This window comes from Nelumbo nucifera, chromosome 8, assembly GCF_055504915.1.
Source record: "Nelumbo nucifera cultivar China Antique chromosome 8, China Antique-T2T, whole genome shotgun sequence".
Lineage (NCBI taxonomy): Eukaryota > Viridiplantae > Streptophyta > Magnoliopsida > Proteales > Nelumbonaceae > Nelumbo > Nelumbo nucifera.
Window position 1 is genome coordinate 28,080,536 of NC_142656.1, and position 144,179 is coordinate 28,224,714.

The following is a 144,179-nucleotide window of genomic DNA, read 5'->3' on the forward strand; positions in this document are numbered from 1 at the left end:
AATTTTTTGGTGCTTTTCTGCATAATTTCTACATTTTTCTAGTGTTTTCATGCATTCCCTGCAATTTTCTAGTATTTCTTTGCATTTTTATTCTGATTTTTTTCTGCAAAAGTTCTATATTTTCTACAATTTTCTTGTCTTTTTCTGCATTTTTTGTAATTTTCTGGTATTTTCTTAATTTTCTGCAATTTTTGGTATTTTTTGCATTTTCTGCTACTTTCTGCATTTATCTATAATTTTTGCATTTTCGGATATACGGGTTGATCTAACCCGTTTTTTTGTCACGTGACAATCTTGAGAGAGATTATTCTCTCAAAAATGTTTTTTCTAATATATAGGTCAACCCAACCCATTTCTGTCACACGGCAATCTTAAGAGAAATGATTATTCTCTCAAAATTGGTTATATAACCAGTACAGCAACTTACTGGTTATATTCAAATTTCAATGTGTATTTTTCCGGCATCCGGATCGGCAATCATGTCAAAGGCTTCTTGAGAGTTAAGACAGATTGATGGCTCCTTGGCAACCAGGAGGACAGTAACCCACAATCTTCACGGTGACGCTCGTCCTCTACATGGCTGCAGTACCCTTTGGTGTGTCGGTCCTCAAATCCTTATTTGCCAATACTTAACATGTCCGAAAATCCAATGTCCTTCATGGAGAATAAGTCATCATCTCTATACTATACTCGCATACACAACCAAGTTTTTTATGTTATTATTTATCTATAAAATAAATATTTATTTGATAGTTTTGTTTATTTTTATTAAAATATTTTTGCATAAGAGACTATTGCTGGAATACTCACTAGATTCTCCTCCAACTCTTACTGGGTCAGTGGTAGGCCATTTGCACCCCTCCCTAATTGAGCCATTGTGAGCCCAAATTCCTTGGATATTGGACTCAACACCCTGCCCTATGCTTAGTCTCTCTGTTCTCATTTTAGTTTTACTTGCTCGTTTAAACGGTGAAATGAAATGTTATGCATCAACTAATCTTGTTGAAAAATGGTGAGAACAATGTTCACACCGTCCCAACAGCCTCTTTCAATCTTGCATAGGGAATATCTCCCCATGAAATGAAATAAAGCACATGAGTGTGGAGATATTCCTAATGTAAAGCTGTAAAAGCTGCTCGAACAGGTGTTGCCCTGATAGAAGCTGAACTCGTTTCTGTAGTCCCAAACCCGAGACCAATATGGTTGACCTTTCCTTCATGTTTGGGAAAGCTCAGCAAACTTCTCCTAACAGATATACATTAGGTACTTTGCATAATTCATATGAACCCTAAATTGTTGTACTTAGGTGGTGTTTGGAAATACTTATTGTTTCTCAATGGGCTTTTTAAATAAATAGTTTCTGAGTGTTTGGTCCAATCCAATCTAGTCCAATGTGAGTTCATTACAAATGGACTAGGTCTAATCCAATCCAATGAATATTTTGGACCATTTTGGACCGCTCCAATTCAATGTTTGGACCATCCAATCTGTTCAAATTTATTTTAATTTAAATTAATTCTAAGTTAAACCTGATCCACTGACACCTATATTCTTATCTTCTATCAATGGACCAGATATTGGTTAAATCCAACTCGATCCAATATAAATTCATTGTGGATGGACTAGGTCTGATCCAATCCAATAAATACTTTCGACCATTAAGTCTGGACTGGTCTAATTCAATATGACTTGTTGGTCTGTTCAATCCATGCAAATTGATTTTGGTTTGGATAGGGTCCAATCCAAAACTGGTCCATTGACACCCCTATCAATAAGCCTAGAATTTCCAACCTTTGTCTAAACGGGCTTTTTGGGTGAAATGCACTTTTTTGGGTTTTTTTTTACCAAACGCCTTTTTGGATCTTTTTAGGTGCTTTTGGAATCTTATAAGCAATAAGCCCAATAAGCGCTTAAAAGAAGCACTACCAACGGCTATTGGAGCCCAATTGGCAATATGGAGAAGGTCCCAACCTAAATTTAGAGCTAACCAATAATCAAGCCTGAGCTTCAATACCTTCAAACAAACTTAGACCCATATCTATATCTATACTACTATAAAAAATGGAAATAACTCCTCATTGTTTCTGGAATTTTTCTTAACTGAAATGGCCTTCTTTTTTAATTTAGTCCATCTTTATTTTGAGGGTAGAAACTGTAATTTGAATGCAAGTATAAAATTCATTTTATTCCCTCACATTCAAACCTATATTTATAGTATTAACTCCTATTCTTTCTCATTAAATCCTATGTTCAAGTTACCTTTATTTCTCATCATTTAATTTGACTAACTAAAGCCATGAACAATAATTTCAATGGTATGAACCCTATATTTTTAAAACAACCCATAAATAAAACCCTTTTATTAAGTGGTGGATAATCAATTCAACCATTTGAGTCAAATAGGTCAACTCTTTATGACATAATTAAATACTAAAAAATTTAAAATATAAAATACAAAAAGTATACACAAATAAACACAATTTAAAATTGATGATGTAAATGAAATACAAAATTTAAATTTGATCTAAAAATGAAACAATTTTCCTATTTAGATGGTGATTCAATGGTCCAACCTTTTGGACCAAATAGACACATGATGTCATTATTAAATATTAAATATCTAAAAATATAGGGATGCAAAAAAACACAAATAAAGAAGTATAGAAGTTTTGTAGAAAAACATTTCAGCACATCTCTGATATTATATATTCATCATATCAAACCAAAATAAGATTTGCTTTTACTAATAATGAAAATGGAATACAATAAAACTTACCCAAGAGTAAACCAATTTTCTATCCATGCAAGCAGTGGAACAACGGTTCAACCATCTAGGTCAAATGAGTATACCATGATGTCATAATTAAATAATAAAAATTAAAAAAAAGTAGATAAAAATATAGTAAATTATAAAAAATTTAAAAAATAAAATTTATGTTTATGTATTCGTTATATCCAAAGTATAAATTTAGTAAATACATTAATGATGAAAATAAAATACAAAATCAAGAAAAAGAGAATTAATGTTTAACTTGTGACCCCACAAACTAGGTCAAACTATTCAATGGTTCATATACTTAGGTCACCATATTATTGTGTTTTTATTATTAGGGATGCAAATGGATCGGATTATGATCTGGTCCAAAGTCCGATTCTATATTATTGAATTCAAATATCCCTATTTCGGATTTTCAGATCAGATCGAATTTAAATCACCCTCTATCCAATCTAAAAGGATCTGATCCGATATATATGTTATATATTTTTTTATTTATATATAATATATATGTATATATGTTATTTATTTATTCAAATATGTATTATGATATTCAATCAAATCAAATATTTGGATCAAATCAAATCAGGCCTACAATGATCCGATCAGTATACATTCTTGTCATTCGAAACTACCATATTCAACGCACGTTCACATTTATTCATAATCATAAAGGGCTACGATCCCCTGGTGGATGGTCAAAAGTAACATACATGGTTTCCTGGATTGCTCATTGCTCACATCTCCGCTCATTCATCTCTATACATATTGCATTCGAATTTTCATTATCTGTACAGTTTCTAAACCTGCCTGTTTTCAACTTCAACAATGCCCACAAGAAATTGCTTTTCCAAACGAAAAAGTTTATAATTATTTACAAATATATATTCATAAAATTAGATACTATTATTTGTAATCAAACCAAACCCAACCATTTGGATTCAAATTGAAAGTCAAATATCTCAAATGTGAAATCAAATTAGTGGCAAAAAAAAGGTGAAATCCGACCCATTTGCAATCCTAGTGGCAACTTATGCCTTGGGATTTAGGATACTCGCTGATGTTGTATACTATTAACAGGGAGGAATTCTCCTTACATCAGACTGAGGTATACCTGGGGCACTGCTAACAAATTAAAGAGTTATCTCCATACCGCCCACCTAAATAAATATTATTGCATAACAAACAAAGAAACAAACAAATCAGCAGTGGGTGTTACTGAATAAAATTAGCATTTCCATCTCTCCCGTCTCCACCTCTCTTTCCCACATGACACCAATCTTCTATTCATACTTTAAATGTGAGCCCTTTTATCTGTTATTTCTGTTATTAGAGTTTGAGCACTAGTATACGTTTAATTCGCAGTCGAAATTAGAATCAAAATCAGAATCGAAATCTTTTGGAAATGGAATCATCCCAAAGGAGGGGGAGGGAATGGCCATTAATTCCCTTAAATAGAGAAATGCCATTCCATAGGAATAAGATTATTCCACTATTCTATGGATCAAATGGGACCTAGTTCTTATTTGCTATTACCACCAAGGTTTCTAAAATTGAATCGGACAACAAACTGGTCAGGAGTCCGGTTCTCAGGTCGAACAGTCCAATCGTTCAAACCTAATAGACGGTCCATTCTGATAAAAAAATAAAAAATAAAAAATGGCCAAAACTGTTGGATGGTTTGAATGGTTTGATCACCCGGGTCAGCGATTTGCTGACCTAATCAATGATTTTTTGGTCAAAAAACAGTTCTAGGATAAAACGGAACCGGTCACCTGATTCCAATTCAACCGTACAGTCCAGTCCGGTTTTGAAAACCATGATTACCACTCCTCTGGTTGCATTTTCCATTGAGATGAAAATTGAAAATTGTTTAAAGGGAGCAACAACCAACAATAGCAAAATATGGGATGTCAATATTAACACCCTAAATTTTTCTTTTTCCTTTCTGATTAATCACACGCATGCAGTATGTGTTTGACAACTTCAAAAGCAAGGGAAGTTATTTCTGCTTTGGGAGATATAAAAGGTTACAATTACTTGTTCCCGTGAGAGTACAAAAACTTCATCTTCTATTCCGTAAAGAAGACTTCTGCAGCATGTCTACATCTTATTCTACTTGGAGAAAAAGATCTCTTCATCAGCTCATTAATTCATGGGATATATAGTAGTACACTACTTTAAATTTCGTATTCAAATTCACTACGTAAACCCTTCAATTTGTTTTGGAAGCTTCAATTAATGCTTTAAAGAGCTTCGTATTTCCCCTATGAAAATCAGAACACTTCTACCTCTCTCACCCATGGCAACTTTTAAGTCCATTTGCATGCAGTGGGTTCTCCTCTTCGTCCTTCTGATGACTCTCTCTTCTGTTCATCAATGTAAGCTCAATGCTTTAGTCAATGACGTTTTCAAATAGAGGTTCATTTCTACTTTCATCTCATGTTTAATTTTTCTCTTCCTTCTTTCTTCTGATAAACAGGCTCCAGGGATAATCTAACAGAAGAAGACGAAATTTCAGAATTAGCTCCTGTTGCCAATGGAGGTGTGAAGATAAAGATTGGTCCATGTATCAAGCAGCGGAGTTGCCGCTTTTTGGATGGGCATGCCTGCTGGTGTTGCTCCCTTGAACTTAAGACATGTTTCCCAGATAAAGAAACTTGTAAGAACAGTAACTGCCCTCCATAGAGGGTACCATATGAGTTGATACAAATAAGCATTTTCTATGGACTAATATATTATACTATATAAAGAGGATAGCAGATTATGATGATGAATGCTGATCCATGTTTTGAAGATAATGCATCAAATTTGTACTGCATGATAAATTTCGCCATGTAATAATAAAATGTATGATTCCAAGATAATAGATGAGAGTTTGGATCTTGACTTAAGATTCACCTGCTAACTTTTTTCTGGTGTTGAAGTTGTTTTTGTTTCAACTCCTACCCTACCCACAAACTGTGACTACTGTCTTGTGGATAGGGGGGGGGGGGGGTGAGAACAGTTTGTGGGTAGGGTAGGAAATGCAGAGTGCCCCAATTGTGCATTGTCAAAAAACAATGGAAAATACATATACATATATGATTTGGAAGGAATAATATAAAACAAGCAAATTATTTTGATTTTTAAAATATGATATTTTTTTGGTACTAGTTTTTAAAACCCGATATGAACCATTATCCTCCTCCTTCAATGGGGTCGAGGACAGGCCAGATGGGAGGGATGCCAACCGAGTACAAGGCCGAAGCCATTGTTGATTGTGACTGGTAACAAATGTGAGAATGTGAATTTTTTTTTATTAATTTTTGATAAAAATCAGAAGGGGATATACAGAATGGGGGTAGCAATACATCCCCAAAAATCAGCAAAACAAATAAGCAATAAGAAAGGGGGGAGAGAAGATAAACCAAGCGCCAAGGAGTCCGTCGAAGAAGTTTGAGCCTCATGAGCCAACCAATCCGTCACTAGGTTTGCCTCATCATAAACATGCTGGTATGTCAGACCTCTATTGGACAAGTCCTTCATCTGAGTTGAAGAACTAAATAACACTCTATGAGAGTGAGAAGGAATGACGCATAGAGCTTGTATTTCTTGTATATGTCGACTAGAGAGATTTGAGTACAATATATACTAAAGAATAAAATAATGATAAAGGAAAGAAATTGGAAAGAAACATGCCTCGTTAAGCAAAATTGGATTGGAAGCACATGAAGCTTAGATAGTAGGAAGTCAAATCGGGTGGAAGAGAAAGGTTTTGTAAATACATCAGCAAGTTGATCATCAGTAGAGGTGTACTTCACCACTAGACTTTTGCAAAGAATGTGGTCTCACAAAAAATAAAAATCAACTTCAATGTGCTTTGTTATCGACTTTACAATAGATAACAGGCAGAGAGGGATGATGTACTCCCAAATCGTGTAAGAGAGACTGAAGCCATAACAACTCAGTTGTAGTATTAGCTAAGGAACAAAACCCATCTTCGGTGCTAGAACGGGCAATGGTGGGTTCATTCTTGGCATTCTAGGAAATCAAATGAGATCCAAGAAAAATACCATAACCACCAATAGAATGGTGATCATCAGGACAACCGGCACAGTTAGCATCAAAGTATGCCACTAGAGATCCAAGAGAATTAACAACAAACAAGAGCCCAAAATCAATTGTACCTTTGAGGTAATATATAGAGGTGTAAAACAAGTTGTGCCATGCGTCTCATGCCGTGCCGCCCTCCCTTGGGATAACTTGGGGGGTCGACCTAGCACAACCCACAACCCAAGCCTATGCGGGCCTATGTCGTGTCATGTTGTGCCATGCCGCGAGCCAGGCTGGCCCGTGGGCCAAGCCTTGGCCCAATCCAAGCCATGGACCGAGCCAAAGCTAATTTTGCCTATTTATTTCAAAAATTGAAAAAAAAAACTTATAATTTTAATGTTATATGAATTTTGATGTATACAATTGCTTATATATACAATAATTAAATAAATTAGTATAATAAAATTGAAAACAATTATTTATTTTATTAATATATTATATACTATATATTATTATATAATTATAATATTTAATATATTATATTATATATATAAATAACATATATGGGTCGTGCTGGGCCATGCCGGCACGCGGGCTACAAGCGGAACGGCCCGCTTGGTCGTGTTGTGCTGGCCTGACCTGCGGACCTAAAACCCTAGGCCCAACATGGCACAAACCATCGTGCCAGGCCGCAGGCGGCACAACCTGATTTACACTTCTAGTAATATAGAGAATATGTTTTATAGCCACCCAATGATCATCAGTAGGATTTTGAAGAAACTAGAATGTCTTGTTTACTACAAATGACACATCCGGCCAGGTCAAGATAACATACTGCAAAGCACCAACAATGCTGCAATATTGAGTGTGATCAGATAGAGGCTCTCCTCGAAACTTCAACAATCTAGATGCAAGTGCCATGGGAGTGGATAACGGCTTAGAAGCTACAAGATTGGTCTTCTACAAAAGATCGAGAATGTAGCGCCATTAAGAAACAACTCAGTCTTGTCTTGGTGTGCCTCTACACCAAGAAAGTAGTGAAGAGAACCAAGATCCTTAAGAGAAAAACATTGAGACAAATCCGAATAAGCTAAGAGACATGAGAAGCAGAAGAACCAATAACAATAATACCATCAACATATACCAAAATATAGAGAGAAACATTAGGCACTGTAAGCTTTTGAAGTCAAGATCATGTAATTTGCTATTGAGTCTGGGAAACCAAGCTCGAGGGGGTTGACGAAGTCCATAAAGAGCTTTATTTAATTTGCAAACATAATTAGGATGAGTTTTGATCCTCAAAACCTCGGGTTCCACTGCTACCTTCTAATTTAAATCTTTACTCATATTTTTTAGTGAAATAGTTTGCTATGTTCGAGTTGTCACTCAACCAAAACTCTGTCTCATTTTTAACTCTCAAAGTTTTATTTGGATATTTCCTAATGGTTGTCATAGTGATGGAGGGCTAGCTCATCATCTAGGCGGCAACTCATAAGATAAGAGGCACATGAAGGATAAGGATAATTCCAAGATTCAAGATTCAAGATAATTCCAAGAAGAAAGGATAACCCATGCATGGATAGACGCAGGGAGATCAGACGGTGGAGATCGAGGCAACCTCAAAGAAGACTTCGATCCTAGCTAGAAGATTAGATGTTTAGATCACTTACAACTTTTCTTTCCTTGTTACTCTACAATTTTCCAGATGTATTATAAATACAGTTATTTCCAAGCTAATAGACATTCAAGTTCTCACCAACTTTTCTCTCTCTTCTAGAGATCCACGTATAGCTCTCATCGGCTTCGCTACGAAGCCTTGTGTCAGCCCGGTGCTTGCATAGCCAGCCCGGTTTATTGCTTCCACACTGCGTCAGGTGGTATCAGAGTAGGGAGTTCGCCCAGTCAGATGGCCAACCAAGACGGTAGCAGTAGCAACCCACCCCGTGACGGAGATCAGGGGTTACAAGCTGTTTGGAGAGCAATCGAAGAGCAGCGCACAGCCACATGTAACATCGAGCAACAGTTGGCAGAGATCGCTGGACAACTGCGGACCTTGTTACGGGAGGATGTTCCACGGAACCAGGAGAATCCGTATCCAATCGAAGGAGACAACCATGGTAGACCACTCGTCAATCCTGTACCCTGGCATCCTGTTCTTGACGATGACAGTGACGATGAGCTAGAACTCAGTGTTGCTCCAGTTAATCCCGACGACGACAGAAATGGTAGAAATTGGTGCAACCCCGGTAATTTTAATCCCCGTCGGAATAATGACTAATTTAAACTCAAGGTAGATATTCCTACTTTTAGTGGGGATCTGGATATAGAGGGACTTCTAGATTGGATCACAGAGGTCGACCGTTTCCGAGTATATGGAGATCCCAGAAGAACGAAGGGTGAAATTGGTAGCTTTTCGACTGAAGGGAGGCGCATCTGTCTGGTGGGAACACATGAGAGAGACCCGGATCAGAGAAGGAAGAGGTCCTGTTCGAACCTGGAGGCATATGAAACAACTAATAAGAGGTAGATTTTTACCCCCAGATTATGAGCAGTATATGTTTGAATCATATCAACGATGTGTGCAGGGTTCAAGAAGTGTCAATGAATATACATTTGAATTTCTAAGATTGGTTGAACGAAATCAGCTATCTGAAAGTGATAACCAACAAGCAACCCGTTATTTGAGCGGTTTGAGACCGGCTATCAAAGACAAAATTAGCGTCCAGATAGTTCTTAGTGTACAGGAAGCAAGGAACCTAGCCTTGAAGGCTGAATTAATGTTCCAAGAGAGGACTCGAGGTGATAATTATCACCGATACAGTGGAAGCGACAACAAACCGGCAACAGTTGATAAGAACAAATCAGCCCCAGGAGTACAACCTCCTAACCCGACGAGTACAGCTTACGCCGGTAAGGCTATCACAGGAGGAAATACTCGAGGTAACCCTTCCAACCCCCCTAAACCCAGTAATCCCTATGCAAAACCTACTCCTTTTAAATGCTTTTAGTGCAATGAAGTGGGACATAGGTCCAGTGACTGTCCCAGAAGGAAGGCGGTTAACATGGTAGAGAGGGAGGAGGAGGAAGATGTTGAAGAGGAAGTATATTGTGAACCTGATGGGGAGGACGAAGAAGGTCCATATGAACATGAAGAATATACCTGTGTTGTAAGAAAATTAATATTGTCTCAAAGAAGCGAAGATACCACGCAACGACACCGACTGCTTCGCACTAGATGCACTGTACATGGTAAATTATTTGATTTAATTATTGATAGTGACAGTCAGGAAAATATTATTTGTAAGAATGTAGTACAACAATTACACCTACTTCCTGAGAAGCATCCGAACCCATACATAATTGGGTGGATCAAGGAATTCGGCGGCGTACGGGTGGAGGAACGCTGCAAGGTCCCATTCTCCATTGGTAAGTACTCTGATGAAGTATATTGTGATATTGTAGATATGGATGCTTGCCATATTTTGTTAGGAAGGCCTTGGCAGTTTGATACAGATGCAAAACACCTGGGTAAGAAGAATACCTACCAACTCGAGAAAGAGGGTGTACGTTACACCTTATTGCCCATGGTAGGAAAGAATTCCCCAAAGGCTCCAAAGACAGAGGAGAAAATTTTCCTTACCATTACACATCACCATGCTGAATTTGTAAGAGAATGTAAGGATACCCGCGAGGTCCACTTGGTGGTGGTAAAGGGAGAAAGCATAAATGAATCACTGGAGGAAAACAAAATTCCAGTGGAAGTGTAGGGACTACTTGATGAGTTTCATGACGTAGTTCCAGATGAGTTACCTAATGAACTCCCACCCATGCGAGATATCCAACACCATATTGATTTTGTTCCTGGTGCTAGTCTACCTAATCTACCCCATTACAGGATGAGTCCTAAAGAAAATGAAATCTTACGGGAGAAGGTAGAAGAATTATTGAAAAAGGGGCATATTCAAGTCAGCATGAGTCCTTGTGCAGTATCAGCATTGTTAACACCCAAAAAGGATGGGAGTTGAAGAATGTTTGTCGACAGCAGGTTCATTAACAAGATCATTATTGGCTACAAATTTCCCATTCCCAAGCTGGACGACATGCTGGATCAACTTGATGAAGCTGTAGTCTTTTCAAAAATCGATCTCAGGAGTGATTACCATCAAATCAGGATCCGTCCCGGAGACGAGTGGAAGACAGCCTTCAAGACTAGAGATGGACTGTTCGAATGGTTAGTCATGCCCTTTGGACTAACCAACGCACCCAACACCTTCATGAGGCTAATGAATTAGGTACTGCACCCTTTCATTGGTAAATTTGTTGTGGTATATTTTGATGACATCTTGATTTACAGCAAATTTGTCACTGAGCACATTGGACATATTAGGGAGGTATTGAATGCGTTAAGGGAAAACAAATTATATGCTAATTTAAAGAAATGCACTTTCATGAGAGATAATTTGTTGTTCCTAGGGTCCATTATAAGTAAGGATGGAATTAAGGTGGATGAAGAAAAAGTGAAAGCCATTAGGGAGTGGCCGACCCCATCAAGCGTCACGGATGTAAGACGTTTCCATGGGTTAGCAACTTTCTACAAACAATTTATCAAACACTTTAGTAGTATTGTAGCTCCCATTACTGAGTGTTTGAAAAAGGGAAAGTTTCAATGGGGAGGAGAACAAGAGTAGAGTTTTGCTCTCATGAAAGAAAAACTTTGCATTGCTCCTATCCTTGCCTTGCCAAGTTTTGATAAATTATTTGAAGTTGAATGTGATGCCAGTGGAGTTGGCATAGGTGCTGTATTGTCCCAAGAAAAGAGACCCATTGCCTTCTTTAGTGAAAAGTTATGTGAATCCAAGAGGAAGTGGTCTACTTATGATAAAGAATTCTATGCTGTAGTTAGAGCATTGAAAACATGGGAACATTATTTGATTGCAAAAGAATTTGTTCTTTACACCGACCACCAAGCTCTTAAGTATCTCAGTAAGAAAAAAATAGTTGAGGAGTGACCTTCATGCCAGATGGTTTGCTTTTCTTGATAAATTCCCATACAAAATTATGTATAAGGCTAGACAGCAAAATACAGTGGTCAATGCTCTTAGTAGATGTATAGCCCTCATCAAGACTCTCAGTGTTGAAATTGTGGGTTTTGGGTGCTTGAAGGACCTGTACGCCCAGGATGAGGACTTCCAACAGGTATGGGAAAAATGCATGAATCGACAACCAGCAGGTGATTTCTACATTCATGATGGGTTCCTTATGAAAGGGGAACAACTATGCATCCCTTGCACGTCCCTCCGCGAAAAGATCATCAGGGATCTGCATGGGGGTGAGTTAGTAGGACACCTTGGAAAGGACAAAACAATGGAAGCAGTCAAGGGGCATTACTACTGGCCGAAATTAAGGAGAGATGTGACCACTATTGTGAGTAGATGCTATGTCTGTCAAACAGCTAAGGGACAGACCCTGAATACTGGCCTCTACATGCCTTTACCTGTTCCTACTGCGATTTGGGAAAACTTGTTCATAGACTTCGTGTTAGGCTTGCCAAAGACCCCAAGAAATATGGACTTCGTCTTTGTGGTGGTTGGCCGGTTCTCCAAGATGGCACATTTCCTCCCATGCAAGAAGACCGCAGATGCAACAGCGACAACTAAGATATTTTTCAAGGAGAGTATTCGTTTACATGGGGTACCTATGACCATCACATCGGATCGAGATATGAGGTTCTTAAGTCACTTCTGGATAACCTTGTGGAGGCTATTCGACTCATCATTGAACTTCAGCAGTACAGCCCATCCGCAGATGGACGAACAGACGAAGGTGGTGAACCGGACCCTTGGTAATTTGATCCGTAGTATCTGTAGGGAGAGACCGAAGCAGTGGGATTTCGCCATAGCACAGGCTGAGTTCGCCTACAATAATGCAGTCCACAGCTCTACAGGTAGATCTCCGTTCTCCATTGTATACATGAAGGTTCCTAATCATGCGTTGGACTTAGTGAAGCTACCCAGAGTACCGGTCTCAGTACCTCTGCAGAACAGATCCAGTCCGTCCAAGAAGCCGTACAGTAGAAACTAGAGCGAACCAACACAAAGTACAAGATGGCGGCAGACAAGCATTGTCAGCACCAAGTGTTTGATGTCGGTGATGAAGTCATGGTGTTCTTGAGGAAGGAACGGATTCCCGTGGGAAAGTATAACAAGCTACAACCTCGGAAGTACGACCCATACAAGATCATGAGAAAAATCAATGACAATGCTTATCTCGAAGACATTTAACGTTGCTGACATTCATCGCTACCTACCAGAGGCGACACTTGCATATCCCAGTCACGACTCGGGGTCGAGTTCTTTCCAAGTGGGGGAAAATGATGGAGGGCCAGCTCATCATCTAGGCGACATCTCATAAGATAAGAGGCACATGCAAGATAAGGATAATTCCAAGATTCAAGATAATTCCAAGATTCAAGATTCAAGATTCAAGATAATTCCAAGAAGAAAGGATAACCCATGCATGGATAGACCCAGGGAGATCGGACGGTAGAGATCAAGGCAACCTCAAAGAAGACTCCGATCCTAGCTAGAAGATTAGATGTTTAGATCACTTACAACTTTTCTTTCCTAGTTAATCTACAATTTTCCAGATGCATTATAAATACTTTTATTTCCAAGCTAATAGACATTCAAGTTCTCGCCAACTTTTCTCTCTCTTCTAGAGATCCACGTATAGCTCTCATCGGCTTCTCTACGAAGCCTTGTGTCCGCCTGGTGCTTGCATAGCTAACCCGATTTATTGCTTCCACGCTGCATCACATAGTGTGGGAGAATTTATTATTTATATCACCTAATTTGATCCAATCAATCGTGATCTTTGAGCACAATAGGCCTCCTCCCTCTCTAGGATTTTGTCAAGTTGCTTTTGGAGGGTACTTTCTAAATTAACTAGAATATTATTTGTTAGGTCCTTATACATTTTCTTTTGAACCTCGTCCAATCTATCCATTAGCATTTTCATTTTTTTTGAAAATATCTCCAAAATGGTTTTTGTTCCAAGCCTTTAGTTCTTTGACTAGGCTATTACTCTTTTTTAACAAATTGGACTACTTTGGACCCATCCACTTCTTCATTCCAAACCCTACTAACAATCTCTGTAATTTTAGGGTCTATGCACCACATAGATTCAAATTTAAAAGGCTTAGACCCACTCTAGTAGTTCATAAGGTGTGCAAAAGAAGTGGGGAGTGATCTGATGCCAAGAATGGAAGGTTAGTAAACATGACATCTAGAAATAAAGCTCTCGTCGAATCATTTACAAAATCCAATCATTTCTCTCCATTACAGTTTTGTTCTTCCATGTGAATTGATTTCCTTTCATCTCTAGCACCATCAGATTGCACTCATTAATAAAATCATTAAAAGCCTAAATCTGACTAGGCTGTGGTTCCCTACCTCCTCTTTTGTTATTGATGGATTTGAAGTTATTGAAGTCCCCAACAAGACACCACGGGTCTTTTATGTTATTTGCAATTTCATATATCCAATTCCAAATAGTTTTTGTTCATTTTTGTTCGGTAGAGCGTAAATGAAAGTGCACCACCATGTTTTGTTGGAATGAACTTTAGTAACTAAAAAGTGAGCCAACCTATCATTAGCAAAGGAGAGCTAAAGATTACATTGGCTTCAGTCCTAGAGAATCCAAAAACCCCCCGAAAAACCAATAGGATCAACAAGAAAGTAATCATCATGCTTAAATCTTCTAACAATTCTTTATGCATGATCTAGTATTTCTCTGGTCTCCATAAAAAAACAAACAATAGGACTATGAATTCTAATTCAATTGAGGACATGGTGTTGCAATCGCCCCCCTTACATTACAACTAATTAATTTCATTTGAGACTAAATTATTAACTGGATCAATGCCCCCGAACTCCTCAATCTTTGTTATTATTGAGACAGTTGTTAGATGGGTTCAGCACAATTAATTTATTGTCCCAACTTGGAGTACAAGAGTGGCCACTTTGTGCAAAATATGCCAATTCAATTCATGTCTTGTTTTGTCTTAAACAGGTAGAACCACTATTATTAAGGTTGTGGCTCAAGCTATACCTAACTACATTATGGAATGGTTACTAAGAAGCTTAAGAAGATCTAGAGACAGTTTTGGTGGGTGGGGGAGGAAAAGAAAAAAAGAAGAAAAGTTGGCATCATATTGGATGGAGCAAGTTTTCTAAAATGAAAGGTGAGGGTGGATTGGGTTTTAGAGAAGTGCATAAAATGAACCAAGCTATTTTGTAAATAGGTGTAGAAACTATTCACAGATCGGGAAGATTGGTGGGTGAAGTTAATAATGGAATGGTATGGAGATTTAAAGCTCAATACAACAATAAAAAATAAGCAAAAGGATCCTACATGGTGGAAACACGTTATATCAATAATGCATGAGATGAAAGAAGAGTTTTGTTGGTAAATTAAGGATGGAACTAAAGTGAACCTTTTAAATGATGTTTTGATACCTTCTTTGGTTGGAGGAAAACCAATTCTAAAAGATGGTGTGGCTGAATATCTAAGCCAAAAAAACCGTAAATGAACTGTTAATGCAAGATGGATCATGGAATGTGCAAGTATTACAACAGTGGTTCATTATGTAGATCAGCATTGCAGAGATTGTGATGACATAGGGGTGACCACCATAGTACATGCAATGGGCGTTGTGCTTGTTGATGAAATCACCTTAGAATCACAACTGTAGGCCTTTGCAATGACTTGGAATCACTTAAGAGTGACAAATGCAATCATACATGCCTGTAATGTCTTATACATGTGGCTCATGGTTATTTAAAGCCTCAACAAACAGAGCTCACCTCGCGAGCAGCTGTGATGATCTATAATAAACTCCCTATCACAACAAGCCATGTCATCACCTGAAGGGCTTTACTCCCAACATGTGACCGCAAGTTAGCATGAAAGCTCCTTAGCCAAAAACGTACCACGTGAGAGTTCTAAGGGAGGGGAAATCCCAATCCCAGAAGATACTCACTGGACATGTAGCAAAACCCCGATAAGGCTTACTCATTAGGTACTTAGAGAATTCTGATCCCCTCCCGAGTAAGAAAAGCCTCTTTTTGTACTTTCTCATTATAGCTTTGGTGGTCTCTCTATAAAAGGGGAGAGGCTTGAAAGCCTCCACATGAGATTCATCTCAAGACTATTAGGAGAATCCTTGCTTCTTAGCCTTCTTGCTCCCTTCCCTTGTAGTTACATATCTCCCTCCTCACTAAGATTCATTCCACATACACACCTCTGGTCATCCTCTATCCTTTAGGGAGACCAACACCCTTTGCCTTACCACCCCTAACAACAGAGGGATTATCAACTAATGATAAGCCACTTATTCTTCACATGCTGTTTTGTTAAAGCCATATGGTTGGCCTTAAAATTAGGATTAAACACAGAAATTATTCACTCTCAGCTTGTATTTTAGTGGCAAAGTAGTAGGAGCAAACCCTTTAGACTTGATCAAAATACTGAGAAGGCAGATATGTCGGGTCTATTTGCTATTGTGCTAAGGCAGACTTGGGATGCAAGGAATTACAAGTTATTCACTCTCAACCAAGGTTCAAAGTATCATTATGTATCAGCTGATACGTATCATTCCGGGACCCTTCCGATATGCCCCTATAGTGGATGTATCGGGGGTCTAACCGGTTCAGGGGATGGAGGGTCCTAGACCAGCTCCCCTAAACTAATTTTGAAAAATAAAAAGATAAAAAACAAGTAACGAAACGCCTGATATGCCCCTACCGGCGTATCAGGCGAATCAATATTTTGAACCTTGCTCTCAACTGGTACATGATAAATATGCAGCAAAATGGATGGTAGATGGATCTTTTGTCCCTCAAACAGGTAGAGCTGCTACAGGCTTAATTTGTGTGGACTGCAATAACCAAGTTCTCTATGCAGTTGAGTTACAATGTTGGGCAACAAATAGCATGGAAGCAGAGTGGCGAGCAATGTCAAGAGCATTACAACTATCATTAGATCATGGATGAAAGGAGGTTTTATTAGTGATAGATGCAAAACAAGTGACTAATATGTTGTCATAAAAAATATGGTCTTAGAAACTTATGCTCGTGTGCTCGACTAGTGTATAGACATGTTATTAGAATTTCATTATTTTGATTGTTTATATATAAATAGGCAATGTAATGACTCATGTGTTAGCTTATAAAGCTTGTAAAGGGGCTGGTGACATATATATTGACACCACCCAGGGGATATGTGTATTAAAAACTTGTTTGCCTTATTAATGAAGTAGTTTTGGCAAAAAAAAAAAGACTTAGATAAGGTTCAATGTGTAATAGGTTTCACTAATAATAATCACTTACATAGCTTATGAAACCATATTAGTACTTTTTTTTGATATTGAATCATCGCCTTTTGCCCCCTTGGGCCCTATTTCATTTTTACTTAGCATGGTCCAAGACGTTTTTCAAACAACAATTTGATAACTCTTTATTTTTATGGGTCGCATCGTTTTTGAGACTATCTCGATCAAGCACCAAGGGACTTAAGCATCCCTTGTGGAATCATATTAGTATTTCGTCGCTTGATGCACATAATACTTTTTTTTAGGAATAAATAGACTGCAGTTCATCACAGAAATTTGAAATTATACCCCTCCTAATCTATTAGTAGCCCCTCTATAAACCGTATCCTGACCGTAGATTTAATATTAATATCGATCAATCCACCTCAAAAATCTGAGCTACAGGTGAGATGATCCTGATAGTATATTTGGCATCGATCCACAGTCAGGGTTCATCCCACCTGAGGTGGACTGAAGTATAAAAACCCCCTATTGGTCAAAAGAATATTGATTTTCATTACTTTTTCATCCCCCACTCATCGTAACGTGTCATATAAACTCTCTAGTCTCAAACCGTCCGGTCTGTTTTTCCTAAACGGCCAAAGTTTGTTCACCAACGGCGGCTAATCGCCCACGCGGAAGGCGACGTCTTGACTCCGGACAATTATGAACCGGTTAAAGTTGCTGATTATATCTATATGGGTTTAATCATGACCCCACAAAAACATGATACTGAAAAAAACTTGTTACCAATCAATTGGTATCATCAAAATGATAACCAATCAAGTTGTATTTAACTATTTATCAAAATTCAACGAGTGGCTTTGATTGGTCATATCTCTTTGGTATCATACCTCCGCCGCATCATAAATTTTCCCTATATTTATTTATTCAATTCTCAGTTCGGTTTTTCGTCACTACTCTGATTCCGACTGAGTTCCAATGTCGCTCTCCCGCATGGCTCTCCGCAGCCGGTTACTCTTTCCGACCACCTGTGCTTCATCTGTTTACCAAACTCATCGTTCCGTCCGTCAGGCAATCTCTTCTTCTTCTTCTTCTTCTTCTTCTTCTTCTTCTTCTTCTTCCCTTTCTATCTTCTGTTTTTTCTCTCGATTGCGTGAGTCTAGTTTGAGGTTCACAATTCTTTTTTCGGGTCATTACTTGGTTTAATTGTTTGTGAGTTAGTTAATGGTTTCTGATTCCTTTATTGAGACATATTCTGTTGTGCAATTTTCTTCCTTTCATATACTCTGAGACGAATCTTTTCGTTATTTTGGCTCTGGAAATGCGGAAAAGGTGCAGAATTTATCGCAATTGATTCTTCTATTGGTTCTGCTAGCTCTATGATCCCGTGTCATTATTATTTCATTATTTTTCTTGTTATATGAATCTTATGGATTTTGCTTTATTTTTCGGTTGTGTAATATGGACCCTCATGATCAGTTGGATTAAAATCTTACATCCTGTAAAGGGCAATTCTTTATTTGAAATTATATTTGGATATTTGGACTGATTTAGGATATAGAAATTTGCTGCATTTTCAAATTATGTATTTTATTTCTGGTGACCATCTGATGTAGGACAGTTTAGGGGGTTCTACAACTTTTAGATGTGGTGGTAGGCTAGTTTGGTAAAGGAGAGGCTTTGGATGATCAAGGATGTAGAATAGGGATGAAAAACTAAGTAGACAGCCTTCTATCTACCAAAGAATGGGCTAGAAATTGGTAAAGGATAGAAGAATTCTTGCTGCTGAGGTAGGGTAAAGATCACTTAGAACTTAGAAGAAGAAATAGGAGAGAGAATTTCCAGGCAACAACCAGAATTCACTAAACCAAACTTGTTTTTTATGAATTTCAATTCCTTTTTTTAATTATGAAATCTTCCTTAAAATCAGTGTTTTAAAAGTGCAAGCATAGTTTTCAAGGCGCCAAGGCGAGGCTAGGCGATTGAGGGGGGCCTAGTTGCCTAGTCGCCTAGGCGATGGATTTTTTATGTTAAAAACATAGATCCTAGGGTAGTTCCCTAGGTACCATAACCATATTTCTTTAATAATTATTCATGATTTTCATAAGAAAAGCATAAATTTATTTGTAAAGTATAGAAAATCAACATATTCATGAGAAGAAAAGCAAGAAGGAAAATAAAATTAAAAAAATATAGGGGTTGAACCCTTATTTTTGTTATAGGAAAAGAAGAAAATAAAAAGTATTGGTAGTAGTAGTAGTAGTAGTAGAAGAAGAAGAAGAAGTAGAAGAAGAATATAAGGAAGAGAAAAATGTGTTGATTAGATAAAATTTTTAGTTCTCCCTTACTTATTGGTTTAGGTTTTTAAGTCTTCAAGGGTTCAATACAACATTTAGCAATGTTTGTGTTGATTAAACCCTAATAAATAAGAAAATAATAAAAGGAAATTAGTATATAAACACACAAAATGATTATTTTAGTTTAATAATGTCTATTTTATAATTATAATCTCAAAAAAGAATGAATAAAAAAGTTTTTTATAGTAGGAAGTAGAAAACTGTTAGGTGATTAGGCGAGGCGAGCCTCAAAGGGCGCCTTGTCGCCTAGGCATTGCCTTGACAACTATGAGTGCAAAGTGCAAAAAAAGCGCAAGGGCCCATTTGCACCTGAGGTGCAAGGTGTGTGCCTTTTTGGAGCAAGGCGCAAAAATACAAAAAAAAATGCTAAAAAATGTCAGAAAAATAAAAAATCCAAAAAATTCAAAAAAATATTAAACATAACATTAATAAAAAAATATAAACTTAAATTTTAAAATAAATGTTTTAAAAAACCTATTATCTAAAATTAAAATACATAAACATAACAGGTAAAGTGTATTCAAATGAAAATTTAAAAATAAAAGCAAACATATAAAGCATTTTCAAGTATGGAAAACCCACAATCTCTTTTTTTCCTCAATTGCATTACTTCAAGTAACTAATGTGATGTAAAACATATTGCATTCTTGATTCTATGAGTCACCTTTGTACCACGCCCCTAGAAGCAAGCCCGAACAAGTCCATGTTAGGGTCTTAAATTCTTATTTCTCACATAAAAAATAATGATTTTATAACTTTAATTGCCTTTTAAGAAGATATTTTATTGGAATGAATGAATGAACAACATAAGCATATAGGGGGGTTCTCGGAGCTTCAGTAATGAGCGAAGTGAGCGAACCGGAGCGGAGTAGTATGTGGAGATGTTTTAGAGCAACCACACTATAGACAATTTGGGAAGAAAGAAATGTTAGAACCTTCCAAGATAAGGAGAGATCCTTTATTGAAGTGAAGGAATGTATTTTAACTAGGGCTATTCATTGGTTGAAATCCTTGGCTTTGTTCAACTCTGTTCAACTTTTTCTCTTTTGATGACATTTGGAGGAATTGGGCTGCAGTTGCACACACTTTGGCTAGGAAAACCAGGGCTGCAACAGTTTGGGTAACTCCTCCGAAAGGGGTTATTAAACTAAATTTTGACGGAAGCAGTCAGGGTATTCTAGCATAGGAGGAGTCCTGAGGAATGAGAATGGCAATATCATATCCTTATTCTCCGGCCTGGTGGTTATAGGGGATTCCACAAGAGCTGAGTTGTTGGCAGCAGTACAAGGAATTCAGATTGCTAATTAACTAGGACTGGAGAACCTATTAATTGAATGGGATTCTTAAGGTGATTGTGGGCTGGTTGTCAAATCCAGACTCAGTTGTTTGGAGTTATAGGGACCACATTAAAAAAGTTAAATGTTTAGCAGGGTACATTTTGTGTAGATACCAGTGGGTGGATAGGGAGGCAAATGCTTTGGCTGATTATCGTGCTAAACAAGGGTCTGCTAGGGATCGGTTAGTTTGGGCAGTTTTGTAATCTTTTCTCTATGACTACTTGTAATGTTTAGGGGAGGCTGCATCTTGTGTCTGTAACTTAACGACCATGAACCAATTCTCCTCCTGGCTATTTAGGTCTTAGGAGTGGTTGACAAGATTTGTTTATAACCTTTGGCAGGCTTGAGCCCGTATCTTATGCTTGTTATTCCAAGATTTTATTATTACACCAGGCAATGATCCCTTTCTAACTACTGCATGAGCATGTGAATTAGATGGATATAACTGACACCTACAAGTCTGTGTGCTAATTTCATACACTAAGGGATAAATTCTGAAAGAAGGTATAACTATGTCCAGGTATTAGTTTATTTTTCATTTTTACTATAAAAAGTATTAAAGTAAATTTCAGCATAGTTTATTAAAATAAAAAAAATGTTTGATGTAACAAGTGAAAGGGAATAAAAAAATGTTCATGGAACATGAAACAAGATTTCTTTTCTTTTATGCAGTTTATAAAGTTTAATCTAACTTTTTTACATTGATCTCTATGCATCTCTGCTGTCTTAAGGTGATTGTTTTGCTTTCTTGTGTAGATTGATGTCTTTTACATTCTCATATTTTAGTGATGGATATTTTAAGTCTTAATGGTATCTGAAAAGGTATTGGGTTATTCAGATAAGAACTGAAGCACAAAATGCTGCTACTCGGCTTAGTGGTTCAGGTCTCTTGCGAACTCAGGGCCTTATAGGAGGGAGATGGACTGATGCATATGATGGAAAGACCATTAAGGTTGGAAAAGATCAAATTTATTGTTTTATTTTGTTAATATTTTCTAGATGATTAATATCTTGATAGAATTGATGTTGTAGAACAGATAACATCTAAACATTGGTTGCAGAACCATGAAGAAATTTCGATGTTCAAATGATAGTTCTTCTTTAATTTAGTTGTTGCTTTTGAATTTGTAGCATATATATATATATATATTTCTTAATTTATTCTATGAAAATGGAGTAAAAAGTTGTAATTACAGAAAATTGGTATATAAATTATTTATCTGGAAAATTATCACTGTTTATTGTCCGCTCTATCTGCTCTCTTTAGGAAGAAAGAATAAAGACATCCATATGAATTTTTCTTTGTGAATGCTGCTTGGAACACTTATTTTGTTATACTTTCCTATGGTTTATCAAGAGAATGTACCTCAACATAGCCCTACTAAACAGCAAATTATCAGAATATATTGGTTCCATATATATATATTTCTTAATTTATTCTATGAAAAGGGAGTAAAAAGTTGTAATTACAGAAAATTGGTATATAAATTATTTATTTGGAAAATTATCACTGTTTATTGTCCACCCTATCTGCTCTCTTTAGGAAGAAAGAATAAAGACATCCATATGAATTTTTCTTTGTGAATGCTGCTTGGAACACTTATTTTGTTATACTTTCCTATGGTTTATCAAGAGAATGTACCTCAACATAGCCCTACTAAACATCAAATTATCAGAATATATTTGTTCCAGATATGCTTGGACTTGAAGACTGTTAGGATTGAAGGCCAAAAGGTTGTTATGTAGTTATTATGGCATGGTATTATTAAAAAGTACTGTTAAAGGAAAGATTACTTAAACTATGCTGCCCCATTTGGTTCTTAAGTGATCATTCTCTGATTGCTTCCATTTTCATAGCATTGCCTGTTCATTAGTTTGCATTGCTGGATATTGTAGTCCTTTTATGTGTGTGGGTGAGAAATTGGTCAATAATGAAATAATTCTTGTCATATCAGGTGTACAATCCGGCCACAGGTGATGTTATAGCAGAAGTCCCATGCATGAGCAAGAGAGAGACAAATGATGCAATATGTTCAGCATATGACACATTTAGTTGTATGTATCTAAATACAACCTGCATCCAGATTTTTTTACTTTGCCAAAGAATTTCTATTCATATTCAGGAAACTTGGTTGGAATATCCTACTGAGTTTCTTAATTTCATGGAGGAATGAATTTGCATAATTTTAATAGAGTGTTCACATGGATTGATAATCCATGCAGAATTGCAGGCTTCCAACTTTATATAACTAGTATGATTAGTTGTTGTACTTTTTTTGTGAATCCCTATCCATGAAAAATATAGATATATCTAATTTATATATGTTATCTTTTTTCCTATGTAGCATGGAGCAAACTAACTGCAAATGAAAGGAGCAGATGCCTACGGAAATGGTATATTGAAATTTTATCACCTTGGACATTTTCTAGTACTTCATTAGTCAGTATATCTGGTAAACTCATGGAAATCCTAACAGCATACTGTGTATCATTTTGTTCAGATTTGTTTAGACATTTTTGTTTAGATTTTGCCATTATCATCCCATTTTCTCATGCCTGTGCTCAAGGTTTTACTATGGCACTAAGAGATGGCCTCTATATTGATTTTATACATATTATTAAAAAATGAGACAATGGTAGTGTTGAAATGTCATTATTCTGTATGTTTAGTACCACAGGGGTACTTTGGTACTTTCTGCCTTTTTTATTTTTAAGTTGTGTTTCCCTAGTATAAATGATAAAAAGCTGGCGCCGCCAGCACCTTTTTTGAGACTCCAAATCTCTGTCTCTCTTCTCTCCTCTCTTCCTTTCTTCCTTCTTCTCTGGATAACATGGTATCAGAGCAGGACTGTTAGATCTGAAAGAAGAGGTCGAGCAAACCTTTTCTATCTTCTCCCTTTGCCAGATCCAGGTCCAAATTCAGATCGGACTGAAGTATTCTCTCTCCTTTTCTCTTTTTTTTTTATTTTTTTATTTTTCTGGTCGTGTGCCAAAACAGAACCTGTAATAGGTTCAGTCTATTAATGTGAGGCGAGCAACCCCTCTTCTTTCCTTTTTTGTGGGATCGGTTGATCCTTGTAATAGACTGTAGGTCGGTGATGACCTTTATATGCTGCGACAGCAGCCTTCTGGTGAACTTGTAGGTCAGGGGATGACCTGTATATGCTGCAACAGCAGCCACACTTGATTTGTAGGTTAAGAGAGGACCTGTATATGCTGCTACAGTAGCCATACCTGATTTATGGTGGGCTAGTGATGACCTGTGAGTTTAGTAATAGCAGCTGTTTTTTGTTGAGGAACTGATATTTAAAAGAGGGGGGTGGTTGTCTCTATTCCCTAGTGCAATTTTTTTTATTGGGGTGTTTGGCTGCTTCTATTTGGTCCTTGTGTTTATTCGGAGTGTAACCTGAAGTTGTGATTATGAGTGGTGAAGACTCTGCCACATCTGGAGTCCCCTCAATGTAGAACGGAACAAGTGGGGGTATAGATTTATCCTTCCCTATGGCTGTTATACCCCTAGATGGTTTGAGTTATTTAGAATGGTCGAGGGTGATCAAGTTATACATTACTGCAAGGGGAAAAATAGGGTATATAAATGGGAGAATTAAAGAACTAAATTCTGGGAGTGCTGAGTATGACAGATGGAACCAGGAAAATAGCATGGTTATGTCCTGGCTTTTGGTGTTTATGCAACCTCAAGTGAGAAGGAACTTTATGTGGGCTGAAACGGCTTATGAGATTTGGGAGCAGGCAAAATTGACTTATTTTGAACTGTGTCACTATGCAAAAATCTATCAGTTACAGGCAGAACCATCCACTTGTAAACACGGGGAGAGGAACCTTTCTATGTACTATTCAGATTTGACCTTTGTCTGGAAGGAGTTAGATCACTATCAGAGTGTAGATTGGAAGTGTGATGAAGATGCAAAAGCATACAAGAAGCTTGTTTCCCAACAAAGAGTGTTTGCATTTCTCCTTGGTTTGAATCCAGTATATGAATCTGTCAGAGTCTAAATCCTAGGCAGTAAGGATCTTCCATCTGTCTAGGAGGTTTATGCATTAGTACAATCGGAAGAAAGTAGAAGAAATTTATTGAACAGCTTCGGAGGGGATGCAGTTGTGTTGGCAGCAAAAGGGAATGTTACTATAGGTGGGGGAAATTTTTTTAAGAAGGGGGACCCTCAAAAAAGGGTGGAAGACAAAGACAAACTATGGTGCACCCATTGCCAGAAACCCCGACACACCTGAGAAACATGTTGGGATCTTCATGGGAAGCCCAAATGGGCCCAGGAGTTAAGCAAGAAGCAAGGTTCAGTCCTGAACGAGAAGTCATGACAACAAGGTCTAAGAAAGTTCACCACAACAAATATGGCTTCTCAAGAGAATCAACCCCCTACTATTGCTATGACTTAGACACACACTTCTAGTTTTGACTCGAGGGAGGATATTATCAATTCCTTCTGTGACCATTTGGAACTCTTTGGTAGGGCAATTCATCAGATGGATTCTTCACCTCGTTCAACTTCATTTGCGACTACATCAGGTAACTTTGCCACGGCTTTCCATGTATCGCGTCTCATCCCCTTGACTCTCCTTGGATAATTGATTCTGGAGCGTCAAAACATATGACTGGTAAGTCTACTTATTTCCAAACCTACCACCTCCTCTCTAGAATAGACAAGGTGAGGCTAGCTGATGGTGCATATTCTACCATAGCTGGTCAAGGAACCATTTCTCTTCCCTTTGGCCTCACCCTGACTAATATCTTACATGTTCAAAAATTCCCCATTAATTTGTTCTTTGTTTGTAGTATCACTAATTCTTTAAACTGCTTAGTAACCTTTTTCCCTTCTTATTGTGTACTCCAGAATTTGGCATCGGGGAAGACGATTGGTAGAGGACGTATGGTGGATGGACTCTATATGCTAGAGAATAAGGCTGGTCTTACAGTCACAGAATCTAAGAGTCAATCTAGTACAAGTCAAGTCTATTTATGGCGCAGTCGTCTCAGTCATTTGCCTTTTGAGTCTTTTAAAATTGGTGTTTCCAGAGTTGTTTAAGTCAGTGTCAGTGTCACAGTTTACATGTTAAACTTGTCAATTTAGTAAGCATTGTAGAACTCATTTTTCTTCAATGAATAATAAATCTGAATTTCCTTTCCATATTATTCATTATGATGTTTGGGGCCCTATTACTTTATCATCTGAGAGTGGCTACAAATATTTTATTACCTTTATTGATGATTACTCTAGATACACATGGATATATCCCATGCGAACCGGGGATGAAGTACCAAAAAGTATCCAAGATTTCCACCAAATGATCTTCACCCAATTTCAAACTGAGGTCCAAATTTTCCAATCTGATAATGCAAAAGAATATTTTCATAATGACCTCACGGAATTCTTTGCTTCGCATGGATCACTTCACCGTAACTCCTGTACCCGAACACCACAACAAAATGGTGTTGTTGAAAGAAAGAACCAACACCTTCTTGAAGTGGCCAGGGGTTACTCATCCATATGAATGTCCCAAAATGTTTTTGGATTAAGGCGGTCCTTTGTGCTACCTATTTCATTAATCATATGCCCTCTCGCTGGTTAGAGTGCAAAGCCCCACATTAGCTTATTTTTCCCAAGGTTCCTCTTCTTTCTATTCCTCCTCGTGTGTTTGGTTGTCGTTGCTTTGTTCAAAATTTGGCTCCCACTCATGGAAAATTGGATCCTCGTGTTATTCCTTGCATCTTCTTGGGGTACTCCCTCACTCAAAAGGGGTACTAATGCTTTGATCCCGCCTCCTGGAGATATTATGTTTCTATGGATGTCTCTTTCTTTGAGAGTGAGCCTTTCTTCCCTGTTTCTCCTTAGGGGGAGTGTAGAAATGAGGAGAAACTACTTTAGCTGCCTCTATTCCTAATCCTCCTCCCTTTTGTGTTTTCTTTCGACGTCACAAAGGCCAGCCAAGTTCAAGAGCTGTGGAGCATCCAGAAGCTGTACCACCAATACCATCGAACTCTCCGGGGTTGGATCCTTCCCAACCAAGTACTTTGGTTCCCATTGATGTTCTTGACTTATTGCCATTGATACCTCTATTGCTGATGACCTTAACCTTCTTATTGCTTACCGGAAAGGTGTTAGGTCTTGCACCACTAAACACCCCATGTCCTATTTTGTTTCCTATGAGAACATTTCACCTTCCTTTAGGGCCTTTCTCTCTTCCATCGACAATGTTCCTATTCCTAAGAATGTGGCAAAAGCTCTTTTGATACCTGAATGGACAGATGCTATGAAGGAAGAGATTAATGCTTTACATAAAAGTGGTACATGGGAACTTGTAGATCTTCCTAAAGGGAAGGAACCAGTTGGATGTAAATGGGTTTTCACAGTAAAACATAGGGTTGATGGCACAGTGGAGCGGTATAAAGCTCATCTAGTAGCAAAGGGGTTTACACAAGTGTATGGAGTGGATTATGCAAAAACTTTTGCACCCGTTGCTAAGATGAACTCCATTAGAGTTCTTTTCTCCTTAGCTGCTAATCTTGACTAGGAACTTCATCAACTTGACATCAATAATGCATTCTTAAATGGTGACCTTGAAGAGGAAGTATACATGGTGCAACCCTTTGGTTTACGGGCTCAAGGTAATGAATAGAAAGTGTGCGGGTTAAAAAAATCATTATATGGCCTGAAACAATCACCGAGAGCCTGGTTTAGTAGGTTCCATGTAGCTGTTCAGCAAAGAGGATACAAGCAGTGTCAATCTGATCACACACTGTTTGTGAAAAGAGGGAAGGAAGGATTGCATCACTGATAGTATATGTTGATGATATAGTTATCACTGGTGATTGGAATGATGAAATTCAAAAGTTGAAAAGTTTCCTTGCTACCCAGTTTGAAGTGAAGGATCTAGGTCCTCTAAGGTACTTCCTTGGGATTGAAGTGGCCTTCTCACAAAAGGGTATCTTCTTTTCCAAAGAAAGTATGTCCTAGATCCACTCCACGATACATGAAAATTGGGAGTGAAGCCTGTTGATTCCCCTATTGATCCTAACCACAAATTAGGAGATTGTCAAGGTGAACCCATTGAGGATGTGAAACAGTTTCAGAGACTTGTAGGAAGATTGCTATATCTTTCTATGACTCGACTAGACATTGCTTGTGCAGTGGGTGTTCTTAGCCAGTTCATGCATGCCCCTAAGACTACCCACCTTGAAGCAGGAGAAAGAGTTCTTTGATATCTTAAGAAGTTCGTAGGTGCAGGCTTGTTGTTTCAAAAGCACAGGCATTTGAAAGTTGAAGTGTATACCGATGCAGATTGGGCAGGATCCTTGAATGACCGGAAGTCAACAAGTGGCTATTGTACCTTTATAGGAGGGAACCTAGTTACCTGGAGAACGGGCAATGTCTCATGGAGTGGCCGAAATTATGTGGCTAAAGAATTTGTTGAGTGAGTTGGGCTTTCTAGTTGATGGACCTATGACTCTTTACTGTGATAACAAAGCAGCCATAAACATCGCTGCTAATCCTGTGTTGCATGATAGAACTAAGCATATCGAAGTTGACAAGCATTTCATCAGAGAAAATGTTGTTATGGGGGAAGTGTGTACTCCCTATGTCAGTTCTGAAGACCAACTTGCAGACATCTTCACAAAAGGGTTTACATCACTTGCGACATTATGATTTATGTGACAAGTTGGGCATGATTGATATCTATGTCCCAACTTGAGGGGGGGAGTGTTGAAATGTCATTATTCTGTATGTTTAGTACCACAGTGGTACTTTGGTACTTTCTGCCTTTTTTTATTTTTAAGTTGTGTCGCCCTAGTATAAATGATAAAAATCTAGCACCGCCAGCACCTTTTTTGAGACTCCAAATCTCTGTTTCTCTTCTCTCTTCTCTCTTCCTTTCTTCCTTCTTCTCTGGGTAACAGGTAGTTCTCTAAACTTGGGATTTCATGGCCTGTCAAGAGTGGGGGAGGTGTTTAGGGATGGTAGTGGCAGAACCAAGGCACTGTATATTCTTGGGACCAATTGGAGTTGGAAAATCCTTAAGAGCAGAACTTCTGACACTGTTGCAAGAGCTGACCTAACACAGTCAATAAATATGTTAAAATTAATGATAGAAGGGGATTACAAAGTGATCAGCTGGATAAACAATAACAGCCAGGCAATTTGAACATATAGACATGTTAGCAAGGAGGTAAGATGCTTGTTGAGGGGAATGAAGGTATAATTTCAGTGGGTCAAAAGGTCAGCAAATGGAATGACTGATACATTGGCAAAGTTAGTGGTAAATAGGTGGCAACTTTTCTGGGCTGAAATGTAATGTTTATACTAAGTAAAGGAATAGGTGGAGTATGTCCAGCCTATAAAGTGGGCACATGTTTGATTCTTTACAAAATGCAATTAAGTTTCTAATAAAAAGAAAAGAAGAAAAACTTAAAACTTCAAGGCTAATTCGTAAGAAACTCTAATAACTCATTAGAAATCCTAGTTAAGATTACCTAAATATAAAGAAACCAGAAATCACTAAAAATAGTAAATCATGATGGAATTTCAGTTTGTGGGTTGGGTTGGGGGAATTAGGCTCTTTTACTGCTAGAGCAAGAAACAAAATCAAATAATTGTTTTTAACCAGCATACCTTTTGGGTATGTGGGTCCTAAACCACTGTTCGGGTTTTTATCATTTGGGAAAAGATTGGAGGTGGAGAGGTTAATTTCTGATATTGAGTTCACTGATAGGGGAGATAGGGGGAAAATCCCAAAATAAGTGTGATTGGTAAGAAGAGGGTTGTAACTGCTTTGGTAGTAGCTATGAAAATCATTTTTATTGGAATGTGAGGGAGATAGGGAGTGCTAGGAAGAGGAGGGTAATAAAAGATCTACTTAAAGAGAAACCTGACATTGTGATGTTATAGGAAACTAAATTGTTGGATTTGAACAAAAGTTGGTTTAAAAGCTTTTGGAGGTCTTGGGGTGTAAGCAGGTCTTCAACACTCTTGTGGGGAGCCTTGGGCGGAATTGTCACACTTTGGAAGTAGTGGAACCTTTGGAAGAATTGATAGGCAAATTTTTTGTCTCTATTAAATTGAAGTCTGTGGAGGATGGTTTTGTTTGGGTATTGAGAAAATATGGTATTATAGAAGCATGGAACAATCCAGGCTGACATCTATGTAAGCCAAATTTCACAACTACTAAATTGAACTTTGCCAAACCAAGAACGTGGAAACTGTTTTAGACCATACAATGCCTTCTTAACATCTAACTGATATAAGGGCCAATGATTAGTTGTAGTCAAGGAAATAACCATATGGAAAAATGTGACCTTAGCAACTAGAGAGAAAGTCTCATCAAAATCTACACCATAAGTTCAAGTAAACCCTTTAGCAACCAAACGAGCTTTAAGTCTATCCATTGTACCATTACCATTAGGGTTAAATTTCACAGCATACACTTACCTACATCCCACAGGTTGCTTACCAGAAGGGTGAAGAATTGAATCCCATGTGCCATTTTGATGAAGTGCCAACAATTCTTCTTCCATAGCTGTCCACAACTTAGGATTAGACAAGGCTTCCTATAGGGATTAAGGGATAGAGATCGCAGAAAGGGAAGTAACAAAAGCAAGATCAAAGGTGATAATAACTGATAAGAAACAAAGTGGCTAATAGGGTGCGTAGTACAGGATCACTTACCTTTTTGAAGGGAAATGGACAGATCAAGGTTTGAAGGTGGCTGCACGACTTGAGTAATAGTAGTAGTAGAGGGGTCACAAGACCTATAGATAGCAAGGTGGAAGATGTTGGAGTTGAAGCTAGTTGAATGGAGTGAACTCATGAAAGGTAACATCAACGCTAACAAAGTGATGATGGAGAGGACTGTAACATTTGTACCCTTTTTGAGCTTTTGAATATCCTATGAAGTTACACTTTACTACACAGAGTTCAAGCTTGTTATGTTGATGATCAAAAAGATGGGCAAAGCAAATATATTAAAACATATGAGGTGGTAAAGCAAACAAGAGAGCATCAGGAAAAGTACAAAAAGAGGTATCTTATTATGAAGAACTGATGAAGACATTTAGTTAATGAGATAACAAGCAATTAGAACATCACACGAATAAATTTTTGGTACATGCATTTGAATGAGGAGGGCCCGTGTAACTTCTAGAAGAGGGCAGTTTTTGTGTTTAATCACACCATTCTGTTTTGGTGTATCAATACAAGACGTCTGATGTATGATTCTGTGCTCATTTTAAAATTCAATAAATGGTGAAGACATGTATTCTTTAGCCTTATCAGATTGGAGAACACAAATAGTAGAGTCAAATTTGGTTTTTATTTCCATAAAGAAAGACTTGAATACAGAAAACAATTTGGGCCTCTCATTTAACAAATAATATAACCAATTAACTCTAGAGAAATCATCAACAAAAGTACGACACTACAAGACATGGACCTCAAACATCTGATTGAACTAAATGAAAAGGTTTGGACAAACGACTCATAGCCTAAGGAAGAAAAGTAGCCTGATAATGCTTGCTAAGCTGACATGCATCGTACTCAAATCTAGTGTTGGATGGAAACAAAGGAATCATAGCATGAAGAATCTGAAATGAAGGATGACCTAGTTGACAATGAAGGTGAAAAGGAGACACACCAGAAGAAGAGGACTGTAAGGCAGTAGGTCCTAAGCCACCTTGCAAATAGTAAAGACCAATTTTTGTTAGTGGTGTGGCCACCAAAAGACAAATATATTCTCTTGTATCTGAAACCAATTTCCACGTTGACACACTTGAGGCTGTAGCACCTATGGGTAAGCCCAAGCAGCCAAACCCCAAAGAAAATTTCCCAATTTAACAATAAAATGCAGCAGCACATCTTAAAAAATTTCCTGACTTATATTTCCAGTCCCAATCATTACACTTTTAGAAAGATTGATCTTCAAACCTGAGCTCCAACCCCAAATGTAAATAGTAAGCGCACGTTTGGGAGGGCTTTCATGCTATGGATTTTGGATGTGGGAGGTGGCTCAGCTGGACAGCCTATAAACTATGTTGGTTAAAAAACTGGAAGGCCCAAGTTAGTTGTCTTTTAGCCCAAACCGGAAAAGCCCAATAGCTTTACCATGATGCTTCTTTTAGTGGCTTCTCCAAGGCAGCTCAACAAAAGCAACTCAACCAAAGCTTCAGCCCTCCCAAATGGGTCCTAAAGTTACTGAAGCATCAAAAGCTTATCTTTTTTGGTGGGGTACTAGGAACTTTTCCATTGTACATTCTAATCTTTTCACCTAATTTAATAAAATTGAACGGTTCATGATAAAAAAAACACATGTTGATCTTTAAACCTGACAGCATTTCAAGACCTTTTAAAATAGCTCTATGATGTTGTATCTGATCTACTGAAGCATAAAAAAAGAGCATGATCAACATATTCGGGTGTCTTTACTGCTACGGAATGATTAGTTTATCTCTTGACTTGGTTAGTTGGTTATTTGTAGTACAGTTAATTTATCTGCTGAGCTAGTTTTTATGTTCCCTATACCTGTTTTTACCATGAGTACTAGTTACTTTACATGAAAGAGTTGTAAATTTCAATTTCAAAGAAAAAAAAAGGTGAGAAGCTTCTGAAAATTCTCTCTTTGGTGTTTGAAATTATATCATGTACAGATCAATTGGAAAAAAAGAAAAGAATTATATCATGTAGAGCATTTAAATTGCTGAATTGTCATTTTGTGCATTAATCCTGTTTATTGGTATACACTTAGGAGTTATTTTTGAGAGATTGTATTTGTTAAAATATGGATATGATTGATATTGTTTTCTCCAATGCAACTTAAGGTATGATTTATTAATTGCCCACAAGGAAGAGCTTGCACAACTTATAACACTAGAGCAAGGGAAACCTCTGAAAGAAGCCGTGGGTGAGGTATGCCATTTTTTCATTACGAGAAATGAGATTTCCTGTTTGGACTGCAGATTGTTTGCCATCAAGGAGTGGTCTTTAATGTCTGTTATTATGCATATTTACTTTACAGGTTAGCTATGGAGCCAGCTTTATTGAGTTCTTTGCTGAAGAGGCAAAACGTGTATATGGTGACATCATTCCAGCAACACTATCTGATCGACGGTTATTTGTTATAAAGCAGGCAAGTATATTGAATGCTTTACTTTTCAGATTTGATTTATTATATCTGCTTGTTTCCATAATCCAACTTCTTTAACATTGAGAAATTGAAGTTATTCTGAAGTAAATGTTTTCATCAATAAATATCCATAAAAAATTTTTCATCAATTAGTTAGTTATTTAATTTGGACTAATTCTATGTTCCGTACTTTTCCTGTTATATTATAATAAGTGTGATGAGGGTGTGTCCATGAGAAGATGTACAATTATATGTAAATTGGTTAGCATGTATAGGCTAATCCTCCAGAAAACCAATTAGGCACTCAGCTTTTTCTACACAAAGAAGCCCTTTCCGATATGTGAAAGCCATCTGGGATTGAGCTTACCTCTCATCAAACCCCTTACTTTTGGACTTCAATTGATGCTTGTAATTCCCTTTATTAGCAATGAACTTTACAAGTTCCCATGGTTACTACCCCAAACTTTACTCCATCTAATAGTATTAGTGAAATCCCTTTTGATTGCTAGGATGTAAGTTAAAGTCTCTTGGCAAGGAGTTATAAGGTTACTTCTCCTAACTTCTCTAATTTAACCCTAATTCACTCTTACATATGGGTCTTAGTTCAGCCTTTTGCTATACTGATTTGCTTTACTTTCTTTTCCTGCTTTTTTGATATATACTTTCTCTTGCTACTTCACAATTTCAATCGTTCTAATCAATCCTGGTAGTCTTTTGGCAGATATAAATATTCTTTTCCAATCCTCAGGTTGAATTTATATCAGGGCAGAATTGAAATTGGAGGTGGAATTGAGGGATCAATTCCTCAAGTCTCCAGATTATGCTGTTTGAAACCATTTTGACTGCAGAGAATATTCAGAAAAAATGTGGATTTTGATCCTTCAAATACCCTTCCTTTTCTCTCAGGACTATTATTAACTGCTATGCTAGAGCCTAGTTTTAGTCTCATGTTCTGTTAATTATCTCTAAAGTAATATTTCCATTTCTTTTTGCTCCCATTTATAGATAATCCTCAAAATTCGTGGACAGTTGTCAAATTATGATCTCATTAAGCACATCCAATGTTGAACTGCATACTTGGATTCATCCTGAAGTCTAAATCTGTGAACTTAAAGAACAGTTTCATCATCCCTTGGAGCCTGGAAAAAATATTCCTGATTTTGTTTGTTTTCTGCCATCTACACCCTTCAGTGCCTCCCTTAATTTGATTAGCATATTATGCTCAGGTGAATTTGTTTGCCAGTGACTTGTCTGTCCATATAATTAGATGAAGAGGTGCCTATCCCTCCTTCCCTCCCTCCCAGTGTTTGTTTTCCCTTAGGTCCCCATGGGTTTCAATCCAATTCGGTGATTGGAATTATAGAGTTGTTCATTTTTTGATCTTAATAGTTTGATAATCTTGCTACATATGTTTTTCGTATCAATACTAACAGAATCTTGATTTTGAGCTCCCATGTTGTTTCTTCTATCTCACTGTGGACATATTTTCTCCTTAACTTGGTAATATCATGATGAACCATGTTTCTTATTCTCTAGTTATTTAACCTATGGTCATTGATATACATATCTTGCAGCCTGTGGGTGTTGTTGGAGCAATTACACCCTGGAACTTTCCCCTGGCCATGATCACTAGGAAGGTATGTTAAAGTGTATACCAGTTCATTGTGACATGGTACCTATCTGCATTTAGGATATTTGCAAGCACAGATGCCTTTAAATATTTGCTGATTGTCTCCCATCTGCGTCAGGTTGGACCTGCTCTTGCTTGTGGTTGTACTGTGGTTATTAAACCGTCTGAACTTACACCCCTGACAGCTTTAGCAGCAGCTGAGCTCTCTCTTCAAGCTGGAATACCTCCGGTATTCTCCAACTTATATATGTGTATCTGTCCCTTTAATTTTTTCTTTGGTTTTGTAAGTTGATTATTCATCATCATCTTCTTCTATCTTTAGCCTTTGTAATGCCTTGGAAGGTACTTCTAGACTAGGGATTTATTTCTTGGTTCGGTTTTATCATATCAAGCTTATATCCTTATAAATGGTATGATGGATGCCCTTGGATTTGATATCCTTATATATGGTATGGTGTTGCTTCAGAACAAAGTAAATAATCAAATATCAGCACAATCCTCGCCCATTGCTGTCCCATACAAATTGACCTTTGGGGCACTCCCAAAACCAATCAACAAAAGCCAAATGTCAAAGTCATGTTACCTTCTCCAATTGGCTCCTAATCAAGCAAATGGTTCCAACTCATGTTATCTCCTCACTCATCAAAAAGTCAAATGTCAAAGTCACCCATGGGAATATCAACACCACCTATTTAAAAACTTATTTTCTTGCCTGCCTTTTTTCTAAACTTTGGTGGAACATAAACAGTATATTTATCTATTCAGTCTCATTATATATGAATTCTTTTGGCTCCTATGATTGCTTCTTTCTCATCATTTCTATTCGTCCTCTTCCTCTTTTCTCCTTTTTCTTAACTCTCTTTCACATGGATTTCAACATGGTACTAGAGTAGGGGTTTTGCCAGATGATTGCTGTTGACTGAGTGAACAGAAGAACCTGCTGATGTTAGCAGGTCATACAGTGAAACTGGGCATATGGTTAGCCTGCTATATAATTGAAATTTGTATTGATTTGTTGATTTCCTAAGATATTTTAGAGAAATCATCATCATCTAAACCTTGTCCCAACTATATGGGTTCAGCTACATGCAACCTGTTTCACCATCGTGTTCCATTCGATGCTATATTTTTAAATTATAACCCATCAATTCATTTCGTACCCTTCAATCTATGTCCTTTACTCCTTTTTAGTGTGCCCCTAGCTCTTTGAGCCCCTTCATCTTATGATCATTTCTTCTTTTATAGTTGTTGTAGATGGCCTTCTTTCTTTGTGGCCAAACCATCTTTTTTTTGAAGAATAAAAATAAAAAATTTATTAAAAGAAAAAGCTCGTGTACAAACAACTACCGGCGTGTTAAGATTACACCCATCCATCTACAACACAATCAAACAAAATAAAACACCAAGTTAAGATCACAAAATAGAGGTAAATAGTTGAGAGCCACCCTGAGACCAAACAAATTAAAATTCCTCTTCGAGCATATCTTCTTGTTCATTTCCTCTGACTCCTTCATCCCAAGCCTCCCCTTCTCCCCCAATTACAATCTTCTTCTCACTTTCTACTCTCTTGCTCTTCTTAAAAGCTTTAAAAGCTTTCGTAGTGAACTCCTCTCTTCCCTCAAAAAAACAGCCCTAAACTCTTGCCCACTTCAACATCCCTATCAACCTAAACATCAATCTCCACTTTCCCCCCCTTCTCGCCCGTCCCGACTGATGTAGTTGTAATTTGACCCCTTTTCGCAGACTCAATTACCCCTTTCCTCGTCCCTTTCTTCTGGCCTCAATGCCAAATCTTCTATAGTAGCCGGCGGCCGTTGTATTGGAATCCCTTGAGACTCTTGACACTTGTGCCCCTTAATCTCTGCAGTTTTCAAACTCATATCTTTATCTTTTGAGCTTCTTTTCTTGTAGACTTTCTTGAACTTGTTGGTAGGACCAGCACCGACCAGACCATTTTCAACTGTGAAAAATCTTCTGACACATGGACAAGCTGGTACTTGCCTAGCTCTCTTGCTTTCTTCAACGGCTCTGAAACAGAAGCATCTTTCTCCCTGACCTCAAAGTTCCTCTTCCGACCTAAGTTGATTCCAAGTGTCCCAACTGAGACTTCAAAGTAACACATTTTTCTTTAGACTTTGCTCCCCATTCTCTTCACTTAAGCTATTTATTTCGGGTTGACTACTTGATTCCAGTCTCCTAGCTTTCCCTCCTTCGGAATCTCCCCTCCTCTGCACCTCTTTTGAGATCCTTCCTCCCCTCTTAATCCCTTACCCTCTTCTTTCTCTACCCCAGCCTCCTTTCCTCCCCTGTTTCATTCCACCCTGGCGAAGTCCACTGCAGACGACACCACTCGTTCTTTTTGGGGAGAGTCAGCATTAGGTTCAACCACAAAAGAGCCAAAACGGATAGACCCACCTGTAGACTGGATGACCTTCCCTATTCCTCCAATCTCCCAGTATCTTCCTCCCAAGGAACTAATCTATCTTCAATGCAAGGAATACAATGAAACTCGTTTTCACTGCTCCGACTCTCCTTGTTCCTCAGTCTTACCATTTTTCTTCCAAGTTGTTGTAGCTTGAAATGATCCAAACCCAGTCTTTCATCTTTCTTGATCAAAACCTGTGAAAGTTCCTCTTTCCTTTTCTCCTCTTGAGCTGCAAAGTCTTGGTGCCAAAGCCTTTCCTTACCTTTAAACTGTTGCACCTAAAACTGCTTTGGAACCTTTTAAGTTGTGATCCCCACTTGCAGCACCCGACTTCTCAAACAAGCCCCGTGACCCTACATCTCCCCCCCCCCCCCTCCCTCACAAACCGCTCTTAAACTCCCACCCTCCAACTAGACCAGCTAATACCTGTTCATAGTCTCCTCACCAACTCCATTCATGTGCATCTCTAATGGTATTCTCCTATTACATAAGACTCAAGATTAGGGGTGATTATACATATATATATATATGTGTTATATGATTTAATATATATTATAAAATGACACATATAATATATTATATAATATTTTATATTAATATAAATTATAGCACATATTGTATGTCATATAATATAAGTATTATATATATTCAATATAAAGTATTTAATGACATAAGCCCAAATTGGGGTGCGGTCTGGTTTTGTTTGGTTTAGAGAGGACCTTAGACCAAATTAGTAAATTATGGTTTGAGAAATTCTCAAGCGAGACCGAACCAGACCAAATAACATGCATACCTACATAAATAACAAATATAATTCAAATATCAAATTGAAATGCTAACAAGTGCCACATATTACTATTATATAAATTACATTCATACTTTCTCAAACATAAACCGATTCTTGGGCATAAAATTACAAGTTAGAGATTGAAAAGCAACAACAAAAATATATGAAATGTTAAATGAATACATACATACATACACACATATGTTTAAACATGTCTTATATACTATATGCATTAATAAGTATATTATTAATAATTTTATTTACAGTTTGGTCTGGTTTCTAAAATTTAGAAAACCAGACCAAACCAGAAAATTATGGTCTGAGGAATTCTCTACCAAACCAAACTGTTTTAAGGCCAAACCAGACTAAACCAGCAATTTTGGTTTGGTTTGGTCTGGTTTGACGGTCTAGACCATATAATAAACACCCCTAGGCCCAAAGCCTAGATTGGGCCTGGGGTCTGAGTTGGCCTAGTCCTGGGCCTAGGCTCAGGCTATAGCCCTGATCAAAGGTGCTAAGCTAGCATAGCTCAGTCTACAATCACCCTTCACCATCCATTTTGCCCACCTAAGTGTACCCTTATTTGCACACCTATAATTATTATATTACATTGCATTTATTCTGTTTTATCTTACATATTTTAAAAATGGCTTGTTTAAGGTATTTATTGATAATCTAATTATGTATTTAATCGTTTGTTAGTTTCATCCAAATAAGTGCTATAGTACTTCCTCCTGAATGTGTTTAGTCATTTTTTTTATAACCTTGAATTTTATTAGATGTTACAAAAGAATGTTATTTACAAAGTACCTAGAGTTGATTAGTTAGGCTAACAGAAATGCTACCTAACCCCTATTCTATTTTGGAATTAGAGAAATAATTACATTGTTGTCCTTCAATACAAGTTACCCCTATTCACCTCTTGCCTTGCAAGTGAATCAGCCATGGTGTTTTCTGCTATATGCATCCATGACCGTTTCACTGTCAATTCTGTAGCCATATGTTTAGCTTGTCTTAAAGTATGCCTATGCTGCCATGTTCCTTTAGATTTGTTTTGTAGCCTTCCTATTACAGTTTTGGATCTTCTTCAATCTCTCTAATATTTAGATTTAGCCTATTGCAACTCTTTAGTCCTTGAAGGACAATCTGCATCTTAGCTCTAGTGGAATCTCCCTTTCTAATTGGACCTGTGCAGAGTGCTAAAAAGGAACCTCAAGTGTCTACAATGACTCCCCCCAACACTCGAGGGTTTTAGATTTCGAAAACTGTACCCATCAAGATTAAGTTTGATTTGGTTTGTTGCTGGCAGCTTCCATTCTCTTAATTGTTTTAGTTTGGAAGATGAGGAGCTTGCCATACTTTGCCATCCTATCAAGATATAATCTTTGGGGAATAGTTCAAAAATCTCCAAGCCCTAGAGTGGAATGAGGCTTCTGTTTCACTGGTTTGAGTTTTGTAGCTTACTTCTAAGACTTGAGACAAGGCCTTTTTTGTTTGATTGTCCTTTTTTCATTAAACTCTGTCTAATTATTTTGATATTGAATAATTCAGGGTGTTGTGAATGTGGTTATGGGGAATGCATCTGATATTGGAGATGTTTTACTTGAAAGCTCTCAGGTTTGTAGTTTTTCATCATTTGGTCTCTCTCCCTCCCTCCCTCTCCCTCTCTCTCTCTCTCTTTCTCTCTCTTTCTCTCTTCAATATCTTGCTGGTTGGTTGTTACATGGTCACTGGTTTTGATATCTCTTCCACCTCAAGATACAACAATCTGTATCTATTATGCATTCTGTCTGACAGGATAGCCTATTTATTCAGAATAGACTGGAAGTTTTAACCATATGGATTTCCCAAAGGGGACTGAAAGTCATGCATTTATTAAAGTTTTGGCTTTTAGTTTGAACAACTCGTTTGTGTCAGTTTCTAGAACTGCCAACTTAGTAGATGGGATTGCTAATATGTTTTGATACCTTGACATATAAAATTGAAATTTGACATGTCATAAGTAAAGTTGTGCCCAACCTGATCATAACCGTTCAACTGGAAAGACATTCACTTCCCAGTTTTCCTGGTTCAAGCAGGCAATCCGATATGGATTCAGAAATATTTGCATAAAATCAGCTTTAACATCATGTGTTTACAAGTTATCCCTTCAACAATGTAAGCTCTATATGGCACAACTTTACATATGATTTCTTTTTTTAACTGCCTGCTTACCTTGTGAACAGGAAAGCTTTCCAATTCATTGAACAGGTTTGCTTTCAAAACATTGATTTTATGATTTTATGTGTGTCAAAAGGAATTACCATGGAAAGGAGGAAATGTAACTTTTATGTTAAATAAAATTTAGCATATTTTCCAGTATAAATTAGTGGATCCATTGTCATTAGTGTTGAATTTAAATTCATGGTTTGAATGTATCTCTGGTTGTCTTTAATGTACTTTTTCATCTGTCTTTAACAAATATTTGATCTTTTGACATAAAGAATCTTTCCTAACATAATATTGGTAATTAACTTTCTTGTGTACTTATCCTTAGGTAAGGAAGATCACCTTTACGGGCTCGACATCTGTTGGAAAGAAATTGATGGCCGGTTCTGCTGGGACTGTAAAGAAGGTATATTTTGGCTACAACGAAACAATATCCTGCTTGATTTAGGAACTATGCACCATTTCATGTGTCGTTCATCTTTGAATACCTATTTGTTAGTAAAAAACCATGTAGGGCTGAAAACAGATCAGATTGAATTTAGAGTGGGGTATATCTGATTCAATTTGATAAGAAATCCGGCAGATTCAAATTTGAAAAGAATCTGTTGGATTTTGCATATTGTGGTTCAAATTCCATCAGTCTATCTGCTAATATTAACAGATATCCGATTTGATAATGAAAAAAAAGAAAGTCCTTGCTTGATAATTTGTCAAAACCTGAATCAAACTTATAGAATTTTCTTAAATATCTTCATCCCAAAACTCTCTGATAAACTAAGAACTTTCTCTAAGTATACAAAATTATCAACGTAAAAGTTTTTTGATTTTTCTTAAATCTCTTAATCCTTTGCAGAAATTTCTTAAAATCTGTCAACCTAAGAAACATCATTCTTCTACATGCCATATGTATAAAAATTTTCACCATATCTATAAATAATTAAGAGCAAAACACAGTCACAACCATTCACCACCGTTAAAACCATTCTCCAAAATCCTTATCCATCCAAGTCATTGTAATAAACTAACAATCATCATGAAAAGATGATTGTGATTATCTTGCAGTGATTTAAAAGATGATTCAGCTAATGGTCCACCATTGCAACGGGCAATAGGTCATACAAGGGGGGAGATTGAAGATACCAAGAAACTAAACAAAAATTAACTAGAAACAATATAAAATGAAAGAATAGACACGAAGGAACTAAACAGTTCAGATCACTCATAAAGAACTTCAAACTAATCATTATGAACATCTTTATCATCAATAGAGTCTTCTTCTTCTTGTTCTGATACTATCTTGCAATGATTTACCTAGGCGCACAAGCGAGGCACAGGCGCACCACTTTCAATAGGTGCATGCCTGGTGTGCCTTTCACCTCAGCTCATGTGTGCGCCTTTTTTTATTTTTTTTCTTGGGTTTTTGGTGTTTTTTGAGCATGGTGGCTGGGCTAGGGCCTCTACCCTTGGATCTCCAACCAAGCCCCTTGAGGCAAGCCCAAAAAAGTCCATGTTAGAGACTTAGGGCCTGTTCGTTTCCTCTTAACTCTTATCTCTTAAGAAGAATCTTTTAACTTTAAGAAAAAATGGTTGTTCGTTTCCTCTTATCTCTTACAGTGCAATCATACAACTTTTTGTTTTCAAATGATACTCCCAAAAAGACAAACAAAAACTCTAATATATGGGGTCAAAATGGTTATTTGATAATTTTCAGAATTCAGAATTCAGAATTCCGAACAACATTCTCTGCATTCAGAGTTCAGAGGAAAGAAAAGTTCACCAATACCAATATATCTCTTAATGTAATTATTGCACTTTCAGATGTTAGACTTCAGAGCAAACGAATAGGCCCTTGGAGTCTTTAAATTCTTAATCCTTAAATAAATGATTTTATAATTTTAATTATCTTTTATTAGGATGAAAGAATGAACAACATTAGCAAGTAGGGGGTTCTACTTTGCTATGATTTTATTCATTCATCCTAATAAAATATATTTTTAAAAGATAATTAAAATTTAAAATCATTTTTTAGGGATTAATAATTTTAAGACCCTAACATGGACTTGTTTGGGCTTGCCTCAAGGGGCTTGGTACAAAGGCAGAAATGCTTGGATAATGAAATTAAAAGTTGAAAAAGAAGTAACATCACATTAACTATATTTGAAATAATACCATTGAAAAAGAAGTAATGAAACTATAAGTTTGACATTCTTGGATATGTTTTATATGCTATTTTTTGTTTTGTTTTTGCATTTTTCACTTTGAATGTATTTTATATGTTATGTTTATGTATTTAAATTTGAGCTAATAGGATTTAAAAAAAAACATTTGGTTTAAAACTAAAGTTTGATTTTTTTAATTAATAATATTTTTAATATTTTTTATTTATTTTGATTTTTTTACATTTTTTTTTTAAATTTGTTCCATGTTCAAAAAGGTGCACACCTTGCCTTGCGCCTTGTGCCTCAGACACGAAAAAAAAAAACTTTGGTTTGAAAGATAGAAGAGAGGGCTTGAAGTTGGTGATACAACAGTAGAAGATAGGGGTATAAGACAAGGAGACCCCCTGTCTCCTTTCTTGTTCATTCTAATTGCGGAGGTTCTGGGGAAACTGATTCACAGAGCAGATGCTAGGGGGCTCATTAGAGGCTGGAGAGTTGGGAGGGTGGGAACTCCCCTCACTCACTTACAGTTTGCTGATGACATGATTCTATTTAGTGATACAACTGTTTGAGCAAATGTCTAACTTGAAGGTTAACCTTGGGAAAAGTTGTATAGTGGGGGTGAACTTGGAGGAGGGAGAGCTCAGGGAGAGTGCTGAAATGTTGGGGTGTGAAGTTTCGGGGTGGCCTTTGAACTACTTAGGGTTGCCATTAGGTGATAATCCCATGCGAGAGAGCTTTTGGAACTTGGTGGTGGAAAGGTTTGAAAAAAGACTGGTATCCTCGAAAAAGAACTACCTCTCTCTCGGTGGGAGAATTACACTAATTAAGGCCACGCTTGCTAACTTACCCATCTTTTTCCTATCGGTGATTAAAATCCCAGTGAAGGTTGCTAATAGATTAGAGAAGTTTATGAGAGATTTCCTATGGGAGCCAGGAGAGGAGAAGAGGGATCACAGAGTTAGCTGGGAGATAGTGTGTAGGAGTAAGTCTTGTGGTGGCGTGGGGCTTGGGAGTTTCAGGAGAAGGAATATGACTCTGTTAGGGAAGTGGTTGTGGAGGTTCCCTATGGAGAAGGAGAAGCTATGGGCTAAAATAGTGGCAAGTATACATGGGCTGGAGGACAATGGATGGGACACTGGAATTAGAGCTTGGACCACAAGCAACTCTCCTTGGAAAGCCATTCATGACCTGCTACCAGTTTTCTCCCCTAATATTAGGTATGACTTGAATTCCGGTAACTCCATAAAATTTTGGGAACAAACCTGGGTGGGGAGCGCCCCTTTAAAGGATCAATTTCCTTCTTTGTATGCTCTTTCTGATTTGAAAAATGAGCCGATCTCGTCTTTCATCACCTCGTCCTCTTCCACGTCTGGGATTGGGTGGAACTTGGGTTTAAGAAGGGATTTGAGGGACTTAGACCTCGATAGTATTTCGAGCCTTATTGCACTTCTTGATAACGTTGTCTTAGACCCCATTAGAGAGGATTCTAGAATTTGGACACCTACCCCCAATGGCATCTTCTCTTGTGCCTCGTTCTTCAAAGTCCTAAGTCAGTCCACCAGTCCTACCTTCCCCCCTTTCCCTGTTGGTGAGGTTTGGTGCAGAGCAATACCTCCTAGGGTTGGTAGTTTTTGTTGGGAAGCCTATCTTGAAAGAATTAACACTGGTGATCTACTCAAAAAGAAGAGACCCAATACTTGTTTGTCACCTCAGTGGTGTGTTCTATGTAAAGCGGATGGGGAGACTGGATTTCACCTACTGGTGTCTTGCCACTTTGCGATGTCAATTTGGGATTGGGCTTCCTCTTTATTTAGACGCAGTTGGAATCCCCCATCAGACTTGCAGGGCCTTTTCTCCCCTACCTTTTTCAGGTGGCGGATAAAAAGGGGAAGGATAATGTGGAGAGGACTAAGGGCTGCAGTATGTTGGACATTGTGGGAGGAAAGAAACTCCAGGATATTGTTATGGATGCATTCGTAGGAAGGACATACCGCCGCTGCCGGCAGCAACAGTGAGGAGGGCCCACACAACAACTTATCTTGCCACGTCAGCTTATCCTGCCAGCTCTCCATTAGCTTACTTTATCCAGTTCTGTTCTTACTTATCTATTAGAGATAGGAGTTAAGTTCTGTTCTTAGTAGGAGTCTGTTTACCTATTAGAAGTAGGAGTTTGATTTAAAGTTGGATTGTCCTAGCTTAGCCGAATGGAATAAGGAGTCACCTCTTGTAATCTCCTATTTAAGGAGCTGTGAATTGGAATAAAGGCATTCAGTTTTCCAGTTAAGAGAAGAGTGAGGAGAGTTCAGGTGGTCTCTTGGACAAATCACCCATTCGGTTGCCACAATAGGGTCTTCACGCAAGGGAAGGCGCAAGGGGAAGCAAGAGGTTCTCCCCGTGGACCGACCTGTGACGAGATCCTACGCCCGGGCCCATAACAGATATTCTCAGAAACCCAAAGAGGAGCAACAGATTTGAGGGCTGTCATACATATTAGGGCGGTATGGTGTTTGAAATATTTGGAACTATTCACAGATTACACTGTGGATGACATGTTGAGGAAGTGGGGTGAAATTGCAAATTGCACATAGACCAAGTCAGTAATGAAAGTGGCTTGGACTCCCCCGCCTAGTGGATTCTTGAAATTAAACTTTGATGGATGCAATAGGGAAAATCCAGGGCAATCGGGGATTGGAGGTGTTTTTAGGGACGAAAATGGGGTCATCTCTGCCATGTTCTCAGGCCCAATTGGAGTGGGTGACTCCCTTAGAGCTGAGATCCTTGCAGTTATGGAAGGAGTCTAGAAAGCTAAGGAGTTGAACATCAAGAAACTCATAATTGAAGGGGATTCAGAGGTGGTGATAGGATGGCTGACTAAAGATCAAAATGGTTTATGGAAGTATAACAATGAGAGGAGGAAATTCATGTGGCTGGTGCGGGAGATGGAGGCTAAGACATGTTTGGTTAAAAGATCGGCTAATTCCCTAGCTGACGGTTTAGCTAAACAAGGGGCAGAAAGGGATTCACTGTTTTGGGCTAAGTTGTAACTTTAGTGTATTCTTTTCTCTTTTTCTTATTTTTTCTTCCTTTTATGAGGCTCTTAGTGGCTCTTGGAAGATAAGTGTGTTTGTCTTCCTCCTGTAAATTTTCTACTGATGATTTAATGAAAGTGTTATTGATCAAAAAAAAAAAAAAAGATAGACGAGAGTAGTAGCAAGAGATGTGAATTGGAAAACAAATCATGGTTCTCATAAGGAGCCTCCCAATCTCTTATGGTGCTCATATGTAAAAATTATAGAAGTGTCCCTAATAAGATGGAAGTAACAAAACCTAAAAAAAACTAAAATAGGCCCATGACCCAATAACAATAGGCCCATAAACTGGATAGAAGAAAAACAACTAAAAGTAGCTAATAATTCCACTTCTAGTACTACTTTCAACAACTTACAAATAAGCTGAAGTAAAAATGAAACTAGATTACCAAATCTTGTAATTTCAATTTCAGAGTCATCAAATCTTGCATCTTCCCCTTCCTTATCCCCATCAACCTCTACATCATTTTCTAAAACATGTAAAAAAATATCAATAAAGTATGTAAAGTATAAAAATAAAAATATATTTTAAATTCACTTATTTCGATTTGGAGTTTCCAACCAATTTTGTCCACACATCAGAGCCTCTACAACCTATAAACATAAACATGTATGATTCTTGTAAATGGATCTACTAGAAGTACTAAAGGCTGCTTCTAATGCCACAGTAGTAGATGGAATGGCCAAAACATCACGAGCCAGGGCTGTTCGAGGATGCTTAGGATGCTCTACCTTCCAATATGTCAAAATCCATATCTTGAGAAATAAAAAATTTCCTCCAAGTACATGTGCATTTCTGATTTGTAGGGTCTTCAGTGGAAGTAACACCTATATCAATGCACCACTTATCCAAACCAGCCATTATTGCAATTTGGCCAGCACGAGTAGAATTTTTAGCTACAACCTCAGGCCTTTGTTTTCTTTCTTGGAGAGAGAGGAGTGAGAGAGAAGAGAAGAGAAGAGAGAAGAGAAGAGAAGGGAGAGAGAGATTCGATTGAGAGTCAAAAGTCTCTAGGTGGCGGCGCCCGACTTGTTATTTATATTAACTTAACATAAAAAAGATAGGAGATTACAAGTATGACCCTGGCGGCACTCCCTAATAACAAGCAAATAAGAAAGAAAGAAAGGAAGGAATTGGCTGACGACAACATACTAACAACAACTGTAAAAAAACAAATAAATAACCCTCACAACATTCCCCCTCAAGTTGGGTTGAATATGTCTATCATGCCCAGCTTGTCACATAACTCATTGTGCCGCGAGTATGGAAGTCCTTTTGTGAGGACATCAGCAAGTTGTTTCTTGAAGTGACATAAGGGATGCAAATTTCCCCTTTCTCCATTTTTTTCTTTATGAAGTGTTTGTCCACTTCAATGTGCTTGGTCCTCTCATGTAGGATAGGACTGCTGGCGATGTTTATGGCTGCCTTGTTGTCATAGTAAAGAGACATAGGATTATGAACAACAATTCCAAGCTCCCCTAAAAGGATTTTTAGCCAAAGAACTTCAGCCACCCCATGTGCCATAGCTCTATATTCCGCTTCAACAATTGACCTTGCTACCACACTTTGATTTTTGCTTTTCCATGTCACTAGGTTTCCTTCCACAAATGTGCAATACCCACTTGTGGACTTTCTGTCATCCACAACACTTGCCCAATTAACATCTGTAAAGACTTCCACCTTTAGATGATTATGTTTACTGAATAGTAGACCTATTCTTGGATACTTTTTAAGTATCTAAGAACTCTTTTTGTTGCCTTCATGTGTGGTTTCTTAGGAGAGTGCATGAACTGGCTCAGGACCCCAACTGAATAGGCAATGTCTAGATGGGTCATGGACAAATAAATCAACTTTCCCACTAACCTTTGGAACTGTTTCACATCTTTCAGAGGTTTACCATCAGAGTCACCCAATTTATGATCAACATCCATAGGAATATCTGTTGGCCTTGCACCTAACTTGCCTGTGTCTTATAACAAATCAAAGGTGTACTTCCTTTGAGAAATGAAGATGCCTCTTTTTGAGTGGGCAACTTCAATTCCAAAAAAATACTTTAGAGGACCTAGATCTTTCACTTCAAATTTAGATGCAAGGAATTGTTTCAACTTTTGTATTTTTGAACTCCAATTTCCTGTAATGATGATATCATCCACATACACTATCAATACAACAACCTGTTCCTGACATCTCTTCACAAAGAGTGTGATCAGACTGACATTGCTTGAACCCTACTTGTTGAACCGCCATATGAAACTTACTGAACCAAGCCCTGGGAGATTGTTTTAAACCATGCAGAGACTTTCTCAGCTTGCACACCTTATTTTCACTTCCCTTGACACAGAATCCAGGGGGTTGAACCATGTACACCTCCTCCTCTATGTCACCATTTAAAAAGGCATTCTTTATGTCCAGTTGATGCAATTCCCAGTCAAGGTTAGCGGCTAATGAATAATGACAGAAGAACTCAATTTGAGTTCATCTTAGCTACTGGAGCAAATGTCTCATCATAGTTAACCCTGTACACTTGAGTGTACCCCTTGGTTACTAATCTTGTTTTGTACCTTTCAACTGTCCTATCCGCCATGTGTTTAACTGACACCCCACCGAGTCTTTCCCCCTTGGAAGATCCACCAATTCCCAAGTTTGATTTTCATGGAGTGCATTAATCTCCTCCTTCATAGCATCTATCCATTCAGGGTATTTTAAGGCTTCTACAACATTTTTGGGAGGGATGCAATCAACTGTAGATAGGAAAGCTTGGTATGAGGGGGAAATGTGATCATAGGAGACATACTGGGTAATGGGGTGTTTGGTAGTGCATGACCTGAGACCTGAGACCTGACTCCCTTTCTTTGAGCAATAGGAATGTCAAGGTCATCTACAGTAGGAGCAGGGGTATCAATAGGTGCAACAGGGTTTGGACTTACCTCCTGAGAGTCTGACGGTGTTGGTTGCTCAATGTTTGGTAGCTCCACACCTCTGTCACATTGCTGATATCTACAGTGTTTACGTTGGAAGACACGAAAGGGGGCAAGGTCCAGAATAAAAGGAAGAGAGACTTAGTGGACTTGAACCTGCTTCTCCTCTTCCACACTACTCTCCCCCTGAGGAGAAGCAGGGAAGAACGGTTCAGACTCAAAGGACACATCCATAGAGACAAAAAACTTATGACTAATGCAGCGATTGATGACATTAGCAGCTGCAAATATAGCATCCATCCAAAATCTATGAGGAACATTCATGTGTAACATCATCCCTTGAGCTACCTCAAAGAGGTGTCTGTCTTTTCTGTTTGCAACACCACTTTGTTATGGTGTTCTTGTGCATGAGCTCCTATGAATAGATCCATGGGAGGCAAAGAACTCATTGAGCTCACCATGGAAATATTCCTTTGCATTATCTGATTGAAAGATTTGTATCTCAATATGGAACTATGTAAACACCATCCTCTGGAAGTCTTTCACAATCTTTGGAACTTCATCTCTGCTATGCATGGGAAATACCCATATATAACGGGAGAAATCATCAATCAATGTGATAAAGTACTTATACCCGCCCTCAGAGATTATAGTGGTAGGTCCCCATACATCAAAATACACAAGATGGAAAGGAAAACTTGATCTTTTATTATTTGAATGAAAAGTTGTTCTACATTGTTTGTTCAACTGATATGTTTGACACTAGAAATCTGACACTGAACATTACTTAAATAAAAATGGAAACAAAGACTTTACTATTTCAAATGAAACATGGCCTAGCCGACTATGCCACAGGAAAAGTGAAATCCAATTTGTGTGGGTGAAGTATTCAATGACAATGGTTTTGAGTTTCTAACGCTTGTGCATATTCCATGAGAGATCATGTATAGCTATCATAACTTTTGAAACATACTTATTTGTCTCAATACCATAAATCAGATCATAGTAGTACTCTGAATTTGGGATTAAGAACAACTGCAATTGCCAAAACCAATTTACAATCTTTCCAATCTTTATTAAACTTTTCATTCATCTTCTATGCCATTGAAAATAAAAAAATGACGTTCACCAATTTCTCACTCACACAACTTAAGTTTGATAAGACAACCATTAGAGAAGAATATGTTAGAAGTTGGATGATTTCTCCTGAAAGGCATTGGTTGTAGTGTAAAAAACCTTCAAACAATCCCATATGATAGAACATATTTCCCACTCTTCGTCTCTTCCTCAGATGGGTTGAAGGGGACTCTCAAGTGGTTGTAGGCTTGCTAAAGAATGAAAAAAGCCAGCCTCGACTTATCAAGATGTGGTGAAGAAGATAAAATGGTTGTTATGGGTATTGAATGCAACATTTCAGTGGGTTCCAAGGGATACTGATGGGCTGGCAGATTCTTTAGCAAGGCAAGGGGTAAATAGGGAGCAGTTTTGTTGGGCTCATTTGTAATGTCTGTATTTTAAGGGTATTTTTATCCCCTTTGAATCCTCGTTGTAAATTATTGTTTATATTAATGAAATGTTTCCCTGTTAATTATCAAAAAAGAAAAAAGAAAAGCCAGTTAGGGAATAGTTAACCATGAGAGAAAGAGAGGGAGAGCAAACAGTTTACCATGAATGGGGGTGTTGGCACTTGGAAGGTAAATGAAGTCTCTCAAAACAAATGGCCAAATGGGAGAATTCAAATCCATCCCTTATTGGATTGAATTCAAATTCAAATTGGATCAGATCTGGCTCATTTGCAGCTCTAAAACCATGCCCATTTGAAACTTCCCTAATTACTGGGAAATGCCTAAACATTTCTCTAAATCAAGTATCAGCATGCCAATTTACATCATAGATGTTGCACTCACTGGTCAGCAATTGCATTATGCTGCTGAAAACATATCTGAAACAATGCAAAATCAGTTTCTTTTACCTTGAGTGGGAGTTAATCAAGAGGTAAGTACAAGATGTGAACAATCTTAAGGAAAAGGAAGTAATATGGCTTTTTGTAAATACATACATATATGCATAAGTATACATACACACATACATACATTTGACTAGAAACTGAATTTCATTGGGTGCAGCTTTGGTAATTTAGGTCTTTCAGGAGTAGGTGACTAGAAATCCTGGGAGTGAAATGGTGGATGCAGGCCTGATGGGTACCTACAGTAGAAATTTTGCTTTATTATAAGGACTGAGACTGCCTGCCTTGCATATTACCAAAATTTAATTGTTGAAGGGGACTCAAATTTTGTAGATTAGGAAGAGGATTGGGGATGTGCTCATCTCTCAGATTTGGTTAGACTATGATGTAGATAGTTCTCTTCAACCCTTGATCAGACCTCAGAACAAGGATAAGACTGTTTATGTCAATAGTCCATCCGTCCATCGTCCGTGTAGAAACCTCAAACTTCATTTCTTCTAATCTAACCATTGGATTAGCTTGAAGTTTGACATTTTGAAGCTTAAGAAGAAAGTGAGAAATTCTCCAAATCTTAAGCTAATAATCCTATTTTTAACATGCTAGACAGAATTTTGGTGATTATAGAGATCATCTTTTAGCTTTGATTTGATCATAACTAGGCTTTCATCAATCCTTGACCAAGCCTCAGAAGAATTATCCATGTCTACAACCTAACTTTTGGGTAGAAATCTGAGATTTAATTTCTTTTAATCCAGCCATTGGATTAGCTAGAGATTTGGGTATCTTGAAACTTTAAGAAGATTTATAGGAGATTAGAAATATCAAGCTAATCAGACTACAGGAAGACTTTCATCAAGGAAGGTTACTGTCGTTCACATTTCTGTGCCTAACAACAGTCAGTCAAAGTCAAGGCCAAACATTTGATTAATGGCCCCACATCAAGGGTTTCCTGAAATTGACTATTTGTAGTTCAAGTTTCATGTCACTTGGGTCAGTAGTTAATGAGTTATAGTAGTTATTTTGCTTCTGGAAACCTGAGGTTAGTTTTCTAACGTAGCATGCAATATGAGGATCCTAATTAGCCAATCAGTAAATATGTAAGTCCTATCTAGATATAAGTTTCAGTTTTCTTATGGTATCATTTCCTTGTAATCAGCATTTTGTAATTTTAATATTATAAAGCTTCCTTTTATTTTTGTAATCCATATTCTTTTGGATTCTTTATAAAATTGAAAGCCTTATTAATTTTCTTGTCATGCCTACAAGAAGTGTGATTTGTTGCAGCTAAAATGTCAATAACCAATTAGTATGAATCTTTTATCCTCTAGGTATCTTTGGAACTTGGTGGGAATGCACCTTGCATTGTCTTTGATGATGCAGACCTGGATGTTGCAGTAAAAGGAAGTGTAAGTTCTCTTTGGTACTAATAGCTACATTCATGGTTTAAAGTGTTGCATGTATTTCAATATTTCACAACATATTTCCATTTCCATGGGTATTGACATGAAATATTACCTGTTCAGCAGTGTGTTAATATCTTTTATACTGTTATCAATAAATATTACTTTGTTACTTCTATTAGTATAAAGTTTCAATTTACATGTATACAGATATAATCCAAAGAGTTTTTTTATTATGTTTTTGTTCTCATAATTCTCATTAGACATGTCACTTTCTATCTTATTTCCTTTATGAAATATGTTCAGTTATACATAATTTAATAAATTATAGTCCATATTTCAATTTGAAATTTTAAACTCATAAAAGGATAAGCAGTAGTCGTACATAATTTAATAGCATAGGCATCATATTAATATTTAAATAATAAATTTTGTTAACGAAGAAATAATAAAATGTAATGTCTAACTATAATATCAACAGCAGGTATAATAATTTTTAAACCCTTAATCTAAATAGTATTGGCGTGAAACTCCAATAATAGTCTTCTCCCAATTGTTCTTTCTCTTCTCTTCTCTTCTCTCTCTCTCTCTCTTCTTCTTCTTCTTCTTCTTGCACTTTCTCACCTGACTTTTACCAATACAAATCATTATTGTATATCCTTTTTATTTGCTGCAAGACAAGTGCAGCTACACTTGGCTTTAAGTTCAAGGAGAATGACAATAAGTTAGACCAATTGAATAAGTCAAACTAGGGGCTGAAGTACTCTCATAGGGCTTGGGTTGAGAGGCATAGATGAGTAGTTCCAGAGAATGGTTTCAAACAATCTCTAGTTGATGATACTTTATTCATCAAAGGATTGGGAGATTCTTTGACTACTCTCATTTTTATTTGGACAAAATTGTAGTTACTGGAATAACCTTGGTGAGATAAGCAGGCTTAATTCCCTAGCATCTGAATTCAATATTAAGGATTTAGAAAAACTTTGTTATTTACTGGGATAGAAGTGACTTGATAAACAAGAGGATTTTTTATATAACAAAGGAAGACACACTGGATTTGTTAAGGGAGACAAGGATGTTTGAAGCAAAGCTAGCAGAGTTTCCTTGAAATACTCCCATGAATCCAAATCATATGTTCACAGGTGAAGTTCTTCCAAAAATTGTTAACAATATCAATGATATTTGTCAAAATTTTCTTGAAATATCCCTATTTTCCTAGGTGTCGATGGAAAATTTTCCAGGAATCTTTTTTTCCTAATACCTTTGATATTTTGTTGATATAGTGATATGTCCGCGAATATTTCAAATTTCATTGATATATTATATATTTAAGGTTTAACGTTTTTGAAATTAGAATATTATTAAAACATTTTCAATATTTCATTAAATTCATCATAATTCTTTTAAAAATCTTTTCCTAAAAGAACCTATTGGGAATTGATGATTTGATAATTGGCCTACTATTTTGATATGGTTCCCATAATTGTTCACTATAATTCAAAAGAAAAAGAATAGAGCATACAACTAAAAAGGAGGATATTCAATCTAAGTAAAACATATAATAAAAAATATAAAAGTCAAAATGGCAAGTAAATTACATAATTAATGAAGAGAAGATGGCTAAAAGACTAAAAGGAAGACAAGGGAAAGATACCTATTATAGTCTCTTAATTTTCTTCTATTTGATTTATATAGTTCTTTGCTATGATTTTTTGGGCCTTAAAAGTGCAATTATACTTCTTCTAATGATTCCTTGAAGGTTTATTAACTAATTCCATGTTTTTAGAAAACTTTCCTGGAATTTTTAGTTTTTCCAAATATCTTAACAAAATTAGTGAAATATGTCTGAAATTTCTCCTTATTTACATGGAAAAATGCCCATCAATGTCAAAATTGTGAGCCATGCTTCTAAGTAAAGGGTTGTTACAGAGGTTGATCGGTTAACTTCTTTATTTATGTTTAACTGATTAAATATTGCATATGTTGTGGGTGTCATCAACCAGTAAATGCAGTAACCAAGAAAACTACATATTGATGTAGTTAAAAGGATTTTGAGCTGCTTAAAAGGGATATTTGGAAGAGGAATTTTGTATGCTAATCATGGTCATTTATAAATAGAGACCTTTCTCTATAGATGCTGAATGGGTAGGTTTTGTTAATGATAGGCCATCCATCCTTGGTTACTTTACTTTCTGTTGGAGGTAATATGATGTGATGGAGAATCAAGAAGCAATTCATTTTTGCAAGATCTAGTGCTAAAGACATACAAAGTGCTTAATTGCTGTGTACATCTCCTCATGTACCTTCTCTTTTCTTCAAAAAAAAAGAAAGACATAAACAAAGCAATGACTCATTGTGTGTTTGAGCTTAAGCTCATCTAGCATGGTAAACTATTCACATTGTGGTCAATTGTCATGTCATAAGAGAGAAAGTTTCTATGGTAGAAATATGTTTAGTTTTTATAAAATCTGAAAAGGCAAAAGGTATTTAACTCTAAGTTGTTGATAATCTTGGCAAGCTAGGCACAATTAATATCTATGTTCCACCTTCCATGAGGGAGAGTGTTGAGTGGATCGTGATTTATATTACAATTCATTATATGTACTATTTAAGTCATTTTTATGCTATCTATTTTAAACATATAAAAGCTAATGATTTGAGGCATGAATCCCAAGATAGTTCTTTCTCAAGATTTCTTTTCTTCCTCTTCTCTTCTCTTTTTCTTGTTATTTATTATACCGATCTTCAAGTATTTTTAACTCTATTTATCATACATATATGCCAATTAAAATACTCCTTTAATTACACTAACCAATCAAATAATACTTGTGGCTTATTGTCTCCTTTCACATCTAGATTTTCCTTTTCCCTTCCAATGTTCTTGATAATATTGTTCTTATTAGTCAACCTTATCATATATGGTTTCTTCCACCATCTTTCAAATAAACTAACAAAAGATGATTGGTTTGGTTTAGAAAACTGATTATCATTGATTCTAGATCTCTAAGATTGTTTATAACATACCTTATAGAATCAATCACTTCTAAAAACTTGGTAATTAACCATTAGTTTTGATACCAAATGATGTAGGATCCTGCTTTGGCACAGCTAGTGTAAGTGTTGTGGGCCCGGGCGTAGGATCTCGTCACGGGTCGGTCCATGGGGAGAACCTCTAGTTTCCCCTTGCCCCTCCCTTTGCGTGCTGACCCTATCATTGTGACCTAAGGGGTGATTTTTCCAAGAGATCACCCTAACTCTCCTTTACTCTTCTCTTTGATTGAAATTTTGGATGCCTTTATTCAATAATAGTGGCTCCTTAAATAGGAGATTACAAGAGTCCTGCTCTTAGGGAGACTCCTTGCTGAATAGGGAGACCTCCAACTCTATCTTGATAAGATAAGACTGATAAGATAAGATAAGTCTCTCTTAATCCTAATCTAATAAGATAAGATAATCTCTCTTAATCCTAATCTAATAAGATAAGATAATCTAATCTACTAACTTAATAAGATAACAATAACAAGATAGTCTAATCTAATCTGCTGAATGGATAAGACTGTTGCTGCCGAATTGGATAGGATGAGAACACCGGATCATTGCTGCTGCTGTTCCCAATACGCGTCCACATCATTACTCCCCTCTTGGACTACGAGCTTGTCCTCAAGCTCGAATTCAGGATGGGTGTCGGGAAACACCATCAAAGGAATCCCGAATAGGTGGAATGACTCTGCCCTCCTGGATCGGGTTCCAATGAAGAGGGTTCATCCTCATCTTCCTCTTGTTTCATCAGGTTGTAACCTGGTTCCAATGCGAGCTATATTCATGGTTGTAACCTGGTTGGGGGGGTTCTGCATTTCCACGTCCACCCGCAGGGGTTCTGCTAACCCAGCGGTGAACATGTCTACCTGCTAGTCCGGTCGCACTGAAGATGCCCTCGTGAGGAGGGTCTGGAACTGGCGCTGGTATTCTGCCACTGTGTCGGTTTGTTTAAGGTTAATTAGCTCGCCTAAGGGGTTGCTTGTCAGTGGGGGCCTAAATCTAAGAAGGCAGTAGGACTTGAACTGGGTCCAACTGAGCCCAGGTTCTTCTTGTTCTAATCGATAGAACCAGAGTTGCGCTTCCTCTGTTAAGTGAAAGGCGGCTAGGCTTACCTTATCCCGGTTGTTTGTCCGTTGATTTCGAAAATCTGCTCGCACCGGTACAGGCAGCCCATGGGATCTCCGTTGCCGTTGTACGACGGGAATTCTAACCTACTATACTTGGGGATGACTACAACCCCCTGGTTGCCGAACTGCTGTTCGCCGGAAGACTCCTGCAGATCTGGTCGGCGGCCGCTAGTGGCTGTCACCCCTTCTGTGTTCCTCTCTTTGCTAGAAAGGAATAACTCCATCAGACGCCGTAGCTCCCTGACTTCGTCCTTGATCTCATGTACTTCTGAGTTGGTCTCCACGAGCTGGTGCTCGAGATCGTGGACCTTGGACGGCAGCTGCTCCAGATCTCCCATGACGCCTTGCTCTGATACCAAGTTGTTGTGGGCCTGGGCGTAGGTCTTGTCGCAGGGAGAACCTCTAGTTTCCCCTTGCCCCTCCCTTTGCGTGCTGACCCTATCGTTGTGACCTAAGGGGTGATTTGTCCAAGAGATCACCCTAACTCTCCTTTACTCTTCTCTTTGACTGAAATTTTGGATGCCTTTATTCAATAATAGTGGCTCCTTAAATAGGAGATTACAAGAGTCCTGCTCTTAGGGAGACTCCTTGCTGAATAGGGAGACCTCCAACTCTATCTTGATAAGATAAGACTGATAAGATAAGATAATCTCTCTTAATCCTAATCTAATAAGATAAGATAATCTAATCTACTAACTTAATAAGATAAGAATAACAAGATAGTCTAATCTAATCTGCTGAATGGATAAGACTATTGCTGCTGAATTGGATAGGATGAGAACACCAGATCATTGCTGCTGCTGTTCCCAATACGCGTCCACATCAGTAAGGCTAATAGCTCTGGTACCAATTAATATAAGACCACCTGGTTTTGAATTAGATAGTTTGAATTTACAAACTCTTTTTAAATAACAAATATAATACCCATTTCCATAGATTTATAATGCTCAATTTCAACATATATAGACTATTTGAATATTTATGCTTTTATAGACAAATGGGCAGCTATGTTATATGGAGCACAGTGTTGGACACTTAGAAAACATCATGTCAAGAAAATGAGTGTGGTAGAAATGTGAATGCTTAGATGGATGTGGGGTAAAACTATAAAGGACAGGATTAGAAATGAAGTCATATGAGGGAATCTAGGAGTAGACTCAATAGGTTATAAAATGAAAGTAAGTAGATTGAGATGGTTTGATCATGTGTATAAAGACCATCTACAAGATCTGCTAGGAAAAAATGATCTATTAAAAGTTGAAGGGGCTAGAAGAGCTAGAGGCAGACTGCAAAGGACTTGGGTGGAGGTAATAAGATATGATTTAAGCTCCCATAATTTCAAGATGGGTATGGCACTGAACAGAATGGAATTGTGAAACATGATTCATGTAGCCGAGCACATATAGTTTGGACAAGGCTTGGATGATGATGATGATTCTTTTTATTAACATTTCTGACATTTCTTGCTTCTTTGTCTTGCCACTAATTTCTTTTAAGCAATGAAATTATACTTATCTAAAATTATTTATCAAAAAAAATTATACTTATCTAAAATAAATATTAGTATATGCTTCCTTGTATATACGCATATACAATGATTTGTCAGGATGTCACAAAATCACACTGACTACCATCTTGACAAATCATTTAAGTAATGAAATTATATTAGGGCGTTATAGTTTGATCCATGTTTCACAATAAATATTCTCGCGCACTTATAATTAGTTTTACATGGACATTGAATGGGTGGCAAGACAAACAAGTATAATTTCAAAACTCCCCTTATATTTGTTGGGATGGTAATGCATATATGCATTCTTTGGCAATGTATTTCACTTGATCCCTGTATACTTAAATAATTTTTAATGGTAGCTACATTTTAGTATTTTCAGAGCAGATAGTATGAACAGTTATCCTTGTGTTCTTTTTAGATATTTCTTTTCAGTCTTTCCATTGTTGCATAAAACTTATGTTAGAGGTTATAACTAACTGAGGTTATGCCATTTTTCTTTGCAGATTGCAGCAAAGTTCCGTAATAGTGGGCAAACATGTGTATGTGCAAATAGAATAATTGTGCAAGAAGGTATACATGGAATAAATGTTTATATAAATATTGAAGATAGGTAGATAATGATTAAAAAAAATTAGGGGTAGGTAGAATTCTTTTTTGCTTATTTATTCCTTGTTTTTTAAAAGTTATATACATAGAGAATAACTACTCTTATCTACTACAAACAGTGAACAAATATAATGTTTCTATCATTTCTTTGGTTCTTGCCTATTGAGAATGCTTGGGCAAAGGTGTTTTAGACTTTTCACCATCTTTTTGTATTTGAGGGTGTGAATAGTAACACACACGCATACACACCTCTCTTTGATACCTCCTTCCTCTCCTTCACTCTTCTCTTCCAAACCCTAAATCTACAACTTGGTACCAGAGCAGGTTGAGGCTCTCAGGAATAAATCTTCCATTGATTCTCCTGCGAGATGATCCACTGATGTCAGTAGTTCGTACTGGTGATGATGGCAGTCAATGAATCCTACATGGTTTGGTTTGCCCTGATTTTAGAAATTTTTTGGTATGACTCTTGTAGCTGTTTGAAGCTTCTATGATTTTTTGTGGGTTTTTCAAGAAGAAAATTGAAAAACTTCCAGATCTGATGTTAAGCCTTATACAACATGTTTACTGGTGTTTTCTATTGCAAAACCTAGACCATTTGGGTCGTTTTACATTTTGAGAGTGACAGGAAGTGGTTCTGTAATTTTCTAAGACCTATACAATTTTTGGGGAGATTTTCTTCTTCCTTTATTTTGCTGTCAACCTAGTGTTTTGGCCTCCTTGTGGCTCTTAAACGTGTGGTGACTTATTTTCTTGGGTCCTTAGCTTTGGTTGAGTATTGGGTTGGGGGTCCTTTTGGTTGACGAGAAAGTGTTTTAATATAACATGGAATCATCCAAGGATGTATAGATGGTTTCCAGTGTGCTCCTGAGAAATGCAGATATTTCAAGGGGTATGATAACCATTGTTGAACTTTATGGGACCAACGTTTTGGACTGGTCCTGATCTGCTAAGCTTACCATCACAAGGAGAGGTAAACTGGGATTCATTACATGAAAGGTGGTGAAGCCAAATCCTAAAGATTCGATATTTGCAAAGTGGGAGTAGGATAACTCCCTTGTAATGCCATGGTTGATTTACTCAATGCAACCTCATATTGCCCATAACTACATGTTGCCACCTATTCCCAAATTAACAATACTGCCAGAGTGTACCAACTTTGGAGGTAGGCTTGTAGTATGTGTCAGGGGTGGAGATCTGTGGCTATGTATTTTTCTTCTCTATAGTCTATTTGGGAAGAAATAGATCATTTGAAATCTCTAGTCTGGAAGGACTCTGAAGATAGTGAGTAATATTGTAAGTACATAGAAGAGAATAGAGTTTTTGATTTCTTGGCTACCTTGAACCCAGAGTTTGACTTCACTAGGCAACATATTCTCAATGTCGGTACTGTCACTCTTACTTCCGCTTACTCCCTTGTATAAGGGGAGGAGAGTAGAAGGGCCGCCATGATGCAACCTCTTATGATTGATCACTTGGCCTTTATGTCATCTTGACCCAAGCAAAGTACTAGTAAGCATCCTGTTATTGATAATGTTGAGGATGTTATTTGTGATTATTGCAAGAAGCCAAGACACACTAAGGAAAGGTGTTGGAAGCTTAATCCTCATTTAAAACTGAAAAAATTCAAAACTATGAAGAAGGGCAATGCTCACTTGGCTATAATTGGTAATGGTGTTCAATTTTTTGATGCTCCCGACTCCTCTAATGTAATGGCTAAACTATGGATTATCCTGTTGCAGTTGGAAAAGGGTGGAACATCCTCCTCACCTGGTTTTGGACCTAGTAATCCATCTAGTTCATATTCTAAGACAGATACTGCACTTGCTTGTTCTACATCTTTCAGCCCATGGATTGTAGACTTTGGGGCCAGTGCCCATATGATTGCCTTCACATTTTTTTACATATAAGTCAACCCTAGGGAAGGGTCTAGACCTAGAAATCCATCTAGTTCATATGCTAAGAGAGGTATTGCACTTGCTTGTTCCTCATCTTTCAGCCCATAGATTGTAGACTCTGGAGCCAATGTCCATATGATTGGTTTGCCTTCACATTTTACTTCATATAAGTTAACCCCGGGGAAGGGTAAGATTACTGTTGATGTTGGATCTCAAACCCTTATCTCGAGTTAGGGTGAAGTCAAACTCACCCATAACCTCTCTCTTTGATCTATTCTTCATGTACCTCAATTACATAAAAAATTATTGTCAATTAGTTCTCTTACAAAATTCCATAATTGCTCTGTGATCTTTTTTCCTACCCATTGTGTTTTTGAAGACCGGAGCACAGGGAAGATGATTGGAAGTGGGCATGAAGATGATGGAGTCTACCTCTTTAATTGATCTTCAAAAGCATGGATTATCGAGCTAGACTGAGTTTTGTTCTAAAGAGAAACCTCCCTCTTACCTTATGACCAAGGCACCTTTGTTGTAGTTGAAGTGGAAGAGCAGTTGATTGCTAGAGATCAAATACTAAAATCACTCAAATTCCATCACCAACAATCCCAACAACGCATGAAGTTGGGTTATGATAAAAAGCATTGGGAGCTAGAGCTCTCCCTAGGTGATTAGGTCTACTTAAAGCTCCAACCTTACAAGCAAACCTCTTTGGCCCAACGAGCTTGGTAGAAGTTGGCTCCATGTTATTGTGTGCCCTTCTAAGTGGTGGAGAGCATTGGACAGGTGGCATATCGCTTGGCTCTTCTACTAGACTCCAATTTGCCCCTAGTTTTCCACATCAGCCTCCTGAAACCATGCTTGGCTACATCAGATGCTATGAGCCCTTCCCTTCCCCAATACATAGATGAGGGAGAAACAATGATGGAGTCCTAGAGGATCGTTGATTTTCGATGGATCAAATGTGGCAAGAAACCAAAAAATAGGCACTAGTCATCTGGAACCACCTACCCAAAGAAGATGCTATGTGGGAAGATTTTGAGCAACTATGACGGTTCTCTATTGTTGACCTTAAGGCCAAGGTCATTCTTGATGGAGAGGGGGATAATAGAGCTCAGATGACACCCAGTCAAGTCCATTCAGCCTAGACCTAGAGTAATACAGCTAATTATTCGGTTGTCCCTTAGATCACTTGCTCGAAGCCTCACCTGAGGTTTGTTTACATGTGTTGTCCACATCAAGGGAATGGACTTGAGTTGTTAGTTGTTACTATCCTCCCATGCCAAAAGCATATATAAATATCATTGGAATAATCTCAAGAGGCAATGAGAAAACCCTACTTCTTCCTTTGTTCTCTTCTTCTTCTTTTCCTCTTCTCCTCTTCTTCCCTCTTTTTCTTCCGTCCATTTCTAGAGGGTGAGCTCCCTCGGACCAACTCTCATTGTAACTGCAATCAGTAGTCAAGTTCTTAACAAATGCCTTGGTAAAGGAATGTTGTATTCCAATCATGGGCATCTAAAGATTCATGCTTACACAGGCCTTGATTGGGTAGGGTCCACTGATGATAAAAGATCTACATTTGGTTATTGTGCCTTAGTTGGAGGAAATGCGATTTCATGGTGAAGTAAGAAACAATCAGTTGTTGATCATTCTAGTGTTGAAGTAAAGTACAAGGTTGAACTACTTTGGTTGAAGACCTTCCTGACTGAGATGGGCATCCAAGAAGATCTCCAATGAGACTGTATTGTGATAATCAATCAACAACAAATATTGCTCCCTATCTAGTTCAACATTGTCGTAGAAAGCATATTGAGGTGGACAAACATTTTATTATAGCTGATTGCCTCACTAAAGGTGTTCACCATCCAAAGTTTGCTAAAAACCTTGTCAAGCTAAGCATGATTAACATATATGCTCATCTTGAGGGGGAGTGTTGAGAATGCTTGGGCAAGGGTGTTTTAGACTTTTCACCATATTTTTGTATTTGGGTGCCCAAATATGGGCTTTCTTGTAATTGTTCTTCAAAATATAAAATAGTGATTGAGGGTGTGAACAGTAACACCCGCACCTCTCTTTGATACCTCCTTTCTCTCCTCTCTTCTCTTCTTCTACAAACCCTAAATCTGCAACTTTGCCAACCACAAAAGTACAACCTGAATAATTTCCATTGCTCCTTGGTGAGATTTTGTGACATCTCCCAAAAAATCCTAGTTCCTCTCATATCAGTGAAATAGGTTCAAAATTTCGCTATTTATACATGGTTAAATGTCAATTGTCAACCACATTGAAATTGTGTATCTAGGGCTGCAAAAGGATCAGATCGATTTAGATATACCTAGATCCAAATTTGATTCATTTCTATTAATATTATTAACAAAATGAACTAAAATGACTTTGATATTGTATACATTGAATAAAATGAATAAAATATAATGTGTGAAACTTAAACCTGAAACTTTAGTAAAAATACAACATTCAAATCAATTTTATCAATGGTGGGGCCATACTGAATCCAATTACAAATGGATCAAATTTGAATCACCATTAACCGAATTGAATATGAATTTAATTTGGACAAATTGATACCATTTTCAGCCTTATGTAAACCATGCTTATGGGCAATGACTCATGGTCAGGTGATGATTTGTCATGTCCCTAAACTATCTTCTTATAGTGAACAAGCTAGCTCTGTCCTAAAATTTCTATTGATTCCTCTTCTATTCTTTTTTTTTTTTTAGTAAAAATACAACATTCAAATCAATTTTATCAATGGTGGAGCCATACTGAATCCAATTACAAATGGATCAAATTTGAATCACCATTAACCGAATTGAATATGAATTTAATTTGGACAAATTGATACCATTTTCAGCCCTATGTAAACCATGCTTATGGGCAATCACTCATGGTCAGGTGATGATTTCTCATGTCCCTAAACTATCTTCTTATAGTGAACAAGCTAGCTCTGTCCTAAAATTTCTATTGATTCCTCTTCTATTCATTTTTTTTTTTTTGATCAACAAAAGGAGAATTTTATTCAATTAAGAGAATCAGTTACAGAATTACAAGTAGAAAGCAGACATTGCACCACAAGGTGTTACCATAAAGCCTAGAAAAGCTGCTGCCTATGAACTCTGTTTGGCTAATGAAGTATTTCTTGGGTATAGAGGTTGCTCTATCAAAGTAGGGAATCTCCCTCTAGCAAACAAAGTGTGTTTTGGATGTGTTAGAGGAATCGGGTTATTGGGATCCAATCCAATGGAAACTCCTATCAATCCCAATGTCATTATGTGAATATGATTGACAATCAAGGGAATCCGTTAGAAGATCCAGCAAAGTATAGGACACTTATAGGTAAGCTAATCTATGTTCATATCACTAGATGTGACATCTCATTAGTGTTGGAGGGCTTAGTTTATGCAAAATCCCACAACTACTCGTTGGGATGGTGTTGTGAGAGTGTTCAGATATTTAAAGGGTGCTCCAGGTCGTGGGTTATTGTACAAGAAAGGGGGAGACTTATCTCTAGAGGAGAGATATTGACTTGGAAAAGTATGAAGCAAAGTGGAGTTTCTAGGAGCAGCGTTGAAGCCAAGTGCAGGGCAATGACTCATGCTATCAATAAACTGATCTGGTTAAAGCATTTTCTTTAAGAAGTAAACATTTCCAATTAGCCAACTCATCTAGCTATTTTGTGACAACCAAGCTATTGCACATATTGCCTCAAATCTAGTGTTTCATGAAAGAACAAAACATATTGAAGTTGACTGCCATTTTGTGAGAGAGAAAGTAACAAGTGGGGATATTCTCACACCATATATCAAATCAGAAGACCAAGTAGTTGATATCTTCACTAAAAACCTGGGTCAGACACCAAAGTCAATTCGTGAGAATAGAAATGAGGAGAGCAAGCACTATTTAGGTGTGTCAAAAGTGAGAACCCACACCCAGGAAAATATATTTATATCAAAGTAGGAAAATGACCATTCTGTCCTTAAGATACAAGTAACGTACAAAAGAATAAAGAAGGATCTAGTATATAAGAAGGGCACAATATAAGGGTGCTCCCAAGAAATATAAGGACAAAAATAATCCCCTAACTCGTATTGTGTCTACACTCCCCTCAAAATGATGCCTAGGAATGAGCATCAGTTTGCCCATAAGAAAAGTGTATTGGGCTTCAGCCATAGCTTTTATGAACAAGTTTGCAAGTTCGAGTCTAGAGGAAGAGAAATATGGCCTACAAGGAAGAGATCTTGAATAAAATGACAATCCAATTTAATGTGCTTTGTGCGCTCATGGGAAGGAGGCAATTTTAATAACACTCAGATTATCAACAAAGAGGGGAACTGCAGATGGAAGCTCAATATGAAGATCATGTAGGAGAGCCTTGAGGCAGACAATCTCACTACACACTGAGGACATGGGCGTATACTTTGTTTAGTAGAAGATTTTGAAACTGTGTGCTCCTTTTTACACTTCCACGAGATAAGAGATTCATCTAGGAAAATACACCAACCAGTATTAGATCTCCTAGTGTTTGGGCAACCAGCCCAATTGACATCAATATAGCCAGTAAGATGATGATGATGATGAGAAGAATAGTCCATGAGATAAGGTTCCTCCTAACATATCTGATGAAACAATAAATTGTCGACAAGTGTGGTTGACGAGGAGAAGAAAACAAACTAGAAGAAAACCAGTCCAACAATTTCCTACTTGTATAACAAAGAAAATAAGAAGAAGAGAGGAAGAACTGTTCAAGAGAAAGAAGTTGGAAGAAAAGAGAGAAGAAAATCGTCCCTCTCTCACTCCCTTAATCTCTTTATATATGTGCTGGACTAATTAAAGGAGAAATTACATGGGTGTCCCTGGTTAGGCGACTAACCCAAAAAACATAAGAACTAAATGTGTTAAGGGCCCATAGAGACAACTCATTACAGAAGAAATAGAAACAATAAACAACTGAACTAAACTAAGGCCCATTCGGCCACCAAACTAAGGCCCATTTGGCCCATTCTTTCTACAAAACTGACTCACAACCTGCATTACATTAGATATATCTAGCGAGTCATGCAATAACCAAGAAGGATCTTCTAGAAGAGGACTATCATCCTTACTAAGTTTCAAATTGATTCCCAAAGGAGTGTCAACCAACTTGGAATTAGTGAGATTAGCCAACTTAACAAGATCTGCTTCATACTTGTGTTGGTTAACAAAGTAACCACGAGAGTTATGATTTACTTCCAGGCCCAAGAAATAAGTCAAGGGACCCAAGTCGATCTTGAAAGACTCACTCAAGAGCTTCTTCAAGTTAACAATCCCTTGCTGGTCATCACTTGTGATGATAATGCCATCAACATATAATAGAAGTATAGTCACTCATTAATCCCAGTGCAAGATCAAAAGGGAGTAATTAGAGGAACTCTCTATGAAGTTAACATCATAGAGGGGGAATGTTTCAAGTTGGGGATTATCACTGTTTCAAAAGAAAAAATAATAACAAAGCGAAATCTTTCATACCAGGCACGAGGGGGATTGTTTTAAACCATATAAACACCAAACAAGTTGGGGATTATCACAGTACCCATGAAGAAAGGCATTATTCACGTCCATTTAATGGATATGCCACTGTTTAACTACAAAAATAGCCAAGAATAACTGTGGCACAGTTTGGAAACAAATCATGTATAGAGAAGCTTCAAAGAAAAGAACCAAAGCCGAAATAAACAGGAAAAACAACTCTTCACTGAATACTTGAGAGAAAATCAACCAAAAAACTCCCTTAGCTTTGCCCTAGCTACTTTTTATATAGACTTTTTTACACCTTTATGCCTCCTACAAGGAAGTTTCCTAATCTAATAAAAGATTGCTTATTACAATCCTACTAAATCTCTTCGAAAAAGAAAGTCCTAATTGAATACAAATTCGGAAATCCTGCTATAATGCTAACTTGGTAAATACAAACTAAGATAGAAATTCTGCGGTGGTGCTAACTTGGTAAAAACGAACTAAGATGGATTGTTGAAATCAACTTAGTAATTGTTTACTCAGTTGGTTCAAATCCAGTACTGCATCATCCTCCCTGAGTTGGAGACAATTCGACCTCGCATTCATGTTACCATTTGAGAGGCTGCCAACATATACTGTTGCATTTCCACTATTCTTCTTTGTTTCTAACCCTTTAGTACATAATTGGTGGTGTAGACCTCCAATACGAACTAAGATTCCTCATTACATCTCTTAACCTTTGAACTATATTTCTTCAAATAATTCAATTCCTCCTTTATTAACCATTCTAGACGTTGCAAAAAAGCATGCCAATAGGGATCTTCATAGACTTGTATGAAGACAATGTTATCAAAGCCTCCAGTATGATAAATATTGTCTCCATCATTTTGAAATTCATTATGAAGGATAACATATTCCTCCTGAGTAATGGGTTCTTCATCATAGATTGGAGATTTGTTCTAATCAATATTTTGTTCTTCAGTAGATGTTGAGGAGAATGGCCACACAAGATTTTCGTTATAATCCTCAACATATTAAATCAATCAATAAAAGTCATGATATTTGAATTAATTTGGATTTATACCTCTATGAAACTCTAGGAAGTCAATTTGTAGATTTGTTTCCCACTACTTCTGATCACCATCTGCAACTACAACCACCTTGGTTGCTTGCCTTTATGATGATAAAGTACAAGTGAAAGAACCTCCATGAAACTTTGGGATGTCAATCTTGAGACCCGTTTCCCACCGTTGCTGGTCACCATCCGCAACTACAACCAATCTGGTTGCTTGCCTTGATGATGAAAAGGAACAAGTGGAGGCACTTGCTTTGGAGCCACTGTCCCCTATTTTGGAACAAGAATGTAGCAATCTCAACTCTTGAGCAAGTGTATTGACTTGGCTTTGCAACTCTGCCACCTCTTGTGTTTTGTTGTTGATTTCCTACTCCATGGTGTGAGTCACTTGTTTCTTCTTAGGAGCCATAATCCGAAGAAGGATCAAACTTGTGTTCTGATACCACATGACGCAGTTCAGAAACAAATCACATATAGAGAAGCTTCAAAGAAAAGAACCAAAGCCAAAATAAATAGGAAGAACAACTTTTCACTTAATACTTAAGAGAAAATCAACCAAAAAACTCCCCTATCTTTGTCATAGCTACTCTTTATATAGACTTTTTTACACCCTTATGCCTCCTACAAGGAAGTTTCCTAATCTAATAAAACATTCCTTATTATAATCCTACAATATCTCTTCAGAAAAGCAAGTCCTAATTGAACTAATTCGGAAATCCCGTTGTAATGCTAACTTGGAAAATATGAACTAAGATAGAAATTCTGTGATGGCGCTAACTTGGTAAAAACGAACTAAGATGGGTTATCGAAACCAACTTAGTAATTGTTTACTCAATTGGGCCAAATCCCATACTGCATCAAAATGAGCAGTAGTCATCTTTGCTACTAGACCAAAGGTCTCATCATAATCTATCCCATACTCCTACTTATAACCTTGGGCAACAAAATGAGCCTTATACCTATCATGACTTCCATCTAACTTTAATTTCATAGAATAAACCCATTGGCCACCAATAACAAAGGCATCAAGAGGAGCTTTGACAAGTTCCTAGGTGTTGTTTTCAAGAAGAGCCTAAATTTTAGAGTCCTGTAGCTTGTTGGTAAGACTTTGGAATATCTGTACTGGACATCACCACAGAGAGGGAGCTATAATCTAATAGAAAACCATAGTGGTTAGGAGGTTGAAAGATTCTAGGGGAATGACATAATGTAGAAGCAATAGATGAAATGGGTTTAGATGAAGGAACACAAGAACTTACAAGGGTTGATGAAGTAGGATGACCAACATCTAGTAATGGAGAAGCCCTTGTGGTTAGGAATATGACCCACAAAAGCACACAATGCAGCTTGAGTAGTTAGCTTAGTGCATTCTTGTGGGGGAAGATGAACAAAGCATGTACAACCAAATACCCGAAGCATGGAAAAGTCTAAGGGGCGATTAAAAAGGGATTGAAAAGGAGAAGAGTTATCAAGGACTAAGGGTCTGTTTGGTTCGCAAACAAGATCATAATCGAAATCCCTTGGAATCGGAATGACCTATTCTTGATGCCTTATTAGTTTCATTAGGAATCAGAATCGGATTAGATTGTTGCTATTTGGTTCATTTGAAGTTTGAATCGGAATCAATTGAAAATTTTTAATTTTGTATTAGTAATAATTAATATCCTAGTATTTATCATTAATTTATGATTATTTTATTAATATATTATTTATTATTACTTTAATAATATTTTTATTACTATATTTTATTAATAATTGATTATTTTATTATAATTTTCTTAATTAGTTTATGAATATTATTATTTTTCTTTATGATTTTAAAATTAATTTATATTTATTTAATAAATAATGTGTTAGTATTTTATTATTACTTTAATTATAATATATTAATATTTTATTTGTACTTCATTATTATTATGATAATTATTAAATAAATAATATCTTTTCTTTTTATTATTTATTTATTAATATTTTATTATTGTACTACTGTTTTATTACTATTTTACTAATATTTTGTTAATAATTTATTAGTATTTATTATTTGATTATTAATATATTATTTATTATTATCTTATTATTAATTTAATAATAATTTATTATTTTATTAATATTTGCATTTGGGTGGCTTTTTGTCATGAGTTCTTTACTTCTTGACATACTTTGGAATGGGAATCTCATTCCTGCCAAACAAACAGTAGGAATCAGAATGGGCCATTCTGATTCCGATTCCAAGCACCTATTCTTGGAAACCAAACGAACACTAATATGGAAAGGAGATTTATAAGGTAGACAACTGTGTTGGCCACCTCCACCCAAAACCAAGAAGGTACATGGGAATCCTGCAATGGGTTTTCACTACACTCAAGATATGTTTGTTCTTCCTCTCTACCACCCCATTTTGTTGTGGTGTACTAGGACACGAATTTTTGGATTGGATGCCATGTTGTTTCAAGTTTGAAATTCTTCATTAACTTGAAATATGAACTTGGGTTGCATATGTTAGTTTTGAATTGGGTTGCAACATGAACTTGAAACAACTTAAAGGTTGAAATCACTTCTGATTTCTTGTGAAGAAAGTAAATCCAAGTAAAGCGGGTGTAATGATCAATAAAAGTCACAAAATATTTGAAGCCCATCTTGGAGACAACTGGAGACGACCAAATATCACTATGTATTAACTGAAATGGAACAAATGCATGTTTAGAATCGAAGGGAAAAGGTTTGATATGACTCTTGCGCAAGCAACAAGTAATGCAAGCTTTATTAATATCTTTAAAAGTAGTAACTGAAGTTCGTAAACTACCAAAAGCAAACAAATAATCTAGTTTCTTAGAAAAGCGGTGGACAAGGTGTCTATGCTATAAGTGCCATGAATTATTACCACTAGCAGTCTCAAAACAAGTAATAGAAAGTAAGCAAGAGTCAGATGTAGAGGAAACCTTTTCCTATGATGTATAATACTCTATATCCGGAAGGGTCTCCCTTACTGAGAACATTAGAACTCACAATCTCATATTCTGGCCTAGGATGCATTAAGAAATGCATAATCTTTCTTCTATCAAAATGTGTTCTCATAAATTTCACACAATAAGTTGATGGATCATCTCCCATGTGCACCAACTCATATTCAATCCATAGGTTAATGAACCCTGCATAATACTCTGAATCTTTCTTTCTCCTTGATGATAAGAAAATATGTCAACTTCAATTTGATATTGTCTCAAAAGATTTGATTGCTGGTAGACCTTCTCAAGATATTGATACATCTCATAAGCAGTCATGTACTCATGCATAGGAATGGCAATGTCAACCTCTACTGGTCCAAGTATCCAGGATGCAATCTTTGCATTCTCAAATTTCCATTGTCTTAGGGCCTTTGCGTTGGAATCACCAGGCTTAATGGTTGTGCCATCCAAATAGTCCCAAAGTCCCTTAGCCTTAACATGAAATTGCAAGTTGAATTTCCACAAAGCATACTTGGGCCCATTAAATTTGGTAGGAAGGATACCCATTCTTTCTGAAAACAGCAGCAGTAAGAATTGCTCCAAAGAAGAGGAAAATGGCGGCAGTCCACTCAATGTAACTAAAACACAGTCAAAGAGACAAAACAGCAAACACCTTGCTGGCAGACGAAAATCTCCTTGATACATCTTCAGAAAATAGGGGCAGTCCAGCAACTGATTAAAACAGCTAGGAACAACAAAAAGTAACAGGACTACCAAGAGATTGTTCACCTGTCCAGAAATGGAAACTGTACCAGTCAGGCAATCCGAGAGAGAGAGAGAGAGAGAGATCAAAATCACTCTCAAACAGAGACAATCCAAACCAGGCAAAGAAAGACCAGTTGAACTCCTCTGGGCGATACCAAATCCAAATTTTTATGCATATCTAGTGCTCCATATAAGAGAACCAATAAAAATACCAAATCTGGGGGTGTAGAGATCCAGAAACAGAACTTGATATTGGCTGTCTGAAACAGCTTAAAGAAGTAGTATCCAGCACTGAGGATAGGACCCACAATCATTGTGAAATCATTCCTAGAGAATGGTATAATACAGAGCAAAAGAATCTCTCTTCAACAGACTAGATCATGACCTGCTCTGATACCATGTCAGAGTCAATTTCTGAGAATAGAAATGAGGAGAGCAAGCACTGCTCAGGTGTGTCAAAAGTGACAGCCTACACCCATGAAAATATATTTATATTAAGGGTAAAATACAAAAACCTCCCCTGAAGTTTCTGACAATCATAAAAACTTCCCCTATAGTTTCATTTTAACAAATGCCTCCCCTGAACTTTTGAGAAACTCGACAAAAACCTCCCTTCCGTCACCTTCCCAGATGGAAAACGTTAGACCGATGCACCAGTTTTTTCCAAATACCCATTCTACCCTTTTATAAATTATTTTACATACAAAATTACTGAAATAACCCTGTTTTAACTCAACAAAAATGTTGAAAGATGACTGTTAAAGGAGGCTTTTGTCAAATTAAAATAGGGTTATTTCAGTAATTGTGTATGTAAAATAATTATAAAAGGGTAGAATGGGAATTTGGAAAAAACTGGTGCATCAGTCTAACGTTTTCCATCTGGAAAGGTGACAGGAGGGAGGCTTTTTGTCGAGTTTCTCAAAAGTTCAGGGGTGGTATTTGTTAAAATGAAACTATAGAGGAGGTTTGTATGATTGTCAGAAGCTTCAGGGGAGGTTTTTGTATTTTACCCTTATATTAAAGTAGTAAAAGGACCATTCTGTCCTTAAGATACAAGTAATGTATAAAAGAATAAATAAGGATCTAGTGTACAAGAGGGGCACAATATAAGGGTGCTCCCAAGAAATAAAAGGACAAAAATAACCCTCTAACACATATTGTCTCTACAAGTCAAGGATGGACTATATTTGTAACAAGCTGGAACCATATGATATATATGCTCCAGCTTGAGGGAGGGTGATATATATGCTCCAGCTTGAGGGAGAGTTTTAAAGTAGTTTTGTTCTTTTTCCTATTGTTTCTACTATTTTTAGTCGGTTGTTATTGTTAACAGTCAACAAATTGTAATTTTTTAACAGTAATGAATAGAATTGTATAAAGGGTCAGCTGTCTAGAGAAACAAACTGACTATCCTCTGTTGTAGTGATTCATTTTTTTTTCTTCTTTTAGTTAAATAACTTAGTAAATCATATGCATAATAGTAAGTTAAACATCCAATCAAGAATCCGGAAAAAGATTTCAAAATTTCAATTGTTTCAATGAAACATCAGAAAAATTCATTGATATTCTGAATCATTAAATATTAGATGTATAATTTATGAGTTCAACTACGGTGCATTCACTAACATAGCGTGCACATTAAATTCAGATCTCAACCAATCACTTTAAAGTCTGCGTAGTTTTCATTGGTTCACATTTAACAAAATGTACTTTCACATTTGGCAATGAAATTCAAAGTGCTGCTTAAATTTCATTGGTTCACCATAGATTTTGCCAAATTTATCATTGAAATTCAAACTGCTGCTGATATATCAGCAATATATCAAAGATATAAGGGAAAAAAAGATTTTTGGAATATTTTATATCATCCCCAGTGAAAAGGAGAGATTTCAAGAAGATTTTGCCAAATTTATCAATGAAATTCAAACTGCTTCTGATATATCAGCAATATATCAAAGATACGAGGGAAAGAAAGATTTTTGGAATATTTTATATCATCCCAGTGAAAAGTAGAGATTTCAAATAGATTTTACCAAATTTTACTAATATTGTGAACCATGGTCAGAATATATAGTGATCTGAATGCCCGGCTTCTCAAATACTTTTTACTTCCCTTAGTTTTCATTCATACAGTTTTTCAGACTCACCATTGTTGCAAATTTGCAAGACGTGTGTGCCATTTAACAGAGATGTGCATGCATCTAGGTATGCATATCAGCATTTATATATGCATGTGTGTTCTGTCAACAAAAATAAAACTTAAATGGATGAATTCAACCAATTTTAACAGCATTCACTTTCAGAATACATGCATATTTATATAAGATATGAATGGGGTTAGGTGGATGTCAACATTCAGAATTTCAGCAGTATGGAAGTTCCCATGGGCCTAATTGTTCTTAACCAATTGTCTTGAAACTTTAATTTCTCTGCCATTTTATGGTTTCTTTATTATCCTCTCATGTGTACATGTCTTTTCGGATTTATACACCTTTATTTACCACTAAGTAAGAAGTTTGAGGATTTAAAAGGCCTTTATGTGCAGGTATTTATGACAAATTTGCCAATGCTTTTGCTAGAGCTGTTCAAAATTTGAAAGTAGGTGATGGCTTCACAGAAGGTGTGGCTCAGGTATAGATTACTCGATGCCAACTTAAAGAATTTCTATCTAGGTGGTCAGGGTTTTATGCTTTTCTCCTAGGTAAATACATTGTTCAGGATTTTGTGCTTTTCTGAGCACATAGATCTTAACTAACAAATGACATATTGCTATACAAAAGCAGTTTATACCTTTTAACCTTATTGCAAAGGGAATTTGTCTCTTCATTTAATACAAGCCCTTTTTTTACTCATAAAATAAAATATCTTACCCAACAAAATTGTTCATTTTGTACAGGGTCCACTAATCAATGAAAGTGCAGTACAGAAGGTCAATTATGACTTCATTTTATTAATTGGTCATTCAGTATTTTCTTGTAATAACTCCATTCCATGAATTTATAAACCTAGCCTGGTCCTTCTGGATTTTTCACAGGTCGAATCATTCATTCAAGATGCAATCTCAAAGGTACATCCGATCAATAATACACAAACAGGTGTTATAAAACTATTTATTAAAGGGGGTGTTCTCAATGTGAATGGTTTTTCTTGTTGCAAGTTCCAAAAACAAAACAGAACCAGCTGGTTTGAAAACAAATTGATTCTTAAAACAAAAACACAACCGAAAATATGTAATTGAATTTCTGGTTTAAAGAACATGTTTTCATTTGGTTATTTAATATCATGTTCCATAAATCATATAAATTCTGTACTATGAAATCTGTTTTTGTTTTCAGTGTTAGGTTCCTTTGAAGAAGAGAGGAAGGAAGAAGAGAGACAAGTATTTGGAGCTGTCAAAAGTGGTCTGGACAGCAGCCCCTCTTATTATTAATTATAAAAGGGCAACCATACTACTGTGGAAAAAGACAGAAATACCCCTGATACTAGAATAACATGAGGAGGAAAGGAACCAGCATAATAATAAAGCAAACTACACTACAACACTCCCTCTCAAGTTGGGTCATTCCCAACATGTTACGAAGTCCCATATGACGAGGCAGGGACTCATTTTGTAAGAATACCAGCCAATTGATTTGAGGTAATGTAAGGAGTACAAATGTCACCAATGTCTAATTTCTCTCTCATGAAGTGCATGTCAACTTCAATATTCTTCATTCTTTCATAGAGAATAGGGTTGTGGGCAATACTGATAGCAGTTTTGTATCATAGTATAAAGACATAGGGCTGATCATACGACTTAACTCAAGAAGCATAGTTTTTACCCATAACATCTCAGTCACCCCATTTGCCATTGCACAACACTCTACATCTGTACTTGAGTGAGCCACCATTGATTGCTTACTTCTCCAAGTTACCAAGTTTCCTCCCACAAACGTGGAATATCTAGAAGTTGACCTCCTATCATCTATAAAGCCTGCATAATCCACATCTATGTAGTCTTCAACTCTCAAGTGTCCATTAGTAGCGAACAATACACCTCTACCAAGATGTTTCTTCAAATACTTCAATATTCTTTTAGCTGCTAAGACGTGATGTTTTAGGAGCATGTGCATGCTGATTGAAAACGTCAACAACATTGCAATACTAGGCTGGGTCATAGAAGGGTATAACAACCGCCCAACAGGTATTTGGAATTGTCTAACATCCACCATTGTATCCCTGTACAGTCTCCTAATCTATGATTAGACTTAATGGGAGTGTCAGCTAGTTTACACCCAAGTTTAGTTGTACCTTGTAAGAGATCTAGGATGTATTTCTATTGGGAAATGAAGATACCCTTTTTTGACGAGCAACTTCAATATCAAGAAAATACTTAAGAGGACCTAGATCATTTACATCAAACTGAGAAGCCAAGAACTGTTTCAGCCTTTGTATCTCCATCTCCCAGTCACCTGTTATGACAATATCATCCATATTCACAATGAGAACAACAATTTTCCTATATTTTTCTCAAACATTGTATGATCTGACTAGCATGCTTGAACCCCATTTACTAAATTGCTTTGTTGAACCAGCCAAACCACACCCTTGGTGACTGTTTCTACCCATATAAAAACTTCTTGAGACAACAAACCTTCCCTTCACTTCCTTTCTTATAAAAACTTGGAGGTTAAACTATATATGCTTTTTCTTCCAAATCTAAAGCATTCTTTATGCAAAGTTGATGAAGATGTCATCCCAAATTGGCTGCCAAGGACAATAAAACTCATATAGAGTTCATCTTTGCAACAGGTGCAAATGTCTCCGTGTAATCAACACAATACATTTGTGTGAAGCCTTTTGCTACTAGTCTCGCCTTATATCTCTTAATGGATCCATTGTCTATGTGCTTTACATGCGTTACTATAAAAACCCACTTACACCCAACAGGATCCTTTCCTTGAGGAAGATTAACTAGTTCCCACGTGTTATTCTTATGTTGGGCATTAATCTCATCTAGCATTGCATGTGTTCATTCAGAAGATTCTAGGGCTTCTTCAAGGCTTTTAGGATTCTTGGTAATACAAGTTCTGACACTCTTACAATGTGCAATAGTAACATTAAGGTCATCAATGATAGGTGGCAAGAGAAAGGGACCAATACTTCTTTGTGAAGACAATAGACCAAAATAAGGATCTGTCCCCTGAGGATCACGAGAAAAAGTATGACAAGGACTTGAGGACAAGTAGGAAACCACTCCTCCTAAGGAGTAGGGGTGGCAAATGGTTGGGTTGGGTTTGGGTTGAGTACCAACCCACCCATATTGACCCACTAACCCACATCCTTTTTCATGATTGTTGCATGGCATATGTGGGTCAGGTTAACCCATATATCCAAAAAGAAAATCTAAGAGAAGTGTTTGCACTTCTCATGATTGCCACATGGCATATACGGGTTGGATCAACCTGTATACTCGAAAAATACAGAAAATTGTAGGAAAATGTAAAAATATTACTAGAATTTTGCAAGAAATGCAAAAATTTGAAGGTAATACAGAGAAGTACATATTTGCAAGAAAATATATAATCAAGCCATGTGTCCTATGTTGCCACATGTCACTATTGAACTGGATCAACCCATTTACCCAAAAGGTATCAATCACCAAAAGAGGCAAAAAAGAAAAAGAAAACAGAACTTATAAACATGTCATTTGAATCTCTCTCTCTCTCTCTCTCTCACACCACCCAAACATAGCTGAATCAGTCCAACCATTGTCACCCAAGTGGAGTTGAATCACCTCTGCCCCCTTTTTCTTTCTTCCTCCTTCTCTTCTCTCGCTCTCTTCATTATTATCATTGGTTCGACCTAGGTAACGAATTGAGGAACATAATCAGACCCTATATTTGTTCCTATATTACCATTCAAATCTCAAGTACCTCACTTGATTCAAACGTTGGATACTATACATTGCAACTCCAAAGTTTCAATTCCACTATTTTTGGGTGAGGTCTGCAAACACAATGTATTCTCTCTCTATTGGGTTTTTGCTAGAGTTTTGCAAGGGCTTTAATGGAAGATTCTTAAAACTCCAACAGTGAATGTCAAGAAAAGAATATCTCATCGAAAAATGATGGGTACCACTTAAAAGTCACAACAAAAATAACAAAAGCAACAATATTTGTGTGGAAAACCTAACAAGCTAATATTGATGTTATCCTAATGACCCAATGGGTACCCTTGACTAACCCACCCCGACCCTAATGGGTAACTTGACCCATATTGACCCACCACTCAAATAGGTGGGTCAAATGGGTTAGGGTCACAATTGCCAGCCCTGTCGAGAAGCAATAGAAGGAATAGGAGGGTAGAAGCTGGAGAAGTGGAAGGAGTAGGAAGAGTAGCAAGAATAGACATGTGAAATGGTAAGATTGGGTTCAAAGAATGTGACATCTAAAGAAATATAAGACTTAGAGGTCACAGTAGGAGGGTAGAAGCAGGAGAAGTGGAAGGAGTAGGAAGAGTATCAAGAATAGACATGTGAAATGGTAAGATTGGGTTCAAAGAATGTGACATCTAAAGAAATATAAGACTTAGAGGTCATAGGGTCATAAAACTTATACCCTTTTTGAGACAAAGGGTGCCCAAGAAAAATAAAAGTGATATTCAGGGTCAAGTTTACCTCGTAAAGGTGACAAGCCATGAACAAAACATTTATTCCCAAAACCCCAAAGAGGGATAGAAAATAAAGGAGACTGCGGATAGAGAAGCTGATGGGGGGGCTGTACTTGAGAATTTTTCTAGGCATCAAGTAAGTGGCTGTAAGACTTGTTTTCTGGGTAGAAATAAGAGAAAAAAGGAGAAGCAGAGAAAGGAAGAGAGAAGAGAAGAGAAGAAGAGAGAAACATAAAATGGAGAGGCAAAAATCCTTGATGGCAGCACCAGCCTTTTCTTATATATTAGGGTAACACACTAATCACATGAAGAGTAAAAAGACCACAATACCCTTGCAGCCCATAATACATAAAAAACTAATAGTTTTAACACTCCCCCTCAAGTTGGGACATAGATGTCAATCATGCCCAACTTGTCACACAAATTATTGTGTCGCAGATGATGAAGCCCCTTTGTTAAGATGCAAGTTCTTCTTTAGAGCTAATATAGGGAGTACACACTTCTCCACTTATGAATTTTTTCTTGATGAAATGCTTGTCAACCTCAATATGTTTAGTTCTATCATGGAGAACTGGGTTGGCTGCAATGTTGATAGCAGCCTTATTGTGACAATAAAGTGACATGGGACTATCAACAGTAAATCCCAGTTCACCTAACAAGCCTTTTTTATCCACATAACCTTAGCAATTCCATGGGACATAGCTCTATACTCCGCTTTTGCACTGGACGTAGCCACCACATTTTGTTTTTATGCTTCTCCATGTGACTAAGTTTCCTTCTACAAAAGTACAATATCCACTGGTAGACTTTCTGTCATCTGCCCTTGCCCAGTCAGCATCTGTGTACACTTCAACTTTTAAATGCTCATGTTTCTAGAACAACAAACCAGCACTTGGAAACTTTTTTAGGTATCTAGGAATCCTCTCAGCAGCCTCAAGATGTGTAGTTTTGGGATTATGCATAAATTGGCTGAGAACACTGACATCTGTGTACACTTCAACTTTTGAGAGCCTGTCAACAAGTCTTTGGAATTGCTTTACATCTTTTATAGGTTTTCCCTGACTATCACCCAACCTATGATTTTGATCAATAGGTGAATCAATCGGCTTCACTCCTAACTTCCCAGTATCCTCCAATAAATCAAGAACATATTTCCTTTGAGAGATGAATATCCCCCTTTTGGAGCAAGCAACTTCAATTCCAAGGAAATAACACAAGGGACCTAGATCTTTCACCTCAAATTGTGTGGCTAAGAACTCTTCCAATTTCTGTATTTTGTTGTCCAGTCACTAGTAACTACTATGTCTTCAACATACACAATTAGGGCTGCAATTTTTCCTTCACCCTTCACAGATAGTGTGTGGTTTGATCGGCAGTGTTTAAACCCCATTTGTTGAACAACTAAATGAAACCTGCTAAACCAAACTTGCATTGACTACTTTAACCCATACAAAGATTTCTTCAACCCGCATACCTTCTGTTCACTACCTTTTGCACAAAAACCTGGGGGTTGAGTCATGTACAGTTCTTCTAAATCACTATTTCAAGAAAGCATTTTTTATGTCTAGTTGATGAAGGTCCCAATCAAAATTAGCTGCCAAAGACAAAAGGACTCTAATGGAATTCATCTTGGCAATAGGCGCAAAAGTCATTGCATAGTCCACATCGTACACTTGTGTAAACTCTTTTGCTACCAATCTAGCCTTGTACCTTTCCACTGTACCATCAACCCTGTGTTTAATTGTGAACATCCACTTACACCGCTGGTTCTTTTCCTCTCGAAAGATTTACCAACTCCCAAGTGCCATTTTTATGTAAGGCATCAATTTCTTCCTTCATTGCATCTGTCCATTTAGGTATAGATAAGGCTTCTACCACATTCTTAGGAATAGAAGCATTGCCAGGTAAGAAAAGCACGAAAGGAGGGTGAAACATGATCATAGGAAACAAAATGGGAAATAGGATGCTTAGTTGTACAAGATCTAAAACCCTTTCTCTTAGCAATAGGAACATCCAGATTATCAATAATAGAAATATCAACATCAATAGGGTCAGACATATCAATAGGAACAGGAATACTTGGGTGAGGAAGGTTTGCCTCTGGAGAGTTTGATGGTATTGGTGGCATAGCTTCAGGTTGTTCCACGACTGTTGAACTTTGTTGGCCCTTATTACGGCGAGAGAAGACACGAAATGGAGGAGGATCAAGAAGAGAAGGGAGTTGACCATGAGTAGGAGAAACACTTACAAGAAACAGGAAAAAAAGGAATGTTCTCAAAAAAGGAGACATCCATGGAAAGGTAACACTTACAAGAAACTGGATCAAAGCATCGATAGCCCTTTTGAGAGGAAGAATAGCCCAAGAAAACACACGGGATAGCACAAGGGTCAAGTTTACCACGAGTAGGAGACAAGTTATGGACAAAGCACCGACAACCAAACACACTCTTAGGAATGGAGAACCAAGGAGCCTTGGGAAACAACAACTGATGTGGAGTCTTGTACCCTAACATCCGAGATGGCATACAGTTGATAATATATGCAACAGACGTAATAGCTTCCATCTAGAAACGCTTAGGAACATTAATGTGCAATAACAGCCCATGAGCAACTTCAAGAAGATGCCGATTCATCCTTTCAGCAACACTGTTTTGTTAAGGTTTTTTAGCATAAGAGCTGCGATGAAGAGAACCACATGAGGCAAAGAATTCTGCAAGATCACTATGGAAATACCTTGCGTTGAAAATTTTGCACAATTTGTGGTACCTCATCTTTGGATCGCATTGGATAAACCCAAGTGTATAAAGAATAATCATCAATCAATGTGATAAAATATTTAAACTCGGTCTTAAAAGGTATTGTAGTAGGGCCCTAGACATTAGAGTAGATAATAAGAAAAGGAAAATTAGATCCTTTATTTCTCAATGGAAAAGAGTTTCTACAATGTTTACTCAACTGACACATTTGACACTCTACTCATTTACTGACAAAGACTTAAAGTAAATCTAGAAACACAACTTTTAAAGTCAAACGATAAACGACCAAGACGACTATGCCGTTAATAGGCCCGACTCTTACTAGAATGACTCATAGACTCTGAAGCAACAAGACCAGCTTTATTCTCCATCACATAGAGTCATCCACCATATTACCTCTACCAATCATCCTCTCGAAGGTCAAATCCTAAAAAACAGAAGAAGGAGAAAAAGGTTATTGAGCAATTTAAGGAATGAGTAGTACTACAATTGGAAAGTAAATTGATAGGTAATTTAGGGACATGTAGCACATTAGAGAGAATGAGGCCAAATGGAAGGGAGATGGTTCCTTGACCAGCAATGGTAGAGAAAGACCCATCAACTAGTCTCACCTTGTCTCTCCCAGAGAGGAGGTTATATGCCTGAAACAAGTTGGACTTACTCGTCATGTGGTTTGAAGCTCCAAAGTCAATGATCCAAGGAGACTCAGATGAGTGAGATGGCACATGGAAGGATGTAGCAGAGTTACCCGATGTAGATGCAAATGAGGTAGATGGTGTAGTTCCAGAGTCCATCTATCGAAGTGTCCTACCATACAGGTCCAAATGATCACGAAAGAAATTGATAATCACTTCGGATCAAAAACATCAGGGCAATCCTGAGGTACAGTGTGGGAAGAAGTTTCTTGAGTTGCCACATTTTCTGAATTGTACTTCTTTTGGCTTTGCTGGATTGGCTTCTTAAGAAAGTTATTGCCATTCACATTAGTACCACCCCTAGCTATCAAAGCAACTGTCTCCCCCTCAGAAGTATTCATCATATTTCTTCTACTTTCTTTTGACTACGCTAAAGCATAAACTTCTTGGACTGAAGGGAGGTCTTTACTTCCAAGGATTTGAACCCTAATAGATTCATACATAGGGTTCAGCCTCAATAGAAATGCAAACACCCTCTGTTGGGAGACTAGAGTATTGTAGGCTTTGGCATCATCTTCACATTTCCAATTCATATTCTGGTAATGATCTTGGTCCTTCAAAATTGAAGTCAAGTCCGAGTAATATACGGAAATACTTCTTTCCCCTTGCTTACATGTAGTAGACGCAGCTTGCAGTTGATAAATTTTCGCATAGTGTCTTAGTTCTGAATAGGTTGTTTTTGCTTGTTCCCAAATTTCAACAGCAGTCTCAGCCCACATAAAATTTCTCCTTACTTGTGGGAGCATAGATACAAGTAACCATGACTTCACCATACTATTTTCTTGGTTCCATTTGTCATGTTCAACACTCCCAGATCTTGGATCTTTAATTCTCTCATTGATATACCCTGTTTTCCCCCTTGCCGTAATGTAAAGCTTAATTCCTCTTGACCACTGCAAATAATTGAGGTCATCTAATGGAACAACAGCCATGGGGAAGGTCATGTTGACACTCCCAAGTCCCACCTAGTTCACTATGGCTGGAAGACATATCCAAGGTAGCTGTATCCTAAGAGGTCATGGAAAACCAACTGAAAAAATCACTTCCAAGTTCAAACTACAGACCAGATGTCTCAATCACACAAATATAGGTTCTGGTGTAGGAAAGCACAGAAAAAAAAAACTTTAGCAGAAAAAATTTCACACTTCTGACACCAATCCAACACCACTAGGGCCAGAAAAGAAAACTAGAAGCACAGTCACAGTGCTAGGTTATCCACCAAATTGACAGTCCAAAAAAAAGGTAGAACAGGCCCTTCAATCACAATCATTCATTCAGAAAAAGGTGACACAGTGCCCACGGCCACCAAACAAGACTTACCTCTGCTGTCACAGTCATCACCAATCATTCTTGACCAATAAACATCACCTATCTGGGTACAGGAAGGACCACACGATCCATACAGGTGTTAAATACCACAAAAAACTTCACAGCATTCTGTCACCATGAGAAAACAGCTGTCTTGGTACACTGCCAAGAGAGAAAACAAAAGAAAGGTAGAAACTCCTATCAGATCAGTCTAGTGTGATTTGTCCTTTGATCGATCTGGAAAAACAGCAAAGGAGGAAGAAAAAACAAGGTTCGATCTGCCTTCAGGCCCACAGAACTCACTCTGATACCATGTTTTCTGGGAACAAATAAGAGAAAAAAGGAGAAGAAGCAGAGAAAGGAAGAGAGAAGAAAGAAGAGAAGAGAAGAAGAGAGAAACAGAAAATGGAGAGGAAAAAATCCTTGCTGGCGGTGCCAGCCTTTTCTTATATATTAGGGCAACACACTGATCACATAATAAAGAGTAATAAGACCACAGTACCCCTGCGGCCCATAATACATAAAAACTAACAGTTTTAACAAGAATTACATCGCCCCAAAATTTCTTTAGCATGTGCATTTGTAACATTAATCCATGAGCAACTTCTGACAAGTGTATTCTCTCTCTTCGGCACCATTTTGTTGAGGTGTATGAGAGCAGGAGCATAGTTTTCAAGGCGCCAAGGAGAGGCTAGGTGACAGGGGGGTGTCTTGTTGCCTAGTCGCCTAGGCGGATTTTTTCAAGTAAAAACATGTATCCTAGGGTAGTTCCCTAGGTTCCATAACCATATTTCCTTAATACATACCCATAATTTTCATAAGAAAAGTATAAACTTCATGTTGAAGTATAGAAAATCAACATATTCCAACTTAATCATGAGAAGAAAAAGAAGAAAGAAAAGAAAATATAGGGGCTGAACCCCTATTTCTGTTATAGGAAAAGAAGAAAAGGTGGAAGAAAAAGAAGAAATTAGTATATAAACACACAAAATTAGTAAAGAAAAAGAAGTGTGTTGATTGGACAACATTTTATGTTCTTCCTTACTTATTGGTTCAGGTTTTGAAGTCTTTGAGGGTTCAATACAGCAATTAGCAATGTTTGCGTTGATTAAACCCTAACAAATAAGAAAATAATAAAAAGAAATTAGTATGTAAACACACAAAATGAGTATTTTAGTTTAAAAATGTCTTTTATAATTATAACCTAAAAAAATTAGGAATATAAATGTTTTTTATAACATGCTATAGAAAACTGCTTGGCGATAGGCGAGGCAAGCCTCCAAAGATGCCTTGTTGCCTAGGCGTTGCCTTGACAACTATGAGCAGGAGCTATGGTGTAACATCCCATTTGCAGAAAAATGTTCATTGATACTTGTAGTGAAATACTCCTTAGCATTATCGGACTAAAAATCTAAAAATCAACATGAAACTGAGTGTACACCATATGAGAGAAATCCTTAATGACTAGAGGAACTTAACATGAACAAAGCAAATATACAAATGTATAGCGGTAATAGTCATCAATAGATGTTATAAAGTATCTGTACCCTCCATTGACCGAAATAGTAGCAGTGCCCCACACATTGGAGTAAATAATATGAAACAGGAAATCAAATCTTCTGACTGATTGGAAAAGATGTTATGCAATGTTTTATCAGCTAACAAGTATGGCACTGTAAAGAGGACACTGACTGACTTGAATAAAGATGGGAACAACTTCAAGGTTTCAAAGGATACATGCCCAAATGGTAATGCCACAAGTAAATTTGACTCTAAGGACTCTGATTTTTACTAAAAGAGTCATAGCAGGAGAAGTCTTCAATCCAAAACCATCATCAACTACATAGAAACCATCTACCATATGACCCCTTCCAATCGTCCTCCCTGAAGCCAAATCCTAAAAGACACTTGAATTAGGAGAGAAGGTTACGTTGTAATGCCAGGTTTTTGTTATACTAATGAGGAGCAAATTAACAAGTAATTTTGCCACATACAGAATAGGGGAAAGAGCAAACCCAGAGGGATTTGTCTGCTAGCCTTAGCCAACAACTGGAGTGAGGTATCCGTCTTCTAGCCTCACCTTATCTTTTCCAAACAATAGCTGATATGAATTGAAAAAGATGGGCTTACCAATCATATGGTTGGAATCCCCAAGGGAAGAAGAGTGTAGCAATCTACTACTCTATACTAAAATCCCTATGGCAGGAAATTGATGTTATGGAGACAGTGGTATGGGAGAGTAAAAAGGATGCTGAAATGTATAGAAAGCTAGTGGAGAGAAATAGGGTGTTTGAGTTTCTCACTGGACTCAACCCTGAGTTTGATATTATTAGACAGAATATTTTGGCCAAAGATGAGGTTACTCTTTCACAGGCATATGCTATGATAAGTAGTGAGGAGAGTAGGCAGCAGGTTCAGTTGCAGAGTCCACCTATAGAACATTTTGCACATGCAGGAATGAAACCAAAGGGCCCTACTGAGAAAAGAGAGCAGGTGTGTGAATATTGCAAGAAATCACGACATACAAAGGACACCTGCTAGAAGCTTCATCCTGGACTTCTCCCTGACAGGTCTAAGAACAACAATAACTCTAAGAAGGGCAGTCAGGTGGGAAAACCCAAGACTACTAATGTTGCTACATTATCTGAAGGGGGAAGTAAGGAGAGTGAAGAGAAATCAACCATTGAGCAGTTGGTTGCAATGAAGCTGGACTTTGAAAAGTATGGGAGGCTCCTGAATCACTTGGAAGCTACGGTTTTTTTAGCTCACCCTTCCAGCAGTACATCATCTTCATCAGCTTTCACTCACTCAGGTATTCGTGCTTCTGCAAATCATGCTTCAGTTTCAGGTAATCATAAAATCCCTTGGATTATTGATTCCGATGCATCAGACCATATGACCAGCTTGTCTAACATTTTTTGTTCATATCACCTTCTCTCTGGGAAAGAGAAAATATCCCTTGCCGATGGGTCCCTTGCCCCCATCTCTGGTAAAGGTGATATAAAGACCTCTAACACCTTGTTCTTATCTTCTGTCCTTCATGTCCCTAAGCTTAACACAAACCTCTTATCTGTTAGTAGCTTAACAAAATCCATGAATTGCAGCATAACCTTCTTTCCCACTCATTGTGTTTTTCAGGACCTGCAGTCTCAGAGGATGATTGGGAGTGGCCATGAGGCGAACGGAATATACTTGCTGGACACACCGGATCATGCTTTGAGACCACCTCATGGAGTTGCCTTAGAGTCAGTCGTGTCAGAGTCTGTTAACAAAATTTTATTATGTCATTTTCGGTTTGGTCACTTGTCTTTTTCTACTTTGAGCAATCTGTTCCTAGATATGTTTAAAGGGGTGTCTTTATCGAGTCTTCATTGTGAATCATGTGAGCTGGCAAAGCATTGTAGACATTCCTATTCAATTAGCAATAAAAGATCACTTTCTCCTTTCCATATTGTTCACTCTAATGTGTGGGGGCCATATCATATGCCAACCATGGGAGGCTATAGGTACTTAATCCTTTTTATTGATGATTATTCGCATTACACTTGGATTTATTTCATAAAATCCAGGGATGAAGTACCAGCTATTGTGAAAAAATTTCATGAACTCATCCTCACCCAGTTTAATACTCGTATCAAAGTATTCCGTTTTGACAATGCTAAGGAGTATTTTGAGAGAACCCTCTTCACCTATCTTGAAACTTTTGGGGTTATTCATCAAAGTTCTTGTTCCTAGACTCCACAACAAAACGGGGTGGCGGAAAGAAAGAACAGACATGTGGTTGAGGTTGCCAAATCCCTTTTATTTGCATCCCATGTTCCTATAAAATTTTTGGGGGATGTTGTTCTTACTGCTACCTTTCTGATCAACCGTATGCCCTCCCAGGTCCTTGGCTTTAAAACTCCTTTTAGTCTTCTCTTCCCGGATGAGGATCTCTTTTCCCTTCCTCTCCATGTGTTTGGGTGCACTTGCTATGTGCATATTCATAGTCACCAAAGGCACAAGTTTGAACTTAAGGCTCATAAGTGTGTGTTTCTGGGATATGCTTCCACACAGAAGGGTTACTGCTGTTTTGATCCAATTCGTGGCACCCGATTTGTATCTCGGTATGTCACCTTTGCCGAGTTGACTCCCTTCTTTAACATTCCTCCTGAGGGGGAGAAATCTGACGAGCCCTTTGCTATGTCTCCAGCCGTTCCTCTTCCCATCCCTTGTGAGTCAGATCATGGGGTGTCCACTTCTTCCACTGGACCTACCTCTGATATCCCTGCTCCTCCTCCTGCTTCTACTCCTGCTCTCCAAAGGTGGTAGCAAAGGCAGAGATTCAGACATGTGCAGGTTGTTTCCAACCCTTCAGAAAGCATCTTGCCACTCCCATCATTCTTGAGGTAACAAGTCAGCCCTCTACTAACCCATCTCTAACTATCCCAGATCTTGACCTTCCTATTGCTCTTCGCAAGGGCAAGTGGAAGTGTACAGCCCATTGTATCTCCAAACACTTATCTTACAGCCTTCTCTCCCCTTCCTACTACTCCTTTCTTGCCTCTGTTTCTTCCCATGTGATACCCAGGTCTATACCGGAAGCATTATCTCAAGCTGAATGGAGGGATGCTATGATGGCTGAACTTGATGCATTGCATAAGAACCATACCTGGGATATTGTGGACTTGCCGGAAGGGAAGGAACCAGTGGGTTGTAAATGGGTGTTTACCATTAAATATCACTCTGATGGCTCTATTGAGAGGTTTAAGGCTCGGTTGGTTGCTAAGGGCTACACTCAAATGTATGGCATTGACTATCTTGAGACATTTGCTCCTATAGCTAAGATGACCTCAGTCAGGGTTTTACTTTCTCTAGCAGCTACTTTTGACTGGCCCCTACACCAGTTTGATGTTAAAAATGCCTTCTTGAATGGAGACCTGAATGAAGAGGTCTATATGTCTCTACCTCCAGGAGTGTATGGGAAAGAAATGAAAGGAAAGGTGTGTAAACTACACAGATCTATTTATGGTCTCAAACAATCTCCTCGGGTTTGGTTTGAGAGATTTCAGGTTGCTCTTGTCTCCTTTGGCTACATTCAAACACAATCTGATCATACACTATTCTTGAAGAGAAATGACACTCTGGTGACCTTCTTGATTGTTTATGTTGATGATATTGTGGTCATGGGTAATGACACTGAAGAGGCCAGCAAACTAAAAGAATTTCTCAACTCTGAATTTGAAATCAAAGATTTGGGAGATCTTCGGTATTTCTTGGGCATTGAAGTTGCTCGATCTAAGGATGGTATCTTCATATCTTAGCACAAATATGTCATTGATCTTCTTGCTGAAACTGGTAAACTTGGAGCTAAACCCATCTCCACTCCCTTTGATCCTAATCATAAACTTTCTACTACAGATGGTGAACCTTTGTCTGATAAGGGAGTGTTTCAGAGACTTCTTGGGAAGTTGTTATACCTTTGCATGACTCAGCCAGATATTTCCTATGCATTAAGTGTTATTAGTCAATTTATGCATTCTCCCAGAGATATTCATCTATCTGCTGCAGAAAGGGTTCTGTGCTACTTGAAAGGTACTCCAGGGAAAGGTATTCTATTTGCTAAGCATGGTCACATGAAGCTGGAAGCTTTTACTGATGCAGATTGGGCAGGATGTATTGATGATAGAAGATCCACCTTTGGTTATTGTGCTCTGGTTGCTGGGAATATTGTGTCTTGGAGGAGTAAGAAACAATCAGTAATTGCTAGATCCTCAGCTGAAGCAGAATACAGGGCAATGGCTCATGGTGTGTCAGAATTACTATAGCTACGATCTCTTCTAGAGGAATTGGGAGTGGACTATGAGAAACCAATGATGCTCTATTGTGACAGCCAAGCTGCTATCAACATTGCACATAATCCTGTTCAACATGACAGAACTAAGCACATTGAGGTTGATAGGCATTTCATAAGGAAAAGAGTCTCTTCAGGAGAAGTTTGTTTGCCATTCATCACATCAGAAGAGCAACTGGCTGATATCTTGACCAAGGGAGTTCCAAGAGGGAAGTTGACACATTATAAAAGCAAGCTGGGCATGATTGACATCTATGCTCAGCTTGAGGGGGAGTGTAAAGAGACTGGGCCGAATGGGCCCTAACAGCCGAATGGGCCCTAACATCCTCTCTTGTAATATCTTTTATTTTATTCTTAATGGGCCTGTTATTTATTTTTTGTTTTATTTTCTTTATGTAACTGCTAAGCTGGCCGCCCACTTAAGGGCATTCTTGTCATCATCAAATTTTTAGATCTTAATAAAATAGGGTTAGAGGAGAATGGAGAACATTCGACTCCTTCTCTTACCTCTTCTTTTCGCCATCTTCTTCTTTTGTACTGCTATTCAGACCTGTTTTCTTCTGCTAATCCCTAAGTTTACTCTTGATATTAGAGGACTGATTCACATCTACAACCAAGGACAAAGAATAGAGTGAAAAGGAAAGAGAGTTACTTCGATCGGTATTCTGTTGTTCCTCCTTATATGATGAAGAAAACCAAACAAGGATGAAAGTGCACAGTAGAAGTCCTTTAATCAGATCTAGTGCTCTGATACCATGTTTTCAGTGTTAGATTCCTTGGAAAAAGAGAAGAAAGGAAGAAGAGAAAGAGACAAGTATTTGGAGCTGTCAATAGTGTCTGGCAGAAGCCTCTCTTATTACTTATAATAGGGTGTACTACAGAGGAAAAAGACATAAATTCCCCTCATACTAAGAATAACATAAGAAACAGGAAAAACTCAGCATAATGATAAAGCAAACTACACTACAACAGTTTTACCTTTCAAACAAAAACTGGGTTCAAGAACATGCTTTTTGCTTTTTATTTTCTTTTTTGCTAATGTGGTGACTTCAAAAACATCCATGTTGTAGAACACCCTCTAAGTGATCCATTTGTACTGTGTTACAAAATGATGTTCTATCTTATCTCACTGTTATTTTCCTAAATGCTGGTTTCTTCTTAAATAGTACATCCTCGTTATATTTCATGTATTTTCGATACTGCATAGATTCTTCTATTTTCAAGGTTTATTGCTTCCATAGGTTGCAATCCTAGTAGTTTTCATGTTTGCATTTACTGATGAAAGATTTCAAGTATTAGTAAGTGCCATTGAATTTTATGGGATATTAATATTACAAAGAAGCAAGTCATTCCTGTCATGGTGACGAGGAGAGTGGAAAAGATTATTGAATATTCCTTATGGAAACCAAGGGACACTAAAAAGGAGCAAAAAGGAATCTTGTCTTTCTCATGAAATGGTTAAGGAGATTTCTAATGGGCATGGATAAATAGTGGCACAATGCAGTGAGCAGTATTCGTGGGATATTGGCTAATTGATTTATGTACGAATAATAAATCATGCATCTTTGCCCTCCACTTGGAATGTCATCCCTAGCATTCTTCCGACTTTACTATGATTTGTTAGGTATGACGTTTCTCCAGCAACAGAACCAAATCCTAGGAAGGCATTTGATGGGAGAATAGCATTGAAGGACCATTTGCTTTTCCTAGCCCACTTATAAAGCTAAAGCCATTTTATTCTGTTTCCTTTTCCAATAACAATCTAGACTGGAATTTTGAGCTTAGGAGAGGGTTTGGAGACCTCGAAACCTTGGAGGTCTTAAATTTGATTCATCTTCATTATGGGGTTTTCTTGGACATTTCCAAACTAGGGGACAGAATCTGGACTCTGAAATCTTTTTGGTGCTTTCACTTGTCCTTCTTTAAAATCCATTTCTTCCTCCTCAAATCTCTTGTAGGCTTTCCCTGTCAAAGAAATTTGGAGTGGACCAGTTTCACCCAAAATTAGAGCCTTTTGTTGGGAGGTATTTCTTTTTAAGATTGGCATGTGTGAAACTCTCCAAAAGAGAAGACCTACTGCCTCCTATCATTTGTTTTCTATTTAATGCAAGTGGAGAAAGCAGCTACCACCTACTAATCTCCTTTTTGGATTTTTTGTATTTGGGAAAGGATCTTCTCTTTGTTTGGTTGCAGGTGGGTGCCACCGGATTATCTAGGAAGTCTATTCAAACCATCCTTTCTCACAATGCAAAGGAAGAGGGGATAGGTAATGTGGAGATGTAAGGGCAAAGGTGTTGTGGGACAGTTTAGCAAAGTGAGAACAGAATTCTTAACGAGGGGGGGAAACTGTCCATGAAGCTATCTTGTAGGGCATCCTAATCAAAGTTGTGCATTGGATAATTGGATCAAGACACTAGAAGCCTTGCCCCTTGCTCCAAAGATGCTAGACTTAGAGATGGCAACATGTACAACAGTCATCTGCAATTAGAATCTCTCTTCTTATGCAGTAGAGTCCTCCATGGTTCAACTAGATTAAATTGAACATTGACGGGTGCAGCATAGATAATTCAGGCTACCTGGCTTTTGTGGTGCATTTAGAGACAGTCATGACTTGATAATAGCCATATTTTTAGGTCCTGCATTGGAGACTGAAGTCACAGAACTAGAGCAGAAGTGTTAGCAGTTTTATGAGGATTGAGGTTAAGTCAGCCACTTCAAAGTTGACATTAGAAGCTTAATTTTGGACAAAGGCTCCAAAGTGATAGTGTTAGATGGTGGCATTGCATAAGTATGTAGACCCAGCTGACTTGGGCTGAATCCAGGTTAGACCGGTCCACTTTAAGGTAAACTAGCTAAAGGCCTAAAGTGCTGGACATCCTATAACATTAATAAATCAGCATGTGTTCTAATTAAATATTGGAATATTCTAGAAGAGCAAAGCATCCAGCTAAGCCGTGAACATCATAGAAAGGTAATTAAACATATGCATTAAATGAGTAAATAAAGAACATTCTAGATTAAAGGGTAAATTTAGAAAAGATAAAAATAAGAAAGATCTGGAATGAGAATTTTCCAGATTCCACCCATCCAAACTCTATAAATAGGGGTCTCCATGCCCATCTGGGAGCACTTCTTTGGAACTTCTTGAGCCACTATTCCCCTACTGGTCCATTTCCTCTCTCTCTCTCTCTCTCTCTCGTTCCCTCTGCAGCTAACAATGCCATCCATCTTCAATTGTCAGAATTCCATCTCTGTAAAACTACATGGGCCCAATCCCTCGCTGGAGGGTATGTAGGCAGTCCCTCTGAGGGTCTGGCCACCTCTCTTTGCCCCATTTTCCTCCCCTTCCTCTACTGAAACCATCAACCAACTCCTTGTATTTCAGGGTATAGATCATCCAGTCCATGGCCTTACAGGTAGTAGCTGGCTGAGAAAGATCAGTGAGTATGATTGGCAATACAGAAATGTGATGAGGGAAATCAGGCAACTACAAAGAGATTTGACAATCGCCTAAACATGGATGAGAGGATTGGCTAATGCTCTAGCTGATTTATGACTAAATAAAGGGTGGCTAAGTGAGTAAATTATTTCAGTACCTAAGTATGTAGCCATCTTAGATTTCAAAATTCCCAATCAATTAAAAAACTGTCCTTGAGTTTCCATGGCTGTTTTGGTATCCATGGGTCATCTTTTTACTCTTATTACATGAGTATGTCCTACTTTATTCGGATTTTGTATCAGATAAACAATGAAAAAAGAATGAAGCAAATATCGACTTAATTTCATCTTCAGGAGTATATATGCAAACTGTTTCATTTAATGTGTGATATATTGCTATGTTTTGTGATTAGCATGTCTTTATGTCACAAGACATGTTGGCACTTTCTGTGCTGTATAGGTGCAATTGTTTCATTTAATACGTGATTGTGATATATTGCTAAACTTATTTTGTTCATAGAATAGGTAAGTTAATATAAATCATACAAGGAAGTAGATGTACTAAAGTATATGGAATAGGTGCCTTGAGCTTGTTTGTCTGGATATGATGTCAGCAAGGCTATGATAATGTCAATGTTTGGTTAAGGCAATAAAATTTTCAGAAAATGCATTGTCCTTATCAGATGGTTTATATATTATTGGCTAACATCTTCATCAGGTTTAATACCTAGATTCAACATTTAACAAACTGCCTAGTGGGCACCATCAACTTAGCTTCATTCCTTAAAGCACATTAAGCCTTAAAAAATATGTATTTATCGGGTAAATGCACTTATAAAGTCTGGATATCATTTTCTTTTTGGCAAAATATTTGAGACAAAGTAAGGCCTTTATATCGAAAGCCCGTCCTAGGTAATCTTTAACTTCTTTGCAAGGTCCAAAATATTGGCATCACATATCATATTGGGAAGCTTCGATATGGATACCCTTTGGATAAACATGGATATGGTGGAAAGCCATGGATAGATAAGAGATGTACATTTAATAACAATGAATAAGGTATGAACACATAAGAGATGTACATTTTAATAATATATCAAACAATGTTTGAACTTCCATTCTACTAAAAATTCATTACAGGGCATGTGAAATTGTTGTTAGGTCAATGTATTTGATAGATCCGTCTTATAGTTCTCTCTTTCTATGAAAATCATTAAAATATATAAAATAAACTATTTTTCTAATTTTTTCCTAAAAATTAAGGAAAAAAAATTCACTTTTGACATAACTCATTCTTAGACCAATGAGTTTAATAGATTATTGATGGATCCATACTATAGTTCTTTCCTGCAATGAAATCGTTTATAACATGTAAAAATTATGTTTTATAATTTTTGGACTTTTAGCCGTGGTCATGACCACTGTTATAGGTCCTTAACAGCATCATGCTGTTCCACCGATACCACATACCCATGCCTTCAGATACCAATGCGATACACATACACCCTGTATCAGGTGTATCATTGTCAATATTTTGAACTTTTGCTTATGCGTAGCTTTAGGATCATTACTCATAAAGCCATACCATGATATTTGACTTTGAAAATTGTGATATCATTGTCATCTTCGCGCAAACACTATTTGGTTATAAGGTTGCCGCTAATAAAAAGACTGATGTATAGCTCAATGTTAAAATTGTACTTGTTTCTTTCTTGCAAGCTATTATTTGAATCTGAAATTAGAGGATATAGTAGTCACGTTTTTGTTTTGAAAATTTCCTTAAAATGTTATTTATGTCATATGATGATTTTGTTCCTCAAAATATCGTGTTTAACATTTTGAACTTTTGCTTCTATGCATCGTTAGAATCATTACTCATAAAGCCATACTATGAGATGTTGAGTTTGGAAATTGTGATATCATTGTCATCTTTGTGCAAACACTATTTGCTTATAAGATTGCAGCTAATAAAACAATTTCTGTATAGCTCAATGTTCAAATCGTAATTGTTTCTTTCTTTCAAGCTATTTTTTGCATCTGGGATTAGAGGAGATAGTAGTCACATTTTTTGTTTTGAAAACTTCCTTAAAATATTATTATCTGATACAATGAGTTTGTTCCTGTAACCTTATTATCTAAAAGGGTGCAAAAGTTGTCCTTGGTGGTAGAAGACATAGCCTTGGGATGACATTTTATGAGCCTACAGTGATCAGCAATGTCAACAGAGAAATGCTTCTGTCAAGGTAAATAATTGCACCAATCTTTTTTTTTTTTTTTTTGGAGAAGGTAATGTAACCATGGACCTTAAAACACCCAAGATGTATGAGTGGCTATACGAACTTTTGTTAGCAAGATATTAACATAAAAACAAAATTGATTTGTCAACAAATCTTCTGTACTCTTAAGATCTAAACTACTTTTGGATAGACAGCCAAGTACACAACCCTTTGACTTCCCCAACACCTGCTCTCCTTGATTGAGGAAAATCCTATTATTCCTCTCCCTCCAACCAAAACACAACCAAAGGAATCAGGTCCCCTACAATTCTCCCCTGCTTCCTCAAGCCTCTAGGCTGCCAACTCTGCATGAATGCCAAGACTGAAGATGGGAAGCACTGTAACCAGTCAAAATTTGTGAGAACCATACAACATATTTGAGTTTTATAGGAGCAGTGTAGGAAGAGATGCCTTGCTGTCTCATTCTCCTATAATACATGACATACTCCAAGCCATCCAAATGCATTTCCCTCCTTTGCAGTTTATTGAGTCAAACACTTTCTCCAAGACTGCTGTCCAAACAAAGAACCTAATTTTGGATGGAGTAGCAGAGTGCCAAATTTTGAAGGCAGTGAAATGAAAGTACTCATATTGGTTCAGTTTCCTGTAAAGAGACTTCACTGAAAATACACCACTTTTCTCCCACATCCACCATCTTCAATCTGGAACCCCCAGCTGAGGGCAGATCGTGGGAATTGATTGAACTATCTCCATTCGTTTTAGTCTCTTCTTAAAGTTGGGTCCCAAACCACCTGTCCATTAGCAATTGCATAACAGTTTCTTTCCAAAACTTCTCTGTTTTGTGCCACCATAAACAAGGATATGTCTCCATGAGGGGTTGCTGCCTACATGACCTATCCACCCAAAACCTGATTCTGCTCCCATTGCCCACTTCGTAAACAATTCCTTGTTCAAAATCAGAATGAACCTTCTCAATCCCCATAGGCATGCCAAATGATTCACTCAAATGCCAGATCTGGAAAGAAGCCTCAATTCCACCTTTATTACTTTGGTCTTGAAGAAAGAAGATGCCTGTGATCTAAAGGATTATAGACTTATGAGCCTAATAGGCAGTGTCTATAAAACTCTATCCAAAATATTGGCGGCAAGAATGAGGGATGTGATTGGCAAAATGATTTCATCTTCTTAAGGTGCTTTTGTGGAAGGGAGGCAGATTGTTGACAGGGTTCTTATTGCTAATGAGTTAATTAACTCTCAGCTAAGAGAAGGAAAGGAGGGTATTCTCTATAAAACTCTATCCAAAAATAAATTTTCCATTGAAATGTTTGCCCACAAGGGCATTTTAGTCATTTGATGTAATCTTGTATTCCCCTGTTAAGAATCACTTAACATGGACATTTTTGTAATTTCCACATGTTTAATGAACAGTGCTACAGAGCGGGTTGAGAGGAAGGAATATACATTTTGTATTCCTTCCTTGAAACCTACTTTTCTTCTTCTTCCTACTTTCTACTGTGCAATACAGCTTTCCTAACCTTTTTCTTCCTTTTTCCCTTTTTTTTTCTACTTTATTTACAAACAATAACATGGTATAAGAGCTGTGAACTCGCGGATTACTGTTCACGCCTCTGTTTTGTGCCCTAGGAGTTGAGAACTCCATAATTTCAAGACAAGTTGCTAAAGGGACTGAAAAGGATTGGTTGTCCCTTAGAAAACGAGGCTTTAGTGCCTTGAGTTGGTCAGTTTAAGTTGTTTGTGATGGTGTATTAAGTTCCTCTTTGCTGCAGCCCTAGACGTAAGTACAGGTATGTATCAAGGATCAAAGTATCGGTATCGAGTATCGTATCGGACATCTTGGATATGGATATGCTATGGAAACGCATGGATACGAACGAAAAAAATAGAAACACTTAGATACGCTAGGGAAACACATACATATTCCATAAATTTATTAATAACACTAAATTTAAAATCAAATAGTCACAAATAATGTATAAATACAAAGGAAACGTACATTTTAATGGTATATATGATAAAATATATTAAAATTAATATAGCAGGATGCATAAATATCATAGAATTTTATGGATAATGCATCAATCAAGAGTCCAAGACACATAACATATGCACATATTATATCAATTATTTTCTATTTACTACTTAAAATTTTTTACATTAACAAAAAAGTCAACTAAATATTAAATTCTCAAATGTAAACTAAAATATGATTTAATAATTTATAAAAAAAAATATAATTTCAATTTAAAATATATCAAATCTGTTAAAATTTCTAAGATACATACATGCATACATTAATTACGTTATTAATAGTTTTTTTCTAAAATTAAAAACCATTTTTGGTATAAGTGTTGATTAGTAGAGTTGATAGAATCTATTTAATATTATACTCTCAAATATTTTCTAAACATTTTTTTTTATTTTTGTAAGTATTTAATATGTTGTTATTTAATGTAATGTAAATTAAAATATTAATTAATTAATAATTTAAATATATATATATTAATTTTTTAAGTATTAAAATAATTATTTTATTATTAATATTTTATTTGCATAAATTTCTTGAGATTAAAATCATCTTTTGATTTTAATGTAGATTTGATAGATTATTTGTTCCATTGGTTTATAAAATATCGATTTTGAATATTGTTCTTTATAATTTTTAGTTAAGATTGTTGGACATAAATATATCATTTATTTAAATTACATGTAGTATGTAGATGCTATATATAATAAAAGTTATTTTATTTCAAATATTTTACACAAGAACTAAGTTACCTTAATGGTTTACGACTTGCCTTCAAATTGTTGAACATAAATATATGGTTTACAACATGTAGTATGTTGGGAGACTTAGGTTTGAGTCGCGTGTTTGCTTTAATTTTAATAAACAACTAAACAAGCTTGCACATATCGGTCCATATTGCATGGTATTAGACCAATACGCACCGATACAAGGTGATATGTGCCCGTTTCGACCCGATACACACCGATACAAGGCGATACGTGCCTGTATCAACCCGATATCCATGACTTGCAGTATACACCTCCAGTTGTAGCATATCGTGTGCTGGAAAAGGCCGATACCGGTACGATACGCCCCATATCGGGAGTATCGTGTCGATATTTAAATCCTTGGTATGTGTGTTGAGTTTGACAAGTTTGTGACTATGTGTGGTGATTAGTTTGGTGTGTTGTGGTGTGGGAACTCACTTCCTACGGTGTGTAGATTCCTTTGATGCTCTACAAGCTTGTGCAAGCCGTTGTTTGTTGGTTTCTAGGGTTGCAAACTATTGTAGCAAGATACTATTGTACCCATATTTGAGATTAAAGTTGTTGTAATGTGCTTTCCATCTTGTGGTTGGTGATTAGTGTTATTAATCCTTGTTGTTTGGGCTAAATCCGTGGAAGTATTGTAGCAAGGTACTATGGTACTAATTATGTACCATGGGCTAAATCCGTGGAAGTATCTTTGATTGCTAGAGGGAAGTTGAAATGTCATGGAAGATCCACCTGAGAGTAGGGGTGTCAATGGTATTCGAAAATCCGATTTCGAATTCAAGATTCGACATAATCGAATTGAATTCAGATAATTTGAATATCTAACCGGTTGAATTCGGATATGACCTGATTTGTTTCGATAAATATCCGAATTCGATCGATTATTTAATTCTTATATATAATATTATAAAATTTTTAAATGTTTTATATAATTTATATATAATAATTAAATTATATAAATAATTTATATATTTATATACTTTATATAAATAAAATATTTATTAATTACCTAAAATAATTAATTAGTCAATTTCGAATTCGAATATTAATTTCCAATATCCGTCGGATATCGAATCGAATTTGGATATCAAATTTTTAAATCGGATTCGAATTTGATCCGTTTACACCCCTACCTGAGAATGGATCAGAGGGGTACAATGAATGGGTGCAAGAAAATTCTCAGATTATGACTGCCTTATGGAATAGTATGGAAAACAACATTAGTATTAATCTCATGTTTTTGGACATAGACAAGAAGATTTCGGAGCATACCCAATAGCTATACTCGGGACTCAAAGGGAACATTTAGATGTCGCAAGATTCTTGTCAGGATTGAGATCAGAGTTTAAACCTATGAGATTTCAGGTTTTGGGAAGTGGTGGTCTTCCTTCCTTTCCGAGGTGTTTCTTGTAATTGTAAGACATGCCAATCCCACAATTATCATTCTTCTTAAGAGAAGTCTGCCTTAGTGGTAGCTAGAGATGGTGGTGGAAGGGTTGTTAAGGGGAGAGGTACTTTTAGACGTGTAGGTCGTGGTGGAAGCAAGGAAGAGGTGGTGGAAGAAACTATGGAGGTCGTAGAGTGCACACATTGTGGTCGTGAGGGACACAGTTGCTTTTTGTTATGATTTGCATGGTCCTCCATCTTGGGCTAATCATGCCACAGTTGAGGATGGCATTAGTATGAATGATGCTACTGATGAGCTGGTTTCCATCACTCGTGAGGAATTTGAGAGGCTTCATCAGACCTCTTCTTGGCCTTCCAAGTCCACTGCTACCATTTCTAAGTCAAGTACAACTTGTTTAGTTTCCAGTTCTAACCATTCACCATGGGTAATTGACTTTGGAGCTTCAGAGTAAGGCTGTGTACATCTATTCCTCGCCTAAACCCCACATTGGTAGGAGCCTTAGCTGCCCTTTATGTTTTGTATTTCATTTCTATCATTAGAAAAAGCAATTGTTGTTTATCACACTTATTTTTATTTAATATGGTTAATATAACATATTAGTGAATTTCTATATTTTTTCATTTTTTGTGCTTTAATATTTTTTAATCTTTATTATTTAATTCTGACATCAAGGGTTGACACATTTGACCTAAAAGGTTGCACTCCAGATCTTCTACCCACAAATTGTTTCCACATCCATACCCACGGAACACCACCGCCGTGTATTGGGAACATCTCCCCAAGAATGATAAGGGAGATATTCCCAATGTGCAGTTGTAATTACTCGTGGGTAGGGATGTGGGAACAACTCATATGTAGCAGATCCAAGCCCAAAAGGTTGATCTATTGAGTGTTGACCCACAACCAAATAGGAAACCAATTTCATTTTTGGGTGGTTTTACATTGTGTTTCATTTCTAACATCAATAAAAACAATTATCGTTTACTATACATATTTTTCCTTATATGATTAATATAAAATATTAGGGTTGTGCCCAGTTTTTCTACAATTTTTTTTTGCAATATTTGCATTTATTTCTATTTGACTTGGATGGGGTAATTAATTATTCACCACCGGATGAAAGAACGTTGTCATTTTTGGGTTGATTTTAAACATGGGTTTTATATTACTAAAAGCATTTGGATATAGATCTAATTGATAGAATTTATTTGAAGCAAAAGAAATGATAGGATTTATTAGTGAGAAAGATAGCTTAAATATGGGATTTAATGAGAGAGAATGGGAATTGATACCTTAAATATAAGATTTAATTTGAGGAAATTGAAGTAGGTAAAAAGTAGTTCAAATTACATTTTTTCCCTTACAATTAGAAATGGCCAAATTCAAAGATAAGGGCATTTTAGTCAAGAATAGGATTCAATGGAAGATGATGGGAATTCATAAATATAAGACTTAATGAGAGGGAATTAATTAAGGTGATAAGTAATTTAAATTACATTTTCTACTCTCGTAAACCACAATTAGAGAGGGAACAGATTCAAAAGGGTATTTTAGTCAAACAAAAGTTCCAATCTCATTGGTGCTTTTAATAGTAGTATAGATAAGTGTGTTACACATTTCTAGATGTAATTCTGTTATTTTAGTGTTACAGATAAGAGAGTCAAATTTGGAATCTTTATGAAATTTTGAGTTTTACCATATTTTTAGCAGGAGTATTTTGCTCATTTTCTACGTTGCCCATGGGGTTCAGCCTTGTAGTTTGATTTGCCTGTGCATAGTCGATTTGTATTTAAGTTTAGAAATTAATGTGCTTTATTATTGTGGTGGAAAGTCTGTAATTTTTCTTAATTCTAGTAGAATTGGTCACCCCTATGGTGTCTATATGTATGCAGAAAGTGCAAAAACATGGAGGCTTGTACAAGGTAGGATGCAACTTGGATTGACTAAGGTTGGACTTTTGTCAAAAGTTCAACTGCCCAAGCTCAAAGCAATTTAAAATACTAGCTCGGGCCAACCCGAGTTGCATCCCTGGTACAAGGGTGTTGTGTCATGTTGGATACTTCAATTTTTAGTGTAAATTTCTTATCCAATATTGTAAACCAGCTTTGTCTTTGCTTTATCTGAGTAACAAATTAACAATAGGTGGAGGTATATAGTGGAATGGTATGCGTGGTTTTTTTGTATGCACACTGTTCTTATGGTGAGCGATTCCTTGAGGTTTATTTCTTATGATGTTGGTTCTTAGAATAACACAAAATTCTGGGAAGATTCATAGGTCAGAATAGAACTTTCGAAAGATTTATTTACAATTGCTTTGTCCTCATACAACTTTAATCTTGAACCCAAGTTGCTATCACCCCCTCTACTGGGTTTGCATGGGATTTTGGCTTTTGTAGAGGATTTTATCTATGGAATACAAAGGGCCACCATTGCTTGGTGCAATGGTAAAATCTTGGACGAAAATACCAAAGGTCAGGTCCATATTAGATCTGCCCCTCCCAAAAAAACCACGGATAGCTGGGACCATCATTAGGTAATAGCCCTATAGTAGCTATGTATAGAAGGTGTAAATTATTTTTCTGTATATTTTTTATTTTTAGTATAAATGTTTTTAATTTTTCAGAAATTTCTAAAAAGCAGAAATAATCTTTACGATTTGTGACACAGTTCATTATTCAATTAGGTTCAACATTCTCTATGGTGTGTGATGATACAATTATGGTTTTCAGAACATTGACCTACTGTATCTTTTTTTTTTTTTTTTTTTTTTTGCTTTTACTCTTTTTCAGGGAGGAAGTCTTTGGACCTGTTGCACCAATTTTGCGTTTTAAAACTGAGGAGGAAGCTATCCGAATGGCCAATGACACTAATGCAGGTTAATTGTCCAGACCTTTTTGCATATGTCGTTCCAAGCATGAGATCTTTATAGAAACTTTATTAGTTTGACTGATTAAAAATATCATCTCTGTAGTGATCTTGTCACCATCATCACCCTGATTAAGAATATTTTCCGTCTAACCATAAATAGAGGTGTAATGTATTTGTGGGGGTGGGTGGGTGGTTGCCCACACTGTAGCAGGCCGTGCTATGCCCTGCCAACACATGGGCCTGGGCAAGTTGGGCCTGCCTGGCCCAAAACCCTCAATAGGAAAGGCTAACACGCCTTGTGGCATGAGCCCAGGTGGGCCTGTTCTGGGCCAGATCAGGCTAGGCCGTGGGTGGCACAATTTCATTTAGAAAATTTGAAAAAAGAATAATGAAAAAATTAAAATAAATTAACAAGATAAACAAGAAATTGAAAAATTAAAATTTTATTCCATATGAATTTTGATGTATACAATTGTTTATATATGAAATAATAAAATAAATTTGAAAAATTACAATAAAATTGGATTAATATAGTAAATAAATTTGAAAATAAATAAATAAATAAATATATATATATATATGTGTGTGTGTGTGTGTGGCCCACGGGCAGCCCAACCCACTTTGCAGCTCTAACCACCTAATTGTACAACTTACATACTCGTTGCATATATAATAGAAATATTGATGTTGATTAATGTTGTGTGATAATGAGAAAGAGTATCTACTGAAACTCACATTTAATTGTTTGATGAGCAGGACTAGCTGCTTATATTTTCACAACAAATGTCCAGCGTTCTTGGCGTGTGTCCGAAGCTCTTGAATATGGATTGGTTGGTGTTAATGAAGGAATAATCTCTACAGAGGTTAGCACTCCCTATTTTTTTTTTCCTTTACCCGAGGAATGCAAAGAAGGAAATGTGGGTTTTATGATTGGTTATAACAAGAAGCACGTTTCCTTCTATGTAGGTTGCACCATTTGGAGGAGTAAAACAGTCCGGACTTGGTCGAGAAGGTTCCAAGTATGGGATGGATGAATACCTAGAAGTAAGTCATTGCCAGTGATATTCCATATATCAATTCTTGGCATTTTTATAATATGTTTTCAACTGTTTGGTTGCAGATAAAATATGTGTGTTTGGGGAATATGAACGCATGACATCTTAGGCTTTGTGTTCTGGACCAACTGCTTTTGAGCTTATACATCTTCAAACATGGGTAGGATTCATGTTTTCCTACCTTCTGCCTCCACTGATAAAGAGTGTTTCTTGACAATTCATATATGCAATATGGGGAGTTACCCTTGTTGCTATCTGTCTACCAATTTGGAGAGGTACTAGGATGCATATTCAACCGATTTCTTGAATAAGCACATACTGCTGTGTACTTGAATAAACAGCCGTTTGTGCTTATAATTTATTCTTCCAAGCTTGATGTTCATGTGAGAACAGAAAGAGCCGTAGGATATGTATGCTTGGGTTGAATGCTAGTTACCTCGAGGTTAAACCGTTAAATTTTGGATTACGGTTACATCATTATAAAGTTCTTTTTCCCACCTAATGGTAGGAATTCTTTGTTTTTGTTTTTATTTTTCTCCTGATATTTTAATTAGTTTCTCATAAGGAAAAATTCAATTGATGACTTCACTTGAAAATGTTCAAAAGCCAACATAGAAATCTTCAATCTATTGTGGTGCTTGCTACTCACTGGTCAATATGCGTGCACAATGTAAATTTCTCAATTTCATCGTTTGCCTTGAGCTCAAGGTTCAAAATATTTGTATCACAATTCACATGTTATATCGATAAATTTGGAAATGGATACGTATTGCAATGCACATTGATACAGTGAAAAATATGGATAGACATAGCTATGAGATGACTTTCTCCTACCTTCGTGTAGGGCTTTCTCTCATCTTTCTTCTCTAGTTTCTCCTTCACTTGCTCTCCCCGTCGCTTCATTCCCTGTCGATCTTTCTCCCTCATGGAAGAAGAACTCCTAAGAAACCTCTCCCGTATTTTAGTTCCTAGATCTCATAATCCTGTTGAAGCCACCGAAGATGCACTCCCTCCCAAAACTTGGCAGAAAACTCTATTCTTCAAAATCCTTTCAGACCGTCCTCTAAAAGTTGCAGGTCTTCAAGAGATGATTACGAAGTCATGGAGACTTGAATCATAAAAGATCTTGGACTTCGCAAAAGAGCTATTTAGTATAGATTTCCCCAGCAGCTTTGAACGAGATCAAGTTCTAGAATGAGATCAAGATCTTGGAAAACCCTATGAACCTGACCCAAAAGACGTAGCCAAATGGAGTATGTATGCTCGTGTGCGTATGAACGTTTGCCTAGATATTGCATCCTCTCTGCAAGGATTGGACATGATGTTGGGATTTGGCTGTAGTTTCAGCTTACTATGGGTGCATGCAAAGTGGAGAAACAGAGAATTTATATGCAGCAGGTTGAAGTAAAATACAGAGCAAGAACAAAGCAAGAGAAGGGCTGAAAATCACATCATACGTATTCTGGTTTCTTTCTTGGTCAGAGTCCTACAAGAATATTTTCTTAAGCAAGCCAAATAGAACCTTCTTCAAGTACACTTTTTCAATTAACCCAGATTTACAAAAAGTAGAAAGAGATCCAACTAAAGTTACTTTTTCCCTACTATAAAAAAAGACTAAATATAAAATATTTAATTTTCTAGCACATTAATTGTAACATTCTCCCCCTTAATGTGTTGTTGTTGGATTCCTAATGCTTCTCTTAATTCTTCAAACTTTTTTCTTGCCAATGGCTTGGTGAAAATATCAGCTAATTGCTCTTGGGTCCTGCAATATACTAATTCAATTTATCCATCTTCAATGGCATCTCGAATGAAGTGATGTTTGAGAGCAATGTGATTGGTTCTGCTCTGATACCACTTTGTTGGGTGCATGCAAAGTAAAGAAACAGAGAACTTACATGCAGCAGGTTGAAGTAAAATACAGAGCAAGAGAAGGGCTGAAAATCACTTCATACATATTCTGGTTTCTCTCTTGGTTAGAGACATATAAAAATAGCTTATTGAGCAAACCAAATAGAAACTTCTTTAAGTATGTTTTTTCAACTAACCCAGATTTACAAAAAATAGAAAGAGATTCAACTAAAGTTACTTTTTACCTATTGCAAGAAAAGACAAAATAAATATAAAATATTTAATTTTCTAGCACATTAACTATAACACATGAAGTTGGAACCTGCCGTACAAAGAATCGACTTTGTAAAGCAATCGAAGACTACACCAACCCGGTGATAAGGGAAAAACTCTTGGCCCTTGCAATTGATAGAATAACGAAGGATATTTGTGTCGCCCCAGCTCTGCGAGTGTCTACCGATAGTAAAAAAGTTCCCTTAAGGGGTGCCGGTGCAACTCATGGTGAAGAATCAGATCCCTCCAGTTCACCGGAAATCTCACCGGAGTTTCAAAATCATTCGACGGATGACTGTAGGGTCCATGTCAGCCAACCTCTTCAATTGGAAGGTGGAATTGACACATGTCCCAGTTAATGTGTCTTTCATCTAAATTTTTTTGTTCCGTTAGACAGAATTTATCCATTATTTTATCATTTTTGTCAAAATAATTAAAAATAAAAAACAATGAAAAAAGAAGGTTTCTTCGGAAAACTACTTTGTCTCCCTCTCTCTCAGCTCGGTCTGCTACTGTCCCAAAGAAGGTTTCTTTGGAAATTCGTCAACTTTGCTAGTTGTAGATTCTCGCCCAAGCCTTAGTTGTATCCTGGGAACGGATTTATCTGTAACCCAACAGAAAACTCAATGAAATTGAGTGGGAGCAAATAATGTTCTAAAGACAGCTTCTTCATACGCACCTCAAAGCTTCTCCTCCAAGTCTTAGTAACCCCATTTTCCAATAGTACACACTCAAAATTCAAGCATGTGGCTCGTGGACTTGACTCAATGGTGAACAGTCCAATTATCTCGCATTCCCAACAGGTGGAGGCGCACCCAATCACGCCCCCACAGAGTCATGAAAATCCTTGCCTAGAACTGCGAGAGAATGGGGAGCCCCCCATGCAATTCATCACCTTGCTAAGCTCCTTAGTTGTACATCTCCTGATATTAATCTTTATTTCTGAGACAATAGTTGATGTTGTTGGTGTTGGTAGAGTGATGACACTTTTGAACTGGAACAACTATCATTATGTTGTAGCCTCTGGTCTTTCAGGGGGGCTTTGTTTATTTTGGGTTGATCATATCAAAGGTCGAGTGACTAATTCTTCACAGAACCTTATTATTGTTAACATCACTGATTAGACTGATCGTGGATCTTGGGATCTACTTTGTGCCTATGGCTTTCCAAACAGAGATGAGAGAGGTAAATTGTGGCAGTTGATAAGAGATTACCATGCTTCTTCCAGCCATCCTTGGGCTCTCATTGGTGACCTAAATGCTATTACTAATATTCATGAAAAATCTAGCGGCCAAGCAGTAACAAGAAGATCTATTAGAGAATTTAAATCTTTCATTAATGATTGTCAACTTCTTGATCTAGGCTTTCATGGCCCTGCTTATACATGGACAAATCGAAGATCAGCCCATCTACTCATTCATGAGCGTTTGGACAGATTACCAATTTCTTCTTCTTGGTTTGATTGGTTCCCAAAGACAATGGTTAAACACCTCCCTGCAATTGGCAGTGACTAGTACCACAATCCCATCTTATGCAATTTGGTGGGCTTTCATCGTAGAGTGAAGCCCATTAAGAGATTTGAAGCCATTTGGACAAATTGTGAAGGATACTTTGATACTCTCTCCTCTACTTGGGAATCTCAATCTGGCTCTTTCCAATAAAAGTGCTTAAACTCCAAGTTGTACCTTCAGAAGTGGTTTTAATTAACCCTCCAATTTCCCTTAAGAATCCTAGAACTAAAGAAGCAAATTGAAGATATTCAAAATGGACTTCCATCTTATTCGTTGGCCTCTAATGAAATTGCTTTGAGAGTTGAACTAGAAAAATTGTATGATATTGAAGAGTTGTATTGGGAACAACGCTCAAAGTGTAATTGGTTAAAAAATGGGGATAGGAATACCCGATTTTTCCTTATTTCTGCTACCAACAGAAAAATGAAACACAACATTTACTAGTTGAAATTGTTAGACAATGTATGCCCTTAGCTCCAATCAGATTGTTGTATAGATGCATTTATTGCAAATGAATAAAAGCGCACTATTGTTTCATGTTGATATTGGTATTTTTCTATGTAATTACCCTTTAAACTAGACACTTATGAGACCTGTATTAATTTAGAATGTTCTCAGTCGTTGAATAGACTTGGGGAGTTTATCCTACAAATGATAACACTGATGTGCTACCAAAGAAATTAGGGTAACTTGTCTCAGCTGATAGGATTAGACCCGAAGTACATGTAGTGTGTGTTTTGTTAAAACACTAAACCCGAACCATTTTCTAGTTATGCCTTGGACCTTGGAGATTGATGGGAAAAACTAGAAATATACATATAACCCTTAGACTTAATTATGATATTGCACTAGGTGTTGGATTGTGATGTCTTTGATATGCCAATTAGTGGAATCCATCAATGGTCAAAACCTAGGTATATTGGGACAATATAAAATTCATTTGAGTAGGTGATCATAGTGATAGGATCGGCCCCTTTATTGCACAAAGTGAATGATATGACTTACATTCTCTTTAATGGAAATCTAAATTGTTAGTAGTGGATTTCAACTGTGTTTGAGATTTGGTTTTGCAATATATATATATATATATATATTATTTTTATGAAAAATATTTGCAAAAGGTTTTAATTCCCAGAATCCATCCGAACAAAGAGTGTGGCACTGTACCTTGTAGTTAAGGGAAAAGTTCTTCCCTGTCGAGAAGTGTTTGATCATTATGGGCCTAGAGGTTAATTATAAGAGACCATTATAGGACTAATTACCTAATGAGTTTTATCTTACTTAAGTCCATTATCCTTGGTTCTTCATAGGATGGTTGAATTCAATGATCATTTAGGTGTACATGTTGGCACATATTGAGCCCATAGTAATGTACTCAAGGGTTCACTGTGCTTGTAGTACATTCGGTTAAGCCTTTTCATAGAGGCTGGGCCAAACCCATGTGGACTTATATGAGGTCATTGTAGAGTCTCACGCCATACAAATCAGGCCTAAGTTGGCCATACAACATCTTGGGTCATGAGCCTTTGAAGGAAATGGGCCTAAGGCCCATAATTAATAAGATTAAGTAAGTTGTCACATAACAGTTTATCAAATCTGGGTTTGGAAATGGGTATGGAGCACCCATCCTTTTAAGAGAATAAGGTTTATCTCTTAATAGATTCTAGATCCAAATTAGGTTTGGATAATCTCCTAATTTGATTAGGAGAGTATTCCATAGATAAAAGAAGAAGAAGGCGAACCAGACTAGAAGACCACTCTCTCTTGTTCTCTCTTGTTCTCTCTTCTTCTCTTTTGTCTTCCAAGAAACCCTATCACGACCTAGGCTTTCAAGAACTGATAGAAATCAGTTTTCTTATAATTTTTGCAAGAAAAATTCAGAGGAATCTTAATATCACCTTCCCCAGTTCGATCCAAGCAGTTGGGTTGCAGTTTTGCTAAAATTTGTGTTGTTGAATCAACTTCACCTATACACTGTGCAATCTTCAATGGATGCTGGTTTAGGACTGATTTGGGTGTGAAATTCCACCTTGGGATCTGTGTTTATGGTATCCATATCAGGTATTAATCTCCCTCTTTGTTTGGTTTCAAATCTGGTTTGGTTTAGTGCAAGACCGATCCGAAAAATGCAGTTTTTCAAAACATATGGAATTCGACTCCCAGAAGGATTAGGAGATTTTTGAAATTTCGCCCAGGCAATATGCTTCGGCCATCCATATGATGGATCCTAACCCCTCCAACAAAAATGTGAGAACGACTCCTAGACTTCTGACCCATTTCTAATTGTGGAGATTATTTGCGACTATTTTAGTCTCTGTTCACATCCTTAGCCCCATTTTTTTGACTCCATGGCCCATCATCTGCTAGATAGTTGTATCTCCTTATTTGAAAATCTACATCTTTGCAAGCCTCCCTCTACTGATGAAATTAAAAAAACTCTTTTTATTATGGACCCTCTTAAAGCACCAAGTTCGAATGGCCTTCACAGTCTCTTCTTTCAAAATGGCCAGAGTATCGTGGGTAACGGTCTTTGCAATTTTATTCACTCTCTACTTGAAAACCCTTCACTCATCTCTGAAATTAATGATGCTCTCTTAGTTTTGATCCATAAGAAAGATGTTGTGATGCTACCCAACAATTTTAGGCCGATCGGACTTGCAAATATTACTTATAAAATTGTTGCTAAGATCATTATAAATAGATTGAAAGAGCTTCTAATGAACAAGCATTCTAGTGGTTCAAATAATTTCGTGTTAAAGATTGATCTCACAAAGGCTTTTGATCGAGTTGAATGGTCTTTCCTAATTCACTGCATGAAGTGCTTAGGCTTCTCTGGAATTTTCTACAATCTTATTCACCATTGTCTAGCTTCATCCTCTTTGAAAATTTCGCTTAATAGAGCCCCTAGCAAATCTTTCAAGCCCAACAAAGGACTTCGGCAATGTTGTCCCTTATCACCTTAACTTTTCATTATTTACCTTGAATTGCTTGCTATCAATGATGCTTTCTGAAGTCATACACATTGGTACTCTCAAAGGCTTTATCACCTTACCTATTGCGAATGATTTGCTGATTTTTTGAGAAGCTACTCCTAATGAAGCCCAACAATTCAAATCTATTCTTGAGCTCTTTTGTTGGTGGTCTGGCTAGAAAGTGAATTTTGGAAAATCTTCTATTTTTTTAGTAAAAATAATCCCAATGCAACAAAATTTAACATTATGAATATCTTGGGCATTTTTTGAAATGAAAAGAGAAGATTTTTATATTGGAAGCCCTCTCCTCAACACCTCCAAAATAAAAGCCTCTTGGAATTTTATTATTGACAAAGTGAAATCCAAACTAAAGGGATGGAAATCCAATGTTCTTTCTCATGCTAGTAAGACTACTTTGATCAAATCCATTCTTGCTTCAGTGCCTCTTTACCATATGACTACATTTCATATTCTTACATCGATCTGCAAAGAGCTTAACAATCTATGTAGAGATTTATAGTGGGGCAAGTCTGCAAAGAAGAAGTTGATCTATCTTAAAGCCTGAAACTCTTTTCTTTCACCTCTTGAGAAGAGGGGTCTTGGTCTCCGTAATCCTTTAATGAATAATAAAGCCTTAATCATGAAACTTGCTTGGCTTTTCTTGACAGAAAAACTCTTTATGGGTAACATTCCTTGAAGGTAAATATCTAAGTTCTTGTAGTTTCTAGGATTAAAAGCATAAGCCCTCTAATTCTCCTCTCTAGTCAAGTCTTCTTTCTTGTCGTGCCAACTTAATCAAATATTATAAATGATTGATTTCTAATGATTGGGAAGTGGACATTTCTAGAAACCCTTTGATCTCTTCTAAGCTGATTGAGAAGCCTCCAAACAGGAATTTTCCATGTAGCAAAGTTGCAATGCTCATCAAACATGATTGTCATGGTTGGAATATCCCCTTCTTACAACCTTTTTTAATGATGAGCTCATTCAGAAAATTCAACAAATTCGGATCTCTGATTGTGACTCCTCTATTGAAGATAAATTAGTGTAGATCCTCACCCCATGGTAGATTCACTTGCAATTCTAGATACAAACTCTTAAGCCCAAATGCATCAGAATCTTTAAATGCACCTTGACTTTGTAGTGGCCTTAGCTGGAAACATTTCTAGAATATGGATCTTTTAATCCCTCGAATTAAAATGTTTATTTGGCATTGTTGTAAAGATGCTCTTTTTCTCAATGTTAAGCTTGTTCGTAGATCAACTTCCTTTGATCCCCTTTGCCCTCTCTTTTTGAAAGAGGAAGTAATGATTATCCACCTTTTCTTTCATTGTCTAGCTATCTGGCCTCTATGGTTTGCTTTATTGGGTATTTGGACTCATCTCAATCAGTTTTACAATATCTCCCAATTGTTTGAAGAGTGGTTCACCTCAACAAAGTTCACGATGACACTTCTTATTTTCCAATTTTTGCAACTGGGGTCATTGCCATGTGGTACATCTGGAAATCTTGAAATAAGTTTGTATTTAAGAAGTGCCCACTCAACTACAACCACATTTTACTTTCAATATAAGATCATATTAAGGATGCTATTAAGCTTCGTGAAGGGAATGTTTCTCTTGTCCTGACGGAGAATTGTATTTCTATTACTCCTCGATGGCTGAGTCCCCCAATTGGCATTCTCAAAATTAACATTGATAGAGTGTGACCCAAGCTGCCATTGGTATAGTCATCAGAGATCACTATGGCTCTTTTATCCTTGGGAGGGATCGTTTCTTATACTACTCTCTAGAATAGGAGGCTCTTGCAATTCTTGAAGGAATTCGATGTGCCATCTCTTTGGGCATAGAATCAATGCAAGTTGAAAGTGATATGAAAAACTTGATAGACATTCTCACCTCCAACTCTAAGCCACTTTTGAGGCTTCGCTCTTATGTTCTAGAAGGTAGATATCTCATCCAAAATTTCTTATAGATCAGTTTTCTCCATATTTCTAGATCTTGTAACAAAATAGCTCACAAGCTAACTTTGCTTTCAAATACAATCGTTGTTTGACCTAATCATCTCCTCCTGAGTTTGTCAGGTCAATTGTATTGGATGATACCCTTTTGTTGAATTAATTAATCCACCTTTGGCTTCAAAAATATGGATAGACATGGATATATGAGTTAATAAGACTAAATTTAAAGTAAAAATGATTATAAAATAAGGTATTTACACATTAAAAATGTATATTGTAGTAATTAATACGAAGATATACTTTTTCTAATTACATAGAGAATGGTAGGGTACATATGAGATCCATAGGCCATTGATGAAAGCATGAAAATGTATATCTAAAGTGTGCTCAACAATTGACATTTGTAAAATAAAGAGCTTAAAAGTAGTATTCTTCCATAGTAATCTTATAAATGTTAGTTTTATTATTTGTGCAATTTTTATGCTGGAAGGATTAATAATTGAATGAAGGAAAGCCCAAACATATGTCCAAGAAACCCAAGCCCAAGTTCCATGGCCCAGCATGAGTGCTGATTTGTTTCCCGTTTTACACTGAACAGGGTCTGGTATTTTGGGCATAATTTTTTCTACAGATGTTTGAATTCAATCATTCTTGAAGATATGGATAAGTAAGAGATAGGGCTACAATTCATTTGTTGATGACTTTTTCTAAATCAGTTTCCATCAAGGCGAAAAATGGGGAATAAGACGCGGATCTGGGTTAAGTAGTTTGAGGAGCCTAACGGCACAATAAAAGGGGAAAAATCTAAAAGGGCATGACTTCCGGAGGTTATTTTGGCATTATTTTCTCATTCTTTCATAGAGAGAACATGGGAGAATGATGTACAAGCGTGGCTAAATCTTCAACAGGGCTAGGGAGGATCTTAATTGATGAGTTTTACTTGTTATTTTGCTTTGATTCCTTGAGAGATTTCAACGTTTAATTTTGTTCTTGAGAGATTCTTAATTATCTTTAGATTCGATAAACCCAGAAGTTATATTCTTCACAATTTCCATGTGAGATTAGTCATGCTCTTTTTATGTGCAATTTGTTAGAAGATAATTGATTGGGTAAATTTATTTTATGGATTGATCCTTTACTGCAATACTATCAGTTTGATATATTGTCGCTCTTGGATAGCTTGTAAGAATAGACCACTCTATTCTTCATTGAAATTAATTTTCTCAGAATAAATACTTTTGTTCTTATCATTGGTCTTCAAAGTTATATTTTCCGATTGTTTGGGATGTGAAACATGTAATTGAGTAATGAATAGGAATCAAAGTTGAGAACAGTTGAACAAATCAATCAAGTGAATCTCGAAGCCTTGTTCATCACAATATTACTTTTCATCATTTAATCATTTTTACTTTTATTGGAATATTCTTATTCTTATTTTTAGAAAATCATTTTTTTAGTTTATTTACTCTTAGCGATAACTCTTTTTGTTGGTTTAATTAGCTTCTCTGTGGATTCGGCACCTAAAGCTACACTTTAACAACTGCTTAGCCAAGGGTGATAATTTTGGACAAGAACAAAATTTGGCGTCGTTGCTAGGGAAACCAAATCAACAACTGAAGTTTGAACATTCTTTACTTTTCTTTTATTTCCTTTGTTTCATTTTATTTTCTTGATCTCGTTTTTCTTTTTTTCTTTTTGTACGTTAAAAAAAAAAGACAGAGGCTTAGGGTGTATGAATAAACCGAGGGACGAAAGAAGGAGATTCATTAGACAGTTAGAAATAGACCCACCACCACTCCCAGAAGAAGAAGTAACATCTAATTCATCTAGTTCATCCTCTAATTCTGAAACCATGAGTCAACACGAGGACATCCCTGTTAGGTCTTTAAAATATTACCTGTACCCCACCCGAACAGCCACACCATCATGCATCATGTTTCCTCCTAATACACCACAATTTGATTTCAAACCTGGAATGATCCAACTCTTGCCTAGTTTCAATGGTTTAGACAGTGAGAATCTATATGTGCACATTAGGGAATTTGAAGAGGTAGTGGCCACTTTCCATAGCTGAGCTGATACTATAGACACTGTTAGGCTAAAAATTTTTCCTTTCTCCCTAAAAGATAAAGTTAGGAGTTGGCTATACTCTTTGAGACCGAGATCCATAAGTACATGGGCGGAGATGACCCAAGCTTTCTTTAACAAGTACTTCCCGCACCATAAGAGCAACAGCCTTAGGAGACAGATCTCAACATTTTCTCAAAAGGATAGTGAAACCTTATACCAAGCCTGGGAGAGATTCAAAGAGTTACAGAACCTATGTTTGCACCATGGGTATGAAAGTTGGAGGTTAGTTAGCTATTTTTATGAGGGTTTAACCAATAGGGAGCGCCAATTCATAGAGATAATGTGTAATGGGGAGTTTTTGCAAAATGACCCCGAAGAAGCCATAGACTACCTGATTGAACTAGCTGAGAAAGCCCACACTTAGACAAGACCTAGTGCCATTGATAGTACTAATAGGTCACGACCAACTGGGATTTACCATGTTAGAGAAAAAGGGAAAAATTTCAACACCTAATCCTAGTGCCACTGATAGCACTGTTACCCTTGGCTACACCAATGCTCAAAGAGTATAGCCAACTCTTAGCTTTATCTTTCACGGAGAAAGGGAAAATTTTCAACCTAACAGTGTCTGTAGTATCAGCTCGGCTACGGAAGGTGGCCACTACCTCTTCAAATTCCCTAATGTTCACATATGGATTCTCATTGTCTAGACCATGGAAACTAGGCAAGAGTTGGATCATTCCAGGTTTGAACTCAAATTGTGGTGTATTAGGAAGAAACATGATGCATGATGGTGTGGTTGTCCGGGTGGGGTGTAGGTAGTCTTTTAAAGACCTAATAGGATTGTCCTCATGTTGACTCATGGTTTCAGAATTAGAGGATGAATTAGATGAATTAGATGCTATTTCTTCTTCAGGGAGTGGTGGTGGCTCTATTTCTAACTGTCTAATGAATCTCCCTCTTTCATCCCTCGATCTATTCATACACCCTAAGCCCCTGTCTTTTTTTTTTAACCTACAAGAAGAAGAAAAGAAAAATGAGATCAAGAAAATAAAATGAAACTAAAGAAAATGAAACAAATGAAATAAAAGAAAAGTAAAGAATGTTTAAACTTTAGTTGTTGATTTGGCTTCCCTGGCAACGGCGCCAAATTTTGTTCTCACCCAAAATTATCACCCTTGGCTAAGCAGTTGTTGAAGCGTAGCTTTAGGTGTCGAATCCACAAAGAAGCTAATTAAACCAACAAAAAGAGTTATCGCTAAGAGTAAATAAACTAAAAAAAAAGATTTTCAAAAAATAAGAATAACAATATTTGAATAAAAGTAACAATGGTTAAAGGATGAAAAGTAATATTGTGATGAACAAGGCTTCGAGATTCACTTGATTGATTTGTTCAACTATTCTCAACTTTGATTCCTATTTATTACTCAATTACATGTTTCACATCCCAAACAAACAATCAGAAAATATAACTTTGAAGACCAATGATAAGAACAAAAGTATTTATTCTAAGAAAATTAATTTCAATGAAGAACAAAGTGATCTATTCTTACAAGCTATCCAAGAGTGACAAAATATCAAACTGACAGTATTACACTAAAGAATCAACCAATAAAATAAATCTACCCAATCAATTATCTTCTAACAAATTGCACATAAAAAGAGCATGACTAACCTCATATGGAAATTGGAGAATATAACTTCTGGGTTTATCAAATCTAAAGATAATTAAGAATCTCTCAAGAACAAAATTAAACGATGAAATCTTTCAAGGAATCAAAGCAAAATAACAAGTAAAACTCATCAATCAAGATCCTCCCTAGCCCTGTTGAAGCTTTAGCCGTGCTTGGACATCATTCTCTCGTGTTCTCTCTATGAAAGAATGAGAAAATAATGCTAAAATAACCTCCGGGAGTCATGCCCTTTTAGGTCAGATTTTTCCCCTTTTATTGTGCCATCAGGCTCCTCAAACTGCTCAACCCAGACCTGCGTATTGTTCCCCATTTTTCGCCTTGATGGAAACTGATTTAGAAAAATTCATCAACAGATGAATTATAGCCCTATCTCTTATCTGTCCATATCTCATATCTTCAAGAATCATGGAATTCGAACATCTATAGAAAAAGTTATGCCCAAAATACGACCCTGTTCAATGTAAAACAGGAAACAAATCAGCACTCATGCTTGGGCCATGGAACTTGGGCTTGGGCTTCTTGGACATATGTTTGGGCTTTTCTCCATTCAATTATTAATCCTTCCAGCATAAAAATTGCACAAATAATAAAATTAACATTTATAAGATTACTATGGAAGAATACTACTTTTAAGCTCTTTATTTTACAAATGTCAATTGTTGAGCACACTGTAGATATACATTTTCATGCTTTCATCACAACCCCCAACCAATTTATTGCTAGTCCCTAAAAATTCAAGTTTAAATAAGAAGACAAAGCATGATGATTAGTTTAAACGGAAATATAGCAAAACCACCTAGGCATTTCAAACAAAAAAGGTCAGAAAAAGATCACAAATGCTATCATGATTACTTCAATTATAACTCCAAAAGTGAAGGTGTGTGAATTAAGCAAAACCTTCATACCACAAACCGCAACACATATAGCCTTGAAAATTAATCAAAGTAAAAGCCTCAACTCCATATCCTCATAGGTAAACTGTTTTAAGGCAAAGAATTTCTCTCATAGAGTTGAAAATCAGATAATCACTCAAAGAAAACGACCTAATTTACGGATAAACAAACAAACGAACCTTGATCAGAAGATGGGAAAATTAGCTATTTAGAATTCCACTACTCTTACTACAAACTAGCTTCAGGATTTCAATTAGTCAAATATGAGAGTAATACAAATACAAAAAGAGCCTAGTGAGAAAGACTATTCCCTAAGAAAAAAAGTTTGTCTTCTGAATTGGCGGAAGACTTTATTGTACTGAGTTTTCTTCTTCTTTGTTAAAGAAAAAAAAAACAAAGTGGGAAAAGTGTAGAGTTTCTCACATAACTAATATTACACATGTTATTCCAAAGGCTTCACATAACATAACACAAACTAGCTCCCTCTTTTTTTTTTACTAGTATCATCCATCAGCTTATCATCCAATCATTCCTCAAACCAAGTAATGTCATTCTAAACAGCAACTAACCAATTCAACAAATCAATGAAAATTCATAAGTTGTTTCCTCAACTCTCTACTCACACATCTTCTCTCTACTCACTCACAAAAGATGTGTGAGTATAGAAAAATGTGCACTTAAACATGACAATTCTCTTGGTTATATATATTGAAGATCCATCTAACCACAAAGCTTAGTATTGTGCGCAAAAAGTTTTCAAAAGTTATTCTTTGATAATTAAGATAGAAAAAGTGACTTAAACCAAACAATTTTGAAATCATACCTACATAGAAAAGCAAAAAGTCCAATCTAAGCTTGTCAAACATGCAATGCAAATTTATTCACACAAAAACTACCAGAATAAAAACAATAAGCAAAGTGTTGGTTGTCTCTTTCTTTTTAACACAAAAAGAATGTATATAAAAGGTGTGCATAGAATGTGCATGTAATGCTACCACCCCCAACCTAAACGAGACAGTGTCCTCACTAGCATAAAAATAAAAGAAATAACAGAGCAAAGGATGGAGGACACTTGAGCAATGGATTGAGACTAGACCTGCAAATTTATCAACTAGAGGAAGGAAACATAAAAACTAATAAAAGAAAAACAAAAGCAGATAGAATTTGATTAAGCATTGTAGACTAGAGCCACAAGAGTGATCTCCTCAGGTTGGTCTACCCTCTCCACATAATGCTTCAATCGTTGTCCATTAACTCGGAAAACTCTCCCATCGGTCGGATCCTCAATCTCAACAGCACCGTTGGGAAAAACTCGTTTCACCACAAATGGACCCGTCCAACTAGATCTCAGCTTTCCTGGGTGGAGATGCAAATGGGAATCATAAAGATGTACCCGCTAGTTTGGCTCAAAATTCTTCCTTAGGATCTGTTTATCATGAGCTGCTTTCAGTTTAGCCTTGTAGATCCTAGAATTGTCATATGCATCGTTCCTCAGTTCTTTTATTTGTGACAATTGTAACTTCCTTTGAATACCTACATCATTTAAATCAAAGTTAAGTGTTTTAACAGCCTAATAAGCTTTATTCTCAAGCTCCGCAAGTTAATGATACGCTTTCCCATAAATGAGTCGGTATGGTGACATCCCAAGGATAGTTTTTTAAGTAGTATGGTACGTCACGTGTGGTTATTAGTGATCAAGGGGCACATTTTTATAGTTGTTCTTTTGAAGATTTGATGTGTAGGTATGGTGTTATTCACAAGGTGTCAACTGCTTAACATCCATAGACCAATGGGCAAGTTGAGTTAGCTAATAAAGAGGTCAAGCAAAATTTGGAAAAGTCGGTCAACCTGAACCGCAAAGATTGGTTTTTACATCTTTTTGACGCACTTTGGGCGTACCGTACTGCTTACAAAACTATCATTGGGATGTCAGCCATACCATGGAGAACCTATGGTTATGTGATTTTGATCCTATTCCTACCATTTGGAGGGTTGCCAACTAAAGAATTAAATGAAACAGATCCATTCCTGTTATTCTTAGTTCTAATAAACTTTCTTCCCTTGTTTTATGCAAGATGTCAACTATTCGAGTCCCTTCACTTACATGAACATTAACCCTCCCCTTCCATGTGATCTTTGAAAACCCCACCCCATTCACATAAAATAATTATTTTCATTTCCCAAAATACTCTCATATTCAACTTATAAATTTCAAGCCTCTTGACCTTTCGACTTTCCCCTTTCCCTACATGACTATAACTTTCCTAACTTCAACCAAGCACGACGGATGGCATCTCATCAAACCATCATAACAAGTACACCCCTCAACCATTAATCTTAAGTCATGCCATTCCCTAATATAGTTTAAAGCTTAATTCCACGAAACCAAGTGGATTTCCTTGACTTCAAACAAAGCCTGTACCATTATCAAGTTCTTCAACTTGTTCATAGATGGCTTAATTTTTTTTGAACATTCCAAACTTTAGAGATGTTTAAGGGTTGGTTTGGTTCGGTTGCATTTAATTTTGTCAACCAAACCGAAATAATTGGGGTGGGTTTAAGACCAACCGAAACCGACCAACAAACAGTGAAAACTGACCACATTTTTCATTTTGTTTTACATCGGCTTAATCGGTTTTAATTAAGCAAAACCGAAATAATTCTTTTATAACATAAAGTGTCAGTCTGCCCATCTACCTATGCTCCTACGATTGCAATCCGCCAGCTGTTGTACTGTTAGGATTCATTAAATGGAGAGACATGGCTGAAAAGACAAACTAGGACAACAACAGTTGTGAAACGAAAAGAAAAAAAAAAAAGACAAAAGCACGTAAAGTATGAAGGTCATAACTTATATACATATATATGTCTAGCGGTTTGGGTTGGTTTCACGTCAGATTACGAAAAGGATAACCGCATCCGAACCGTGTAATCGGTTTTTATCATGTTTTAAACCGAGACCGACCGGATCATTTTAGAAACTGATCATATCGGGTCAAATTGGTTTGGTTTGGTCAGTTTGACCGGTTTACAATAGTTTGTGAACAGCCCTACCAGGCTTCCATAGGCATTCCCTATAGCCCAAAACGTTTGCATGTTTTAAGCATAGACGGGAATCCCAATACATGGACCCAAACAAGACTCTTCAACCCCACTTCTTGAATTGCACCAACTAGCCAATTTGAGATTTAGTGATCTTATTTTCTAATACTCCCCCCCCCCCCTCCAACACCTCTTCCTTGATACTCAATATAAACATACTCAATATAAACACCTCTTCCTTGATACTCAATATAAACATAAAGAAATGGACATTCAATTTTTTAATTTTAACATTTTCTTTCAAATTACTTCAATCCCCCTTGGCGTGGCCAATTATTTTAGCCCTATTCCCTACCTCAATTTTTTTGGCCTACTATTCAAACATCTCACGATCTAACAGCTCAAACATATTGGGGAAGAGCCACATGACCCTCTTCTTGCAATGAGTGAAGCCGAACTGATAAGAGCCAATGTTGAAGTCAACCAAGATGGTCTTAAACTCGTTTGTGGCCTTGAGCTCGGCCACAGCCTCCTCTTTGGCCCGAGCTACTCTCGCTTCGGTCTCTTTCATCATATTCTTCACCAAAGTTTGCTTCACCCTTAGGTCATATACCTGATGGCTCAATTTCTTGTTCTCCTCCTCCTTGGCCTTGGGCACGTTCTTGGCCTCTTCTAGCTCGACTTCATCGTTGCCTCGGTGCCCTCCATCTCATACTTCCACAGGCCACGCTACTTATTCACAACTTGGTCACTACATACACATTTTGTAGAACACAAAGCTAGTAGAAATCTGAGGTCTATATGTTAGCAAAAACCTAGGGAAAGAAACATACCGTAATGGCCTCATAGAGGGCCAATCTTTTCAATGACCTATGTATGTATGTATAGATGTTATTGCATTTTTGTAAATTTTAATATTATTTATTTATTTTATAAAAAACATGCATATATATGATGAAAATACTTGAAAAAGTACATGTATTTTTTTGTACTATTATATTTTCTTTTTCTTTTAATAATTTATTAACTTTTTTTTTAAATTAAATCGGATTTAATCATATTTGGATATCCAACACCCTTATCGGATCAAATATGAACCATATTTGTGAGATATTGAAGCTATAATATATCGGATCGGAGTAAGATATACCCTGATTTGAATCCGACCCGATCTGTTTGCGTCCCTACATATTGTTTTATTGATTTTTTTTATGAAAATGTATGAAATAGTGTTATTTTGAACCAAAATTACCAAACACTCCTATTTCCAATGTTAAAATGGTAAAATCTCACGTTTTTAGATGTTTGAAGAATGATTGAATACAAAAAATATTACTTGTTCAGAGTCTTCAGAAAATCCCAAAAAAAAAAAAAAACACCACATGTTGCTTTTCAAATTTTAAAACTATTACTTTTTGAGACTTCAGACTTCATAATTATCAAACGCCACCTAAATTTATCTTTACAATACTGCTTGCAAGTATATAGCTTGTACAAATTTGCTTTCTTATATATTTGTACCAATGCAAATGAAATTTGTACAAGAAACAGATGGAACCTAAACAAACATTAGAAGTTTAGGTTGAGTTTGAACCTCAAGGCCAAGGGACATACAATTCACTATTCCCAACTCCTTAAGCACAAACATTAGAAGTTTAGAATCTACCTACCACCGCTGAATCATTCTCCATGAGAACTCCCTAAACAAAATATTAACTATTATCTTTCCAAAAAAATCAAAATATTAACTGGACCACCATTAACCATCTGATCTGTAGACCAATCTAAATGATTGTTCAAGATCATCAAGATCCCATTTTCACCATAACCCGGGACGTGTCCCCAAAGTTTTAGACTTTTATTGTTGGGGTTAGAACTAGATAAATATAAATATGAACTAGTCGAGCCTCATCTTGTTCCAACAGAAGTACAGAACAGATTAATCCAGTATTCAGATTCATTGCTCCTCTTCTCTGTGTGCCGCTCAAAATCCACCATACCAGTTTTGCTGATTGCTGCTGCTGCCCACCCTAGAATCGTCCTCCGTCGCCACCCAATTGGCTCCAGATTTCTCAAAAGAGAATCTTGTCCTATCCATCATTTTCAAAAAGAAAATTTCATTTTGTGGGTTCCACATCAAGAAAATGTAAATAAGAAGGTAATGGGATTACTCTCCTCGTCCACACAAATTAGACGGTTCTGATTGAATCAATAGTGTAATCTCTCAATCTAATTGTCTAACTTTAATTATTTATAGTACCAACAGTACAATATCATTTAGAAAACAAACACAAAGCGACAAAAATATGGTCTTTAACTGACTTTTCATGTCTCAAGTGATAAAGTCTCGAAAGACTCTTGTCTACCAAAGACCCACCTCTCTCTGTTCAGGCTGTTCTTCCCTCGTACATATATTTGGTGATCTCGTAATTTCAGATTCATTATTCATCAGAGAGATAAGAGATGTCTATCGAGGACGAAGACGACGCTAACATGCTCTTCATTAATGAAAGTTCAAGCGGCGGTCCACCTCCGTCACCACCATCACGACCGCCCCGGGCACGTGGGCTTCTGATCTCGCCACCACCGCCGCCACCTATTGTAATCCGGTCACTGCATGTGTCAATGAAACCAAACCCTAGGCTGCTCTCCTTCTTCCTCCAGGCCATTGTCATGGCGTTCGTGATCTCACTATTCTTCCTCTTTGTCGGCATCGCTATCATCTTCCTCATCCACATCTGCGTTTCCAGTGGAGCCTTCCGCCGCCGGAGGCGGCGGCGCTCCCGTTTCCGTAGCTCAGGCGGAGATGATGTGAAATTCTGTGTTGGGTTATCGCCGGAGGATCTTCAGAAGCTTCCCTGTTTCGATTACGGGGCGGCCGCAGAGAATGGGTTCAACAGTGATTGCGCCGTTTGCTTGGAGGGGTTCCGGGACGGAGAGCGGTGCCGGGTTCTTCGGGGGTGTAAGCATGTGTTCCATGTGAATTGCATCGATGGGTGGCTAGTAAAAGTGCCTGCTTGTCCAATTTGCCGTTCTGGGGTCGAATTGGGCTCGAGCTCTGTCCGGAGGATTCCAGGAAAGTAAGGGCTATCAGGGTCTGAGGCGAGTTCCTTCGCCGATTTGTAAAGTTGTAGTAGAACCCTGGTTCTGGGGTCGAATTGGGCTCGAGCTCTGTCCGGAGGATTCCAGGAAAGTAAGGGCTATCAGGGTCTGAGGCGAGTTCCTTCGCCGATTTGTAAAGTTATAGTAGAACCCTGGTTCAGAGGTTGATAAAATTTGTAAGTTTTGCCCCACTATTTGGGTGTTTTTTTCCTGATGTAGTTCATATATTAGACAATGTAAATTTTGGGTTCACTTATACACTTCTTTTCTCTATATATTTTATTTCGATGGATTAGTACGAATCGTAGAGTGGAGCAAGAGCCTTATAAAGAGTGGAAGCGCACCAAATTCATAATCAGATATATTCATGGGCTTATGGTCTTGGAGTTTCAGATTAGGGTTTTAATGGTGGGATTGAACTGCTTAATTGCTTCTATACTTATTGGTAATGGTGAGACTGAACTGTTAGCTATTGGCATACAAATAGCATGATAGATTGCCTTATCTTGGTATTGGTAGGATAGGAGTCATCAGTCGTGTAGATTAAGAAATAAAATATGATTGTTTGATGGATGTTAGGTTGTTAGGTGTAAATAGACTATTTTAAAGCATTACCAGTGTGTGATAAGGAGAGACTGTTGGAAGGTTAGTGCACGAGTTTATGGTTGGACTGTTGGAGTTGGGTAGCAAAGCTATGAAAGAATTGAGTAAATTTACTCTTGAGAGCAATAGAAGGTTTCATCCGCCTTCAACTACTTTCTCTTTCTTTCTATTTATTTTATCCTAACAACTTGGAATTGTTATGACTTATAATTTGGATTTGAGCATAGAAAATACATTTTGTCAGTTTGCCAGGACATAAAAGAAATGGCTAGAACACGGTTGGACACTTGGTAGCTTACACTAAAAATAAATTGAAGTATCCAACACGATAGAGCACCCTTATACAGGTATCTAGGTGTCACAGCCTAGGAGTTAAAATAAACTGAATGGTTCAAATCAAATTCAGTGAATACCCATGGGAAAAAGCTCTCATGAATCATGGTGGCACTGCCAAGGCTATGGAGAACAGATTGACTGGTTTCCTTTGATTTATAGGTAATTGATTTTGTTATTTTTTGATGATGTCATTAGAGGATGAGTAGGGACTAATTACCATTTTTGGGGCAGAACATTATCACAAGATCAGACTCAAACAGCCATTTCAAAACATACCAACCACCATGTCCATGGGGTTAGTGTTCCCATGAGTAGAAGTTGCAAATCCTAGGTTGAATTTAGTATGTTCTTTGTAGAGGCAAGATCAAAAGGTCAATGAGGCTAATATGTTCTGGAGGATAGCAATGAAAGCTGATGTGAAGATTGGGTTTATAATGAATTTTGGATTAAATTGTAGAACCAAAGTCTGCAAAGCATTTAAAAGGTATTTTAGGAATCCTATCAAACAGTTTGAAGTTCGTAATGGTGATAGGATGAGAGTTCATGAAATGGATTTGGGGTAATGGTTTCCTTCATGAGTGTTGCTTTTGCGGATTGTTATAGGTGCTAATGAATATTGGAGTCTAGGATTGTAAATAATAAGAAGAAATATGCTATAATCCTGGATATGGTGACATATGCAAATGTAAGACGAACAAGAATGCATATTCAGGGGTGTTTTGGTAACAACCAACTCTAATATTTTTTTTGTCCTGGTGTACACTTCCATGGTCATTAATGTCTATGATGGTGATGATTGTTGTTGGGTAAGGTGGGGATTGAAAGAAAACAGGTTTCTTTTGTTTCAAACAAGAAGATAAATGACTAGGAATTGGAGATAATGGAGGTATATCTCAGTTGTATGAGGAGCTCTTGTTTATATGATGGGCAGCACAGATGTGTACATGGACAGGCACTCTTTATAAGGCTCTTTTCTGTTTTGGTATCCTTGCTCTGCTTTCTGGTGATTTTGGACAGGCACTTAAAGTTCCTTTTCTTGTCTAACACCCTTTTATTCTTGTGGAATACTAATGCAATAAAAATTATTATGGACCTTTTGATTACTTTTTGAGAAAAGGTGAATTTTCTATTAATGGAAATAAGGATAAAAGTTTCTGAGGGAAAAGTTTCCTCAACAGCCAAGTACATCAAAGCAGGTGCAATACTGTAAAAAGGAAAGTGTCACAGTACGAAATCAATATCCCACAAAACACTACTCCAGTGACTAGAGAACAGACTAAAGTTGAAGTCCTTAAATAACTACTCCAATGACCTTTTGATTAATCTTTGGACGTCTATCATGTTTCATCTCAAGGAGTGGGAAGAAGCAAGTCATCCCCTTCACTTTCTCATTACAAGTTGTTTTGGATCTCATGGTGCTGATTTTTAGCTCTTATGGAGTGTGAAGGCTGATTTGGAAAGAGTTTGGTTCATTTGCTAAGTTAGAAAATGCAAATATTCTGTAATGGAAGGCAAAGTGAACTGGATATTTCACATCACTCAAACTATAAGGCAATATGTGTGTGTGTGTGTCATGATCATCGTCCCAACTAATATGGGGTCATCTACATGAATCCTGTTTCACCAGTCTGTTACTGTTTAATGCCATATCCATTGTTAAATTATTGATGCTTAAATCAGGATCCATGTTCATGTAAGTTTTGAAAAATATATGCTGGATGCCAATCTGATGCAGTGTGCATCCCTCCACCTTTATCTGGGCTTGGGTCTGGTGGTGTAACCGTGTGAGACACGGTCACACTGGCAGAGTTGTTTGTGTATGAATATATGTAATCGTGTATTTATAATATATATATATATTTTTGAGTTGGATTCCATTTCTATGGGGGGATTATTGCATTTTCCATTTTCAAAATTATTGTATGGTTCTTGGTTTTGATTGGGCAAAGTACCTTTCTGTGTACTTTTTTGGGCTGTTTTTAGGTTGCGGTGTGGAAGTCAAGTTGCCAGATTTGAAGAATTCCAACTACATCCGGCTTGGTTCCGGTTCGAGCCAATTGAAAATTTGATAAATGCCCAATACACATGGTCATTTCTGAACTTTTTTGCTAATAAAACGTGATTTCATTTTAGGAGAAAATTTAATTTGGGGTGGTATTGGAGCATGTTAAGATCATATTCTTCATAGACAAGTCTATTCCATTTCCTCAACTAAAAGAAAATGATAATAGGAAGGAGATATTTTCCACTGTGCATAAGGTCAACCGAATAGAGAATTTCCTGAAAGATGTTTGTATCCACTACCCAATGAAACTATAAAAGACACATCGAAGAGGTTTCCCTTGAACGGGAGGCATTAGAGAAATATTCAGCTTTTTTGCAAATGCTTCCTGATGGGATTTGGTGAGTGTAAGGGAAGGCGAAATCTTTTTGATAGAGGTATGGTGCTTTTTTCTGCAGTAATCTAGGGAAGACTTTAGTCATAGAAATGGGTTCTCTCTGATCATGGATGGGTTTGGAAGGATCAAATGATCTTAAGCAAGGAGAGACAGAATGATGGGGATATAAATTACCCATATGCTATTTTATTTCTGAGTTTCATCCTTTTTTATATGGTGGATTATAGGAAGTAGGAAAGATTTGGCATATTATTACGTATCAATTAAGGAAGCATCTCCTATTAGTTTTAAACTAACAACCTTTTATTTGAAGCAATATTGAATCATACATGGTCCATAAGTACTTAATATATAATATTGATTTGTTGGTCTGGCATATTCGAACCTGTTCTGCTTATAGACGAGTTTAAATTTAATATTTGAATTTAAGTTGATCTGATCTAGATATCTTGGTCATGATCAACACTTTGTGTGCCTTGTACCTATTTCTGTGGGCCTAATTCAGGTGAGGACTCACAATTGATGATCTCATCTTGTTTAATTTTATCGCGTGAAATATAAAGATGGCAATATAGAGGGAAAGTGTGTTTGTTTTGTAATTTGTGGGGGAATGGAAATCATTGAACCTGCTATTGATAGAGCTTAGTTTGATAATGATTGATAACAACCAATCCGCCCACAGCTTTGGTGTTGTGAGAAGTGACAAAGAACAAGGTGACAGTTTTGTTGTTAGTGGGTGATCTCTAATTGACCTGATACACATACACGGAATCTCATTCTTTCTGATTTATCCATTCTTGGTTTCATTCTTTTATTGAAAAGAAAAAGATTTAGGGGACTCTGATTGTTCGCCGGTGCAAATCTGAACCGGATATAAATTTTGCATCTAATATAATTTGGGACCGGATCTAGTAGGCATAAGCCAGTTTGAATCAGATAGACACGTCCAATGAGCACTAGAAAATTTTTTTTGACACCTGTCCCTTAAAATACCCTCACCCCACCCTTGAAAAAGATTAAAACTCACTTTTGACAGTTGGCAAAATAATTATCAAGTGCTCATTTAACGTGCTTACTTATATTGTGCATACTTATCAAGTGGTCATTTAAGGTACTTATGCCGGGACCGGAACTACTGGACACAATATTAGTAGGCACGTTAAATGAGCACTTGATAAGTATTTTGACAACTGTCAAAAGAGATTTTAATCTTTTTCAAGGATGGGGTGAGGGTATTTTAAGGGACGGTATTTTAGGATCTATTTGTTTTTAATTATGATTTGTACCTCAATTTGTATTGTCTCCTTGTACTCATTTTCTTAATTAATTTTACATCTCAAAATTTTCACCATGTACCTTCCTCGGCCCTCAATTCTCTCATATAAGTTAGGGGTTACATTATCTTGTTTCCTACCTCATTCCCAAACAGGCAACTCTCTTACTACCCCCGTTATAATGCATCATCTTACTTCCTATTTTATTTCTCACAAACAAGTAGATTAAAAATCAAATCTAAGGCAAAAGTAAACTAGATTTTACACTTTGTACTCCCAACCATTACCATTTACACAATACTAAGAAACTGCTTTTTAGAGTTCTGTCCACCTAGAATTCTTTTATTTGTTTCCAAAATATATTTATGCCCACCCCCTATAAACACCATCCTCTCTGGAATTAGGAATCTTTCCCCCTTGACACTGACAAAACTGGACGATAACATTAGGAATTTGAGGTGGAGAGCACTCAAATTGATTATTGTTCTGCTCTCGGTACTTGGCAGCACTGGTTTCCTTCGAATTCTCAAATCAAAATCATTTTGCATGGGAATCTCTTGCAAGTTGCAGCAGATTATATAAACAGAGAACGAGTCCATATTCAATGACTTTTCTCTCATGGATTGAATTTCCTAATGAGTTCTGTGGGCTTCTAGAAGGGTTGCCGGGTGGGAACCACAGTTTGATTGATATGGTTTGCTACGTGACAGAAGATAGATGATGACCCCTTTTGCAAACATGAAACACCTTCCACCAGAAAAGAAAAAAGTAAAGAAAAGAAAAAGGAACAAAAGCTATACAAATGAGGAGATTGGCTTCAGTCACTGCAAGGCCGTTCGAACAGCCTTTTCAGCCTTGCATCGGAAACAGCTCTGTACTTTTATGCTTTATTTCATAGAGAGATATTCTCAATGCAAGGCTATGATGGTTGTTCGAACGGGCCTTGCAGTGACTGAATCCCATCACACAAATGAGAGAAGGAGGCTAAAGGTCATCTCATCCCAATGTTTCGCACAAGCAACACGTCTTCCGATTTTACACATGGTTATTTACTTTTAAATTAAATGAAATTGAAGTCGAAGGAGCTGATGAAATTAAAATTTATGTAGAGCTGAATATAGGTAAAATTGATCCTGAACCACCCAATTATAGTATGACTGCTGGCTTGTTCTTGTAGAATTGGGGATCGTTCTCATTACCACCATTAAGTGTTTTGGGGTTATGAGTATGGGGATGGGCTACCCCTTAGTGAATAAAAAAATAATAATAAAAGATCCTGGGTTAGATTTGATACTTTATTAACAATTTTTTAAAAATAGAAAATACAAAGAATCCCTAAAATAAAATAAAAATAGATAAAATTTTCCACACATATCTAATAGTATATATTTATAAAAAATAAAATTTTGGACACATCTCTAATATTTTGCATTCAATATATTGAAAAAAAGTATTATACATAAGAAATAAATTTATCAATGATGGAGATGTAATACAACATTTAATGTCAACCCAAAAATCAAACTATTTTTTGTAGTGGTTTGGGTCAAATAGATCAATCGATGATGTGATAGTTAAATAATGCATCCTTAAAAAATAAAAAAGTACAAGTAATCAAAAGAATTTATAAAAAATTATATATTAATTTTGTCAAACAAAAATTAAGTGTGATAAGTAATTATTTATATAATATAGATGGAATATATAATTTAAAACTGATCAGAAAGCTAAACTATTTTATTATTTAGATGGTGGGTCAATGATTCAACTTTTCAAAGAAACTCATGATGTCATAATAGAATAATAAATATTTAAAAAAGATAGAACCCAAAAAATGAAAAAGTACAGAATTTTATCGAAAACATTTGGGAACATTTTTAATGTTGTATATTCATTACATTAAATAAAATAATTGTTGAAATAAAAAATATTTTTATTTATGATAGAAATGGAATACAACAACAACAACAACAACAACAACAACAACAACAACAACAACAACAACAATAATAATAATAATAATAATAATAATAATAATAATAATAATATTTCCACGTGCGATGCACATGTTTAATTACTAGTACCAATAAGTATGAAAAGAAACTGCAAAAAAATGAAAATCATACAAGATTTATAGAGGTTTGGCCAACCAAGGCCTATGCCCTCTCCCCAAGTACACTGCCACCTAAGAGTTTCCACTAAATTAATTGGATTTCGCACATGCCAGCAAAACCTTTGCAACTAGTTAGACTTCCCAGTGTCAACAAGACACTCACATAATAATTGAATTTTTTAGGTGCCAATAAGACCTTTAATTGGATAGATTTGGTGCTATCCCAAACTTTTTAGTATCCAATATCTAAACACTTAACTAGTATCAACTAGAAACCACTAGCTGACTAATTACAACAAATTTACACAATTAAAGAACAATAATGAATATCTTTAGTTAGGTAGGTATGTAAATAGGGAACAAACTATTCAAATACAAGAATGAATATAAACAAATATGGGCTTAATAAACTTGAAGAGATTAAAGATTATTGGAGAAAACCAATTAATGAAGCACATATAGCTTTTTCAAGATTTTTTCTCCCAAGACAAAAACTCTTTTTTAGTTTACAGTCTCTTCAAACAAGGTTGCTCTCTTGCTATGCTCTCGTTTTCCTTTTCAAAGCATAACTCAATGCATTTTCTTCTAGTTTTTTAGTTTAAACTCATGTTTTTATAGCATAAGTCAAGTTTAGAATGCTTGTAACTATTATCAATTTATTGGGAAGTGATTAAACCATTCATAAACATGTTTAGAGCTTCTTCCAACAAGATTGAAGGCTTACTAGAAGATGAAAGAGTAATGAGCCTTCAAATGGTAAAAAAACTAATTGTTCTTTGTGAAACAGTCGACCACTATGGCCAAGTAGTCTATTTCTAGGTTCTGATGGTATACTACTCGCAAGAGAATCTTTCTCTCTGGTAATCGACAACTAAATGTGACACCAGGCATGGTCTGTTTCTCAGTTGACAGGCATAGTCAAATATCCTTGTTTCAATAGTCAACTACTAACCAATGCTAATGTGACACCAGGCTCAACTATCACAGTTAGTCAACTACTGCTAATGGATAGTAAATTACTTAGTGACATCAGTCTTAGTACAATTTCTTTATGGCATGGAAGTTGACTAATGACTATGTCCAACATTAGAAACTTCATGTAGGCGATTCCAAACATCTGAGAGTCGACTCCTTAGGCCTCTACACTTAGAACTTTTACATTTATGCTCAATATAAAAATTGGAGGAAATCTACTCATTTAACTATTGGGCTTAAAGGTTTTGGTTAAATCGAGGTAAGTTAATTAAACCATTTTGTGTGCATTCCTGGAAATGATTACATCAAGTCCTAAAAAAAGTAAACACAAATGAAAGCATTGGAACTTGATGCATTCTTCTTTCTCTTTTTCTTCTTTCTTGAAGAGTAATCAATTCATCATTTAACACAACTGTTTCTTTCAGATCATTAGAACTTTTCAAAAGAGTTTATCAACAACTTTAATTCAACTGATGAAAATCACTTGGCATAGTTTTACACTTGAGTTCAAACTATTAGTACTCTTAATGAGTTTGTTATCATCAAAACACATAGGGTCAATAGATCCAAGTTGAGCCTAGCCTAGAAGAAAATAGTTGCCTAAGCCTTGGAATTTGTAGGTTTGGATGGGATAGTTTAGGTCATTAACAATCATCCCTAAGAAAAAGGAGCCTTGTGACATTTCCAATTGAACCATTATTATTTTTATAATTTTTATATGTAACGTAAATGGTTTACAATCTAAATATTATATATAATATTTACAATATATGTATATAACTTTTGGGTCAAGTTTAGGGGTTTCTTAGCTTGGGCCTAATCCACATTACGTGTGGACTTGGTGTGGAATTGAGTTGGGCCTAACCGAGAAGAAAATAGTTGCCTAAGTCTAGAAATTTGATAGTTTAGAGGTTAGTTTAGGTCACAAATGTTCATCCCTAAGGAGGAGCCTTATGACATTTCCAATTGGGTCATTATTATTTTTATTATTTATATGGAATGCAAGTTGTTTGTTTTGATTACTTTTAATAATTTTTTTATTTTTTATTATTAATTTTTCTATTAATATTAGTTATTTTAACTTTTAATTTTTGAACTACTAATTTTTATTTATTTCTTAAATTTTAATAATTGTTAGATCAAGTATTGCTAAAGTTTAATACTTTTTTGTAATATAATATAGCTTGGAATAAAAATAAAAATTCACAAAACGAGGGAAAAAAACACACCCTCCCATGTTTTAGTGAATTCGGATTCGTCCTCACAAAGCTTGCCCTTACAACACTTCAAGTCTTGCACTAGGAACATCTTTGCACAAATGAAAACATATAAGTACAGAGATGATCCCAATGCATGGCTGGGATTGTTGTGGGAACAATGTGAGAACAAATTATGCAAGGACGAAATCTGAACTTTGTTTTTTGTGTCTGTGTGTGCATAGGCATTTGTGTGCATGTAGATTTTTAGTTGGGACTTGTGCGATGCATGGGCTTTGCTAAGTGGAATTAAAACAAAAGGAACCCACTGTATCCAATGCGAGCATCATGTTTGGGTGATTTAATTATTTCTAATATTTTTTATTAACTAAAATTTAAACTTTTTTTTTGTTTGTGGGTTGGCTCAGGCTTAAAGTATTAGGCCCAAGCCCAACCTTGAAATTTATGGGCCTGATACAATCCTAGGCCTAGGCTGGGCTGAAATGATCACCCTTAAGCAAAGTGTGCTTGGTTTATTATTAATTTTCAAAGAAAAAAGAGTCAATGAATTTTAAGAAATTTAACGGAGTGATTGAGAGGAGAAAGAATTAGTGGAGTGAGTTATTGGAGGAGAGAGAGTTAATGGCATGATTAATGAGGATAGATAATCAAAATATTTAATGTGTGTGTGAGAGAGAGATAATGGTGAGCCTGATTGGCTCATTATGACCTTGAAAACCGTCACTTAACCAAGGTAAGTGAACGGTACCGGTACCATCTGGTAACCAATCAATCATTTAACACATTTTGAAAGTGATTTATGCTTAAGAATGGTTATTTCATTGATTTGATATTTGTTGCTATCATTTAACCAATCAATCATTTAACACATTTTGAAAGTGATTTATGCTTAAGAATGCTTAAGAACGGTACCGGATTTGGATGTTAGGATTTGCATTTGATTAATAATCAAGTATAGATGTGGATTTAATTTATGTATATACATAATATATAGGTAATATATAGTAGGAGTGAGCATGGGCTGGTTTGGTTGGGTTTTAAGGCAAAACCTAGAAATGATACAAACCTAGCCTTTAGGGGTTGGGTCCAAGATTGGTTTCAATGTCACTTTTGGTCTTGGTGGTTCTAAGGTTGGTTCTAGGGTCTATCCATGAAAATTGTTCTTTATAAAAAAAAATCATAATATAATATTTTTTCCCTTTCAAATCTTTGGCCTTGGGTGACAATCTATCATAAACATTCTATATTTCAAATCCATATAGTCATTCAATATCAAAGAAAATAAATCATAATCCATAAACAAACTAAATAAAAAATGTCACATTTAAAGCACGTGCACACTTACTAGTATCATATAATCATTACTAATCCATAATCCAACTTTACACACATTTTACAATTTAGTTAAAAACAATTTCAGTGCAAATAAAATACAATCCACAATCAACCCAAACAATATAACATAATCAATGCATGATCTACCATTCAAATTCATATGCAAACTTCAATTTACATCTAGACCAATCAAGGCCGGTTCTTTGGGTTAATTGGTAGGATAAACCCCTAGACTCTCGAACCAACTTGAGTGGGAGTTAGTTCCAAGAATTTGGAGTTGGACCTACTTGAGAATTGATTGGACAAGGATGGTTTGAATCCAATTCCAATTGGTTTTGAGTACGTACCAATCCATTGCTCACTCCTATATGTGTGTGTGTGTGTGTGCGTGATGTGAAACTTTTTTTGGACTAAAATTATCCTCTATTTCTTTGTTTGAGAAAATGTATAAAAGTCATTTTATTATAGCTTTAATGTCAGTTTTAATGGCTACTATAATGGCCATATTTGTATATTTAATCCATATTTAATTGTAAGGATTGAAAATGTAACTGCAATTATTACTATCCACCTCATTTAATCCCCTTTCATTAAGTCTTATACTTAAAGGTATCAACTCCCTTTTTTTCTTATTAAATCTTATATTTATGTTATTTTTCACCAATAAATGGTACTAGTTAGATCTATGTCAATGTTTTTAACAATATAAACCCATATATTTTAAAACAAGCTAAAAAACAAAAACATTCTTTATCCAAGTGATGGCTAAGAAATTCAACCATTCAAGCCAAATTGATAGATCTATGTAGTTATAGTTAGGTAATAAAATTTTTAAAATAGAAAAAATATAGAAAATTACAAAAATTTAGAAAAAATTAGACACATTTATGATACTTTTATTAATCAAATTAAAAAATAAGTGTAATAAAAAGATTTCCTTTTATTGATAATGAAGATGAAATGCATACTTTAGAACTAATTAAAAATGAAATTATTTTACTATTTGGAAAAGATCAATAATTCAACTTTTGGGTCAAATGCATTAAAATTTAATGTCATAAATAAATAATAAAAACTAATACAATATAAAAATACAAAAATGAAAAAAAAACACATGTGTTACAAATAAAACATTTAGGTACATGTATAATATTAATTAATTATCATATTAAATTAAAATTAAGTGTGACATATCGGAATTATTTTTATACAAAAGTATAAAAAATATATAGAAAAAATTGAACACATCTATAATTTATATTTACACTACTATTAAAAATATAAAAAAGATTGTGGAACTTTATTTTGACTAAAATACTCATTTTTGAATTTAGTCCCTATTTAATTGTGAGGTTTAAATTGTAAATTGAACTACTATTTTTCACCTTATTCAATTCCCTCTATTTAAATCTTACATTTCTGATAAATGAATAGAAAAAACACCATAAAGATAAAATATTATGAAAATAAGAATCTAACCAAGCAAGTAGACTTGTCAATGATACTTAAAACTTTACAACTCATTTTTGAATTTAGTCCCTATTTAATTGTGAGGTTTAAATTGTGAATTGAACTACTATTTTTCACCTTATTCAATTCCCTCGATTTAAATCTTACATTTCTGATAAATGAATAGAAAAAACACCAAAAAGATAAAATATTATGAAAAGAAGAATCTAACCAAGCAAATAGACTTTTCAATGATACTTAAAATTTTACAACTCGATTCGATTATCAAATATTTATATGAGGTGTTTATGTAATCAAGTTTAAATTTTGCAATATGCATTTGATTAATAATAAAAAGCAAAAAACATATAAAACAAAAAATAAAAATGCATATTTATATAAATTTTTGGATACATTATTACTATCATAGTATCATTGTCATCATTTATAATTACCATGTGCTTTTGCACACGCTTACTAGTATATATAAAAATGTGAATGAGAGTGGAACTTTTGTTTGATTAAAATCTCCCAAATTTTGAAATTTGTCCTTCTTTAATTGTAAGGATAGAAATATAATTTGAACGACCATTATTCTCTTCATTCAAATCCCTTTCATTAAGTTTATATTTAAAGTATTAACTTTCTTTATCGATATTCATTGAATCCTATTATTGACTAAAATACCCATATACTTGAATTTGGCCCCTCTCTAATTGTAAGGGTACAAATTGTAATTTGAATTATTGCATTTCTCCTCATTCAATTCCCTCTCATTAAGTTTTATATTTAGGGAATTAATTCACATTCTTTGATTGGATCTTATATTAATTAACCATATTAAACAAAAAATAAGTGTGACAAAGAATTATTGTTTTTTATTGATAATAGAAATAAAATACAAATTTAAAACCAACCCAACAATTGCCTCATTTGCATAAAAAAGCATCTAACAATGGAGTTATGTTCCTCTCTGATTGCAAGCCAACAATTAAACCTTTTAGGTTAAATGTGTCAATCCTTGATGTCATAATTAAATAATAAAAAAAATAAAAAAAGATGAAAACCAAAAATATAAAAAATACAGAAATTTTGTAAAAAAACATTTGGACATATTTCTAATATTAAACTAAAATAAATGCGTCAAAGAAGAATAATTTTAATAAACAAAGAAATATAAAAAACTTACAGAAAATTTTGAAAAAATATTATTTATTATCATTATAATATCATAAAAAATTTACTAGTGTGTGCGTGCACAATAATTAAGATGGATCAGATTTGGATCCAATGGTTTAATAATTAGATCAATGCCAATGATCCAATTACCAATTACAACCCTACATTATTCAAGATTATATGCATTGACAACAACAAATAGAAAAATGATAAAAGTAATCATTGTAAATTACAAATTGTTATCAAAGCATTGATAAATCACTCATTTTCTCAAGATGAACTTAATTAAAATTAAGAAAGTTATAAAAACGTGTAAGATTTAAGAAACTAAATTAAAAGGGAAAAATGGTCTCACAAAATAGCATAAAAGCAATTTAGAGATTTTATAAATATTTAACAGAATATTCCCTGAGATTAACCGATGAAATTCTAATGGCGAGAACAAAGTGCTAGCTGGAAATCTGGAATCCAATTAAAAGTTTACAAAAACAGTTGTGGGGGTGTATCATTACTCATTACCTCCAAAATATATATGTCTATAATTTGCCCTAATTTTGAAATTAATAATATGAAAACACAAGGTTAATTTGTAGATTTGTATCTCGGAAAATACAAAGATAATTGATACAAATATGAAAATTAATGAAAAGAAAAGAAAAGAAACCCTACAAAGAAGCTGATCTTAACAATCCTAGAGACACTCCACTCCCATCTAAACCCAGGTTCATCATCTGCTCAAGGAAGCATGGCAAGTGGGCCCCTTTGACGCTCCATGTCATCAGACGGATGCCCTTCTTTGGGGTAGGTGGGTATCCTATGATTGCAACTGGGGCTATGGTAGAGCCTTCAATGGGGACAAGATGAACTGGACGGCCCCACCCATAGTCGACTTGATTCAACCCCAAACGGCCCCACTCAGATACAACCAATCTAGAGTAGATGACAGAAGGAGCATATGAGTCTGCACCAGCTTCCCCAGAATCTCCGTCCAACCACTTGGTGAACTCAATGAGCTCTCTAGACCTGGCCTCCTGTATCAGCTTAATAACCTCGGCAATGGATGCCTGCGACAGTGCCTCACTGGAAACTGTCACGTTTATTGGGAAGAAACAGTTGCCGTAAAAACCTTTCGGTAATGGTGGATTGAAGAGGTGACGGCCATTGGCGAGGTAGACGAGCTTGACTTGGGTGCCCCTTTTGAAATCTATGGCTCGTGTTCGGCAGCTCCACAGGCAGGCAGCTACCACCTCAAACGTGGAGCAGGTCCGCCCCGTCAGCTCTAGGAACTCTCCCTTCAGTTGGTTGATTCCATCTGGAGAAATGTCTATGGTGGCATGTTGTAGCTTGTAATCCGGCATGGTAAGTGGTGGCGACGAGGGCGGTGGTGGTCGTCGGGGGGTAGGTCCGGTGGCTGCGCGGAGTAGTCGTGGTGGCGTTGGGATGATTTCTCTAAGCCAGACTGGTGCAACGCTGGGTTGCTGCAAGCCTCTCGCAAATTCACCAACTGCGTTCAAGAATTGTGCCATTCCTAGGCCGTCGCAAATGGCGTGGCAGAAGATGAATCCTATCACAAACCCGCTGCATGTGAACTCAGTCACCTGGAGAGCAAAAGGCAAGGTTTTGGTTAGGGCTTAGGGTGCAAATTCTTGGCCGGCCACCACCCCCCTCCCCCTCTCTAGAATACTGGGCTGAAGCAGTGTAAATTTTTAAGTGAGATATCCATCTGGTTTGGCTGTAAATAGTATCTGATCGTCGGAATTCGAATTTAACTTCAAACCCATTAAGGATTAAGTTGAAGTTGAAAGTGAATGCAAAGGAGCTTATTCTAGTACTTTGTTGATCTTGAACCTCCTTGGCGTATCCATACTATGATTCAGGGTTGTAAAAATTATCTGTCATATTCCTCTTCTTATGAGTTTCGACGGATGGATCGAAATAACCGGGAACCGCTCAGGTGATCGGTTTCATTTTCCCCAAAATCGGATATTTGCAAAAAAAACGTTGATTTGGTCAATAAATCATTGACCCGGGCAGTTAAACCATTTGAACTGTTCAATGATTTTGTTCGTTTTTTATTTTTTTATCAAAATAGACTGATCATTCGGTTTAAACAGTCGAGCCATTCGACCCAAGAACCGAACCTGACTGATTCATTCTCCGGATCGGTTTTAAAAACCTTGATCTCACCTGTCATATAGTAGCCAATAGGCATAATTGCCCCATGACCCAGTACTCTTCCATTCCTGCTCTTGTGAATTCTGTGGTGTGATTGATGAATAAAATTTTCCTTTGGGATTCAGACAAAAAAGAATAATAATAAAGTTCTATGTTTTATAACAAAATTGTCGTTGCTTTAAATACAAGTAACTTTCAATTCATTTTATTTATGAAATTAATACAATATTTAAGTCGTTTTATTAATAACATATAATATTTTGATATTTTTTGTTTAATTTACTTCTTATATGAAATGATCAATTAAAATACTCATTTTCAATGTTATTAATTTATATACAATATATAATTGTTCTGTTCCAGGCAGGCTTCCAGAAATAGATATGCTCAATTGGAATGTGCTCTATAACGTAACATTCTATAACAGGATGCCTATCTTAGTGATTATCGGAGAATAAGGGAGCACCCTGCAATGCCAATTGTTTTCGTTGTTTGTAGTTTCAAAAATAAATCAAAACCATCTTATTTGAAAATAGATTGTTTGTTAAAACAAGAACACAAAAAACATATTCTCATTTGTGTGTGTATTTTCTGTTTGTAAAACTATAATCGAAAGCATGTTTTGAATTTGGTTTTAAAAACATGTTTTCATCTGATTATTCAACATCATGTTCTATGAATCATACAATTCATATACTAAAAAATTGATTTTGTTGTGCTGTTTTTTAAAACAAAATCAATTTATTTTTCCCTTTGAAAACGAAAACAGAGTTCAAGAATAATTTGTTTTGAAAACATCATATTCTTTATCTGCATAACTTCTTTCTTAGAAATAACGGTAGATCTCTAACATAGTATGTGTTTGATTCTATTTATGTTTATTGAATAGCAGTAGATCTCTAACGAGAAATGCAATAATTACAACTGTTTATGACAACTAAGCACCATTAGGCTCTACATCAGCTTAATAGTGAAAAAATGTTTGACTGTCTGTAAAAACTTTAAAAAATAACTTCCACAAACGGCTGACATGCACAAACACCAAAATTGACTTTTTCATTTTGGATGCATGAGAAAAAAAATGTTAAAGTTGCGCATATGTGACACTCTCAATAAACATTTATTGAATAAACGTTATCGACCCTCTCTGTCCTCTCCCGCTGCTCATGATTACTTCATTTTCTCAGTAAGCGTAGACTGTAGACGACTAAATGTTTTACATGAGTTTTTGTTTTTTGTCTTTCCTTTCTGATTATACTTATTGGCCATGCCATCTGAGCATTTATTAGTGGAATTTGCTTCTTGGCTTAAAAAAAATGGCCGGATCTGGTCAGTGTGTGTAGTCAGCCTTGGGTCGGACTGGTGGTTTATCCAGCGATAACCGGTGCCTCAATCAAATTTTTGGGTCCCAATTTTTTAGATAACTTTTCCGGCCGGCCAAAACCATCTGATCAATGGTTAAACCAGAACGATTGTGACCTAGATATCTTTGCTGTTAGACACCCTTGAACCCAGTAGTCGATTAAAGAACTGCAAGCTTTCCGACCTAACGTGTACCTAGGGGTGAATACAAATCGATTTTTTCACAAGTTATCCGATATTGGTACATGGAAATCACAATTCAGCTTGGTTTAAAATGAGTTTTAAGTTGAACTTGAGTCCAATAAAACTTAGATTGTGAGATTTACGAGTCTAATTGAGCTTATATATATATATATATAAATAAAAAATAATTTTTAATTTTATATGCATAATAATAATAACAATTAGTTTTTGTAATTTTTAATTTTTTATATATAAAATAAAAAAATTATATGTTTAATTTTTTATTTTTATAGAACATTTGGCTCACAGTTGAGTTCGAGCCAAACCGAATTCAAACTTACAAGTTTTTGAGTTGAGCCGAATTCAAACTCAAATCTATCGAGTTCAAGCTCGAACTTGAGCCTCATAATTTTTTGGTGAACCAAACTAGAATACTCAAATATTCAATTCAACTGAGCTTGAATCCACCCATACATGCACCTAGTATGTTCAGCTCAATTGTTCCATGATTTCCATTTTCATGTACCTAGTAATGTAATACAAGAAAAGATAATAATAATAATAATAATAATAATAATAATAATAAAATGTAGACGACTCTAAGAAGGTACCTGCATTTGCACAAGAGGGTCCATGCCATTAGCTTCAAAAGGTTGATCTGGAAGGAGCTTATCGTTTGGCGTCATGCCAACATTATCAAAATAATTAACCGTTTCAAGACTGCAATTAGCAGATGCCTGGACGAACCAGATGCCTTCTCCAGTGCAGGAAATCTGGAGCACCCCTTGGCTTGATTCCTTTAGCCTCCCCGCCATGGGATAGTATGGAACCAGTGCCTTAGACAAGGCTTCACTTATGACCTTTGCAGCTTCCTGGCCATGCCTGAACACATGCAGAGCTCTAACTTTGGTCCGCAAGGCCGGCATTCCATCAATGAAGGAGAGATCGAGCACGCCGGACGGAGTCGGCCCAGATGGCCGGACCATGCTTCTAGCTGATCTGATCACAGAGAAAGTCATGGTGAAAAGATTTCTGGGGTGACAAGGAAAATAAGCACAAAGCAAGAAGCTCTATATATCTAAGCTTCTTCTGTGTGTGTAAAGCTGGGCTTCATTTCTGCCATTTTATAGGTGAGAGCTTCATTAGCTGATCAGTTAATGGAGTTGGCCTCCTGCATTCTGCTGTGCTTGGATTGGCCTGAGCCAAAAATAATTTAACTCAAAGGACAGGGATGATCACGGGCTGTAGTATTCTGATGTTTTAGTTATATACAATTGAAACTAAAACAGCCTAGATAGGGTCCATATTGGGCCTATCAAATAAAGAAAACTCCAAACCTAACAAACAAGCCATAGTTGCAGAAAAGACATTTTAAGGGATATACATGTTTCTTATTGTGGGAGCAAGTAATACTCTGCTTTAATGTACTGAAATTTCTGTATCCATCAAAATGGGATCTTGCTGTTGAAACGTCACTCTTCTTTAAAAAATTATAACGATTTTCTTTTTGTTAGAGCTATCCACTACTGCTACTATAGAAGTTAATAATTTGATATTTTGTGGTAAATTATCTAGATAATCTAGTTGATAATTAAATTTATTTATTAATTAGTTAGTACAATATGGGCCAGTCATTGAACCGGAAATGTGAACGCAGATTTAATCCAAACTGGTTTGACCAGGGTGTGAACTTGTGCAATTAAACCAGTGATTTGGTACTTTAAAAAACATTAATTTCAAAAATAAAAAAAAAATGCTTTTCTAGCTAGCTAAACCACCATTGACCCAGGTCGTCATTTAACAATAAAATTAGAAGACAATTGGAATCTGCATTTTTTTACTCAAGATTATGTTTGGTTAGATGGAATTAGAAGACAAAATCATTTTCTTAATAGGAGTTAGATGGAGTTAGATGGAATTAGATGGAATTTAACAATAAAATTAGAAGACAAAAAAAAAATACTTTTTGTTTGATCCATTATATCCGGCGTCCTAATTGTATAGTCTCTTATAATAGTTTCAATTATTTAGTCACTTTTCTTAATAATCGTTAACAATCTAAATTACTTTTCATGATTCAATCATTTATGCAAAAATTAAAGTTCAGTTTCGGATTCTATTAGTGTGTGTTTTGATCAAACTTGGTAACAATTTACATTTCAAAATAGCTGTAACCCAATTTACATTTGTCCATTAATGTGGTTGGTGGTGGGCATGTGGATTTGGAGGACAAGGGTTAATTATTCTAATTATATTCTCACAACCCTGCAATTGAAAACCTTGCATGTGGTTCGATTGTGGGTAGGTCCATATTGAATATGAGGACGAGAGAGAAGGGCCTGCTTGCTCTTGGACCGTCATGGGTTCTACCATTATTAATTCTTAATAGGACCAAACGCTAGCAAAGGGTTAGTTGTAGAATAGGATTATAGGGCCAACTGCACTAGTTCCATCCCTGTCAAGTTTCAATTTTCATGAAAAAGCACAAATTGTCTCAGGAATATTTTTGGAATTTTCTTAGAATAAAATTTGTTCTTTCATATTTAAATTAATTGATAAAAAATAAGGACAAATAGGGTAATCAATTATTAATATTAAATGAATTGAAGAGAGGTAATTTTAAGATATTCAATGCATTCAATTCTCTCTCATTAAATACAACATTTAAGGTATTAACTTGCATTCAACTTCATAATTATATATTTAAGGCATTTTTGTTTCATTTCATCATTAAATTCTATTAATTAAATCCATACATAATAAATTAATAATTCTAATAACATAAAAGCTTATACTTTTAAAATCTACATGGAAAAAAAATAATGTTTTAAATCTAAGTGGTGGTAAGAAATTATACCATTTTGGGTCAAATGGGTCAATCCATGTTGCCACAATTAAATAATAAAATTCAATAATAGTAAAATGCAAAAAAAAAATATAGAAGTAAAAAAATGAGAACATTTTTATCATCATATATTTGACATATTAAACAATAATAAGTATGATAAATAAGAAATATTTTTATTAATGATAGAAATGGAATCTAAAATTTAAAACCATTTGGAAATAAAACTATTTTCCTATTTTCTCTCATTAAATATCATATCTAAGGTATATTCTCTCATTAAATCCTATACTTAAAATATATTTTTCCCATCATTAAATTCTACTAATTAAATCCATAACATTAATTTTAATAGTAAAAAAATAAATATATTGAAAACAAAATCATTTTCTTCTTTCTTGGTGGTGGGCAAGCAATTCAATGATTTTGGGTCAAATGGGTTAATAAATAATGCCATAATTAAATAATAAAAAAATTAAAATAAATAAAATATATAATGCTTAAAAAAGAATAAAAAGAATTAGGCATATCTTTAATATTGTATACTCATTATACTAAACAAAAATAAGAAGTTTTTATTAATGATGAAAATGGACTGCCAAATTTAAAATCAATGTAGAAATTAAATATTGTCTTAGTCAAGTTGTTGGCACCCAATTTTTGCTGGATCTTTTCATCATACCTCTTTGTACTCTACTCTTAGACCACAAAACTTGGAAATACAACTAGATCAAATTGATACTTCACAAAGCAAAAAATCCCTCTTTTGACACAATCCACAGGATAAATGAAAACCTCAAGATCAACATTGACATTCAATCAAATATGGCCAATAGACTTAGGAAACTATAAATTAGTCACACTCATTAGTCATCATGCTAACTTCTTTACTCATGGCCCTGATCCAACATATCTCTTGCCCCAAGATCACTAAGATACAATTAACTAGAGAATCCCACCGCAAGTCTACAATGATTAACCTTGAAAGTGCCAAAATTCTATTCTAATAGACCAATGAAATTGAGCCTAATAGACCCAAAAAGCCTAAAAACCCAAAGATACCCCCATTTAAAATTGAAAAAAGTCAAAACCATATTTAAAAGTTCATTAAATTTACATTTTCTGCCACTAACAACCCCTTATAGGAGACTGCCATGATAGGCACACTCCAAGCTCTTACGAGATGCACAAAACCCATGAAAACCACCCCCAAATCGAAGACAATCTTTTACCAAAGAGGAAAAGTTAACTAATCACTATTTTCTTTAAAAAATCCTTGTCCATTTTCTTGTAAGAGCTTTCTTGAAGCCCAAGACTTGTGATCGGATGAATTTTAGAAATCTCCCCCTTCCTTTCTCTATAAATATTGATCTAATTCAAGCTCAAGGGAGAGGAGGGGGAGAAAACTAGAAAGAGAAAGATTTAAAATAGAAGAAGAAGAGAAAAAAAGCATTTCCCCAACCTTTGTATTGTCTCTATTTTACCTGACACCCCAAAGCCCTTGAAAATCAAACTTCAAATCCACCCCTCTATTTTCAAATGCAAGATTTGAAACCAAAAAGTGCACCATCCATCCTAACATCTCATTTAATCTTCTTTGAACTTATTCCCATTGTTGGAAAACTCCCGTCAAGGTTTTATACGAGAGGTAAGTCTCTCATTTCATTATTTTTTCTAAGTTTGAATTCGTAAATCTTTATTTTCAACTTAGTTCTAGATTGCTTGAGGTCCAGAAACCATGGGAAACTTGCATTCTTGGTTTCATCCAAAATGACAAAAAGAGGAAGAGAGGTGAGGGTCTTAGGGAAATCAGTACCTAAGACCCAATAACATCACCTCAAATCAAATATGGGTAAGGTTGGGAGCATTTTCTTCTAATTTCTAGAGTTTTGAGCAACCACTTTTATTGATGTTTCGTTAGATGTAGAGCCTAGCCAACTCCCGTATTGGGCTACTACATCAACTGAGAAGGGTGCTTAATTTCTTCCCTCTCCCAATCCTTGGGATCCAAAATCTCTCGGTTAGGTGCCTTTTTTGGTGAAGAACAGAGTTACTATAAAAGCAAGTAAATCAATTTCTGAATCTAAAATGAGGGCCCATTTCTTCTAAAATATGGGTGGTGACTCCATTTCTTTGAGTGATTCAAAATTAGGGATTATTTGTTTTGCATTAGTAATACTAAAAGTTGTAGGAATGTGATTCAAAATCACATCCCAGTGAGGCTAGGTGCAATAGCTATCCAACTTGCTTCAAAATCATGTTTCAGCGATGCTCAACCTGATAGACCTCCCTTACATGTTGAAATTGCACCTAGTTTAGTCCCATTGCAACTCAGAACGTTAAAATCATAGCCTCTTTTGTCTCAGTTGCAACCTTGAAGTTTGAAATCGCACTTCAAAACCTAATCGTCGCACATCAGAAAATGCTCATTGCACCTCAAGACTTGCTCATCGCACCTCAAAACCTATTCATCACACCTTCCTTCCTACTCATCACACTCTTGAATCTGGTCATCGCACCTCAAAACCTACCCATCACACCTTAGTCTTACTACACCTAAATCTTACCCATCTACCTTTCCCTCACCTTGCTATGGCATAATTCCTTCCGTTGTAGTGCATTGGATCTCTAGCTGGCCCCTTCGGGGCATGCCATCCGGAAACTATGGGGCTTTTATAAGCCCTTTGTTTTTTTTTTTCTTTTTTGTTTTTTTTGGCTCCCCACTCCTTTCCTGTGGTGTCCTCTTAAAAGCAAAGTTTTTCAAACTTCTCTACTTCTAGTCAATGATGGAAATGTAATACAAAATTTAATATCAACCTAGAAATTACATTATTTTCCTTTTGGGGTGGTAGGTTAGTGGTTTCGGTCAAATAGATTAGTCGATGATATGATAGTTAAATAATAAATATTTTAAAAATAAAAAGTACAAGTAATCAAAAGAATATATAAAAAATTATATATTAATTATGTCAAACAAAATTTAAGTGTGATAAGCAAAATTTATTAATATAATGTAGATGAAAATGTAATTTAAAACTGATTTGAAAGCAAAGCTATTTTCTTATCTAGATGGTGGGTCAATGATCCAACTTTTTAGAAAACTCGTGATGTCATAATTGAATAATAAAATTCTAAAAAAGCATAGAACACAAAAAATGAAAATATACAAAATTTTGTTAGAAACCATTGAGAACATTTCTAATGTTATATATTCATCATATTAATTAAAAATAATTGTTAAAATAAAAGTTATTTTTATTTATAACATAAATGGAATAAAAAATTTAATAATAATAATAATAATAATAATAATAATAATAATAATAATAATAATAATAATAATAATAGTAATAATAATAATAATAATAATAATTGTTATTATAATTTAAAATTTCCACATGCAATGCACTTGCATATTTACTACAAGCATTTAAGTTTATTTTTAATCATATAGTTGATTTGTTAATTTTCAATTTCTATATTAACTATACTACATCTAAAATTCAAGTAATTAAAATGAAAAAAATTTTCTTACATGATGCAACACACATGCTTAATTATTAGTACATACATACATACATACATATATATACATACTCACACTTTTCAGTCCAAGATCTTACAAAATTACTCTCTAATCTTTATGGGGTAATTATTAATAACAGAAATTAATTAATACTTTTCAAAATTTTATTGACAAACAACTTTATGTGTAAAAGATGCCCATTACCCAATGTTGGTTCCAGGTATTTGGAGTCTTAGAAAGTGTAGATTGCATGTGATCCTAACCTTGGCATTTTTTGCACAGTGGCTGCTTTCAGACTTAAGTATGTATCCTAATGCTTTTCAGCTGAGATTTTACAATTTCAAACATCTGATTATTATTACTCGTTAAATTTGTTGTACACTCTATTGTCAGGAGGTTTGAAGTTGGAAGATGGAAATTGAAAAGTAAGAATTGTTGAGTTGAAACCATTGCAAAATGTAGGCAATAGCAGGGTAGTTCAACCAAACAAAAATATTGTTTCTTTTTAACTTTTTGATCTTTCATTCAAACTTTTCACATTATTTATTATCAGTATTTAGGCCTTATCCCAAATATATGGATCAGTTACATAAATCTTATTTTACCATTAGCGCCAATGTCTTATTATCACCATGAAAAAGACAATTCAAGATCCATAACTATAAGAGTTTGGAAAAAAGTTTTATGCCAGCTGCCAGCCGGTGAAGCTATGGTTGGAAATATTGATACTTTGGATACACAAAAATCC

At 36.3% G+C, this 144,179-nt stretch overlaps 4 protein-coding genes, 1 long non-coding RNA gene and 1 other non-coding gene across 6 annotated transcripts; 4 read left to right on the top strand and 2 right to left on the bottom strand.

Moving 5' to 3' along the window:
* Positions 1–5,009: 5,009 nt before the first annotated feature.
* Positions 5,010–5,670, top strand: LOC148789793 (uncharacterized). Its single transcript, XR_016079114.1, has 2 exons — positions 5,010–5,157; positions 5,259–5,670. It is a non-coding gene; the product is annotated as an uncharacterized LOC148789793 (long non-coding RNA).
* Positions 5,671–9,183: 3,513 nt separating this feature from the next.
* Positions 9,184–12,892, top strand: LOC148789794 (uncharacterized). The gene is made up of 3 exons (XM_088893777.1): positions 9,184–9,751; positions 9,830–9,978; positions 11,879–12,892. The coding sequence occupies exons 1-3, from the start codon at positions 9,184–9,186 to the stop codon at positions 12,890–12,892; spliced, it is 1,731 nt and encodes a 576-aa protein (XP_088749903.1).
* A 5,166-nt stretch (positions 12,893–18,058) lies between these two features.
* ALDH5F1 (aldehyde dehydrogenase 5F1) lies at positions 18,059–101,603 on the top strand. The gene is made up of 20 exons (XM_010270079.3): positions 18,059–18,215; positions 21,677–21,790; positions 22,794–22,893; positions 23,184–23,232; positions 32,678–32,765; positions 32,875–32,985; positions 34,557–34,619; positions 34,731–34,841; positions 39,376–39,441; positions 40,361–40,438; positions 51,497–51,574; positions 57,751–57,817; positions 72,590–72,675; positions 72,941–72,973; positions 73,079–73,111; positions 92,868–92,968; positions 99,959–100,044; positions 100,794–100,900; positions 101,004–101,081; positions 101,158–101,603. The coding sequence occupies exons 1-20, from the start codon at positions 18,123–18,125 to the stop codon at positions 101,191–101,193; spliced, it is 1,578 nt and encodes a 525-aa protein (XP_010268381.1). The 5' UTR covers positions 18,059–18,122; the 3' UTR covers positions 101,194–101,603.
* Positions 101,604–111,892: 10,289 nt separating this feature from the next.
* On the bottom strand, positions 111,893–111,999 carry LOC148789795 (small nucleolar RNA R71). Its single transcript, XR_016079901.1, has one exon. It is a non-coding gene; the product is annotated as a small nucleolar RNA R71 (small nucleolar RNA).
* A 7,698-nt stretch (positions 112,000–119,697) lies between these two features.
* LOC104605349 (RING-H2 finger protein ATL56-like) lies at positions 119,698–120,733 on the top strand. Its single transcript, XM_088893673.1, has one exon. It carries the CDS (start codon positions 119,822–119,824, stop codon positions 120,440–120,442), a length of 621 nt encoding a protein of 206 aa, XP_088749799.1. The 5' UTR covers positions 119,698–119,821; the 3' UTR covers positions 120,443–120,733.
* A 13,125-nt stretch (positions 120,734–133,858) lies between these two features.
* LOC104605348 (acyl transferase 4-like) lies at positions 133,859–138,300 on the bottom strand. The gene is made up of 2 exons (XM_010270076.2): positions 137,672–138,300; positions 133,859–134,938 (listed from the first exon to the last, which is right to left on the bottom strand). The coding sequence occupies exons 1-2, from the start codon at positions 138,077–138,079 to the stop codon at positions 134,006–134,008; spliced, it is 1,341 nt and encodes a 446-aa protein (XP_010268378.1). The 5' UTR covers positions 138,080–138,300; the 3' UTR covers positions 133,859–134,005.
* Between the last annotated feature and the right edge of the window lie 5,879 nt (positions 138,301–144,179).

Coding starts and splice junctions, on each gene's coding strand:
- ALDH5F1 (XM_010270079.3), top strand. CDS start 18,123: ATGTCGCTCTCCCGCATGGCTCTCCGCAGCCGGTTACTCTTTCCGACC. Junction 18,216..21,676: donor CTCATCGTTCCGTCCGTCAG/GCAATCTCTTCT, acceptor TGGGTTATTCAG/ATAAGAACTGAAGCACAAAA. Junction 101,082..101,157: donor GGATGGATGAATACCTAGAA/GTAAGTCATTGC, acceptor GTTTGGTTGCAG/ATAAAATATGTGTGTTTGGG.
- LOC148789794 (XM_088893777.1), top strand. CDS start 9,184: ATGGAGATCCCAGAAGAACGAAGGGTGAAATTGGTAGCTTTTCGACTG. Junction 9,752..9,829: donor CACAGGAGGAAATACTCGAG/GTAACCCTTCCA, acceptor AGTGCAATGAAG/TGGGACATAGGTCCAGTGAC. Junction 9,979..11,878: donor ATGAAGAATATACCTGTGTT/GTAAGAAAATTA, acceptor ATTATGTATAAG/GCTAGACAGCAAAATACAGT.
- LOC104605348 (XM_010270076.2), bottom strand. CDS start 138,079: ATGACTTTCTCTGTGATCAGATCAGCTAGAAGCATGGTCCGGCCATCT. Junction 134,939..137,671: donor ACCCTCTTGTGCAAATGCAG/GTACCTTCTTAG, acceptor TTTGCTCTCCAG/GTGACTGAGTTCACATGCAG.
- LOC104605349 (XM_088893673.1), top strand. CDS start 119,822: ATGTCTATCGAGGACGAAGACGACGCTAACATGCTCTTCATTAATGAA.